This window comes from Varanus komodoensis, unplaced genomic scaffold (genome assembly GCF_004798865.1).
Source record: "Varanus komodoensis strain SLA01 unplaced genomic scaffold, ASM479886v1 scaffold92, whole genome shotgun sequence".
Taxonomy (NCBI): Eukaryota; Metazoa; Chordata; class Lepidosauria; order Squamata; family Varanidae; genus Varanus; species Varanus komodoensis.
This window is the reverse complement of record NW_025336624.1, coordinates 172,649-310,237: the sequence shown is the minus strand read 5'-3', so window position 1 is coordinate 310,237 and position 137,589 is coordinate 172,649. Positions and strand designations below refer to the sequence as shown.

Here is a 137,589-nt window from a genome sequence, read left to right as displayed (position 1 = left end):
ATACCTGGTTCACATGACTCATCAAGCCTCCATGGTGAACCAGGCATGGTGGGATGTTGCATCATCTGATCCTAGTATGGTTTCTAGGAGCGTAGTTTATTTTGCACAGACAAACCACCCTGAGAACCCATAGTTTATTTAAAGGTTATTCACGGCCATGATGGGTTGTATCATCCGAATCTGGCAGGGCATTTTTGTGGGTTGTTAATCCTGCCTTTTTTCCTGCAAAGACCCCAAGGTGGCTTGCATAACCCTCCTCCTCTTTTGGTTAGGTATGTTAGGCTGAGAGTCAATGATGGGCCAAAGACACCCAGTGAGCTTCATTGCTGAGGAGGGATTATAACCCAGAATTCCTAAGTCCCAGGACTGCATTCTAATCATTATGCTGTGATTAGAGTTGTCTGGAATGGCTACAGAGCTGCTCAGCAAGAGCATTGAAAAGCCCATGCTGCTCACTTTTTGCAATCTCACCAGTGACTACCCACTCACTAATGCAAAAATGCCTCAAAGTGTGTAATAAGGCGGTGTCAGTCTTTCACAGTGAGCAACTGTAGGTTTCTGATGTGAGTATTGAGAAGATGGGGTTGCCAGTCAACTAATTTGCACAGTCGCAAAACTCCTGGAGAGAAATAACTAAGAGAAAGGAGTGAGCCAGTAGCTCAGAAGTCTGAAAAGAGGGTGGCTGGATCTAAAAGAGTCAGTACATCTGGGGGATGGGGGACAAACGTGCTCCTTGATGACATGATCCTTGTGGGTTTGGGTGTTGAACAGACAGTTCTCCGAGTCCATCTTTTCAACAGTCCCATGACTCTCTAGCTGCTCTGGAAAGGGGAGATAGTCACTTCCCTCCCCACCACTCACAGCGCCTTTTCACTGGTATTTTTTGGAGCACTTATTGTTGAGGTTACTGAGGTTTCCTGTCAGTTAAATGTACACAAATATGACGGCTGAGAAGTAAATGGAGGGGAATTTTTGTTCCTGCAATAGCTGCTTAATTACAGCAAGTATGGAAATCTCCCATCCCTTTATTTCCCAGCTGTTAAATTTGGGCATATTTCTGCTTTTCATTTTTTTTAGTTGCAAGAATCACAGGAACATCAGTAAGCGGTTTGAAAAGGACCTAGAAAAAATGCATGTGGGTTAATAGCTCCCCTTTCTGAAGTAGTTGGAGACATAGAAAAACACTGAAAAGGCAGAAGGTACTGATAACTGTCAGTTCAACACTTAAAAGCGAGAGGATGACATTGCTAAGGGGGAGATACTGCTCCCACACAGACACACACATTTGGAACACGTTCTGTTGCCACTTCTCCTTTATCAATGCTTTTCAACAGGCAAGTTGCAAATTAATCCCTATCAGCTGTGCACAAATTAGCCTACATACAATTTCACCATATCAGTCTGTTACCCACTCCTTTTGACAGCTAAAACAGATAGGAAAATTGACCAGGAAGACTACAGATATCAGCCAGCCATAAGAGCAAACTAGTACAATTGCAAAAAACTGGCAATAATAATTATAAGTTTAAGAAATTGCAAATGCTGTGGCCCAATTTTAGCTCAAAATAAATATTTTCTTCTTCTACAGCAGCTGCACAATTCCTCTATGTGGGTTTTTTTTAATTTCAGTAGAAAAAAAGCTACCCATCACAGGCACAGTTATTTCATGCCTTGTTGTAGATCTTTTTCAGAAGGCAACAAAGAAGCTATGTTCTGCAAAATAATCAAGGTGCAGTCTGAATAATATGAAATGTGTAATCTATCAAGAACCATTATGTGATCCATTCATACTGGCGGGGAGGGGGGCACTTACAGCTCTAAAGATCAACCTTGACAAAAGGAGCACAACTTGGCTATCAATTTCCATGAAATGGAATGTTGAGAAGAACAATCGACTGTTTAAAATGTCTCCATTTTGTGACAGTTCCCCACTACGAGCTCTATCAATTGAATTAGTGTATTAAATAAATTAATAATATTGTATTAATAATAAATTAATAATATTATTATTATAGTGTATTAAATAAATTTAATCTATTTAAATTAAATAAATTTAATGGTTTATTTTCCCTTACCAACTTTTGCATGGTAAATATATTGGACAATGAAAATTATGCTACTTTCAGTCTTGGAAAATGATATAACTGGATGGGTAACAGAATCCATCAATCCAGAATCCAGGAAACTTTGGTGCCACAAAACTCGTCTGCATTCCCCTGTCACAGACAGACAACTTCGCTTTACAAGGAATCACTTTGCAAATATGCTGTTCTAATTAAAGTGCAATTATGATACAATACAGAGGAGCGGGATGGAAATTTAAAGGTTGCATTGATGTGTCAAGCAAAAAGGATGTGCAACAACATAATAGCTAGAGGAGGGGGAAGCCTGAGGGAGCCAGAACTGCTTAGGTGTTGCCTATCCAAAATTTAAGAAGGAAAATAACCAGGCTCTGTGGGCCAGCATTATAGGCAGAGAGCAGGAGACTGGCGTAGACGAGTGCAGGTGTGGTAGGCATCAGACACGACTGCCTGGCTGTACTACCCCTCATACAACTTCTGGAGCAGCCAGCTCTGGAAGGAAGGCAGTGCTTGGAGATGACCTGAGAAATAACTTCTCTGTAATCTCCTTCTGGACTGTTTTTGGGAACTTGGCCCAGGAAGTGGCAGTATTTTCCAGCATTCCTTGTTCCCCTCACTAATTAAATGTCATTTCTTTTCTACATGACTTCTTATGAAATAGATGTCAACTGCTGCTTAGCAGGCTAGGAAGAATTTTTTACCAATGTTCCTGATTAACCTTTGATGCTAGGCACGTTTAGCTTCCATATAACAACCAAAAATCTAGTTTCTGCTTCTTTAGGCATTTTCATCTCCCTTACCAATTTTTCAGTCACAGCTTCTTATTGATAGGTAATAGAATCATTGGTACATACCCGTCACAAGCTTGAGCAGAAACTAGATTTTTGGTACCCCTGCTGTCACATTTTGTGTACACTTTCTTTGGGAGTAAATCCAATGAAACTTGGCAGAAAATACTTAAATGTGTACAGGATTGGTAACATTTGCAATTGTGCTTTTTCCTTCTTTTTCCACGTCACTGGTGATTATCAAGTCTTTAAGCCTCACACATGGACATATAAAAACTCTGGAATCATCACCTCTGTCTGATATTCAGGCTGGGTGAGCAACTACAGATTAATTTCAGATTACATCTCCCATTCTCCCCAACCAGCATGGGCAACAGTTATGTTTGCTTGGGTGATGGGAGCTGTAGTCTAACACAATTGGAAAGCACCAGGTTAAGAAGACTGGGCTGACTTCAGTATAATGAAGTCTGTTTCCATCTACTGACATGGTTCAGTAACCAGCATGCCTGTCTGTTTTTTTTTTTTTTTCCTTTCATGAACAGGCAAAACCAACACTTCCTTTCAAGATGATATGCTCTGTGCATTAGCCTGATAACTAATTAATCTGTCTACAATCAGGATAGTTGGTCACAATATTATCCAAACCTGGCTCTGACTGCACAAATAGATGCACAGAAATAAATTCATCAGCTTTAAATATACTACTTGCATTTAGGTTCTTCCTATTTCCCACTGACTTTAGATCTTTTTGCCATGCCTTTAGGCCACTCCACAACTTCCGTGTATGTATTAACTCCTCACCATATGGATCCACCAACTTTTCTCTCCAGCTGTGGATGCTTTTGCCTTAATGCCTTAGAAAGCTGAAAAGAAGCGTGGTGTGTAACATGGACTAGGAATGAAAGAATGAATTAATGAAAAGCATGTGAGAATAATCATCTTGGACAGGAGTCCAGAGAAACAAACATTACAGGTTCTGGTGAGCCTTTGTGAAAATTAACACCTATATTCGGCAGATGCTAAGAAGATATTTTCTTCTCCTGAGCTGAGCTCCACCGTAAATTCACAAGGTCAGTTTCCAAGTCAAGCAACCAATAAGGAGGGGAAGCTCCATTAACTGAAATGAGCCATCATCGTTGGCAACAACGATGACACACACTGAAGCCGCATCCCCCCCCCGCCCCTTTCTCTTTTGCTCTCACACATACATGCATGCAGAGCAGCCTGTTCCTAAGAAGCCTATATTTAGCGCAGCTCCCCAGCCTGCGCCAAGTGCTCCGGGCAGCTATCAGATCTGCTAGTTTGTTTTGCTCCAGCAAGCCGGGCTGCCACAGCAGGGGTCAGTCACAACTGTATGCCAGCCAATGGCATGGCCCAGAGCACCAGTTGCTAACCAAAATTAAAACTTTAAAAAGGGTGGGTGGTATGGGGGTGTTGGATGAGAACAGCCTCAGAGTGCACAAAGTGGGCATAGTGGCGGGATTGTATTTTAAGGAAAGGGGAATCGGTCAGGCAATGACAGAGAAACAGCAAGAGCAGAAGGCACTCATGTGTTCCATAGCAGAAAAGAAAATATTCTCAGGGGCCTGAAAATAAGCTTTTATTATGCCCAAGAAGCATGTCCAGTTTAAGTTTTTCCAGGCACCTGAGAATATTTTCTCTTCTGTTTTGGGTTAGGCAATGTAAGACGATGCCCTGATGGTATTTCCACTGCATGATGTTACTTTGTACCCTTGTTGTCTCTACTTCTATACTGTAAGACCAGGGGAGAAATTTTACCTGGATCTATCACAGGGTTCTGTTGGTTAAGCTGCCAAGAGGATATGTTGGTACTTATGTATTTATGTAGACACCTTCTCCAACCCGATGACATCCAAACTTCTGGATACCTCTGTATGTGTGTGTCCCTCTCCTGAATGCACATCTTAACATGGTGAGAAGGTTTGAGAGTGTCAAAGAAACTGAAAGCAATACTGTCAGGAGGCCAGAAGAGCCTCACTTGGCTGGCCTCCTAGCAGGGTCACCCAAGGCAGTACAGTCAAGGCTGAGACACCAGACTAAGATGTATCCACCCTCTTTGGAAGTAATAGTCATATCTGCAAAAATGAGAATGGTGATGGGGTGGAGAAAGGCAGCAGTGCTAGTTGAAGGTGACATTGGTGAAGACAATGGAAGTGATGCTCAAACTAACTCTGATTAGTACTGTACAGAAGGAGGATGTGGTAATCCACTTCTGATTTTTTGAAGCTTGAAAACCTTATGATGAAATAAGCCAAAAGGAAAAAAAAGAGATAACACCAAAAGATGAGAACCCCAGGTTGGAAAGTATTGGGGAAGAGCGAAGGACAAATATAAGTGGCACTGTTGTTAATGAAACAACTAGCTTGAAACCAAAAGGAAGTCTAGTGGCCAATACGCACAGAGGTGAAAGGAAAATCCAGTGGTGTGTAACACATATAATTGGGACATGGAATGTGAGAAGCATGAATCAAGGCAAACTAGAAATCATAAAGTAAGAAATAGAAAGAATGGATATCACAGTACTCAGTGTGAGTGAACTAAAGTGGATTGTGATAGGACATTTCCAATCAGTTTTACTCTAGAAATGACAAACGCAGAAGAAATGGAGTGGTTCTAATATGGAGGCAAGACATATCACAGGCAGTAAGAGGACATAATGCAAAATCTGACCAAGCAACATCAGTCAGAATTAATGGAAAACCTATTAGCATAGCCATCATTCAAGTCTATGATCCAACAACAAATGCTGAAAAAGAAATCAGGAATCAGAAACCCTTATGTTCAAGAGGAAATTGATAACACACCAAAACAAGACATGCTGCTAATCTTAGGTGACTGGAATGCAAAAGTAGGAAACAATACAGAATCAAATGTTGTAAGAAAATGTGGCCTAGGGGTAAGAAATGAAACTGAATGAAACTCATAGAATTCTGTGAAGCCAACAACCTGTTCATTCAAGCACATACTTCGAGCAACCACTCAGCCAACTGTATACATGACTTCCCCAAATGGTCAATAAAGAAATCAAATTGATTATGTAATTGGAAGCAGAAGGTGGAAAAGCTATATTTTTGTTGCCAAAACAAGACCAGGAGCAGAATGCAGTAGTAACCATCAGCTCTTAATTTCAAAAATCAGTCAAACTAAATAAGGACTCCCATAGTAGCAAAATATAACTTAAGTAACATCCCTGAAGATGTTAAAGTCTACCTAAAGAACAGATTAGCATTGCTTAGCTTAATTGATTGTAAGCCAGGAGGATTGTGGGCTGAACCAGAGACATATTTAGGGAAGAATGCAAAAAGACCATTCTTGCAGCAGCAAGAAATGCCTACATGAATAGCAGAACAAATACAGTTGCAAAGGACAGGTGAGAAGCCAAGAATGGCAGAAATAGGATCAGTATTCTTAATGTAATTTTTCAGTGACTATCATGTAGAGACAAAAAGAACTATTACAATGATTGGTAATAGTTGTTACCAAGAGAACAACAAAAGAGGAAAAACAAGAAACCTCTTCCAGAAGATACAAAAAAATCAAAGGGAATTTCAAAGCTAGATTAGGAATGCTAAAAGGCAAACAAAGGAACATACTATCTAAACAGGAGAAAATAAAGACAAGATGGAAAGAATGTACAGGAGAACTATACAGAAGATACAAAAGGATCACAAATTTCTTTGAAATGGAGTTCTGTGAAGAAAAGCCTGAAATATTACAAAGTGAAGTAAAACTGCTATGAAAGCTCTCACAAAGAATAAAGCACCTGGTGTAGGTAGGATACCAATAGACTTATTCCAAGCTGCAGAAAATGAATCAGTTCCAACCCTAACAAAAATATGTCAACAAATACGGAATACAAAACAATGGCTCACGGACTAGAAATGTTAATACATATTCCAGTCCCCACGAAAGGGCACAGAAGAGTGACAGGAAGAAAACTGATGTGTTTAAAATGTGGTGCTGGAGGAGAACTTTGCAAATGCCCTGGATCAACAAAAAGACAAATGGGTCCTAGATCAAATCAAGCCAGAGCTTTCCCTAGAAGGAAAAATGACAAAACTGAAGTTGTCAAGCTTCGGAAATATCATAAGAAGGCAAGACTCACTGGAGAAGACAATCATGCTAGGGAAGGTCAAAGACAGATGATGAAAGGGAAGACCAAACATGAAATGGATTGAATCCACAAAGGAAGCCTTAACTTTGAACTTGGAAGAGCTGAATATGAGCTGTTATGAACATTTTAGATGGCTTTCTTTCATAGGGTTTCCATAGGCTGGAGATGACTTGACAGCACATAACAACAAATACACAAATACACATGTATGGAGAGATAACAAAGACTAACACAACTTCAGGGAAAAATCTCAATATACACTGAGCAGTTCTTCAAAAATATGACTGTATGTAGAAGCCTTCAATAAGAGGCACACCTGAGTACTGAAAAGGAGAGTTGAATCCTCAGTCTGTTGTGCCATAAATGGCAGTTTCTGTAGGAGGTAGAGAGTAGATCTTACTGATGTTTGAGCTTCAATCTTTTAATGACCAAAGAGTCCCAGAGAAGCCACTTCCTATGACCACATGAGAAACCATATCATATGCAGATATAATTTCATAGCACATGTACAACTCTTAATCTAAATGATATTTGTGAAGCAAGCTGAAGATGAACATAGACCTCAGACCAAAAAGACAATCCCACATCACTTGCAGTTGCAGAGGGTGGAGCTCCACCTTGTGTTCTCTCCCTAATTTTCCAGCTACTGATGCTATTAGAGCATGTTCCACATTATATTTAATTAATTAATTTATATACCACCCAATTGCTGAAGCTCTCTGGGTGATTACAGCAATAACTGTTACACAGTGCTGCTTAGTTGAGCATCTCAGAACAAGTGGAATATGCCAAGCAGGCAAGATGGGTGCATGCACAAGCTCAGAACTTTTCCCTAAACAGTAAGATTATTGAGACTGAAAGGCTGGGAAGCATTTGGTGAAAGGACTCTTCCATGACGCTCCTTTAATTTTTCAGCTGCTCCTATGGACCTCCACAGCTGTGAAAAAATAGCATCTGGTGATACAGTGGCCAAAGGGTGGTGCGTCTTCTGGAAACACCACAAAAACCTTGATCTCCTGGATATTTGTGTGGGGCGCAAGATCCAGAAGCAGTTCAGAGCTAGCCTAGAAACATGATTGTTTTGAACGAGTAGTTTGGGAAGTAATAAAAACAACCATCATTGAGTGCCATACAAGAAGCAGATGCATGTAGCTGAAGTTCTGCCGAGTTATTAATCACAATTCTTTGGTAAAAATAATGCTGCAAGATGCCCACAAGATGCGTATTGAAGCTCTATTCCAGCTGATGTGTGTTAACTAAAGCGAATCATAGTGTGAACACATGGGGATGCAAGAAATCGTCTCAGGTAAGCCATTGCTCTAATTTTCCACACACATACACACATTATTGTCTTCTTTTTAAAAAAGCCATCATTATTTCACAGGCGGCTTTCACTCAGATGTGGAGATTGTAGAGGACTATGACTGGACATGAATTGAAGGGGAACTGCATGGTGAGTTACCCTTTGTCTAAAGCAGGCTGTTAGGGGCCAGTGGGAGGTAAATTGCAAGTCACTTTTTTCCACACTGGCTGGGCTGGAAGCCAACCACATGTAGCCAAATTATTTTCCTTCTAACTACATTTATGTGTAGCTTTCCAGTGTTGTGGTCCTTGGCCATTGATATATTTCCAAAAGATACAATGTCAGGAAGGGAATGCATACTGAGTGGAGTAGGAGAGAGACAGGAAAGCAAAGTGGTGTCAGAAGCAGAGAGGGGGTTCTTCCCACCCCCTCGCACTGCCACCGTTAACTATGTGTGCTGTACAAATTCAAGGTATTGTGCCATCACCTACAACTGTCTACTGATATAGTTAAAAGAGACGACCCCTAACCACCCCCTGTCGCACATCAGGTTCAAATCTATGCCAATATTTTGTGCAAGTTTTGTTCTATTTTCTGCCATAACCTTTGCTTTTCTCTTTGAAAGTGGACCATTCAGGAACATGTTCCCAATCTCAAATTGTCTGCCTTCTTTGCAAACCACATCCTACTATTGCTTTGGAAGCTATAGTTCACAGCCAGCAAAATCCACAGTAAAACAGAGTTCCTTAATAGGGACAGTCCATAGTGGAAGATTTTTACTATGATTTTTCCCCACCCTCATAAGGAAAGTATTCCAGTAACCTCTATTTTTATTTGCTCACTTTTGTGCACTTTTCCCAGTTGTCCAATATCCTTTTTTTCCAAATGGGAGTAACCAGACAATGTTCTAAGTGTGGCCATTGTTCAGTCCAGCTCAGGCTAGATCCTGAGTTTCCATGGAAGTAAGAGGTAGTTGTGTGAGCTGATAACTTGGTGGAGCAGTGGCAGATGCAGCACAATCACATTCTCTCACACTGCACTTAAACTTACAATCTTACACTGTACTTACACTCAAGGTACAATGAGTAAAACCAGCCTAAGTTACATCCTAATATTGAGAGACTACTCCAATGAAGAAGCTGACCCAAGAAGTAGGAACAGCTAATCATAGCAGGCATGTATGTCTGCTGTGGACAATCTAGTAGAAAACACTAGAACCCAGAAATATGGAAAGTTATATTATTCTTTGGATATTCTTTAGATATACCTAATTATTCATTGTTGTTACATCATTAGTCTAAGGTAATGAACCAATTCGTCTCTGTCTCTCTCCCCCCCCTCTCTCTCTCTCTGTGTGTGTGTGTGTGTGTGTGTGTGTGTGCAGCAATGTAAAAACCAATTAAAAGAAACAGTTCTTAAAACAGTTTAGAACATTTTTCAGGTAACATTAAGCCCAATGGACCTGGTGCTAGAGAGTCAGGGTTTGATTGTGCTGCTGGAGAGTGGGGCAAGGGGGGTTACCACTGAAGTCACTTTCTTGAACTAGGCCTGTTTGTACAGCCATTTTCTTTTTCTCAGCATAAATGGCCTTGTAGATGCTGAGGGCCTGCTTACAAGAGCAAATGCTAAAGAAAAACCAAAGGGGAACTACATACCCTGCATATGCTGCTGAACACACCGGCTTAGGTACACTCGAGCTAACATCCAGAATGAAAAGCCATGAATCTTCCGAAATATACCTGTATTGGCAGCGAAAACGTGTGGGGGCCACTGTCCTGGATCTTTCTGAATCAGCCCACTGCAGTTTGGGATTCATCCCAATGTGAAACACACCACCGTGTCACCACTGGTTTCTAAGAAAGCAGCTGTCAACAAATCTAGTTGCATCCTGGTTTTCATGTTACAAATCTTAGAAGCAGAGGACCAATCAGAACAAGTCACAGGATTTCATGCAGATTTTGAGAGCTTGCTCAATGCGTGCTCATCCCAGATCGTATGGACATTGGTTGGTGCAAACATATTCAGTGTTGGCTAACACAGCACAGTTACTTCTAGTGTTTCCCAAATGTTCCAGGCCAAGATGGCAATTGGGACAGGACTTGAGAGACGTTAGAAGTTAGATTAAAATTCATGCCGGGGGGGGGGGGGAATCCAGCATTCCCTTTCTGTTGAATGAAATGTTCAAGTCTCCTTGTTAAGAGGCCTTATGGGACTGGTCTCATGCAGGCTGCCATGGCATTGTGTCACCTTGGATGGCTTATTAACAGAACATTCTTCATGGTACATGAGCATTCTTCCCTTGTTAGAGGCATGGCCCCAGTTTCACTTTCTTTGATTCCAGCAGTGATGACAGATGTCCTTGGGTTCTTGCTTCCTGTTTTCTCATTCACCCCACCAGAGATTGCACCATAACCAGATGTGGCAGATAAGAGTAAAGATTGCTGACATCTGCTTAATTCCTGCAGGCTTCAGATTCTTGATTCCTTGCATGCTCAGCACAACATAGTAGAGAACGAGACACCTCTTTCACAACAAAGATAAACATATTGAGCTGAGTGTCCTGCAACATTATTGGAGTAAGGGTTGAGATTGGCAAATTGTGGCTAGTCGGCAAAAGGCTGGGTACTCCGGGGGTGGTTAGAAAAGTGTCTAAAGTAAGGTCAGGCAAGGTCAAATGATGCTGAGGATAAGAAACTTGCCTGGACCAGTAGTTTCAGGTATGTAATAAAATAGTTTAATGTTGCATTCATCTCCCTGAAATATCTTGCATCCTCATATTTGGAATACATTTAGTACTTCAGTGAAGCCTGAAACAATCTAATGGGTGCTAAACAATTGTATAATCTTGCCACATTTATCCTTGCCTTTATTTCTTTCCCTTATGTCTTATGTGTCAAACTTTAAAGTGTAAGCTCTTGTACTCTGTACAGGACAATACATGTGTGCTCTGGGCAGCCTGGAGTGTCCCACTCAAGCAGACTATACTAACTCCATCTTATTCGGGTCTAAGGGAAGGAAAGCTCCCATTTTCAATCAGATACAAGTTTCAGCTAAAGCTACAGGCTGAGGTAATCTCAAGGACAAGAACCTCCATTTAGCACCTACTGACTAGTAAACTGTCCAGGTGCCTAAACACTGAAGGATCTTCTAGAGTCCATCTCAGACTTGGCGAACAACCATTACCAGATAGTCAGCGGTGGAGGGGGGGGGAAGCACTCCATGGCTGAGTGGGGACTAGAACTCAGATTTCCTGAATCCTGGCCCCTCACTCTGAACACTACACCACACTGGCTCTTATCAACTATCACTATAAACATGTGGGGACAATTTACTGACGTCAGCTGGCAGCACATGAATCAAGGGAGCAGAAAATGGAAGAGGCCGTTCATTCACTGCTGTATGGTGTTACATTTTCTTTCCAATGGGACTAAATGACAGCAAGATAGAACGATGCAACAGGGGCCATACAAAAGTTCCCAGCTGAGTTCAAGGTGGGGCTAGAGTCACATACAGGGGAGTGCAGATGGAACCACCTGCTTTTTCCTGCTGCCTTCCATTGTGTGGAATGGGATGGGAAACCGGGTGAGGAAGTATCACGTGAAGCACAAGCAGGATGCTCAGCAAGCTGTCATGGAATTTCCAACAGATTCTGGCACTGCAACAGCAGCTGTAATTCACAATACAAAGAATCCCTCTGGTGGGGTTGGCATTGAGGGTAGGTATGGCTGGGCACCTGCCAAGGCCCCATGTCCCAGATGGGACTGCTAACAAGAGGTGCCTGGAGCTGAGCCTCCTTTTCACCAGTGTAACCTGCTTGTTTACCTGCCCCTTGCTTTGGCCCAAGGAAAGAAGAGGGTTAGAAGCAAGGATGCTTGCTGACTCTCTGCCTGCCAAGCAAGCAAGTAGCAGCAGTGAGGAGAAAGAAAAGGAGAAGCTTGAGCAGCTAGTGAAAAGGTTCACAGCCCACTGAGGGCTACAGGGCCCTCAAAACCCCAAAGCCAGCAGTGAGCCCCGACCCCTCACAGCAGTGGTTAAATTACAAAATGAAAGGCGTTGTGGATCAAAGCATTCTTAGAGACAGGTATGTAGGCAATGCCTGTGGGGCCTTTTAATATATTTTACTAAATGTGCTCACACTGATTTAGGAATGACTCTATTAAAATTATAGTGCATTGTATTTTCTCTTCTGAGGCTGGGGCTGTAGCTTAGCAACAGAACATATACTCTGCATGCAGAAGGTCCTGCATTCAATTTCTGTCCCCTCATGTAGGATGGGAAAAACTCCTCCCTGGAGCACTGGAGAATCACTGCTAGGAGGTTTGATCAATATAAGGCAGTTCCCTAGGTTCTTATAATTCCATTGGTTCAGTACCCAGTGACAGACCTGCTCAGCTCTTGCAAGTTCGAGGCTGTAGCGTCCTTTATGGAGACAATCCACTCTGCCGATTGATTTTCACTGCATGTTCTGCATAGATACTGAACAGATAGGGCGATAAAATACAACCTTCTCTGACACATTTGCCCATAGCAAACCATTGTGTTTCTCCATATTCTGTCCTAACTTCTTGTCCACAAGAAGATTACATATCTGGACAACCAAATGCTGAGGAACACTTTTTTCTTTCAGGACCATCCATAACAGCTTCTTGTGATCCACACAGTCAAAGGCTTTGCTGTGCCAATCACCACTTCATAAACTTTGTCTTCTGGCATACTGTGGCTGTTTCAGTTTTTCCATATATGCAGTGTAATACTGGCTATTGTCCCCCCAAAGTGCTACTGGGGAGATCGCTTGTTCCAAACTGGAGGCAAGAGCCACTGAAGCTGCTTACAAGCATGTGAGTTGGGAAAGCAAGAGCTGTCACCCAGTTGAATTAAATTCAGTAAAAGTGTTCTTGGGGTGATCAAGAACACAGGCTTTTAACTTTGTGAATTTTGCTATGATTTTATGCCAGAAGAGCAATATGATGACAGTATTTCCCCAGCTGTTGACATTTGTGATTCCAATGAGATTCCAAGATTTTTGTTTGATTAAATTTACACTACAAGCAGAAATTTAAAAAGCAAATTTTACCTATTGCATTACTATGCTGCAAGAGTTATACCTGTTGAGGTTCATTCAGTGCTGGAGCTGCAAAAGGCAAAGAATTTCTCTCACACAAAATGTAGCAAACCAAGGAAGATTCCAGCTTTTCAGCAATTTCGCATGTATTGCAGTGAGTAGGCCTGAGAAGTTATGGTATGAAGAGAAACTATTCTATTTTAGGTAATATATGTTAGCTACAAAGTGACTTTTTCCTCCCAAACTTTAGTGCCCTTCCTTTCTAAGTTACACAACTTGAATTTAGTATGTATCTAGTTCATTTTTTGAACCAGCAATATAAAACTGCAGAATAGTACATAAAATGTGACAAGTCATGCTTTGGGGGAAAGTAGCACCAGTGTGGGACATAAATTAATACCAAAGCTATCAAACTGCTAACTATCTCAGAGGGTTATTGTGATGATAAAATGGAGAGGTGCAGAAGGATAATATAGTTCACCTTGGGTTCCCTGTTGGAAAAAAGTGAGTCATAAGTAAATAAATGAAATGCACCAACTGTTTTGGCTAGAAGGACCATCTATCATCAGTACTGCAGAGAACGCTACCATAGATATAGATACCTTTCCCCAGAATTTTTACTATACACTATTTGAGGCAACACCCACAGGAATTCCATCTGTGCCCCTCCATGCCCAGCCATTGGCCCACTTGATGGTTGCACATGTTGAGAATTTCCCAGTACATCAAAAAAGAGTCAAGTCTGTTTGATTAATTTTTATTCTAATTACACTGCTGGTGGCTTTTACGGATAGCGGGGTTTCTCTATTTGCTCAAAACTTCCAAGAAATATCTTTGTTGCTGTATCTTTCTAGTTATAACTGATGAATAATGTGTGTCAAGAGGGACACTATATTATACCTGTTTTAAAGCCAAACAACATGTTAGATGAGATTGGCTGCAATTGAATGTTCTTTTCCTTTTGGAAAGCAGCATTTGGAGGGGATCTGTTCAATAGAAAAGCTGTTTATAAGGAATATACTTAACTCTTATTCCCCCATTCCTCTCTCCAAAGTGCTCCCCCAAGCATTTCTCCCTCATATGGGTTTCCAACATACATTTACACTTACAGATATATATCTAGAAGACTTTGGGATGCAGGAGCAACTTCTGTGAATTACAAATGGAAAAGTAGTGGGAAAAAAGTGATCAAGCAATCCTTTCCTTGTTGCATAAATATGGAAAATCCCCCTTCCTGCCTTAGTTTATTAACAAAGAAGTGGGCTGTTCGAGTTTTCCTCCTTATAGCTCAGCAAAAAAAGTTACTTGGCCATTATATGCATCTTCTATGACTTCTTTCACATGCGGAAGCACATCGGTTGGAACTTGGTAGGTTAATACACTTCATGGCCAATTCTCTGATTAAAAAAAAAGTTGAGCATAGCATGTCAAAACCCATGAAAAGTTTCCCTTATTTTGGCATCCAGATTGCATCAATCAGACCTTGGAACTGAAGGCGGATCAGTATTTTCCACTGCATTCCATCTGTTGGGAAAATTTGGGTAAATCCTGTCTGAAAAGCATTACTCCTGTGTGCCTTTGCATTGTGGGATCAAATCCTGTCTTCCTTCTCAAAACCAAGCTGTCACTGTTTAACATGACATCCCCCCCCCCCGCTCCTTTCTCTCACCTTTAGCTGTAGGCTACAGTAGCCCATTTTAGCCCAAATATACATTGTAAATAGTCATTGTTGGAATTCAGTTTACAATAATCTTTTGATAGCCCAGAGGGCTTCATGTGCCCTGATCATGCAGAATGTTTAGAGTCGAGATAGGGGTCTGAGCTTATCATGAATAGTTTCTAGTGGCTTGAATTTGCATGTCTGAGCAGACCTGGAGATGGGTTCAAGTTACTCAACTAAAGTGTCAATACTAATCTCATTGTTACAGTGTGATTGACTGACATTTCTTTATCTGTTCTGTATGTGATGACCTCTTATGAATCTTATTGTAATCTCTGCATTCTGTCATCGATTGCCCTGTACCTGTGTACCTATAAATGCCCTGTAGTGGTATTGAAGCTTTGCAGTAGAGTTCATCTCTGCCTGCCTGGTAATGCAGCCTGTATTATCGTGAGTGTACCACGGGAACCTTGGGGTAAATACAATAAAGCCTCAGATGGTCTGGACGCTTGGTCTTTCCCATGAACCCGAGTTTTATTCCCTCTTCTCAAATTGAGATTTTGGGATTCTGACACATCACAACTGTGGTGACTGAACGTCAGCAGCTGGGGGCTCCTGCGGAAATTCCTGGGCCGGCCTTTGCAGTAAACATCCTGTGTGAGAAGGACACAGTCTGGTGGGAACAGAAAGACCATAAAGCAGAGAATGGAGGCAAGGAGGCAAGAGAAAGAGAGAGGGAGTGGGAGATAAAAGCGTTTGTCATGCTTTCCCATAGAAATTTCCCCCTATCCTGATTCAATGGGCTGCTTTTGCTGCCACTTATGATTTGCACATGGTGGCATATTATGCTGTGCAAGACGTGAATTAGGGCTCAGCCTAGGCCAAGCTATTATTTAAAATATTTCAATGCCCCATGCCTTGTACAAAGAAAAAAAGTACAAAGCACAAGCACTGCAAAGTAGTAGTTCCAGAGAGTTCAGGAAAGAAAATAACAGCAAATTCACAACAAAAACGTCTGCAGCAGATAAATACAATGCTTAGTAATCCAAAGGGCAATTCCAACAGAGGCCAAATAGTGATCAACTGCAAAAAACAGAAGATAACCATAAATTCCAGAAAGCAAAATAGCAGTTACACAAAAGAAATTAACACAGGAGCAAGCAATACCAAAGGCTTAGGTGAACAGACTAGCCTTCATCTGGCACCTAAGCCAGAAAGAAAGTTCCAGGTGCATCTCTTTTGCAGGCAGTTTCCCCAGCGCTGTACAAAAACACACAACAGGCCTACTCTCCATTAGCCACTTGCTTAACCTCAGAAGGCAGAAGGCATTCCATTCTCCATTCTCTCACCCAAATCCCCTTTTCAAAAGTTCTCCAGTTTCCATAGTAAATATTTTCCATAGCTTATTATATCATCCTTCAATTAAGAATGTTTTCCATTTTAGTGCAATTGGAAGTATGACAAACTCCCATTCATGAACCTATTCATCACTGGCTGGGGAACTCTGGGAGTTATTTTTGTCTCGATATTTACAGGGTTGTACCCTAAAAAAGAAAATGAGTAAGTAGCCTCCTGATCAGAAGGCTGTATTCCAGAACAAGACTGCCATTTTTTTCCATGTGCAAGACCATACTTCTTAAAAATATTTACATAAAAATGGAGGGGCGTCTTATACATGGGGGCAGAGAGGGGAACTGTGGGCGGGCTGGGGGTGGAGGCAGGCGCGGGCACGATTGGGAAGGGAGGTGGGCACGATCATGGGTACCATTGGGGGGAGGCAGGCGCACTCGGGGGCGGAGACTGGTGCGGGCGCACTCAGAGGGGTTGACTGGTGCGGGCGCGCGTGTACGGGGAGGCGGCTTGCTCGCTCGAAGGACGGTAAAAAAGTGGGGGACATCCTATACATGGGGGGGTCTTATAGTCGGAATAATATGGTACTTTTGGATCCAAATGTATTTTCCCCTCTCCAATTTATGATGCATCTTTCCTCTCCCATGTGGTGTGAGTTACGGGATCATCAATGCTGTAGCCCCTGGAGACAATTTCCTGAAACTCTCAGTGACCTTCATTTTTTTTGCAGAATCAAACAGGGAGCAAACTGCAAAGTACAATAAGAATTAAAGGAATGATACAGTATGTTCCAGTTGTCTGATATCTGAGTCCCTAAATATTTCTTAAAACTATGCTGATGCTTCTGCTCATACTTTACATCTGTTTTTCTTTCCACAGTTACCTTTTTCCCACCATTGCTATCTTCATTTTAGTGTATATTGATATACAACTATCTACCACACATAGGAACATGAAATACTTAATTTGCATAATTTATACATGTAGGACTCAGACACACCTATCTATATTTTTCATACTGAGCAATGTTTGTAGAAATGCATAATCTCTGAGATTTCACCAGACGTTTCCCACGCTGTTTCAAATCTACCAATAAGAGCTAGTATCTTGTTTTGTTTTCTTGATAAAAGTTGAGAATCTCAGGATATTTTGTGTTCAAGAAAAAAATCTGAATCTCAGAATACTTTCAGCATTGCTTGTCTTTCTCATCCTGCTTGCCAGTCTCTTAGATTTATTGCTCCAGGTTTGGGCATTCATACTTGATGTTGATAAAAATATTAGGTGGTATGTATACAAATATTGACTGCTCACATATACTCACTTGTGGTTGTTAAGTGCCATCGAGCCGTCTCCAACTTATTGTGACCCTATGAACGAATGCTTTCCAAAGTGTCCTATCCTTTATAATCCTGCTTAGCTCTTATACACTCAAGACTGTGGCTTCCTTTGTGAAATCGGGCCAACTCATATTTGGTCCTCCTCTTCCTATTTGAACTTCTACTTTTCATAACATGATTGTCTTCTCCAGTGACTTATCTTCTCATGAGGTGCCCGAAGTATGATGGCACACTGAGGACACACAGCTCTACATCTCATTTTCATCTAACCCAGGTGAGGCGATTCCATCCTGAAACACTGCCTGAGCTTGATAATGGACTGGATGAGGGTCAATAAATTGACACTCAGTCCAGATAAGATGGAGGTGCTGTTGGTGGATGTTCATCTGCCCAGAGGGTGAGTCTTCAACCTGTCCTAGATGGGGCTGCACTCCCTCTGGAGGACAAGGTTCACAACTTGGGAATGCTCCTAGACCCAAAATTATCATTTGAGTCACAAGTAGACTCAGTGGCCAGGAGCGCCTTCTTTCAGGTGTGTTTAATTTACCAACTGCTGCCCTACCTGGACAGGCAGAGCCTAACTACAGTCACACATGCTCTGGTAACTTCTCAGCTTGACTACTGTAATGCACTGTACATGGGCTGCCTTTGGAGATGGTTTGGAAGCTCCAACTGGTACAGAATAGGGCAGCATGACTGCTGGGGCAAGCAAGTCTGCACATCCATATCACCCCAATGTTATATCGATTACATTGGCTGCCAGTTCAGCTCCGGGCCCAATATAAGGTGTTTGTGTTAAAATATAAGGCCCTAAATAGCGCGGGACCAGGATACCTGAAGGACAGCCTGCTCCCATATGTCCACCTACCGGACCCTAAGATCAGGTGAGGAGGTCCTTCTGAAAGAGCCATCCTTCAAGGAGGTAAAAAGGATGCCAAACAGAAGGGGGGGCCTTCTCAGTGGTTGCACCCCATTTATGAAATGGCCTACTGAAAGTAGTTTGCCTGGCACCATCTTTACAATCTTTTCAGCGCCAGGCAAAAACAGTCCTCCAGACAATTTAACAATTGATTTTATATTGTTATAATGTTATTTATACTGCTTTTAGTTTTAAGGTATTTTAACTTGTTGATATTTGACTCCTCAGCTGCATATTCTCTGTTTTACTGTATTTATGTGTTTTAAGGTTGATGTTATCTTATGTGAAATGTTGTAATCCACTTAGAGAGTCTTTAGACATGTTATAGCAGAATATAAATTGAATAAATAAATAAATACAGTACAACTCCTCCAAGTTGAAGCAGTCCAAATCCTAACAAGAATATGCCAACAAATATGGAAAACAAAAATGGTCTACAGACTGGAAATGTTCAGTATACATTCCAGTTCCCAAGAAAGGAGATGCAAAAGTGCAGCAGCCACAGAACCATTGCATGGATTTTCCATGCTGAAGTGATGCAACAAAGCATATAACCCTAAGTACAATAAAGAAATTTTCCTAGCTGGATTACAAAAAGGAAGAGGCACTCCAGATCATACCACAGATATATGTGGGTCACCGAAGGGCACCAAAGAAATTCAGATCAGTCTATGCTTTATAGACTACAACAAAGCCTTTGACTGTGTGGACTGCAAGAAGCTATGGATTGTCTGGAAAGAAATGGGTGTGCCTCTCTTGAACGTGGACACATGCTGGACCTGGTTTTCTCGACGGGGCAGGAAGAAGGTGATCTGAGGGTGAGGAATTTGTGTCTGACTTCCCTGTCATGGTCAGACCACTTCCTCATGAGGTTTGAACTCGATGGCAGCCTTTCCCTCTGTAAGGGTGCGGACCCTATTGTGTGGGTCCGCCCTCGGAGCCGGATTGATCTGGATGGATTCCTGAAGGCTCTGGGGGAGTTTCTGGTTGATAAAGCTGGCGCTCCTGTTGATGCTCTGGTTGAACTGTGGAATGAGGAAATGGCCAGAGCTATTGACACGATCACTCCTAAGCGTCCTCTCCCACCGGGCAGAGCCCGCTCTTCCCCTTGGTATACACCTGAATTGTGGGCGATGAAGCGGGTTGGGAGCCGGCTAGAGCATAGGTGGAGGAAATCTCAGGATGAATCTGACCAAACACACTTAGAGCCCATTATCGGGCCTATGCTGTGGTGGTGAGGGCGGCGAAGAAGAAATTCTCCACTTCCATTGCCTGCTCACAGTGCCGTCCAGTGGAACTTTTTTGGGTGGTACAGGGGCTGGTACATCCAGACCCTAAGAAAGATCCTGTACCACCCTCGATAACCCGCTGTGACGACTTTGCCCAGCACTTCAAGGAGAAAGTCGCTCAGATTCGTCATGAGCTGGACTCCACTAGTGACTCAGATTCCTTAGGGGAGGTGCCAATGTTACCGTCTGGTCACATATTGTTGGATGAGTTTCAGTTATTGCGGCCTGATGATGTGGACAAGGTGCTTGGACAGGTACGTACCACCACCTGTTTACTGAACCCTTGACCATCATGGCTACTGCCCAAAACCAAAGATGGGATTGGTTCCTGGATCCTGGAGGTCATCAATGCCTCTCTGACGGCCGGCCGGGTGCCTGCCCCTTTAAAGGAGGCGGTGGTCAGGCCGGTGCTAAAGAAGGCGTCCCTGGATCCAGAGATGGCTGCCAATTATAGACCGGGTACTTTGCTTCCTGATGTCTCCAGTCCAATTTACTGGACATCCCATTCTTGGGCAAGGTGTTGGAACGGGTGGTGGCGGGACAACTCCAAGCTCTCTTGGATGAGACTGATTATCTGGACCGATTTCAGTCCGGCTTCAGACCCGGATATGGTACTGAATCTGCCTTGGTTGCCCTGTATGATGACCTGTGCAGGGAGAGAGACAGGGGGAGTGCGTCCCTGTTGGTTCTCCTGGACCTTAGTGGCTTTCGATACATTGACCATGGTATCCTTCTGGGTAGGCTAAAGGGGCTGGGAGTAGGAGGCACTGCTTGGCAGTGGTTTCGCTCCTACCTCGACGGCCGATTCCAGAAGGTGGTGCTGGGGGACTTTGCCTCTGCGCCATGGCAGCTATGCCATGGAGTACCACAGGGGTCCATTTTGTCCCCCTTGCTATTTAACATTTACATGAAACCGCTGGGAGAGGTCATCTGGAGGTGTGGGCTGCGGAATCATCAGTACGCTGATGATACGCAGTTCTACCTCTCTTTTTCAACCAATCCAGGTGAGGCATGAACTGGTGCCTGGCCGAGGTAATGGGCTGGATGAGGGCCAATAACCTGAAGCTCAATCCAGACAAGACGGAGGTCCTGCTGGTGGGTGGTTTGAACTCCTGGGTAGGTGACTTGGATCTTGTCCTGAATGGGGTTGCACTCCCTCTGAAGGACAGGGTCTGCAGCTTGGAAGTGCTCCTCAACTTGGAGCTGTCTTTGGAAGCTCAGGTGACAGCAGTGGCGAGGAGCACTTTCCATCAGCTTCGGCTAATCCATCAGCTGCATCCTTACCTGGAGGACGACTGCCTGGCGACAGTGACACATGCATTGGTTACTTCCCGGTTGGATTTCTGTAACGCTCTCTACGTGGGGCTGCCCTTGCAGACAGTCCGGATACTTCAGATGGTGCAAAATAGAGCAGCCAGCTTGCTGACGGGGACTGGGCGTTATTCTCATATAACTCCAGTTCTCTACCAGCTTCACTGGCTTCCCATCGAAGTCCGGGCTCAATTCAAGGTGTTGGTAATCACCTATAAAGCCCTTAATGGCTTGGGACCTGGATACCTGAAGGAACGCCTGTGTCCATATTTGCCCTCCCGCCCCTTGAGATCGGCAGCAGAGGCTCTCCTCCAGGAGCCCTCAGTAAGAGATATCAGGAAGCAAAGCACCCGGAGGAGGGCTTTCTCTGCGGTTGCACCCCATCTGTGGAATGCACTCCCCAGAGAGGTCCGCCTGGTGCCATCGTTATTTGTTTTTTGGCGCCACGCTAAGACCTATTTATTCAAACAATATTTTAACAATGTTTAATATTTATTGGATTTTAATTGTGCAGCCAGGGTGTTTCCAGGTTTTTAACTGTATTTGTATGATATTTATTTATTTATTTCTGTGAGCTGTCCCAAGGCTATATAGCAAGGGGACGGCATATAAAAACTTTAAATAATATAATAAAATAATAATGCTTCCAGCGCCTAGCCCATTTTCTCATTTGGATTTAACTTGGGATCTTCACAATACCCAAGTTTTCAACCTGTCTGAGATCTCGGGTAGTAGAGATCCCAAGGGGGGAAATCTTGCCGTTTAGGACCTCCACTTGCCTGCTGCTGTCTTGCAATATGTACTGAATCTGCCTGGAAACCTGGACTAGAGAGCCCCTGAAAAGGCATGTCCGTACTGCCTTGTACCCTCATCCACTCTAGCATGGGTTTACTGTGTCTTTTGATCTGCCTTGACACATGTCCTGTGGGAATTGCAATGTAGACTCTATTGCTGATCACTGATCTCTGCTCTTGTGTGTGTGTGTGTATGTGTGAGTGTGTGTGTGTACATCGTGAATTGTCTGGATTGTTATCTTACCTGTCTTTATTGCAACCTTGCAATTAGGAACAATCAAATTGTATTAGAATTGTATTAAATTATATTACAATCTTCCCTTATATCAGGAAGCACAGAGATACCAACTTAGCAAACTAATTTGGAACTGATCACTGACATAGTTGTAAATACAGTGAGGAACCAGGACTGAGGAGACCTGGTTCTAGTCCCCACTCAGCCATGGATCTCATTAGGTAATTTTGGGACAGTCACAGGCTCTCAGCCTGCCCTACCTCACAGGGCTGTTGTCATGAGGACAAGGCTGAAAGGAGAATTATGTAAGTCGCCTTGAGTTCCTTGAAAGGAAAAAAGGTGGGCTATAAATATAATGCATGCATGCATACATACAGGACATGGTTGCAAGCCAGGTGCTTCGTTACCATGTACGAGAAATTAGTTCATGACACAAGCAGGATAAGACCTTAGGGTGATTTGGTGAAAGCTACAGAACAATTCTTTTTCAATATTTACAAACTGAACAACTTTGGTAAACTGCTTTTGAGAGATTGATCATTGACAATTAAGTTAAACAACAGTGGTATAAATTTACCGCCTACCGGTGTTTACTCACAATGAAACAACTGTTTGAGGCAGGATGCTCCCAAAAAGTGTGGACCTGGTGAGGCCTCAGGTCATAGGAAACATGAATCTCAGAGAAAGCCTGTATAAAATCATTGTTGATAGTAATTGACATCTTACAGAATGAGAATGATCTATCCAGGAATGAATAGTCACTACTATGGATAGTCATAGTGACTCTGTAGCAGTCGTGACCGTGTTCGTATTGTTTGGTCCTGTCCAAAGATTGAGGAATTTGGTGTATGAGCTCCCCTGGGACCCTTTCATAGTTTTGTGAAGGAAGTAGTGAACCCAGGGGACAGTGAGATGTTGGTTCCCTTACTAAGTGCAACTGTCTGCTTTTAAGTAAAAGCTGGGGGAGAGGAATCAAAGCCCCCTCGTGATGAATGGTATTTGAATGCTTCAGAAATTGTTTGTATGGTCAAACTCCTCGTTTAGTGAAGATTGGTGAGGGGAAGCAACAGATTGGTTCATTGAAAGATGGAACTTGTTCATAATGTATTGGAATGATAAAATTCAAGATGCACTTCAGCTCTTTATGTTATTAGGATTCATATAACTATTTTTTCCTTCCCTTTTGGTGAATCTAATTAAGGATGGATATTATTAAACATGTTTTCATTTCTACTTGGGGAATTTGTGAATTCATTAACTTTTGAAACAATAAATGCTTTCCTTCTATATCCCTCCTTCCCTTTTGCTTTAGCCTGATTTATTTTTCCTCATCTCAATTCACTGTTTATTCCAAGCTATGTCCACCCCACAAAAATAATTAGGGCAAAAATAATTATCCTACAAAATCTGTAACTGGACCTTCTACATTGCAAAAGGTTGAAATGCAGTCCTGGGTATGAGACTGGACTGGTGTGTTGGTGTGTGAACTCTCAACTCCACATTGGTTTTCTGTCCTCCAAGGCAAGCTGCTATTTGTCTCCTTCAGGGTAACTGACAGGTGCTAGGTGGGTACTGTTTTTCCCCACAAAGCAAATAGAAAGTTTGGCATAGAAACTGTAGAATAGAAACTATACTAGCAGTATAGTTTGGGAAACTGAAGCAGAGGTATGAGTAAAAGCTCCCTTCCCAGGCACCAGGACCTGATCTAATCTCCCTTCTCCTTCTTCTTAATCTTTTTTGGGGGAAAATGCAATACAACTAATTATGGCTCTCCCAGTGTCACATAGTTTGGCCCACTGAAAGCAGTACTTTGTTCATGAAAACAAAGGTCACAATTTCCTTTGGGATTAACATTGGTTGTTGTTGCTTTCCATCTTTTGATTGCCAGCCCAACATCTGTTAAAAGCTACTTTTTTGTATCTTTAGCTTCTTTTCTAAAATGTTTGTATTCCCCCTCTGTTTAACACCCATCCACTTTGTTAGATCCACTCAATATTCTGCTGTTCTTGGCTGCTTAATCCTCTGCAGTGGAGAATAAGCAGAGCAAGGGTTAAGGAGCAAGCAAGCATATAGCAAGCTGCCAGCCATATCCCCCTCTCCTTGCTCAAACATCAAAGAAATAGCTAGTGTAGGGACTTTACTGTAACCTTAACGTGACAGAATGGGAAAGAGACCCAATCAACCCTTGTAAAAACAACCCTCCTAGGGAAGGCTTCAAGGAGATCTCTCTACAGCAACCAGCAGAAGAAGCCTGAGACTTTTGGGGGAAGTAAAGGAGCAGCATATGAAACTGAGCTTGTGACTCTTAGGCATCAGGTGAGTCTCCAGTCGCCTCTTTCACAGAAGGCCCAGTTTTATTGTATCTGGCAATACTATGCAGTGTATTGTTGCATATCAGACTTAGTTCTCTATGTGTATCTGAATAGTCCTAATAGTTGACTATTCAAGCATACATTTCTGAATGCCACTGGAAGCCTCCCAGCAAACTCAGATGCTGCAGGTGTGCAAACCTAATACTCCAATCCCACCTGATCTTTGGCTTCAGCTGTTATGAGGCTGATTTAGCATCCTGAGTCTAGGGATGAACAAAAATTGCATTTTTACTTATTTTTTGATAAGGATATACCACTGCTTGCACACGTTTTCATATCTGGGGTGGTAAGAATTTGGTATTTAAAAGTTTGAATATGGGAGAAACAAGCGGACCAAGAGCTTCTAACAACTTAACTCTTAAAAGTCTAGATTTGAATTCCTCTGTTTTTCACCTTTTCTTTACAACAGGCTCCTCATTTTTAAGGGGTATATGGCAGGCAGGTACAACATGGTCATCTTTGTGCTGGGAATAGCTATACTTATTGAATTTACCCAATGCAGATGGCTAGGAATTTTGTTTCAGTTTAGGCTAAATAAGAATTTACCAAAATGCACATATTGCTCTGTATTTATGATGGAGAGAACTTGAGATTTAAAAGTTTTGAATGCAAGAGAAACTGACAGATTTGTTCAGCCCTACTTAAGACCCAAAAAGCATACAGGCAAATATCCATTTCATCAAATGTTTATAACAATCAGGGTGTCCTACAGTACATGCTTTGTTCAAACATCAGCTTCCTGTGTGTTGTGGAAGTACCGCAATGACTATGATAGCCCTGATCAGTGAGGTAAAAGCATCATTGTAGAAAGAACGTAACTTGGAAATTCACCTTTGCAGCTTCCAATGACAACTGACAGAAACGACTGGATTCCAGACCATGAAACTACAGTTGGTGCGAAGTTTCTACAAAAGGTGCAGGAAAGCCCGCTGGTGCCAGCTGGTGAGTTTGAGGGGAGCCTGTAGTGGTTCTCCCAACAAATCTGCATCATCTTCCCCCGATCAGCAATTGAGAGAAGTCCTTTGAAAAGGATTTGATATGATGGGAAGAGCAATGTAAAACAATTGTAGGGGGAATGCAACCCTGGGTACTCCCAAAGGCTGGAGATAGGCAGGGAGGTAGAAGGAAGACTTCTAAGCATGTCTAGGGCAGGGATAGGTATGCCCTTAACAGGTAGAGAACATTAGGAGCTGGAGTAGAAAATATATGAAATTGCTTATACTGAGCTGGTCTTCCCCAACCTGGTGCCCTCCAGATGTTTTGGATAGCTCCCATGAGCCATAGCTAGCAAGGACAACCATCAAGGATATAATGGGAGGTGTCATTCCAAACATCTGTAGGATACCAGATTGGGAAAATCATAGAATAGTAGAGTTAGAAGGGGCCAGAAGGCCATTTGGTTCAACTCCCTGCTATCTCAGAACACTGAGATACACCATCCCATTCTGATGACTCTCCAGACGCTTTTTGAATGCCTCCAGTGAGGGAGAGCTCACAACTTCCCCAGTAATATCTTCCATTGCCACTGTGCTCCAACAATGAGGAAATTCTTCCTGGTGTCTAGGCTAAATCTAGTTTCTTTTAACTTAAATCCGTTATTCCATGTCTTCCATCTTCCAAATGAAGCTGCCTGAGTTTGAACCTCTGACCTTTTGTGTACAAAGTGTGCCCTGCTAGTGCCACAGAGCTGAAAGCTGGCCTTCTCTATCTTGGTATTTGATTTGAAAGCAGATACTATTACTCTTTGTGTCTCCAGTTGCCAGATCCTCTACCCCCTGCTGCTACCTCAAACCTTTATTTTGGAAACCAAAGGCAGGTTGGAGTGAAGCAGTTCAGGCCCACAAATCTATGTTCACCAAAAATCTAAATTCTCTACTGGTTTTTACAGAGCTCCCAAAACAGTAAGAAACAACCTCTGAAAGATGTGAATCATCACTATTCTAAAACTGAAGGGCATTCCGTTCACGCGTGTTTCTTGTTTTATCATTGTGCAATCTTTTAGCATATGGGCAAGTAAAGACATTTTAGAAATACTAAAAATCACAAAGATCTTCCTAAGTGGGAGAACAGGCTAGTAATACAAGAAGCTGTTCAAGATGATTAAATATCTCCTTTCCTCAAGTAAAAGAAGAAAGGTTTGACGAGTATTAGTCTTGCCTCTTGTGGGTATAGAAGGTGCTTTACTTCAGGGAGAAACTGTGAGGGGCTCAGGGAGAAACTGTGAGGGGCTGAGTGACTATGCAGAGAACCATTTAGAACTGGTTCTACAAGCTGCAGTCCAAGGGCCACAAAGGGCCTCTAGACTTATTTCAAAGGCCTTTGGCAACCCACTCAGAACTCTGGCAATCTGTCCCTTTTTTAACAGACGAGTGAACAGGAAGGGAGAGAGAAGTGGGGACCAAAAGTGGGGGCAAGGCAGCACATACACCAGCCCTGCCTATCTCTGGTATGTGGGCAACAGATTATCCCTAAGGGAATACTGCTTGAGAGAACAAAAAATGCTATCAGTGCATCACAAATATGATTCCCTTGCTTATCTGGCCCTACAGGCATGGTGGGATGTGTAGTTGTGACAGCCTATGGACTATACCGAATGAAGAAGAGGGGAAGTATGAAGATGTCTGTCCACCTGATTCACACTCGAGTCGCTGCCCAGGCCTGTGTGGTTGGAGCTGTAATTCTTGGTAAAGCGGTAGGGATGAAGGGAATCTGGGTGATCGGGAGAGATTTGTATGGGCACAGGTACTTTGGGATCACCTGAGCTTCCACCAACAATTATCAACATCAGCATTGTTATTCTAGGCTGCCTTTCAGGGTTCATCCACATACCTATTACGCTTCATCCTAAACCACTCTCCCAGTGATTTTAGGTAGATTATAAAAAACACAGCACCCCACAGGCTAATGGTCATATGGTGGGAAAAAGGCCCTCCAATATGGCTTTTCTGCATCTGCTTCTTTAGGAAGGACTGTTGTTGTTAGTCGCAAAGTCATGTCCGACCCATCGCGACCCCATGGACAACATTCCTCCAGGCCTTCCTGTCCTCCACCATCCCCTGGAGTCCACTTAAGCTCACACCGACTGCTTCAGTGACTCCATCTAGCCACCTCATCCTCTGCCGTCCCCTTCTTCCTTTGCCATCTATTGTTCCCAGCATTAGGCTCTTCTCCAGGGAGTCCTTCCTTCTCATTAGGTGGCCAAAGTATTTGAGTTTCATTTTCAGTATCTGGCCTTCTAAAGAGCAGTCAGGATGGATCTCCTCTAGGAAGGACTGGAACCACTTTAACACTTTGCTTCCTTCACCAGAAACCAGAATACCATGGTCTATCACATTGACAGTTGCTGAGAGATTGAGAAGAAACAATAGGATTGCACTCCCCCACCATCCATTCCCTAGTATAAGTCACTGATTAGAGTGACCTGTTTCTCTCCCAAAGAAATATTTGAAACTTGATAGGAATGGATCTAAATAATCAAAGTAATCCAGTTCTGCTTAAAGTACAAATTTACTGCACACTCCTTTACCTTGCACAAGAATGGACAGTAGTTATCTGGAAGCTCTAAATTTGGCTTTGTGGTCTAAATTTGGTTTCTTCAACAAGGAGTTCGCCATTATTTCATTCAAAGCTGTAGGGAACTAACCATCCCTCAAGAAAACACTGACCACTCCAAAGATACAAAGACAAAGCTCAACTGTGGCAGATTTCACTTGAATGAGGAGGAGCACTTAGTCCTCCAAGCAATTTGTTCAATTTGAAAGGTATCCATCCCTGGCTGTGTCAAAACCATAGCCACCACATTGGCACAGCTATGAACAACTCTGTTTGCAAAACATCCAGCAAATTGCTCATAGCTGGTCTTTGAAGGTTCAAGCTGTTATATTCTAAAGTGTAAACTCAAGATGACTATAACAACCTAAAAATGTTCTGCTTGACACTGAGCAGAGGCAATGGTAGTATACAATTGGGATTTACCACCACTGCCACAAAATAACCTGTCTTCAACCATCTTTGTTATACTGCTATATTTAGTATATTATTTTTGCATTCGAATGGTCAACACAGTAATTTCATGACCCTTGGCACCTTGGGCTATAAAGGAGCTGGCACAGTCAGGGGCATTTGGGAGAGATCATATTGAAATTCTAGGTCACCCTCTCATTCCAAGTAAAGACTAGGGCCTTGGCAGAATCACTGGTTACACATGGAGGAACAGAAATTCACCTTGATTCATCAGCTCCCAGAGGCAGATGATCAAACTTTTTAAAAATGATTTTTTTACTATGTGTTACAAAATCAAACCATACCCTGGAGAGATAAAAGAAGACAGACCAAAATATTACCATTTTTGGATAAAATTTAAAGGATCCGTACATACTAATGTATAGAAAAAAGTACTACAGTGGTACCTTGGCTCACGAACTTAATCCGTTCCATGACTCTGGTTGCGACCCAAATTGGTTGTGAGCCAAGTCAAATTTCCCCATAAGCTTCAATGTAAATAAGGTTAATCCTTTCTGGAACCATTTTTTTAATCACAAAAATTTGAAACAAAGTGACAAAGAATAACAAAGTAACAAAGAACAACAAAGATTGCGGCCATTCCCCCCCCCCCCACCACCACAAGCACAATCGCAGCCATAGACAGGTGCAATCATGATCGCACTCAGCCAGGGAAGATGGGTGTGATCGCAGCCATCGCCCCCAACAGCACGACCGCGATCGCATCCATCTCCTTCCCACAGCACAACTACGATTGTGCCCATGCAGGGAAGACGAGCACGATCTCAATCGTCACTCGATGTGGAGTTTGTGACCTGAGGCAATTTTTTTCTGAAATTTCTGTTCGCACCCAATTTGGTTGTGAACTGAGGCTTTTGTGAGCCAAGGTACCACTGTATTGTTAAAAATAATTATACCAAAACTTCAACAAAGGCACTCCAAATATCAATATATTTATTAATGTGCAAATGTTCAAATATATTTATCAATTCGTAAATTATGCCTAAAACCCCATTCAAAAATAGGAAGTTTCATTAAATTCTCCACCCATTATATTATTGCAGTTGACCATGTATTCTTCCAGTATTGTAGCAGTATTAATCTTTTAGCTGTCAAATGCATGTGGGAAATCCACTTACACTAACCTTGCATCATGACCCTGCATTAAATTTCAAGAGTTGGGTAGGCAATTCAAAGAACACGTGTATCCTTAAATATTAAAGATCTCCCTGTCACAAGATTCATCTGAATTATTACGTCCTCTCAAAAGGAAGCTGCCATGGGGCAATCCCAAAATGTATGAAGAATGCGACTCCAAAAACTGGCTAATTTAATTAAGCCAGTAGATGAGACTTTGTGGTGCCAGTATACTTGAAACATCCATTTTTGCTGAGTTAAGTTAGGATCTTAAGATCTTAAGATCTGTGACCCCTTAATAATGAAATGCTCCATTGATTGGGCAAAATGAATGCTCCAATTCTTTATTCCATTCTTGGCTGAGACCATGTGTGTGATATTATACACATGAATTATAGGCTGATGTAACTGTTTAGCCTCAAGCAATACTTCCAGTGGCACAGGCAGCTCTGGGCTGTAGTAAGAAGCAGCACCAAACCCAATTCTAACAAATGTTTCAATTGCATGTATTGCCATGTAGCTATAACTGGCAACTTATAGTTAGTACGCAAAGCAGCAAATGGAAAAAAATATGATCAGGACCAATAAGATGATCAGTCTGTCTAAGTCCACAAAGGTTTTCTTGTGGACTTTTAAAATATGGATTTCCCATAAAATTAATTTTGTGTGAGAAAATAGATAAAAGTGCAATTGGTATGAAAAGCTGTGTCACAACTCTCTAGCTGTGTCAACTTGGATGGGGCACATTTTCTATTTAGGTAGATAAGAGAGCCCAATGCAACCCACTTGGAAAGAGGATCCAGAAATGAGGGTTCCAAAACTTCCCAGGAAGAGGAACCTAACCAAGGTGAAAAAGACCAAAATGTAGTGCAAGTCAACAAATGGGCCTGATAGTATATGGAAAGGTTGTGGAGTCCTTATTTTTGATCACAATGTGCATCCTTTTCAAGAATATTCATGGTGGTGTGGAATGCCCCCAAAATGTACAAAATAAAACACTAAGCTTCTAGAAAGTTACCCAGATGTAAACGAAGGTATACTATACAAAGTATAAACAATGTGAGGCATCACATTCATTTTAAGTGTATTAACTCTGCCCCGTAGACTTTCTCTTGATATTTTATTAATTGGCTTTCATTTGTAATAAATCTCCAGGGACAAGTATTCCTAAATAAGTAATAAATTCAGCCTAACGTCTAAATTACCAGTTACTTAAGTCTCTATATTACTGCAGATTTATATCTGATTTTCCCCAGTTAACAGAATAAGCAAGAGAAATATCAAAAATCAGAAATCACCTGCATCAAAGCCTGAATAGATGACTGGAGTTCTGAGATAAATAACAGGTCATTGGTATAAAGAATAAATGTATATTCTACTTTATATTCTAATATATTGTGCACAAATCCAAGGATGTTAAGTTATGTCAGGCAGCGTATATTAAAGGTTTCAAACATAAGTCGTATATCAATGGAGAGACAGGACATCCCTGTCTAGCAACTCTCTCAAGTAAGAAAAACTCAGACAAAGCACTGCTGGTCCTAACTCTCTCTCTACAGCTTATATGTTTTTCTAAAATTTTACATAAAATTTTAACCTGTTTCTGAAATTCTGTTTGCAATCCACGCTGACTTCATTCCTTCTACTTCTATACCATGTGACACCCAAGGCTCCCTGGGCAGTTTACAGAATGATAAAATGTAAACCTGCAAAAATCTGAAACACTTAAAAGCAATAAACTATAAAGCCAAAGGGTCTGAGTGGCTGCAACATGCCATTTCCTTGTTGCAGTACCTGAACTATAGTCATAACACCTATGTTATACTAGGCACACTTTAAATTGCAAACCAGAACCTGCCTCTGCTTGGCTATGAGATGAAAGCATTGTAGTTTTACCAAGAAGCCAGGTAGTTTTGCATGAAGATAGCACTGGGCACAGTCCCAAAATTTTAGCAGGTTTGGAGCCCTTAAACAGTTTTAAAAGATGGCTGAAAAGCAGGGGAGAACATTTTAGGGAAATGAGAAAAACAGATGCCAGCAGTACAGGGCTTGTAAGGGGCAGGCAGAAAGGACAGCAGTGACATGGGTGGTTAACGGCACTTTATGACTAGCAAAAGCAGTATTGTGTGAAATTCTTTGCTAGAAGAACTCTACATTTTCTATAGGCCACTTTCTTATGCTCCCCCTTGCACTAATACTAGTCTCTTGCTCTCAGGTACTGTTTACAATATGTACAAAGACCACTTCCTGAAACAGAAATAGATGGGATGCCGATGGCCTTGGTTTGTCCCTTCTGAGTGGCTTTGAAGATCTGTAAGCCAACTTCAGCAAAGTGCAAGATCATTTGGTTTGCTCTTGCAGAAGAAACATCCCCTGCAGCCTCAACTGCTCATTGCTTACAGCTTATGTGTTTTCCTAAACTCTCTTGATGTGATGTGTATTTTTTAAAAAGTTTGGTTAAGAAGTAACAGAAACCTTATGGAAACAAAGGGCTGGAAAACACTCCCAAAGAACCAAAATGTTACCCTGCCTTTAGGCAGGGGAATAGTATTCTCTCTAAAACAGGGGTGCAGAACTTTTTTCAGCTGGAGGATCATACTCCATTTTTGGAAAAGCTCTCAGGTAATGCATTCCAGAGGTTGGCACGACTGAAGGCAAAGGAGGCAGAATCAACAGTCTGCATATTTTAGTTTAAGGCTGTAAACTAGTCCTTAGGAAAGGGGTTACAGGCTTTTAAAACAAGGAAAAAAAGTACAGTAAAACCAGTAAACCACCAAATAATCTGTGGTTGAGGGAAAAGGGGCTGAGGCCCCCGTAGGGCCAGATTTGGCCTCTGGGGCTGAGGTTCTGCACCCCTGTCCTAAAGTTTCCCTAATGATGTCTAGCCAACCGTTTAATTTCCTCTCACATCCTTCAGGAGAGCATGATATTATTGCTTGCTTCAAACTGTCCATCTAGTCCAAAATTCTTCGCCATCAATGGTCACTGCCATGGTGTTTTAAAAAAAGAAGCAACCAAGTAAACCCACTCCAAATGCTACAAATAAAGCATAATAATGCATGCCTACAGAAAAGCACCCCTTCTTACCAATTTGTTAATAATGCATTGCAAGCAGAGTTTCTTATGTTGAATGTTTTAATTGCCTTTGTATCCAGGTACTTTTTCTAAATGTACATTATACACAATGGAAGATTATTAATATCTAAGGTCACAATTCCAAACATGACCTCAAAGCTTTCCAACTTGAAAAGCATTAAAATGCACATTTTTGGTAAGATGACTTACCATAGAATTACTTATTTGGATCTGCAGGCCTCCTGGGAATGCGATATTCAAGAGTACAAACAAGGCAAACAAATACAGGAAGAGAATGTTGAGAAACGGCTGTGACACGGAGCAGCCAGACAGTCTGCAGGAATATAGAGCTGCACAGACTAGTGAAATGCCATAAAAATAGAGCTGGATTGTAGTTTAGTTTTGTAGTTGGCAGTCCCAACTTTTATCCCTGACATGTTTTCCTAAAACTAGGTTCACAAGAAGCAGGTCTCAGGAAGGCCCCTTGCCTGACTAAGAGAGACAGAGAAAAAAGGCCTCTGCCAAATCCTCCGCACATGAGAGAGATCATCAGCAAAACTCAAGAACAAAGACACACGGAACAAACGTGTGGTTTTTAATGTATCTTTGAAGAGGTAAGGAGAGGAAGCGCACTGCAGACCCAGCTATGAAGTTTTGACAAAAAGCAGACAACGCATATCCAGTTTTCTCCTCCTCCTCTTTCATACACACACGCACACACGACAGGAATCAAGAGCTAGACCAGAATGTCTTAATTTTATTACAAGATGTAAAGAATATTTATTCTTACATTCCTCTCACTAGGTCAAAAATCCTGTAAAACACACAAAAGTCAAACTTCAGACTACTGGCAACATCAAAGAAAGGCAGGGTGGGCCTCTAATAGGCCTTGCACAGGAGCACAATAATGTTGTTTTTTTTAAGAGAAATGAAAAAAGTCAGACTTCGACTGAGAGTTTGCTTTCTCAATCCATTGCCCATACATGGGCTGGGCTTCTCTGGTAATAAGGAAAATGCATGGGCTATGAATTCATAATTCAGCATGAATGAAAAATATTAAATTTCCCACAAATGTTGGGTCAGCTCTGCTGATACTGTTCAGGAGGAAGAAACCATTGCAGAAGTGTCATTTTCTAGAAACCAAGCAATAGCTATTTTTATTGGGAAAAGAGCTTCACAGTAAGAAGCCAAGAGGACCCAAGCCCCAAATCTCTCAAGAGTCCCCAGTCTGCCCAGAGAAGCACATTCTGGGATGGTATAATGCATTTCTGTCAATGTGACATATGTCCAGGAGGAAGGAGTCTGCCCTTTTAGCACAGCAATTAGGCCAAAAGTTTCCTTGGCTGTGGGACAACACTATCAGGAATAAGGAAGTCTTGCTTGTCCACTGGGGAATGGGGACTGATCCAGGGTCATCACATGGGATAGTTTAGCACAACATCCTGTTTGGCCAGCTCCAGCAACATAGGGTCATCGAAGAACTTGCTGATGCTCACATCCTCACTTAGTCCCTGGAGAAAAATAATGGCATGATAAGCACTAGATTAGAAGAGAAGATGGGGTGAAGAGAGTGTGTTTCACTGTAGGGCAAGAACTGCACAAGCCAGGGCAGAGTGAGACTGACTTTATTTGAAGACTTACCTTCCTGCGCCTGGTCTTGATCATAAACTCTCTGGCCAGATGAGGGGCTGGCTGAGGCTCAAGAGGTCGAATCACAATGCTCTTGTCCAAGGGGTCACCTGGCACAATCTGGAAAGTGGGGAAGTACATGGAGTATGGTAAAGGATCTTGCATTCTTGATCCTTTGGACATGGAGAGTGGATGCTGAGAGGTGCTACTTTGAAATCAGGGCTGGGACAGGATGTCCAGGCCACAGAAAGCATCCCACTTTTGCCAGCTTCTCCACAGCCATGAAGAAGTCCAGGAGAAAAGGAGTGGGGCAGGCTGAGCAGAATTTCCACAGCCAGGGAAGTAAGACCTTCAGTGCTATACACAGTTCTCTCCCGTGACTAACAAAAGAGGAATACATTTCTGCAAAAGGCTAATGCAAAATAAGAAAGCATGTTGTTTGGCTTGTATATTCAGGACAAATAATTGCACTTTCCTTGGGACATAATACGAGGCACTTGGAAGCAGAATGCAGATTATTTTAAGTATGATATGCATGCAGCTCTAGTTCCAAGTTCCATCAGCCATCTAATAATATATGGCAAGCTGTGAATCTGAACGCACGCTTGAGACATCTGAAGCACTGGCTTGTTCTTTCTACTACCTGCTGACAAGCCTCCCACCATACTTACTTGCCAGTGATGGAAGACAGAGAGTGAGAACGCTTGTCCCTGTGTGTGTGTCCTGAGGTCTGTCTCAAATCCGAATGAGTCAATGGCTGGGATGAAGGCTTTGATGGTGTACAGAGGGGAGCCTGGGATGGGTGCGTCTTGGGTGACATGGCCTCTACAAAAGAGCAAGACTTCATGTTCCTCCTTTACTTACCTGAGAGTACCCTGGTACAGCTGCCCTGGTAATCTCCTCCTCTCTCCCTGGCAATGTCCAGCTCTACCAGCTCCAAGATGAGGGAGGCGAAAGTGAGCAACTGGCATGGAGGGCAGTACATCCTGACCAATAGCTTAAACATCTTTAAAATAAAACCATTAAAGCAAGAATTCTCTTGCACCACCGTTGTATCATCTTCAGTGCTCTGTGTAATGTGGAAAAAAGGTACATTGCTGGGGCAGTGAGTCCTCTGCAGTGGGTAAATGCCTTTCTAAAAGGCAATTTAATTTCATGGACATCACTACATAAAAGTAGATGGAACTGACTGGCAAAACTAATGCAGTTGTTGACTTTGCTGAGAAATGCAAGTTTCTCTGTCAACCTTAGTGTTCCTTATTCCTGTTCTAGTAATTTAAGCAATAATGCTGACAAACAGTTAATGAGGCCAAACTAAAACATCTAGCCATCAATACTTCTTTATGCAGACATAAAGACCCCTTTCAAAAGAGGTTAAATTTTATTTGCTATTTTTCAGTTTGTATATTTATTCAATTTATCACCTTTTCAAAGGCTCCAGGTGCTTGGAAAAATGTGAGCTACCCTTTACAAAAACATGAATCTTTCACAGGTAGCTATCAGAAATCCAGATCCTCCTAAAAGGGGTTTCCTTGACAGGGCTACCTATGGGGTGTGTGTTTGTTTTGACAGAACATACACATTCATGCTTGCTACATTTTGGCAGCAAACCTCCCTCAGTATGTTGGCCAGGCGAGGCTTGCCATTTGGGATTCCCAAACTGTACATGTGTAAATTGAAAAGCATTTGGAAAAAGCTTGTGCTAGGTTCTTGCACAAAAACAGGGTGTGACAAACCATGTCAGTCCTCCAGTGGGAGTTTGACATTTCGAAGGTACTGTCAATAGCTGTCAAACTTGAAGTTGTCCTTTGTTGCCCAAAACAAGACTGAAAAGGGAGTGGGGAGAGAAAGAGAGAATAATAGCTGGAAGGAGCCAGAAGGCCATCAGGCCCAACCCTCCTGCTCATTGCAGGACTCCAAGTTCACAGATGGTTGTCTAGTTTTATCTTGAATGCCTCCAGTGTGGGAGAACCCACAAACTCGCTAGGTGATTGATTCCATTGTCGTACTGCTCTAACAGTCTGGAAGTTCTTCCTGATGTTTCAGCTGGAACTGGCTTCCTGTAACTTGAACCCTATTAATGTAGCCTGAAATAGCATTTGCCTTTTTTGCAGCCACATCACATTGTAGACTCATGTTCAGCTTGTGATCTACAACAATCCCAGGATCCTTCTCACATGCAGTATTGTTGAACCAAGTATTCCCCATCTTGTAACAATGCATTTGGTTTTTTCTTCCTAGGAGGGGAACTCGGCATTTGTCCCTACTGAATGTCATGGTGTTGTTTTCAGCCTAGCACTTCAATTATCACCTTGAATCTTGTTTCTGTCTTCCAGGATATTAGTTATCCCACCTAGTTTTGTGTCATCTGCAAATCTGATCAGCATTCCTTGCACCTCTTTGTCCAAGTCATTAATAAAAATGCTAAAGAGCACTGGGCCCAGGACTGAACCCTGTGATGCCCCACTTGTTACCTCTCCTCAGTCTGAGGTGTCCTTGATGAATACTTTGCATCCAATTCTGTAGCCAACTGTGAATCCACCTGATAGTTGTTCCATCTTTCAGCTAGTTTGCTGATCAGGATATCATGTGGCACTTTGTTCAAACCTTTGCTGAAGTCAAGATACATTATGTCCACAGCATTCTCACAGTCTATCACAGGAAGGTTACCCAATCAAAAACGAAATCAGATTAGTCTAGCAGGATTTGTTCTTGACAAATCCATACTGACATCTAGCAATCACAGCATTGTGTTAAAGGTGTTTGCAGACTGACTGCTTAATGACCTGTTCCAGAATTTTCCCAGGGATTGATGTCAGACTGACTGGGCAGTAGTGCCCAGGTTCTTTTTTCTTTCTTTCTTGAAGATGGAGATAACATTAGTTATCTGATACATCCCCTGTAATCCATGGTTTCTTAAAGATAATATAAGGTGGTTCTGAAGTTCTTCTGCCAGCTCCTTTATGACTCTAGCATAGAGTTCATCTGTTCCTGAAGATCTGAACTCATTCAACCCAATTAGATGATTCTTAACCATTTACCTATGAATCTTGAGCTGCCATGCTGCTCCTTCAGTTTCTACTCATCCTTCACCAGGAAGATCACAGAGCCTTTTTGGGAGAAGACTGAACTGAAGAAGGAATTCAGCATTTCTGCTATCGTTTTGCCATCTACATTGAGTAGTTGAACTCCTTTTTCTTTCCTCTGTATTATGGACATATCCAAAGGGTTTTTTGTTGCTTATAGCATCTCTTACTAACCTCAGATCATTCTTAGCTTTAGCCTTCCTGATTGATGGTATTAATTCCATGTTACCTGCCTATATTCTTCCTTAGTACTCTGTCTCCCTTTAACTTCATATACAAGCCCTTTTTGTTTTCAGTTCATTTTTAAGCTTTTTTGTGAAGACACATAGGCGTCTACTCTTGTCTTTATCCTTGTTGGAATTGTTTGGAATAATGTCTTTGGAATTTCCTCTTTAAAAAAAATCCCACCCATCTTGGACAGCTTTTTTTATTACAGTCACTTGAGGGAGGAAGGAAGGGAGGGAGGGAGGGAGAAAAAAAGGAGGGGAAAGCCTGTGGCGAGTGCACCAGCGTCTTGCCACAGGAGACCCGCTTGGGAATGAGCTGCGGAAGAATCCATAGTTATTCCAGTTATCTGCCAGGTACACTGCAGATTGTTGTAAACCCCCCAGAGAACTTTGGCTATTGGATGGTATAGAAATAAAATAACTACTGTATCAATAATAATGACTTGCCTAGTGTGGCTTATTCACATGGTGGATTGCCATGGCGTGCAAACCTTCCCACAGAGGTAAATAATAATAAATGCTGCTTTAACAGTTTTTGCCAAATGTGGGTGGGGTGGGTTGTGCGCCCTTCCTTGTCCACTTACAAACAGATTAAGGCAACATCTTTTAGCTCTGTCTCATCAAGTGTTTTCCAACTTAATTTGACTGCAAAAGGAATGGAAAAATACCAAGCTTGAAATAAACTCGCACGTCTCTGTGTGATTGCATGTGTGCATGTTTGAGTGTTTGTGTGGTGTGCATGTGTGCTCACATGCTGGACTATACAATTTAGCTGCTTACTTTCTGCCAAGATTTTAGAACCAAGGTCCCCCAAAACTTCCCAAATAAGGCTGCTTTCTAACCTCAGTGGAAATTAACACAGCAACAGCAGGATGAATAAGCGAGGCTGCTCCTTACCTACGCCTGGCCAGGACCGTGTATACTGCAGACACGCAGTCAGCAGGTGCCTGAACCTCCACAAAGTAATATGGCTCCATTAAGCGTGGAGTGGCCTGAGGAAATACAGAGAACCAGTACAGAGCAATGTTCAGCTTTCAGCTTGCATTCCTGTTGCATTCCACAGCACCTTCCCAGTTCTCCATCCTTGGCTCCAGATGCTCCCCACCTCTTTCATTTCTCCTTTCTCACTCCACCCATAACAGCTTCAGGCTTCTACATCCATCGGAGAGATTATAATCAATTCATAGTCCCCAGAGCAGTCAGGAAATGGGATGAAATGATTCCCATTGGAACTTTCTTCTTCACAACTATCTGCCCTATGAGGCAGAGCAGAAGGCCAAGCATTACAGTCCTCAATTATAATTCGAACAAATCAAATTTGAAAACAAAATTTTAAATCAGAAACCAAACATGAACTAGGCATGATGACAAGTTTCTGGGTAATTAGAGCTGTTTACACCTTACTGTATGGATGCACTTATCAGTGGCACCATATGAACCACCAATGGGGATCAATATATAATGGCTATATATTACCTTCACTATTGGAGGCAGTATTTGCTGAATACCATGAGGGCAGGGATGCTATCAAATGTTCTGCTTATGGGCATTTCATAACATGTGAGGTGATATAGCCAAGAGATCACTAGGAAATCACTGTGATTAACTGGTTGCCATACCTTCAAGGCTTCAGATGTTTTGCCTTGAAGGGACTGTTCTTTAGCACCACCCAGGGGACATGTGCGACTTAACCATCACTGATAATTCCCAGCTGCCAATACGGTCTGTCTAGTTTCTAGGCAGTTGGGAGCGGAATGGGTCCAGCTATTACTACTGCTAAGGCACTTGTAGAAGATGATTTTAATATTCACAATATGTAAAAACAAAGCTGGATGGAAAACTGCCCCCACGATGTTGCAGTATACCCCTCATCTTGGAAAACCATATGGATTTGGCCAGCCCTGTATGATATGGACAAGTCTAAATTGAATTCACACTGGCCACGACAGATGTGCAGATGCCCTTTATAGATGGGGCAAAATACCATCACCAAATTGTGATTGTGGCTTCGAAAGACAAACTAGGCAACATATAGTGACAGAGTGCCAAAACAGAGCTTACAAAGGAGAGTTTGCTGATTTCCTGGTTGTGAGAAATGAAGCAAAAATTATATCTGTAATCTACATACATGTTTATAATATTTTGGATCTTATATTTTGTATGTCATGTTTTTATGCCTGTGTTTTTTTTACTGAAGTGTGATGTGGATGTACCATATGATCGATCAATAGATAAATAAATAAATTCTTCCCAGAGGCAACTGGCTGCTCATGTTGCATTAGATAGGCATGTTCCAGCACCTCTTCTTTCATTCTTAACATTGGAGACTGTCTGATACTTTTGGACCATTGGTCAACCTAGCTTGGTACTACCAGTTTTCAGGGTCTTAGAAGGGTATTCTTCATCCTACCCAAAGGTGAATATAGAATCTTCTGCATTCAAAACATGTGCTCTGCTACTAAGCCAAGGCCTCTTCATCATAAATTCTTATTTAATACATTTGTTTGAATTGTTATATAGAACCTCATTTTCATCTTCTCAGGATGGTTTACAAGAAATTAAAACAACAGCATTTAAAATTTAGATTAAAAACAAGAATATTAAATTCAAAAAAATCTGGTAAGTTCTGCCAGAAGAGGGATGCCTTTCATTCCCTCTTGAGGGTAGCAATCTGGGATATCTAATGCATCTCTCTTGGCAGGGCATTCCCCAGTTTAGCGGCAGCCACTAAGCAAGTCCTCAAGGTCATGTTTATATTGCCCTTCATGTCTACACTGCCTTTCAAGTCGAATGTTCAGGGAGATTTACAACAAAAATACACACATAAGGACAAAAGTTCAATCAAAAGCATTATACACCGCAATTTTAAAAAGCAATAAAGGTGATCAAAAATCTACAGTGAAGTGGACATCTCGTGACCCTCCACATGTTGCCAGATCCAACTCCCATCAACTCCAAGCAGCCCAGCCAATCAGCATTTGGAGGGCAACGAAGGAGAACAAAATGGCCTTGGCCTGGCATCAAAACAATACTGTAGTATGCCTGCTCATGCCATGCTAGATGATGCAGAACTATTCTTACCATGAGGAAGGCAGAATACACTACACGCCTGGCTGTGGGAATGATTTGTCCGCCTCCCCGATGCAACGGTTCCTGGGCAATCACAGCATCCAGGATCTTGAACTTCACATTGCGGATCACTAGGGCAAAAAGAAGCATCCAACACCATTAGAGATACAGGGCTTGTTTAGTCAGCCAAGAACTCTGAGAAGATTGATTCGCAATGGCTTGCCAAGCCAGTGGGCCTTACCTACATTAGCTCTCCTTTCTATATGCAATTATTCTTAGCCTCTAACTGAATAAATAAGCTGTCATAAGGTCTTGCTCTAGAGCAGAGGTTCTCAACCTCTGGTCTGGGGACCGGTGCTGGTCCACGAGAAACTTCCTGCCAGTCCGGGGGGTGGGGAGCTGCATCCCACTTGCCACAGACCAGCCTGGGGGCTGGCTGTGCTCCACCACCTCTTCCTTGGCTGGCATTGCATTGGGGGGGCGGGGGGAAGGTTGCACCAGTGCTACTGGGGGGGGGGGGGCAGGGAGGGAAGAGAGGTGGAAGCCACCTGAGCTGATTTTGGCAATTTGCTCTTTTGTTGGCATTTTTTGTTGCTTGGATTCTGGTTGTTTTGGAGAATTTTCATTTTTTGGTATTGTGTTTGGAAGCTAATACACAGAATACTGTATTATGTGCATGGTGCTTTTTGTTTCTGCCTCAGTGGTCCCTGAGGTGGTTTCCCTGTTTTTGCTGGTCCCCAGCTGTGGAAAGGTTGAAAACCACTGCTCTAGAGGATAACTGATTATAGCCTGGTGACACAAGTAGTTATTGTGCAGTTATTGTGCCAACACCAGCATTTGCTTCCATGTCTGGGGTGTGTGTACGTACACACACAGGACTTGTGGAAAATAAGAGCAAGGGACCTCTGGAGTCATCTATCAGAAATCATGGACAAAATAGCAGATAATCCTTTCTGCTATGCACAATTCATAGTTACTTAGAAAAACTCAGCAATCCAGGAAAAAAGCTAAGGGGGTGCTGATGACACACTCCTGAACTGTTATCATTTCAGGTACACGAACCTATCATTGTCTCACCTTGTGTAGAAAATATATCTGAAATAGCAGGAATCTGAAAATACCTAAAATAGTGTTTAGCTTTTCTTCTACTTACACTCATCACAGAGGGGCCCTTCCCTGGTTCCCCACTGGAAGCCCTGCACAATGCTGTCCTTCACAGAGCCCAAGAGGGTTTTATCGACCTGTGAAGAAGAAACACATGCAGCAATATAAATAACAGAAAGAAGTAGGTAGCCCCTCTTTCTGCAAAATGAAGTACTTTCCCACTGGAATAGTTGGCACCAAAGTTACTCTGGATCAGGCAGAGGCAGAGGGGTGAAATGCAGCCACGAGACCAGTTCAGAGTCCCCAGAGCAGTCAGGAAGTTCCATGATTCCCACTGGAACTTTCTTCTTCACAACTATCTGCCCTATGAGTTAGAGTAGAACAGAAGATGCAGATCCATTCATTCTATAGGCACATGGAAAACTGTCCTCAGAGAGGAAGTGGGAGGTGTCTCCTAGTCTATGGCAAGCCAAGCCATTCTTCAAAAGAGGCTTCCTTATTGGATGGAGGGAAAGGGGTTCCAGTGCTACTGGGGTGGCAGCAAGAAAATGAAAAGAATCGGAAGACAAATGCATGTAGATGTCCTTTATTTGATCTCCACCAGCATTACTTGCATTATTTAAGGATCACAGGATCCCCAGTTCTTGGATGTGGCATGAGATAGGCCTTTAATGCATATTCAAAAAAAACCCACACTTCTGCAGGGTCCTTACCTCTGAAGGGAGAGTATCATCCACCAAGATGTTTGGTCCAGTAGCATCTGGCCCAAAAGCCCAGATAGATCGGGCAGCCAGCAAATCCCAGTCATACTTGGTCTGGAAAAACTCACCCAGCTTTTTCCTAATGATATACACAGACAGACATAATACAATAGGGAGCGAGCTCCAAGGTCAATCTGCTTAACCTTCCTGCCCAAACCTGAATTCCACCTTAAGCCATTTGAGACAGAGACTGCTCCAGTCCCCCCTTAAACATTTTTGCACTACTTCCCTTGGTAGCTTGTTTATATCTTTTTGCTTTCAAGGAACTCAAGGAGGCTTACATAAATTCTCCTCCTCTTCCTCTCAGTCTTGCCCTCATTACAACACCCTTTGAGGTAGGTAGGCCTGAAAGTCCTTGACTGGTCCAAAGTCACCTAGTGAGCTCTATGGCTGAATGGCCACTAGAACTGGATTGCCTAAGTCCCAACCTAGCACTCTTAACCACTACACTGCAATGGCCTTCACGTGACCAAAATTCACACAAGGTTTAAACATATGAAAGCATTTTTTATTAGCCATCTGGTTAATTAACTAAAACCCTTGCATCATTAAAGAGATGCATTTGATTAATCAAGCAGAAGAGTTTTAAATACTGTTTTCTGTACAAATACTTTGCTACTCCTGTGTGTGTGCTACTCCTGTGCTACTCCTCAAGCTTGGCTTCATTATGATTTTGTGCTTCATCAGGTTTCAAACACTGATGATATATGTAGACCTGCATATTACTGAACCCTGGACACAACCATATTTGTTTAAATACAATCAGCAAGTTTATAAAGAACTGCTACCCACAAGCTATTGTAAACATGGTAGAGGAGACTGCCATGCCAAGGGGCAACCAGAAGCTGCAGCGGCAGAGCAGTGGGGCAACCCTCAAGCCACAATGGGTGGAGACAGCCTCCCAAGGGTCTCCAGGTGGGAAGAATGGGGAAGGAGACCTATCTCCCATACTGCCAACTCTTCAGCAAGTTTTGTACCTGTTCCATGTTATCTGTACCACTTCATTCTCAATGTCTTCAGCCAGACCCTTTTCCAGAGGCTCAGCAATCATTGTGATCTTGTTTCTGAACACAAATACAAATGACACTTAGCTGGGAAAGATGGAAAAGAGCTGAAGCGATGATTTCTAGGACAAAAGGCAAATTCTGAAAGTCCATTCTGAAGTTTGTTCCATTAGGCAACTGCAAGTAACACCTGGCATTGAACTCCACCCCCACCCCAGAAGCTTGAAATCTTCTTGTTTTGCTCTTGGTGATGTTGCTCCTCTTCTATTTGAGATCAATAGGAGCAGGGCTATAAAGACTGCAGACCTCAGCATAATTTCAAAAGCCCTCTGTAAGCAATCAGTGCCAAGCTCTGTCAAGTCTCATCTTTCCCTCCTCTAACAGTTTGCTGGTGGGAGGAAGGGAAACACAGCACAGAGTCCCTGACAGATTTCCCTTGCAGGAATGCAGCCACCCACAGAGAAGAGGTTCCCACTGCTGCTTTACAGAACTGCCTGGATATCCTCTGTTAATCGTTTTCTCTCTGGGGGTTTAGTTCTTGGAAAGGTTCTCTCCAACAGCTCCCACCTTGCTATACTGTAACTCCTGGCTCTGGAGCATAGCACAGGAAGAGTCAAGTAACTCAAAATAGCAACCAAGAGCAAAAGGGCCTGTGCTCATTAAGCAGCACATACATGGTGAGTCTGTGTCCCTTTCAGGCATTATACTGGGAGTAGGCAACACTTTCCTTGGCACCTGCCGTGAGCTAGGAGTCCTCCCTTCATACACTCAACAGCCACAGATGCTTCTTGCAAAACATTCTTTACGGACCAAATTGTTTTCCAGAAGCACAAACACTCAGAAGAAACCTCTGAGCATGCAGAGTGGTTCACTGATCCCAATCTAGTATCTAAGAACTGTCCTTATGAGTATGCTTGGGCCTCATCCTTTCGGGAGTGGCCTTTTGGGAAGGAGCACACCTCCTCTCTGCATGCCAGTCCTCTAATTGGGTCACCCTTCTCTGCTAACGTTGCAACATGGGATCAAGAGCCATGCCCACCTTCTCTGTTTCTGAGAAACTCCCCTGTTCCAAGTCCCCTCTTGCTAAATGTACATCTTGGTTATTTCCAGAGGCTGCCTGCCCACCTGGGCAGCATGGCCTTGAGATAAGCATCTCTGCTTCTCTCATCTCAACATCTGGAACTGTCCCACATTACAAGGCCCCCTCCTGCTCTTCCTCCAAAGTCCAGATAGGCAGCCTTGAAAATACCGAGAGCAACTGTCTTTCTCACTCCTAACAGCCCCTGCCCTAAATCTCTCAATGTAACTTTAAAAATGTTTTTACTAGAGCCTAGGATTGCTGGAGTGAGGATCTTCAGCCACTGTCATCTTAGCATCCCATGGACTCTGGGCAACAGCTGCAATTCAGCAATCTTAGGAAATGGAAATGGGGAGCTACAGGCTCACACTTTCCTCAAGCACCAAGAAAAAGAGACCTCTGCCAATGCTGCCTGGTTAGCTGTGGGGGCTACTGAATCAGCGGGGGAATAGGAAAGGCAGCAGTAAGGCTGTGACAGGGAAGATGGGGGAGGGGAGGGCTAGAGAGATTAGTGGCAAGCCAGTAGGGAGCTGGGGCATTGAGTGAGGAGCAACTGGAAAGTGGAGTTTGGCAGAGGTTGACTGTCTGAATGGATGGGAGTTCTATGAGTGTGGGAAAGAGAAAAAGAGTTTAGAGGTGATGCAGATAGGTGATGCAGATAGGTGAGCTTCAAAGAACCCTAGGTAAATACATCTCGTCATGTGTCATGAGAAAAAAAGGGCATACATAGCAGAGAGAGCATGAACATGTGTATGGGTGATGAACCAGGGTAATAAAGAAAGCACATGTGTATATGGAAGGTGATTCTGGGTGAAAAAGAAAAAAGTATGAGCTGGCTGCTGGCAGAGCAGATAGGAAAATGCAAAGTTTGCATTCTGTGAAATAGGTTTGCAGTGGCACAGAAAACTGTAGGCGCCAAAATTTTGTGTGTTGGCGCTCAGAAACTCCCTCTGCCTTCCACTCAGCTTTCTGGGCAGGCTACTTGTCCTCTGTGACTACCCACATTTTTCATGGCAGCCATTTTGTAGTGGTGACCTGGAAATTTTCTCAAATTTGGGCAAAAAAAAAAAAAAAAAAAAAAAAAAGGTTGAAGACCCCTGTTATATATTCACCCCTTTTTTGGCCTCTGGAAAAACCCTGAGTCATATGAGAACACGAGCAGTCTGCTCAATAAAGACACAACTACCACATGGAGAAATTTAAAATGGTGTCATTCTTCTTCCCAGTTCATTAGAAGACTTACCCCCATCATCAGTTGCACTGGATAAGCTGTTGCAGACTGCTGAATACTCCTCCCCCACCCATCCCCCAAAGAAAATTTATGCTAATCCAACAAAAGACTGCAGCACATTCCAAGATCACATTTTAAGATTCTTGAAGATCTTACTTCTTATTGGGTGTCTCAGCAAAACACTTCAAGGAAGATGTTTCCACCACTGTTTCACAGAATGTGACAACAGGATCAGCCACCTTTAAAAAAGCAGGCAGGACAATGATTAGGTCATGGACCAACGACTCAACTTCTCTTGTGGAATTCAAATTGGAAAAAGTCATATACTTTGGATTGGAGAAGCACGCAAAGTCAACGTTAGATAAAGTGTTGGAAAGGCATTATCATTTGTACCTTAATGTCAATCTCGGAGTACATTTTCCGCAGGTCATGCATTACACAGTCAAGATACAGTTCGCCTGTACCCAAGATCACATGCTCCCCAGATTCTTCCACCTGGAGGTACATGCAGAGGAGAAAACTTAATGGGAAAAAAGCAGAATTCTGAACTTTACATGGACAGCTGTAGTAGCAGAGATGTAACAACATACATTTGAATACTGATTATTGGGGACAAACAAGAATCTTAGCTACCATTTTCGAGTGTGGGAGAAGCCAAACCCTGGCACAAAAATGACAATTGGCAGCTGATGATATGCATTTAAGACTGCATCGTATCACAGGAACACATAGTACACTGAAGGTTAGTCCCACACACCTTGGTAGTGAGAGATGGGTAGCTTTTATTGACTTTCCGCAGACCATCCAGCATCTTGGGTAGCTCAGAGGGATTTACAGGTTCCACAGCTATTTTGATTACAGATGTGGTGTTGAATTTCAAGGGACGGAATATCTGGGCCTGAAATCAATCAGGAATATATTATTAACCATATTTGCTGTTCATGCTTACCCCAAGGTATTCTTGGCAGTAGTCATGGTAGATGAGCAGATTCCTATAGCAGAATCTAAGGCGTAAATTTCTGGCTATGAGGTAGGCTCTACTTAGGGCAGAAGTTGGGCTACAACTCTCATCATATTTGTACACTGGCCATCCTGACTGAGACTGGAATTACTTTTAAGGGGGATCTAGAGTTCTGGAGAAAGCTCAGCGATTATGTGATACCTGGAGCACGAAGTCCCATAGTGGGAGCAGATCCTAAAACTGGTATGTGTGTGCGCGCATTCTTCTCTCCAGAGGAGATCTGAGTGGATTGAATACCATCTGTCAGAGGACCTTCTGAGATCCACAAGTGGGGGGCACCAACACGTGGGGGGCACCAACACATGGAAGGCCAACTGACGACCTGTAACTGAAGTCCTTCAAGTGATAGTCTCTGTAGCCATGCTAATGTGAAAATATAAGGTCAAGCAGAGCACCTTAAAACAGATTAGACCTAGAGAATTGTTCTGGCAGCAGGCTCTATCACCCCAGATCCAGAGTGCATCTGCAATTACAAGGCTCCTTTTCAAAAAGTAAATGTTTGTTTACTACAAAGGCTAAGGCTATCGCCACAAAGCCAGCAAATTGGAAGCTGAGTCTAATGTCTTAACCATCACACCCTATGTTCACTTATGTTAGGAAATGTCACAAATTCTGTTTGTTTATACCCTACTTTCCATACACCCATGCATTTCCTTGGTCAGCAAAGATATTCCATGTTGCCGTAGTCCTACACAACCTCCTGACACATCTAGCCTTACTGCTGGAGGAAGGTTCCTTCTCTCTATTTAGTCCACCCTGCCAATTACTGATGTAAGCAACAAACAATGTATCCATTCACAGGAAGCTTAGAGAGCTTTAACTGGTCTTAAATGGCAAAGCCTTTTAGCATTGCATTTATAATAAGCCACTGATAATGAACCATGACTTATTGTTTGGTTATGTTTGAACCAGCACATACCCTATGTCAGCACAAGATCCAACTTGAATGGCAAATTACCTAAAGATTCAAACTATCACTACATACAATGCACTAATGTACGCCAAGATGGTCTGATGGAAGAAAACTTTTACAAAATTAAGCTAAAACTGGTCAACACAATGAAAATGTGTCAGTGCACAAAATGCCAATATGGTCTACTACCAATGTCAGAGTTGCTGCTGCTCTGGCATCTATTTCTGCAAGCTTCAAAACAAAGAACTTTGTGATATTAGCTGCTCTACCTCTTCATTGCCCCGGGGCTCAGTGATTGTGGCCGTCTTCACGATAGGCTGGTCCACTCCCTCAATAAGCACCCAGTTGCCAGCAGGGACCCTGTTGACTTCTATGTGGTACCTGAAATGGAACATACCTTCATGCATCTCCTGTATTCTTATCATTCTATGCAAGGAAACTGCCTCAGCTTTTCACGTATTTGCAGTTATAATTACATTTAAGATGGATCCAGAATCTTGCAATCAAATTTAATCAACATGTTAACAATGCATATACACAGACATCATTACACTGTCGCTCTTCTACCCTGCAGATAATACTATGAAGCCCATTCAAAAAGGGGAATATCTAGGTTAGAGCAGTTTTATCAGGCTATCATCAACTGAATGAATCCATTGACACAGTTCTATGACTCTTGGCTTCTAACACCAGCTGCCAAAATACCCAAATACTTAGGCGGAAGCTGATAGACTTATACTGTTAATTGTGGAAATGACTGAATAAAAGTTGAGTTATAGCATGCAGGGGTGAACTGGTATAAATGTTCTTGCAAGAAGTTTAGTCATAAAATATAACTTGTAATGTGTGCCAAATTCAACATCCTGAAAATCTCAGCTTTCATTCACAATAAGCAAATTTCTAGTCTTTTAGGTAAGCAAAATGACAGTGCAAAGTATATAGGAGGATAGTCAGCATCCTATATTCCAGTTCACTTCATAATATGATCAGATGCAGAATCTGCACAGCAGCAGTATATGTAAGCAAGCATAAACATTAAGACTGTCTTAATTTTTGGCAAATCTTGTTTTGCCATTTGATTACTCCCACAACCTGCCCCCAAGTATTCAAGAAATTAAGAGACTTTGGACTCTAGAAGAAGGCTTCATGTCTTCTTCTGTCTTAGAAAAAGTGAAACTCCTCAGCTGAAGGACATGTGGCTTTTACATGTATTTGTTGTTTGTGTAAACTAGCTTTCTCTAGGCAAAAGTCAAGGCGAAGCATCCAAGGGGCCAGAAACTAATGGTCACTAATGTTTCATACCCCCTTGCTCAGTGCGTACATGCAGACACACACATACAACACCTGTGGAAACTCTGCAGATACTCTCAGCAACAGCAGTAATCCTATATCGTGTGTTGGGTTTCACATTATACCTTCAACCCCTTACATGAAAGATACAATGCAGTGATTTCCTAGAAGCACCTACCGTGCTACAGAGATCCAGAGGCGCCCCACAGTACAAATCTGTGAGTCCTCTTCATCTTCCAGGGTGTAGTTTTCTCCAAGGACCTTGACAGGCTGCCCTGCATGGATGGTCCCACTCAGCACCCGGCCAAATGCATGGAACTGGACTCCATCATCTGTACTGTACATCTTGGTGGTATGGCACATTAGCGGACCCTTTGCAAAGGGAAGGGTTGGCAGAATCACTATTTGTGAAAAGTACAACCATGGGGTATGACTAGTTTAGACACAGGCAAATGGCTGTGAAAACAGCAATCATGGTTCAGAGGAAGAGCAGCTGCTTTGCAGATTTAGTTTCAGGAATTTTGAATCACTGAACCTCAGAACTTTCATCAGAGAAGTTTTGAACATTCACCGCTAACAATCAAGGCTGGCTGTACTGGGTTAAAATGGGCAGCCAGTCTGATTTCATGAAAGGAACTTCATTATATTGGGGCTGGTGGAGCTGTCACTGCATTTCCTGAAGAACCTAGCAATGGTAACTTTGAAAAGCTGCCAAGAATGCCCTTGTGACACACACAGCGCAAACTAGACAAGATGGTGGCAGCCAATTTTGCAGTTTAAAGGTCTGCTCTCATCACAAGCAGAATGGGAGTATGTCTGAATTTATCCAAAGGGACACATGCGGGAGAGAGCAAACCCCTCCCCACCGGGCAATAATCTTCACACAGTTGACTGCCCAATCCAGTTTTTTTCTCAGTCCACCTCCAGTATTAGACATGAACATGATTCAGAGAAAATGCCTAGAAAGAGATCTTGCAGAAGTTAATCTGCAAATATTCTGTGATGCTAAAATTAGAATCCCTTCTTCCCATCCTATAAGGGTGGGGCAAAAATATACCCCCACCAACTCAAGTGTGGTTGCTGCTGCCATGCTATGTTTGATCCACAGACTCCTTGAACAAACAAAACTTTCCATTATTAGGGGCAGCCACAATCATAAATAAATGGTTTAATTTTGGAATGTAGACTCCTGTCAGCCCATCAAGTTTCTATTTCTTAATGTTCTTGTACACAAGCAATAGGCTTGAAAAACTGACTAATAATATTCCGTACTAGTTGTGGACAACAGAAGCATTCTTGTTCAGTCTTGGCACAGATCTTTCTTAGGACTGCTTTACTTATAGCTGCATCATCACCACAGCTTTTAAAAGATCCCATATTGCAAAGGAGTTGTTCCTATAAAAGGCCTTGTGCTGTGGGTCAGATGGGCTCCCTAGGCAACTCCAGATCTGGTTTTGATCATCTAAGTGTCAGAGAGAACTGCCGAATCAAAAGTTGCTTGCATATGGCTGCTTTCAGGCAGAGCAAGTAGTCAATACCTGCCTCGGTTTCCTTACTGCCCAGGGAAGCTCCTCCTCCTCCAGGCCCTGCTGTGTAAGCCATACTTTTGCTACTTATAAACAAAGAGTAGTTTGAATCAACTCTTACATCAGGGTCACAGTCACTCATGGCCTCCCCCAGGTCAGAGTCCACTCCACCTGTGTATGTGTGCTCAATCTTGGTCTTTGCTCCTGCTTTTGGAGAAGGAATATGCTGCACGCACATGTCCACAAAGCCTAGAACAAGAAAGCTGAGTGAGACAGTGACTCAACAAGTGAATTGACCGCTTTTCAGGGAGGAGGAAACGTATGCCAATTTCCAACATTTCATCAGACAGCAGCTTCCTCCATGCAAGAGACACTCACATTCCATTATCCAAATTGCCACACATTGGAATTCTTTCTAGTGCAATCTCCCCAACTTGTTCTCTACCCATCTTTTTCAACTATTTATTGAATGGAGCTGGCAGCTTCTGGGATGGGCACACAGATATATCCTGTGATCTCCCCACATCCTCCAAGATGGGCAGAAGACAAGAGAAAGCATTTTTAAGAGTTCTGTACAGGTTGTCGCCAAGTTCAAACACCTGAATTATGAAAAATCCATACTTACAAATGAGCTGCCATAAGGCCTATTATTATTTTTTTAAATACTGCAGAAAATTGACATCACCATAGAGAGAGGAAGTGAAAGGGAAGAGAGGGAGGTCTCCAAAGCATGCCTTCCTGCCCTGCTGAACTGGGAGGGAAATCTCTCTGGCATTTCCTTGCTGTGAAGAGGTGGCACTGGTGAGTTTGGGCAGAGGAGAGGCTAGAGATATTTATGGTTTTTCCACTTTGATGGGCTCCTGTGCCCCTAACTCCCAAACATGTGGAGGCTGAGTATGAGAGATCCAACTGACATACGAATTTTACTTAAGAAATTGCCATTTTCTCAGGAAAAGAATTTGTTCATAACCTAGAGACTGCCTGTAGAGCTAATTATTCACCCTAAATAAAAAATGTAGGATCATCCACAGAAACTGAAGTGCAACAGGTTTAAAGGCAGACAAAAGAAAAAGTTCTATTCCCAGAGATTTATTACCACCCTGGGGAATTATGCATAATTTCATCACTGCTTGGTTTTTAAGAAACCTCTGAAGATATTTTTAGTCTCCTCTGTGTGTACTGCGCTTGAAGAAAATTGGCTGCGACTGATTGAAAATTAATGTTTCAATTCACAGCTTAAATTACTATGAGTAATGTTATGTTCATGTAAGCTGTCTTGTGAGAAAAGTTGGCCTGAAAGGGGGGTGGGGACAGCCTGCTGGGAATCACCAGATCAAATCACCCTGCTCCTCATGCTTTGGGCCAGGCACTCACTCTTGTTGTTGTGAAGATAAAATGGAGCTATGTAACTGCCTTGGGTTCCTTGCAAGAAGAAAAAAGGTGGGCCATAATGTTGTATGCTGTACAATATAACATTGTAATGATGAAGAAACAGACACAGGAATTTGCTGCCATTCGTGTATGGTTCTCTTTAATATTCCTTTCTGCGCCTTCTAAAAAGAAGGTATGAGTGTAAGAGCTGAGAAATAATTGCGAACTGCCCAGACAGCCCTGGCCATTGAGAGAAAGAGAAATGAAATGGAAGTTACAGCTAGAGCATTCTCTAGATAATACACTGTTGTTCCAGTATTTCAATCCTGTCCTAAAGTATACATAGTTCCCAGTTCCATTTTATTTTCACAATACCCCCATGAGAAATAAGGACTGGGCCAGGGTCACTAAGACACTGTGGCAGGAGACTTTCTTAAATTCCAATGGGGCCACTCACTCGTTTCTGTTCGTGCAAATTCTCTCCTTCTGGAGAAATAGAACACCACACTTGGGTATGCCTTCATGAGGAGAGCAAAGCTTGTCTGACCTCTCTATACTGACCCAAAATAGATTTGGATCTAGGCCTCTGTGGGTTTAAGACTGACATGCTAATTTAAGTAGAGTTAAGAGTATTTTCTAATTCTGATCTACAATGTGGGTACCATTCATACTTGGTGATTTGATAAAATCCTTCTGTCATAGCTTATCTTCACAGCCACTCTTAGAAATTATTCAAATTCTAGCAGTCCAGCCAGGTGTGAATGAACAGAAGGGTAATGGAAGTTTACCTGTGAACTCCCCAAAAAATTTCTTGCAGACAAGCCTCAGGAGGGGACGGATGTTGAGTTTCAGCTCTTCTTTGGTTAGATGGATTCCCAGTTCATCCAGAGTTCGGGGCAGAGTGGTGTCTACATCTCCAACCACCTATAGAAAAGGCAGGGATGCAAATGGGTTGGAGCTCTGAGCACTACAGAACATGATGGTGGGAGTTCACAGTGGGAAACCTGAATTTGCACAGTACAATCCCTTCTCCCATTGCCTTCCATTTAGAAGGCCTGCACACACTTTCATATTTATTTTGGATATATTCTGCTTCCAGTATGAGCACTGCCTTTTCTGCAGTCACAGAATTCTCCTCCCCAGGAAACCTGAGGTGCCTGGGTCATTAAAAGCATAATTTTCTGTGTTACATTTTTTGCCCAAATTTCCTATACTGTAAAAGAAGTCCACATTCCTCGCATTCAGAAGCAGGACAGCCCCCAGGGTGAATGTAGGTTTATACTAGTATTATCCATTTTTATAGTGTTATTGAACATTTATTTGCTTATCTATGATTTTTACATAGTTTCATATCATTTTTATCTTGCATGCCAACTTGAGAGGTTCATTCTTATGAAAGGAAGAAGGAAGAAAATACCTGAGCCAGGATCTTGTAGAGAGGCTCAAGGATGAATTCCACAAAGCTCCTCTGGGAGCTGCTGGTTGGGGCCTTTTTTGTGAACTTTCTCCTGGAAAATAAGAAGTGATGTGAAACTGGTTCCAAAAGACTGAGTTCAGCAAGCCAAACTAATAAACCTTTCCTGAAAGCCATTTCTAGATGCTTAAAAAAATTCTAACCAAGTACCAAGCATATGGGGACAAAATCCTTTTTCATTCTCTCAGCATTCAGGTCTAGAAAACTTGGGATATACTATAAATTCCATTTTTTCTCCTTTTGTCCTATATTATTCTAGAACACCAGATAAATCAACCTCTGGGACTGGATAATGGCCAGGATTAAACCATACCAATTTCAATGTTTCCCTTGGGATGACCCAGTGGATGGACATTACTGCCATGTGGGGCAGGATTCAGAAGTCCTTTTCTTGGAATGTGCAACTTTGCTTGCTGGAATAATCAGGGGATATAGGTATCAGCCAATTTTTGGTTCATGTCAGTTTCCCCTATGTTCATTCAACTATTCCATCTGACTACACTGTTCTACATACTTTTCAGAAAGAGGTAAACTGTGCAAAAGTTTCATTCATTCATTCATTCATTCATTCATTCATTCATTCAGGTAACTTATATGCCGCCCCATTGCATGAGCTTCGGGGCGGCTTACAATCATTCATTTTGATTCATTCATCATTCATGCATGCATTTTATATGAATTTTAATGCAAAATATGCTTTTAATATAAAATTTGGAACATTCTTTTCAAAGCCAAAAACTATCACTTCAGCTCCTGTGAGCTGATTTCCAGTGGGTAATTCCAAACAATGTCACTGCCCTGTCTCTTCCCATTTTGCCTTTTTTCTATGCTGCATGCAGAGACTTGGCTGATGCTGCAGAAGCCAGTTGCTCCGTGCAGTGCCAGCTGGGTCACCAGGTTTGGGTGGTATGTGAACAGACTGGGCCGGCACTGGGAAGTCCCCCACTGCCTGCATTCTTCTGCTACATGGGAATAGGGAAAAGTGTGCAGAACCCAGCTGTTATCAAGGATCACAGACTGGGGATAACTGCAAGGATGCCTCCAGGGCACAAGCCTAAGACCAAGCCATATCTCCTAAGAGCTTAGGAAGCTCTGTGGACTGGGTGAGGAACCTCCACTAGCTTTGTGGGCTAGAGTTCTCCCATTCCCTACCTAAACATCCATGAACAGTTCTATGATATACCAGGGCAGTCATCCCCAACCTCATGCCCTCCAGATATGCTGAACTACAACTTCCATGACTCTCGGACAACATAACCATTGATGGTGCTGAGTAGAGCTGATAGAAACTGTAGTCCAACACATCCAGAAGGGCACTTGCCAGGAATTGAGGCCCACGCACTGTGCAAGCAGCAAATGTCTTCTGTGCCTGCCACTGGCAGTTGGTGGGGAAGAAAGTTGGTCACTGAGAATGGCTCCTGCCAGGACTACTTGCAGCACCTCCCTTTCAGATCCTGCAGCTGCTCTTTGGTGGCTGCAGCTGATGGGGGAGGTTGCCGGTTGAACAACCAGGGGCCTGTGCGTGTTCATGGGCTTCTTCATGGTTTGGCTTGCTCTGCAGCACTGGACCATGCACAAGGAAGGAAGGATTCAGAAAGGGTTTGTCCCAACACCAGTCCTGACCAGTATGATTTAGGGAAACTGCTCATATTAATAGCACTGCTGCACCAGACAGAGCCTGAGCAGAGAAGATGCTTAACCTCTTCTCCATCGCTTATCTCAGCATGCATATTTGACAGCCTAAATATAATGCCTGCAATTCTGGGCCTAGGTAAAACGGTAAAAAGACTACCAATAAGGACACAATGAAGAATAACCACTCCTTACGTCTTGGGATTGAAGTAGATGTCTCCCCAAAGCCGCTTGGCAAACTCCTGATAATTGATGTCTCCTGTAATAAAGAGAAGGAAAAGCTAGTTTCACCTATGCAGCTGGCCCCTTCATGGGGTTGCTATCACTTGATTTAAATCTCACAGTCAATTCAAAGAAACAGATGAACAGCTTTAGCTTCACTTATGGCATGCACTGAATTTACAAATAAATATATATACCCAATCCATAGATAAATCTCAGCACAGAAAAGTCAACACACATATGCTTATACAACCTGGAACTGGATTTCACAGGATAGGTGAACCTTTCAGACAGAGTCAAGAAAAATCTAAGATTTCCTTATGCATGCACATGTTTTGGCTGACCCTTACCATACATGTCAGTGTAGATCTTCGCAAAGGAACCCAGCGTGAAACAGATGCTATACTGGGAGCTTGCAAAACAGACATTGCCCAGGAGTGGGGAGAGGATCAGGTTCTCATCTGTGGAATACATGCTGGAAAAAAGGGGCAATTTTAAAATCAGACAGCTGTATATCAGACATAAGAAGGGATGATGAGAATTCATAAAAAAAGACATGGACTTTAAGGCTGCCAGTTCTCATCAGTTTATTCACTGTTGTGGATTAACAGTAATTCATGGAAGCAAATTTTATTCTGTGACACAACTGTTTAGCTTTTAAGGCTGCAATCCTATGCACAATTATCAGGAAGTAAGACCCACTGAACGAAGAGGGACCTACTGCTGAATAAATATACACAGGATTGTATTGTTAAACTATTCTGGTTGCTATAACAGGTAATAATATTAAAAATAGCAGTAGAATTTTGTATACAGGAGCTCTATCATACTTCATTCATTATCTCACAACACAGTTGCTATGTTTTTTTTAAATTCCTTTTTAAACATTTTACTAATTAAGGGCACAATCCTATGGATGGCTGCCTGGGGAATTCTATGAGTTACAGAACTTCTTTCTGCCTAAATGTAGGTAGAATTGTGCTTTGCATTATCTTTTAACTAACTAATTCAATGAAAATAATTCTGTTTGTTATCAAAACTTGGCCCTTCCTTCCCACAGCTGCCACCAGAAAAAGCTTCTGAGGAACATTTTGCTCTGAAATGCAGGAAGAAACAATGGATTAGGTCTGAAATCAAATGAAGAAAAACCCCAAATGAAAAGAAAGGAAAGGGAAAAAGAGGAGCAGGCCAGCCTTCAACAACAGATGCCCTGCAAACCTGAATTCAACTGCCATACTCCCATCCAATCTGATCAGAAGATTCAAGGACCACAATTATGCTTTCCCCTCTTCCTCCCTCCCAATTCCTTTTCTTGAGTCTCATGTTTTTTTAGGATTGTAAGCCTGTGGGCAGGGACTGTCTGGTGGCTGATTCTTACAAGCTGCTCTGAAATCCTTTTGCTTGAAGAGTGGGATAGAATTGTTTTGACTTGATAAATAGCATCCCACTCCTTTTAATTTATAAAAAGAATTAGCTGTGTCAAGCAGAAATAACAAAACCGCAGCACAATTAAAATTCATTTGTGAAGAGTGATGGGATGAGAGAAACCAAGCTGCAGAATTTCTAAATTTAGAAGGGCTCAAGTGACATCTCTTCAACTCTCCTTTAACTATACTAAACATGCGAGGCTCCAGCATCAGTCAATGTAACTACAGGTGAACATCTAGGATTTTGTTATTAAAAAATCAGGTGAGATCTCCCCAAACTAGGTACATTATTAAGCATCAATGTAGTGAGCCGACTGCTGCTTTGAATCCCCAGCTACAGCTGGTGCTCTGTCCATGCCCATGGCACTCAAAAACAAAAGATGACCTTTCTGTACCTGATTAAGCCGTTGACTTCATCCACGATGTGTCGCAGCTTGTAATAGGCATCCGTAGGAGGTAGCTTCAGTTCCAGTATCAGGCGGTCAATCTTGTTAATGCACACAGTCACTGCCAACTTCTCCTGCACTGCATGCTTGATCAACCGCTCAGTGTTGAGCATGACCTGCGGGGACACACAACAGAAATGGGTGCCAGGTGGGGCGGAAAGAATCAAGCACTGACCCTTCACTGCTGGGAGTACAGCCTGCAGGTGCATTTATGCTCAACAACCAGCAAGAAGTTCACTTTTAGAATATGCGCTTAATGAAGCATTGCCTCCTTCAAGCCTGCCCTGTTATTTTTGACAGAAATAAAGATTATCACATGAGGACACAAGGGTGCAAAAGAGTAGGTAGGTTACATTCTCTGGAGCAGTGGCCTGCAGGTTTGTGCAAAGACATGGACTGGACCAAATTCGATGGAGGAAGCTCTTGGCTCTGCAGCTTTGACTGAGGATCTTTCTAGAGGGGTGCAGAATTTGCCGCTGCTGGAGTCACCCCCATTCCCACTATTCTCTCCAATTTGGGACCAATCCGGGTTGCTCCATCCCACCCCCACACAAACCCAGGAAACCCAGGGGTTCCCTATCACCAGGAACCCAGGGAGTTCCCTATCACTCTTCTAGAATAATACAGTTAAAATTTATTTGTGAATATTTAAACTGTTTTAATTTTTCTTTGGCTAATTTTTAGGATTTTTAGTGAAGTTAGTCTCACTCTGTATGCCCTTTTGTCATTACTATTTTTGATAATTCCAAGAATTCATTTTAAAAAATTATTCAGTAGGATTTTATCAGCCTTTTTACTTTATTTTTCATAATGACCCTGGCAAAGTCTCCACCCAAAACTCACTGGGCCTAATGATAACAGGAAGCCATTCAGAGATCTACATAACTTGATGTAGTTTGGACCTATAAGCAGTAGCCAAGGAAGTGGCATAATGTCATTGCACTTTTGAGTTTTCTAATCATGTTTTTCTTGATGCCACAGAAGCAAGTTACAGGGCTCTACTGGCAGTGGCAGCACATCTACTGCAATTTCTTTTTCAGCCTTGATTTTTTTTTTCAACAAATGCCCCATTGAATCGCCTTTTTAGAAGTGACAACAGTGGCACATGGTGCCTTTCATCAGCTGAAGCTTGTGAGTCCACTCTGAATTTGAACCTGACTCCATTTTCCTGTTATTTAACTCTCCCGCTTGTCGTTTTCAATAGATACTGTAAATATTTCTTCCTTCTCCCATTTTAAGCAAGCTAATTTTGAATTCCTCTCATTTATGATCCACAGAGTCTATATTCAAAGTTTGGCAGAAACTGGGAATTCCTGATGCAGATTACCAAGGGTCCTGGTCATGTTGTAACTAAAGATAATCCCTTTTCCAAGACTACCCACTTGTGTGTTAACATTCTGTGCAATACTCCACCTTGTTCCAAGAGAAAGAAGTCCCACCCACACACTCACCCCCTCAGCAGCATCAATGAAGAGTACAACGCCATCAGAAATGCGAAGACCTGCTGTGACCTCGTCAGAGAAATTCACATGACCTTTAACAAGTTAAAAACAAAGTGGAAAGTCACTACCTGTACCTCATACAGAAAGGGGTTAACTGGAGCATGATGTCCACTGGCCTGTTGTGCTTCACAAGGTTCTAATATTGTAAGCCACAGGCATTTCTCACACCCACGGTGGAAAGAAACCGCTGCTGGCGCTGAAATAACCCTGTGCAGTGTTCAGCAAATTCATTAGAGCAATAGCTCAAGATGTAGATGGTATACATTTACTGCAGTAGTTAACTATAAATCCTTATTTTCCTAAACAAAGTGCTTAGTGTTCAAGCTGCAATGGCTGTCAGAGCCTCAGAAAACTTGAAAGACCAATTTTTCTAGGACATCACATGCTGGACCTCAAACCTAGCTGAAATCCCTTGGCATTTGTAAATAGTACATCGTTACTTAGTGCTTGGTTTGCTCTGCATATTTTAAAAACTGTGTTTGTGCATAACTCCTAGTATTTATTAAAGCAAAAGTTCCAGGTGTTAATCTGGGGCAGGAAAAAAGAAAAGGAAAGGGGGTAAGTCCTCCTTTGGTAGAAGATGAATTGGCACAGAATGGGGCTAAACAGGGCACTGAAGACTTGGCTTGAAGGAATGCTCCTTCCACACAGGAGGCCTGCTGCGACCAGCCAATGTGTCTAAGCCAATGTCACTTGAGCACTGACAGAAATGGCTCAAAGGATGTTCTCTCTATGGTTATTAACAATATTGTAAGAGATCTGCAAAATTCGATCCAGTGAATGAATGAGTCAACATGTTCACCACTGCAGGTTGTCAATTGCCCTTGAAGAAGGAAATGTTTTCAAAATGCACTGGGCCTGAACAACTTTATTTGCACTTCTGGGCAAAGAATCAGTTCAAATTGTTGCATATTATTCACAATATAAGTGGCTTTTATATCATGACTGTAGAAGAGTCTCTTTTTAAAAAATCACTTGGCCTGAGTTTATCCCTTGGTACAAGTCTCTTGACCAGTTCAACTCACCGGGTGTGTCCATGATATTGAAGAGAAAAGATTTGCCCTTTGTGTCTGGGAGAACAATGGTCACTGGTGTGCTCTTGATCCCAACTCCCCTCTGAAGAAGAAATAAAGACCAAAACTCGTCATTGGCATGAAGGGGGGGAGGAGGCATATGGGAGGAGGCCAAGAATGTTAAGTGAGGTTAACAATTACATTGCCACTTTGCCGTAGAAATCTGCTACCTGGCATGGAATTTGACTTTATTTATTTATTTATTTGGGAAACTTCTATGCCGCCCCATTCGCATAAGCCTTGGGGCAGCTTCCAACAAATAAACAACAATACAAAAATATAAAAATTGGATACATCCAGGCAATAAATAAATTAACAATTAATTAAAATAACATTTAAATAAAAAGGTCTTAGCCTGGCGCCAAAAAACAAATAACGACAGAGTTATGAGAAACTCTGATTCAGAGATGGACAAAGATTTGAGGTCTCAAGATTCTTCTTGTGATTTCTTGAAAAGAAACATTCAACTGCATTCCCTCGCAGAATTCTTAATTTTCTTCTCTGCCTTCCTCACAGCTAAGCCATTGTAAAAATACCAGGAGCAACAGTAGTAATATCAGATTTAAAATTAGCAGTTTTTTAAAAAGAGGGAGGAAGAAGCCAAGCAATTTAGGACCCCCTGCTTCTTATGCTGATTCAGCAGGGTGCAGATAGGCATGTATTTCCAGGTTCCCTGAGCAGTCTCTCAGCCTGAACTTACTCACAAAAGGATGAAATGTGGCTCTGGGCATTCAGGAGAAAAAGTGGTCAAAAGCAAGTACAATTAATAAACAACTGCCCAGAGCTGGAAAGCAGAGGACAGAATATTTTATTTCTGATTCCACTGTTCCATCAGCAATACCCTGGATGCAGCTTACATCCAAGCAATGATCAAGTCCATACCGTACATCGATAATGTTACAGCTTCAAATGGTCCTTGACCAAGCAGAGTATGTCATCACTACTCCTTGTTGTTAAAACTTCCAACAGCACAAAGAAGAATGATGGTACTCTGGAAAAAGTTCTTGATGTTCTGGTGGACAGCTGAGTGAAAACATTAACCCAGTGTCGACATCTGGATCATTACAACAGGGAATTAAAATAGATCAGCCAGCAACGTAATGCCCTTATGCTGAGGCCACATTTAGACCAACTTGCAATTCCAGTTGCAACTTCCAGTTGTTACAGATCTGGAAAGCTGCATTAAGGGGGCAAGGAGGGGGGGTGGAATTGGAACATCATGCTGAAAACCATAACATTTGGGGATTATTATTTTTTGTTTGGAGAAAAAGGACAACTAATGGGAGCCATAACAGAGTTTTGTACAATGATACATGATGCAGAAAAAGTGAAAAGATATATTGTACTTCTCATATAATACTAGAAACCCCATAACACCCAATGAAACTGATTGACAGGGAGTTCTATTCATAACACGCAACTAATGTACAGAATTTTCTGTCGTAAAAGGGAATTAGCCAAATTTATTGATGGAATAGCTATACCTGCCCTCTGACTATGCTTGTGGAACATCGAAAAAGATGACCATTTTACTGGATTCAGCAGGGTTCTTCTTCCTATGCTCTTGATTGGCTTAATTGAGACATTGTTATATGATTTGTATCATTTTTGCTCAGAACAGCACCCAGGAGGAATGTGGGAACAGATCCTGGGACTTTCAGAGTGGCTTAAGCTAATAGGCAGATTCAGCCAGATAAATATACTTACCTCTTGTTCAGTGAATAGTATATCTGTATAGCAAAGCTGAAAGAAACAACAAATCACTGGTTCACTAAAGGTACAATGTTTTTATCTACCTAGTCTTAAGGTTCCTCACCTTCAGCTTGACAGAGAAAGAACAGAGTAAGGAGAAGAAGGAAGATAGTCTGTTTACCTTGCTAATTGCAGAATGAGAGCATTCAACTTTGTGAAGATGTCTATAAAAGATAGGAAAACTGGTGCCTATACATAAATAGTTCACATGAAGGGTCATTGTACATGAAAATATAAATGAAGAAACAAGCTTATAAACAGCTTGTTTATAAGCTTATAAACATCTTTTGGAGATGGAAGGAGATGGCTGGCTACCAATTAAGTGTATAAGTAACATCTGTAGTGAGTGAAACATGGGCCTAGTTCCTCCTGGTGTGATAAACCTGTAACTGAGCTGTATTATTTCAGACAACAGAGGAAGCTGGCCTGATCAAATGCTCCTCCAAAGGACAAGAAAAAAACTTCCATACAGAAAGCAAGCATGTCAGAGCAAAGAGTTCTAGCCTACTTTCCCCCTAATTAACTAGATAATATGCAGAAGGTTTTTCTTAAGTCACATGACTTCCCACCTGCAGTATGAAATTCAACAGGTCTCCCACCTTGGTGGGAGACAGGAGACAGTTCATCAGAAGAATGGCCTTCTTTTTCCTCTTTCTAATTGTCATATCCTATGTATACATACTTTTTGTGTATAATTCATGTATAAACACACAATTTTATGCATATAAGCTAACACGCATCAATTTAAAGTATTTGAGCTTTATCAATTCCATGTTAAATATTGAAATATTGTTTAAATAATTTAAATATTGTTAAATTATGTAAGCCGTCCCGAGGCGTTAAGCAATGGGACGGCATATAAAAACTCCAAATAAATAATAAATATAAATAAATATTTACTGTGTGTTAAATGTTAAAATTTGATATTTAATTTAACATTAATATTTAACAAGGTGCCCCCAGTTAATAGGGTCACAGATTCATGTGTATTATTTAAATACAAGTTCTTAACAAAAAGCAACAAAAAAGAAAAACTGGCAGATGACCAGCAATGTCTTACAAAAGGCATTCTGCCTTTTCTTTCAAAGGGATGGAATCCTGTTACAATACAGGTGCATAACATCTTTCTAACAAGAAAGGAAAGGAAAGGAAAGGAAAGGAAAGGAAAGGAAAGGAAAGGAAAGGAAGGAAGATGCTTCTTGCTTCAGAACTCTCGTTATGCAAATATAATCAATGTACAGCACAATGCTACATATACCTATTCAGAAGCAAGTCCCACTGAATTCAATAAGACTCAGCCCCAGTAAATGCCATCTAGGATTGCAGGACTCTGTTAAACCCCAGGCATAATCAATGGACTGTGAAATCCTATGACCACTAGCAAGAGTCTAGATTGTGATAGGATTTTTCAGAGTCTCAATTCCAGACTTGGAAACTTCTGAACTCAAAGTGCCATGCTGCCCCCTTGGAAGTCACAGCAGGAAAAAGCACACTGGCTGTGGCTCTGAGGTTGCAAAGGGAGAGCAGGAAATGGGTAGCAACAGGCTCCAACAACATATGCAGTACCCCAGTGGTGCCCGAGAGTCCTTCTCACCTGTTCTGAGGTCATACACTTAGCTATTTTGTATAGTGGGAGAAGCAAGTTGCCTCTGCAATCTTCCGTCCATGCACAGAATGCCTCTGATCCTCCAGATTTGTAGGATTACAGGCAGCCACACTGGATTGTACTTAAGAGAGCTTTAACTGGATAGCTATGGGCCACAATGATAGTAACCCTCCTTCTTAAGGTAACTTACATCCTGGTCGTACCGCTTTCTGATCTCAGGATGGGTCTGCTCAATCAGGCAATCCACAAAGCAAGTCTGAAAGGCACCAGAAAAGCAAAAGGGAATAATTGGCATCAGCTAGCTCAGGGGTGCAGAATCTGGCTGTGTAGGGTTTCCTAGGAGGCTGTGCTCCCTTTCCCCCAGTCATCAATTATTTGGTGGTTTCCTGGTTTCTGTGAAGTTTTTTCTTTATTCCAACTGATTAAAATGCCTCTTAAGGCTCAGTTACTGGCAGTAAGAACTTAAAGGTAAAATATGCTATCCTTTATGCTATTCTTTTTCTTTTTCTTTAACCCTGCTTGCCACAGGAGTGTAGCCCCAGGGCTTCACTGAAATGGAATTTGGCCCTCAAAACTTCAGCCATTAATTAGCTAAATGTACCCAACTGAAGAGGCACTAGGATACTGTATTCTGGCTTTTCTCTCCCAGAACCAGTTTGGACCAGGATGACTAATTCAGTGGCTGCAATGTAGAACTTTGTGCTATTCAGAACATCCAGACTGGTAAAAATGAACAATATGAAGTACAGTAGCTCCCTGAAATTTGTGGGGGTTATGTTCCTAAGGCACCTGCGAATTGTGAAAAATCACAAATTTGGTGCTGGCGATGGGCGCTGGCCCCCAAGGCGGTGCAGGCGGGAGGCCTGGGCCAGGCTGGGGGGCGGGCGCGTGCACATGGTGAGGCAGGGGCAGGCGCACACAGAGATCATTTTCTCTGAGTGAGTCCAAACTCGGAGGAAACAATCTCCTTGCGAGTACGCTGTCACATGGCAAGGCGCCGGCTTACTCACAAGATCAGCTTGGACTCACTCAGAGAAAAATCCGGCGAAAGACTGAAGCTGCGAACGCTTGAACCATGACTTCACGGGGGTATACTGTAATACATTTTATAGTTTCTATAAAACTATAGAATGTTATTGTGAACCACCCAGAAAGTTATAGGGCAGCATAGAAATGTAATTCAAGAAGGAAGGAAGGGTGTGTGTGCATGCGCACGCGCACCTTCCCTGCATGACTGTGCTGCCCTATTTGTTTGTTAATGGTGTATTGGTTTATCAGTTGCATTAAATACACTGTGATACTCAGTAATACATAATTACAGTACATGATAATTGCTAAAGTGATTACATAAAGCATTAACAGCAATATTCACAACACCATCAGTAACAAACGGGGCGGCATGGTCATGCAGGGAAGGTATTCCATAAGCTGGGCACCACTATGATGAAGCTCATTTTTAGGTTGCTGCAAGATGGCGATCTGCAGATCAGGGTACAACCAGCAAGATATCCTCCAAATCACAGATCTACTTTATGGAGGGCAATCTCCCAGGCAATCAAGTCTCAAGCTGTTCAGGGGGTTATATGTCAATAGCAAGACTTGTACTTGGCTCTATAGCTAACAGGTAACTAGTGCAGTTACTTCAACACTGATGTAATACATGTATTACCAGTTGCCCAGCTGAGCTTCCTGGCTGTCAAAGTCCACCCCAGCTGAAACTTCCAAAGCAAGCACAAGGGTAGCTCCAATTAAGGTACATTATAGTAGTCTAAATGTGAAGTTTCCAGTATATGGACTACTGCAGCCAGGCTATCCTTGTCCACAAAAGAGCATAACTGATTTATCAACTGGGGTGCTAATAAGGTGCTTCAGAAGTCACTTGTGCTTCTAATGACAAGGATGAATCCAGCAATAACCCAAAACTATGTACCTGCTCTTTCTGATGGAGCATGACCTCAACAGAACATACAAATCACCAACCCACAGACCCTCCATCTTGCCAAAATTCAGTCTCAGTTTGTTGGCTCTTATCCAGCCTATTACAGTATCCAAGCACCTGCTTCAGAACATGCATGGCCTCTCTCAATTCATGGGTCACAGAGAAACAGTGCTGTACATCATCAGCATACTGATGACACCTTTCTTCCCTTGTAAGGACTAGATGTTTGGAAGGACCCCAAGGAGGAAAAACCTGTACAGGCTCCAATTTTTAACAACAAAATGAACTGTGACTGTGAAACAGGTAACCCACCACATCTATTCAACACTGGCCACATCTCAGCTACTTTAATATGTTAACAGATACTAACCTTGCCATGGTGTAGGTGACCACAAAGTGTAACATTCCGGATCAGTTCCGAGTTGTCCATCAAGTCTGCTAGGAAGCTAAGATAAGAGCAAAGGGAGAAAGGGCTTTAGTGATGCCACTGCCAAGGAATCCAGAGAAGTTCTTATTTCCTGACTTGCAAAAGCCTTGTGACCTTTTGAGAACTGTTGCTCCACGGCTGTGAATTTAATCAGATTAATAAATAAAATAAACACAACAGGACTCACAAAACCAGACTGACAAAGGATTATTTACCTAAATCAGATCTCTATCAGTTAGTGGGCCGTAGGGCTGCATGCAATAGGATCTCTCCCCACTACAGCCAAGGAAATGACTGGGAAACTTTCAAAAGCTTTTACTTTCATCTTACCTCTAGTGAGATGAGCAGCTGGGTAGAAGCTGCATTGTTGCATCAGTGTCACCTCTAAATAGGCATAAGGCCATAATGGTGCTACAATTAGAAAATGAGAAGCTATTTCATTTACTTACTTGCCTAAAGTTGCTCTTTCAACTAAGCAGCACAAATTCAGAGAGAAAGAGAGATAGTTTGCTAATACTAATCAATGGTTTATTTAACCCAGTGCTCATCAGAATGTGGGCTGATACCCACCACAGGGTTTCAGATAGTTTTCCGGTGGGAATAAAAAGAGGAGTTAATATAACAAAAACAAGCAACCCCATGCCAATCTATAGTGCCATAAAGTAATTTGGGATGCAAGCAAAGAGTGGGCCAAAGAAGAGGAAACAAGCCAGGGATTAAGAAAACAAGCCGTAATAATTTGTTTGATCATCTGCCAGAGAAACCCTGAGTAAGGCAACAAACCATGGCTAATACTATTATAGTGTATGTGAAAGAGTACTTATTTGGGAAAGAGAACTCAATGAGAATGTAGTTCAGCAAGTAACAGAGGAAGAGGTGGAAGCAAAGTTATATATATTCAACTGCACCAGAAAAGCAACATAGGTGTGTGCAGGTTCTCATCCATGTTTAGCATATCAATCTCCAATCTGGTGCCTTCCACATGCATTGGGGTACAACCCCTCCACTGCCAATCTACTTGGTCAAAACTCTAAGATAATGGCAGTTTTACTCCATCTGGAATATGCCAGGTTTGGAAAGGCTTCTCTAGTGCAATTTGGCGCTGCATTTCCCAACTTCCCTTCCCAATCATTAGTCATTAATAGCAAGCAGAAGGCGGGCCATGGAAACACGGATAATCAAGATAGTGCCATTTGTTTTGCAAGCACTGAGATAGATGGCAGGGTGGGGTGGCTTTTTGTTTTTTGTTCTTTTTTTGGGATTGGCAAGGAGTCTAACAGGTGGGGGAAAAATATGAGTAAAGACATTCATGCCTTTACAACTGTCATTGCTGGACAATTATACAGAGAGACAAATGCCTCCTTATGAGAAGGAGTGATACTGGGCTGCTTGAAAGAACAGCAGGAAGATCACTCCTTAAGAGGTTCACCCAGGATCTGGAAAATCTGAGCAATTTCGGACCAGTCATGCATGTTCTTTCCCAAGGCAGGATCTATTTCAACTGAGTTTCAGGCCTAGTTTTAGTACTGGGTTTGCCCTGGTTATCCTGTATGATGACCTGTGTTAGGAGAAAGAGTGTGCATATTTTTGATGATATAGCTTAATATCTCAGTGGTGTTCAGTATCGTGAATCCTGGTATCCTTCTGAAGCAGCTGGCCAAGTTAGAAGCTAAGGTCAATAATATGCAGTGGTTCTACCTTTGCATGGTTACTTCTAGAGGTTCGTGTTTGGTGGGTACTGTTCAGGTTCATCAAGTCTCCAGTGCAGGGTTATGCATGGATTAACTCTATCCCCCATGCTGTTTAATGTCTACATGGAACTGTTGAATTGGGTCATTGGGGTGTGCTGTCACCAGCATGATGGGGATACGTAGATTTCTTTTCCTTTACATCTGAAATTGGTGTGCTGAACTGAAGCCTGGCATTGGCAATAGACTGGGTAAGAGCCAGTAAAATGAGGCTCAAACCAGAAGAAACTGAGGCTCTGCTTATAGATAGTTCTGCTGCCTGAATGGGAGCAGTGCAACCAGCAGCAGATGGGGTTACACCTCCCATTGAGGAACAGGTGCTCAGCTTTCTGGATCCATCACTGACCTGGTTCAAATGACGCAACAGTCCACTGAAAGTTAACTGACCCTCAGAAATCCACGATGCATGCAGTCCTCTATTATACATATGCAAGACCCAGTCAGGACTGGGCTGCTTTTGCAAGCTGTTTACATATTGCTGCTAGCACAGAATTTGGTAGCCAGACTGCTGACTGGGACTAGGTGATGAGAACCAATCCATTAGGTCCAGGCTCCCCTTTTCTGGTTGTAAGTTTGTTTTCAGGCCAAATGCAAGTGCTAGCTTCAGTGAGTAAAGCCCTACATGGTTAGGAACCACAATACTTTCCCATATGAACATACCCAGACTCCAAGGTCAGCTTTGACAGCCATTTTTCATATGAAGATAGCAGTAGAAATTTGGATGGCTTTTCTAGGTTATCCCTGTCATTTTTCCAATGTCTGCTATTTACAGTAAATATTATTATACCCAGTTGTTGTGGGATGCTTTTATGGTGTTTATTTTAGGTGGCTAAAGGAAATTACTGTAATGTGGAAGAACACTTTGCATAACGCATTGCTTCTTAGATTATGTTTTACAGGTTTATTATTTGTATCATTGTGTCAGTGATTTATATTAATTTTGTGTTTTCTGATACACTAATTATGGGAAGGGAGGGAAAGAGAGAGAGAGAGAGAGAGAGAGAGAGAGAGAGAGAGAGAGAGAGAACATCACTTTAAGACTGCTTTTTGCAGTGAGAAGTAATGTATAATATAATTAACAAAAGCATCAAGGGAAGGCAATAGATGGCCTAAGGCTAAATAATAGGACAAGATAATATTCCCTAAATGCTGTCTGTAAATGTAATAATTTCAGTCATGAGCACTGAAAGAAACACAAGGAACTTCAGAATGGCAGGAGATGAGAAGACAGAGGGCAAATGCTGCATGCTGTACTCACTCCATCTCATACACGGTGACTGGCAGTGTTTGCTCCATAAGAGAGAATTTCTTTGTCTTTACTGGCTTAATAATAGGTTCTGAAATGAAACACAAGAATGACAAGATTAAAGCAGGGAGCCACACTCTACACTGTGGTCAAAGAAGTGGAAGCAAGGAGAACGCTTTCCATGCTGCAGGTCCTAGGTTCCATTTCTGGGATTGTGCCTTGAAGCAAATAATCCTTCCACTTGAGAAAGAGTCTGGAAAGCTGCTCTCAGTCACCAGATGCTGGCAACATAGTCAGATGGCCTAGTTCTCACTGAGGCAGCCAAAGTATGTTTAGGCATTACCATGACAGACTGGAAGCAGATATAATTGCTGCTCCATGCAAAACCCCCAACAAACCAAATAAGATACACATTTCTTATTTGCCCATTATTTTAATAATTAACAATTGATCTTCGTTTTTGTTTTTGTACTTCTGCTATACCTCTGTACTGATCTGAATGCAACTGCTATTGTTTTATTGATTTAGTGTCTTATTGTTTTATTGTGTTTGGCATTCTTTCTTTATATCTTTTTAACTTTTTAACTGCCCAGAGTGTCTTGGGCTATTGGATGGTATAAAAATTAATTAATGCAAAACCTTGTACACACACCTAGCATGTCCTGGAAAAGGCTATGCTAAAACCTCTCTCCCCAGCATGCTAGTTTTATATGCATAGGCAGTTTTATTATTATTACTATTACTATTATTATTATTATTATAAAGAAGCTTCCATATAAATGAATATTCTATGCTCCTTGTCTAATTGTTTTATATTATAACTCCCATCATATCCAATCAGCATGGCCAATGATTTAGGATGACAGGCTGCCACATGCAGGACTCTAAATGTTGAGAAATATGTAGAGAAATTCAATTAATAAAACAGTCTGAAAGTTATCCAGGTGCCCAGCAAAAAAAATTTTTTTTATTCTAATGTATATATTTTAATTTTTATTTATCTAATGGATCTAATTTATTGTTGTAAGCCACCCCGAGGCTTCGGCGAATGGGGTGGCATAAAAATGTTTTAATAAATAAATAATAAATAAATAATAATTTTTTATTGCTATCCCTGGAAGGAGCTGAGGTCATGGACACTGTCTCCTAGAATTTTGAAATTTTCCTGGTTAAGTATTTTGGCAATCTTGTAGGTCAGAAAAAATCTAATTTACCACTTAGATGGGAACTTATCCTTTCCACAGGTCCTTTGGCTGCTCTGTCACCATGCCTATAAATTATTTTAAAACTGATGTTCTGCCCCACACATTTCTCACCTGTCAGTGGCTGCGTGTCTTCCTCCTGTACTATAGTCTCTACCTCTGGACCATAGACTTCCTCAGCAGTGGGATAATATTTTTTATCCTCATGCAGTACCACATCCATCCCAGGATGGTCTTCATCATGGTCTCCCATCTCATCATCATCATCGTCATCAAGCTGAAAACAGAATGAAAAGTTTCCACGAGCTCTTCTAGTAACTTCAGCCCAGAACAATCTCAATTACAGAATTTGGAATTGGTTCACACAGGCATGTTCGTCAACTGACAACTACAATACCAAGCTCAAAAAACTTCATACAAGGTATTAACCAGTGCTTAGCGTTCTCAAGACATTGGGCAGGTGTGCACAATGCAAGAAACCATGGTAAAATCTTATTGTTGTGGGTATGTTGCACTGTGCAGACTTGGCTCCAGAATCCCTGTGTGGTATGATTAGTTTTCTGAAACAATGGAATGAATCAACTATCCTTTAAGATTTTCACACTTCACCATTAATTCTCTCATTGCCTGGACCCAGGATTGCCATTTTACCATTGTTGGTATGGAAATACCACAGAATCCCCTGCCAAGAATAGCAGCAGGGGTGGGCACTTCTAACCATCAGTTTATTGCCATCAGCTCCCTTGCAACAGATGTTCCACTACTCGCTTCATCTGCATTGACCCAGCAATGTGTTGCCCTCTCACCCTGCATTTACTTTTGCAAGCAGGGAGAAGGCACAAAAATACACAGAGGGTGGAATCACAGTGAAACTGCTTGTTTTCATTTAATAAAAAAGTGTGGGTGTTAGAGAGGTTAGGAAGCACTGCAGACACACAGATACACTTGGGAAGGGGAAGAGGGAACCTGCAGGACTGCACTGCACTAATAAGGAGGTGGCTGCGATGGTCCATAGGCAAGAATAGGGAAAAGATGGGAATTTCAACTGCAGGGGCTGCCAGGATGTGTGATAAGAAAGGAGTGGGAAGCATGAAAATTGCACTGCCTGGGTAACTGCATGATTGCCTGTTCAGACAACAATCTGCGCACAATGGAAACAGTGCAGAATTGTTGCTGTATTGCGTAAACATAGCCAGCTTTGGTTTTGCAGCAGCAATGTAACATGGCTGCTCTTGAGTTAATAATAACTCAATAACTTCTCAGAACCTCAAATAAGAACTTTTGAGGTGGAACAATGCAATCATTTATATATCAATCGATCAATCAACAAAAGCATAATCTCGATACCTCATCAAGATCCTTTGTATCCCGACCTATTTCATCATCATCATCATCAGAATCAAGCTCTGGGCCAATGTAATTCCCAAACTCATCATACAGGTCTGCATCCATTTTGCTGGGCCTTGAGGAGAAAGAAAATAGCACCACAGTGCCAATATGTAATCCTGACAAAATAAATTCTATATTTCGCAAATCCTGTAGCCTACAACTTATCTAGTCTTACTTGTATTCGATTGTGAGAATTCTATGATTGCATTTTAGATGATGGTTTTGTCTATTTTTATTGTGAACTCAGATGTTAAGACATCAGTGATAGCAACCTCCATAGTAGTACTTGTTCTCCATTTCTAATTCCTCAACTGGTATACTTCTCTTGTTTCCATCTCAGAACCACAAATCTATCCACTTTCCTGTCTTCTGGTTTACCTAATAACCGCTCTACAACTTTCCATTTGCAAAACAAACAGATAAATAAAAAACAGGTGAAAAGTATGCTGTGTACTTCACAATACTCAATGCAGCTGCACTCTTATAGCCCCCCAACATGGGTTGGAGCTTCCTCATAGCCAACAGTTCTTTCCATGCTGGCTGGCCTGCAAAAATAAAAGTGCATCTTTTGAGCCTGTGGAAGGCTGTACAGGCAAGGCTAGCTGTTCCAGTGGCAGAGAGAGGAGTGAAGCACTACCATCATCCAAAGGATTCTGGTGGTACCTCAGCCTCTTCTCCCCAGATGGCTGAAATCAGTTGCTTAAATGTTTTGAGGCTGAAGGAGGCACAGAGACAATCTTAGCCTCTGCACTCCCATCTTCTATTTGATCCCTATAATACTCTTGAGTTCAGAGGGCTGCAGAAAGATATATGAGATAGTATACTTCATAACTTTGTTTTGCTGTATTTTATAGGATTACTGCACAACACAACCACCATCTCTAAACAGAAAACCCTTACTCCCATTTTTTTTTCTCATTTCTTTCTCATGCTTTATCTGATGCAATTCCCATAAAGAGAGAGCTCACTAGCCACAAATAATTATTTTGATTTTTGGAAGCAATACATCAGTATGCATTTGCTAGGCATGTTCTAATTAGTTTTCCTTCCATAGTCATAAACTTGCTTTTTTAGTTATGCCACAACTCCTATTTTTAAAAACACAATTTCTTAACTACTTACAAATGTATGTTCTTTTAAGATGCAGGCCTATTAAACTTTTACCTGCAACAAAGTCCCATTAAATTTAGTAAGGTCCTTCTAAGCAGACATATATAAGATTAAACTGTTATGCATATTAACATAATGGGGCTTAGAAGCACTTCAGTATCTCCGCCTGTAACTATACAAAAGGGGGGGCATGTAGTTTAGTTCTCTCATCTCCTTTCACCCCTTAGCCAGGCTAATGACCCATGGGACAAATCCCATTTCAGAGACGTTCTTAGGGAATGCTTAACCAGGGGGTGGGGGATGTAGGTAAAGAAATGGGGGCAAAAATAGTGGAGTATGAAAACTGAAAAGTTCTTACTGCCAGCAACTAAGCATTTCAACTTTAAGAATGGGAGTGGGGAGGCCTAGAAGCTACAGAATGATCGGTGATCAGGAAAGACGATGTGAGGCCATCTGGGAACCCCAGGAGGGCCAAATTTGTTCCCTGGGGCTAGTTGTATAGATAGCTCCCCTCTACAACTATAGCAGTATCTGTTAAGACGGTGCTCGAAGTTTGCTTTAGTTCCCTTTCCATTCAATACGGCTTAATCCTAGTAAGTGTGCTCAGAATTGCTTGCAGATTAATTTGTCATTTGGTTGTTGTTGGTTTCTAACTAATCAAGTCCTTACAATTGCAGAAAAAATACACGTGCAGACACACAAAAAGACACACATATATAATGCTTGCCCTACCTACAACGTTCGCCTCTGAACAAAGACGAAGCCTCGTTAAGTTAACGTGCGCTACTGGCGCCGTAGCCCTTCCCGTCGCGCGACACTCGCGTAAAGGGCCCTCCCGCTTCCTCCGGAGGAGGCTGCCCTCTCTATTGCCTGATTGATCTACCGCCTTTTCTCGTCTTCTGTTTCGGGTGCTTGGGAAATATATAAAAATGTGATCCCGATTCTCACTGATGTGAGTGGGCAAGCAATAAAACTAGCATGAAGTTGGCGCTGTGATCAGGCGATCAGTGTGGCCAGCTCTGATGGCATAGGGTCCATCGCATTTTGGCGTATTCTGGTTGTAATGGAAATCAAGCCGGAGCCTTGTTGCTATGGAGATCTGCGGGCTTTGCTCGAGGTTTCCATAGCGTCCGAGATAGGCGCGAGAGTTTCTTATTTTGTGTGTTCTGCTTGGTGTCTTTGGGGTGAGACGAGAGGGAATTTTGCGGTTTATGTTGTATGCGGAGTTACAAAATATATAGAGCCTTGAACTTTCTGACCCTGGCGTCGTTAGTTTGCTCCAGTTATATGACAATTTAATTGACATGGTGCAAATAGGAAAGGGGATAGGAAGGAAGAAGAAGACAAATTCAAATAGCAATAGAGAGAACGATCCTATTAACCGTAGACATTTTCAGCGGGAAGCATAGGATACTTCAGCTTCCCCGGGTTGTAACATAGCTGGGAATTCTGTGCTCCAATCCCCCCATCCTCCTCAGCCCCCATGGAAACACCGTGTCCAGCTTGAAAAATGGGGTAGAGGGAGGAGCAGAGGAGACTGGAGAGGGCAGGCTAGGACTTCTATATAATTGTATTGTCTGTAACCCGCCCAGGGAGCCGTATGGCTGACGGGGCGGCTAAAAATCTAATAAATATCCAGTCCCCAATGCAATCCGTTCCCTCCCTCCCCTCAACCCGAATTTAAAATAGTGTAAATGTCTCTTGATAACTGGAAATGTGTTTTTAGCCTGTGGAATACAGTCATTCCCTCGATTTTCAACGTTTGGGGTGTGACTAAAAGCACATCATCCATGCACAACAGGATGATTTGAGAGAACCCCGACAGAGGTTTGCAGAGGTTCCTAAGGGAAAAAAGGACCTAAGGACAGGACCCTAAAAGTAGTTTTGTACTGACTATTGAGGGTGTAAATTGAAACTTAAAGAAGTGGGAATAGAATGGAGTATTGTGGAGTGAGGGTAGGCATTTGCTGTCATTGTTGAGCAAGTTGCACTTGTGCTCATCTGAACTTGGGAATATGATATCCCTTAGAGCTAGCCAGTGGGGGCAATGACCGAGAAACAGAGCCAGTTGCAGTTTGAATGAAAAAGAACTTAGAGTTGTAAATTAGCACAAGATGCTGTACCTCAGAAGGAATTCCTGTGAGAATCTGGTGCTAGTTGAACTGATTTGCAGCACTGATTGGCTTTTACTGTTCTCTATCTATAGCTGTAATTAAGCAAATTTATAAATGTATTTACTCATCAGCGATCTCTCCCCAAAAGAGTACATTTTCATTCCTAGAATTTCTGACCTTTTGTGAAAGCATATACAATAGCGTGGTTGAATAAACACTAGTATAATTTGACTGATTTACACATGGGTTTTCTTTTCCACTGCTCAGATTAATGCTTTTGACCCTGTGAGTTTCAGAGTTTATCCCTTTCTTTGGAATAAGAGTCATTATTTGAATAATTTATTGGTAATCTATTTTGCTTTTAGGTTCCCTAAATGGACAGCATAATAGATTTCCATGCATTGGAGAAAGAGTTGGAAGAAGCTATTGCCACTGATGAGAAGTATCAGAGAGAAAATGAGGCCAAGTTTCGAGCAGTGCACCAGAAAGTAGCATCCTATGAAGAGTTCAGGTTTCTTGATTTCATAGGAACATAGGAAGTTGTCTTATACTTAACTAGAACATCTGTTTGTCTAACTCAGTAGGGTAGTGGTTTACCACTGTTTCATATAGGGGTCTTTCCCAGCCTCGTCTGGGGGTGTCAAGGATTGAAACTTGGTTCTTCTGCATGCAAAGCATGTGCTCTACTCCTGAGTTATGGCCCTTCCCATTGGATCTTTTGTTAATATGATACAGATACAGCCTGATCTATGTGACAAACCATCAAACACTTCCAGATGCAAACAGCATGATCTTGTAATACCCCTGTTCTCATACCAAGGATCACTGCCTGGGCCACCTTTCCCCCATTAAAATGAATAGTTGAAGGCTGTTTATGTAATAGCCTGTTTTACAATTATTTAGAAGCGGAAATGGGTAGCTATGCTATAATGTCAGTATATCTGTTGCTCAAAATTAACTTTGTGTGTGGGGGGGGCACAAATGAATGGCTCCTGCCATCACTAATCAAACTATATTGTACACTTATTCCCTCTTTTCCTCAACTTTGTGTGTATTTGGGGGAGGGTGCATAGAGAATGAAGAAGTGGTGGAATCTTTGGAATATTACAAATGGAAGACGTCACCAGAATATACCACAAAAATCTGGGAATAAGACACATTTATTTCACAATAAAAACCCTTGTCTGGAGCACCCCTAGTATAGCATGTTAAATGATAAGTTATGCACTGTAGAACATTAAATGTTCGTGTGTAACCACTAGTTATATGTGCACCAGCAATAAAATGCAGCTTCCCCCACATCAAGATTTAACTTCTAGGTGTCTAAACGGAAGGAGGTACTAGCAGTGTTTAAAAAATACGTGCCCTAAAAATGATACAGTAGGGACCATAATTTACCAAGGCCTTTTACCAATAGGAATATCAGCAAACAGTTCCTATATTGCCTATTCAAAGGTGTTCTTAATGTATATCCTGCTTTCCACTTGTTGCAAAGGATGCACAATAAGCTAGAGGTGGAAGGATGCTGGTTTCTGGCCACTTACAATTTATCAACACTTTCCTGTTCCTTAGTCAAAGGGCCTTTACAGGGGGGCAGCAGTCACACCAGGTAAATATGATAGCAGGCAAGCGTTCTGTACTGGTAACAATTATATAAAAGAAGGCATTTTAGCAGACACAGACTTTTATACTATATCAAGCTGCTGCTGAAATTTCAATAATGCTCCCTTCTCGGTTGCTCACAGAGATATTGTTTTAGCATCACACTTGAGGCCTCTAGAGAAAAGGGACAAGGTGAGGGAGAAGAGAAATGTGTCGTGGAACACCTGCACCACGAAAGCAGACTGCAAACTAGAGACTGAGGTGCAGCTGTCTCCAGTGAGTATGCTTCTTTCTAGGAGCTTTGAAATCCTTGGTCTTGAGTAGAACTTTGGTTTGTCCAAATGTTTCATTAAAAAATCAGTGATTATTTTATTATGGCAAATTTTGTCCCAGGATAAAGGATTGGGATGGAAAGCCTTGCTACATTCAGAATTTAGAAAAATTCTGACAGAATGTGTAGTATCATGGGAATATTTTTTTCCTTTTAAAGTATATTTCTGGGGCTTATTGTTTGCTTGGGGACCTATATTTGAAAGCATGCAGTAACTGCAAAAGTTTTTAGCATTCAGAGAGGCTGAGCAACTATCCTATATATAACAGTATCTCTCATTCACTTCCTTTCTATCCTGGATCTTTATATCTATCTCTTAATAATATGCCTATTACCCATAGTTTATTCATATTTTCTTAATATTTTAATTTATATTTAATTGAATGTAAACATGGACACTAGAGAACTGGAGGAAGAATTTGGGTGGTAGGATTTGGAGAATTCAGCATTAAATGCTGCAAACACTGCTTACAAAACTGATAGTTTTCATGGTGGGGTGGCATAACTGCCACATAACAAATATTTACCCTAAACAAACTTTTCCAGGATGAAGCCTGACTCCTCATCCATGGGGTTGGAGTGTGGTTGAAGATCCACATAAGTTGGGAGCCATGATATTGTTCTTTTCCCTCAGGATTTGGACCTGTTGCCTAAGACCTCTTCGGAATTCTACAGAGATTGGCGGAGATGCATGAAAAACAGCCAAGAGCGCTATCAGTTCCTTATGCACCTTGGATCTCAGACTCTGTGCCAGCTCTTCCAAACAGATCTTGCCTTTGGTCTCCTGGGTGAATTCTTAGCTGTGCTCGCTGAAAATGCCTGCAACAAAGACCAGGACTTGATCTTGGAGATCCTGGAGAGCTTTTCCAGGACTAAACGCTTTGGGCTGAATGTGGAACTCCTGGGTAAACAGGAGAAGGAAGTGTGTAGGCAGTTGTTTGATAAATTACGAAGAATGGGGACTAGCCCCAATAATCCTTCTGATCTTTCATATGCCTCAGATGCAGCAGGTACAGCTATTACTCAGATGGATGACCAAGCAAATGGACCTGTTGAAAGAAGGCTGAAGAAATTAATGCATCTTTACCAAGTCTCCTGAATGAGTCTTGAATTCGTATCACCAGCCACACCATTTAGGGAAATCTTACAGAAAGGGCTATTGGACTTTCCCCTTTCAGATGAATGAAAGATGTGCAAGAGTTTGTGTGTGCCCTTGTAGATCTATTAATATCCGTAGAACTAACACAGAATGGATATTCAGTGGATCAGATATCCTTACTATTTGCCTTTTGTCTGCTCTGCACCAGTTACTTGGTTTTTACACAGACTTTCTTTAACCAGACAGTCCATTGTCAATAAATGACAGTTTCTGTTGTGGCTTATCTCATATTTGTTTAGTATTATTATTATTTTTTATATACTGTTCCTCAACACAGTGCTCTCGGAATGGTTCACAAATAACCAAACATTAAAACAATATAATAGGTAACCAAAAACCTATATAAGAATACCAACAAAATCAAGATGAACAACTATAACATAGAATAAAAAATAACATATTGAACCACTGCAAGCAATCATTATAATAACAATAGAAAATTGCTTTGCATGTGTGGTATTGGATTCAGCAAGGCTTAGCCTCAGAACATGTATGCCATGGCAAGCTTCAGCCAAAATAGTATTGTGATTGTGCTTTTGAGCATATACATACCATTTTCCCTGAATAATGGATAATGCCTACCAGCCCTTCTGACCTGGGATTAAAGGGGAAAGTTTCTAGGTCAGAGGGAAGAAAGTGAAGGCGTTTTCAGATAAAGTCTGGAGAAAATGTATAAAAATCAGAAATAGTGTTGTGCATCTAGGCTAATGTTAGCTTGGCAATATTGTAAACATTTTAAGTTTTAAATCAAAGGAATAGAAAGCAAATTATTAATGCAGATTACAAAGAACCTGGTTTCAATGGAAAGGATCAAGGAATATAGCCACTCCCAACAAAGCAATGAAACATTCTGGCAAGAATATTTTTTAAAAACATCCATCATCAAATTAGACATGCATCCATATATTTCCAGTACTGTTTGGACTTCACAAGGTCCACAATGTAGGAAGAACAAGGAGCAGGCCTCATACAGTAGATGAGCAAAGTAGAATAGACAACTTTTTAAAAAATTAGATTTATATCCCACTTTTTAAAGGAAAGACTCAACTTTTTTAAAAGTTAGATTTTAATCCCATTTTTTCTTGTTTAAAGAACTCAGAGTGGCTACATCATTCTCTTCCTCCTGCTCTCAATCTTATTCCCACAACAACAGCTCAGTGAGGTTGGGTTGAAAGTCTGTGCCTAGCCTAATGTCACCCAGTTGGCTCCATGGCTGAGTGGAGACTAAAAGCCACATTGCCTGATTCCCATTCGCATGCTCTTAACCACTACACAACACTGGCTCTCACCTTCTCCTGGAAGTGTGAATCACAAAAACCAGTTCCCAATCAATTTATTTTTGGGTGCCCTTTCTTAGCATATCTATCTTCGTTGACCTTTCTTCTCTTAATCCCAGCTTCCTGTAGACAGCTCTGGTTCCCAACTGATTTCATTTCCCCATTTTCAAAAACTACCTTCTTCCAAGCATTTGTTTAGTCACAGTGTTCTCATCAGCCTTGCTGTTTTGAAGTTACCACATTTTTATGTGGTGACTTGTAAAAGGCAAAGTTGTCCTGTTCAAAAAAATATATCTCCAGACAAAGTGACAGAAGTTTTCTCTGTTTCATTTTGGCAGTTACAGGCAATAAAATGTAACATAATAAGCATATATTACATAAACACAGGGCTTTTTTTTGTCATAGAACACACTGGAAGGCGTTCCGGCACCTTTTTTTCAATGGATTTTACGAAGTGATTTTGGAATAGCAGATCAGCAGCAAACAACATAGTGCCCGCAGGCTGCTGTTGCATCTGCTGTCTGCTATCTGATAGTGAGAGATAGCTGCTTGGGATGCTGCTGCTCGGCAGAAGGACTTGAGTTCCGGCACCTTTTTTTTTTTTTTTTTACAAAAAAAGCACTGCATAAACATATTACAGATACAGATTAGGAACCCAGTAGATAACTATATTTACTGCCACAGGAAATTAGTAAGGACAAGCGCAGTGGGGGACATATCTGTACTTTCAGTGCATCAACCCTGGTATCCCTATTCACTTCTGAAGGTGAAGGACTAATACATGTCAGCATTAAATATTGTGGCTATTTTTTTAAATTATCATTGTTTTCTTAACATAAATAGAATATGAAAAAGAAGGGTGTGTGTGTAAATGTAAAAGAAATTGCCAAGGGATTTTGAACAAATGTAAACAATACATTCAAGGCTGCAAATTTTAAAGACACCAAAATTGACCTTTTTGTCATTCAATACTCTATGGAAGTTCAGAAAAAAGGGAATTAATGTTCTATATGCCAACACATGTTCCAATCACTTCAAATCAATTATAAACCATCAACTTTACATCATATTAAATATACTGGGTATAATAGAATTTCCATTTGTCATTAAATTCTTCAATTGGTCTTCTGTTTACATAATCAGTTAATTTTGCCATTGGTGTTTTCCATTTAGAAACAATTATAATTCTTGCTGCAGTTGTCATGTATTTAAATATTCTTTGAAAAAGTCTCTGGCATTATGTTCAAGAGCATATTCTTAGCACTCATAGGAAACCTAGTTGTAAAGGTTTTGTGTATTTCCACATGTATCAACTTCCAGAATCTTTTAATTGTTTCAGAAGTCCACCACATATGGTAGAAAGTCCTATCCACCCTGTTACATTTCCAACATTTTCCATTATACTTTTAAACAATTTTTTTCTATGTCTTTTGGAGTAATATACCACTGAAAAAACATATCAATTTCCTCTTAGTGCTTGCCTAGATGTGAATTTAATGTCTGATATTATGACAATTTTTACATAAGTCAGGAGGGCCAGTACTTTTGTGATGTGGCACATGCTTTGCCCTATAAAGTCCCTCATTTAATCTCTGTTATATCCAGTTAAAAGGATTTTAGATAGCAGGGCTGGGAAAGACTATTCTGAGACTCTGGAGAAATGCTACCTGTCTACTGATCTAGATAGACCAATGGGCAACTTTCTAAAGGGCAACTTTCTGTATACAAACATCCAAAATGGCCTAGGAGCCATTTGTTTATACTATCCATTTGAGAGCTGAGTTTACATTCTAGAACTTATGGAAGAGAAAATGGAAATAGTTCTAAATTCTTTGTCCTTTTGACACAGATACTGTGTGCACAGGTACACATTGTTTAATATGATGCTAGAAAGAACTATGAAAAGTGTGATAAGAATTTCTCTCCAGCAGTTGTGAAAAGAAGCATTTCTGATTGGCTTGAATAATTAAAGCATCCTTCAGTAACCAAGCATCAGAGTTGAACTCCAGAACTTGTAATCAACCAGTCATATAGAACAAGGAAGCTATAACACAAAATATATTACCTAGCCATCAATGGCTTCAACCGGATTGACTGGAATTCTACTTGTCCTTGGTACTGCCAATGTTCTCCATGGTTTTGCTATAGTGGAGAAGGAAGATGTGTTCAAGAGGACCCCTTGCCCAGCCTTCTTAATGTTTGAGAATGTTGCTTACCTGGCTGATATGAGCTTTGAGTTGCCTTGCAATTGCAAACCAGAGGAGATCACCTCTGTAGTTTGGTACTTTCAGAAAAATATGGGCAGTCAGCAAACTAAGGTCCTGACGGACTTTGATGGGACTTTGGTAGTGGACTCTAGTCACATCAAGGTGGGCAGTGACATAATCTGGCGCTTCAGCATTAGGATGTTCAGCCTCATTGTCTTCCGGGTGCAGGTGGAAGATTCGGGGCACTATATCTGTGGCACAAAAAGAGGTGATTTCTTCTATGGCTATGATGTAGATGTACAGGCTTCTAAGGGCATAGTAGTTGCCTTTGTAGATAAGGATCAACATTCATGGGAAGATGATGAGGAAAAGCATTTCAAGATCTTCACCGTCTTCTGGGAATGGACCAAGTGCAACCGCTGTGGTGTCAGGGGTGAGCAACGGAGAATTGGTCTTTGCTATGTGAAAAGCCCCTACCTGTTCAGGCGGTACCATACTACCACAGCTGATGTGGCATCCTGTGGCTCAGGCTCAGTCCCAAAATGGTTTTGGAGTGGTGTAAAGCTGAGGAAGCCTGAGGTTGTCATCCGCAGTTGCATGATACCCTGTAGAGGGAAGGCCTCTTCAAAGGAAGGGGAAGCGTCCATCTCAAATATCATCTCAAAGCTTGGAGAAAAACCCTGGGTTCCTAATATTCCCATACAATTCCACAAGCAGACTCTTGGTAGCAGTTTAATTATTACCTGCCCTGGGGCCAGGGTAGAGCATGCTGTAGCTTGGGACAAAGATTCAACTCGGCTATACCTCACAAGGTTCCTTGTTGGGGTCAACAAGAGCATGAGGGTCTTCATTGACCATGGAAATCAATTACATATCCGCTTTGCCCAGATGAATGACAAAGGTATCTACTACTGCTGGCGAGAGGGACAAATGGTTGCTGGTTTTCGACTATCTGTGGTATATGAAAGCCGACGCAAACGAAGCCTTGATGATCCCGAAACACAGTATGCTGTGAAGATGATCTTCACAAGCTATGTTGTAATCACCATCCTCTTTGTCATCATCCATATGATCCGCTGTTGCATTTATGCCTTCAAATGCACAGCTATGGAATAGCATTTTCCAGGAAAATGCCCATTGACTTAATAAATAATTATTACTAAAAATGTTATTAGTGCATCAGGGTGCAATTCTATTGTTCCCATCCTAGATGCATGTAAGCCTCTGAACTTCAAGGTTTATGGTATCCAATGGCTGAAGCAAGTTCCAGTGGTCACAATCTCTTCCACTGTTGCATCTCACCTAATAAATTTTATCTAGATGGCTCATTTCAGTCATCTGGATAAAGTGCCAGGAACAGAGAGAGAAGGAGGCTGGGACATTGACAGAACTGGCATAGGTAAGCAGCCCTAGTCACCTCCCTTCTCTAGCCTCTCCCCTAGGTTTCAGTGCACACCCTTTCTACCTCTTCAAGGTATATTTCTGCTTTTGGAAAGGCAATTGGCACAGTTCTTCTTGCAGTGGCTGTGGGGGGGATCAGGCTGGGAACGAGGATATTGGGGTTCGGGCACTTGGTGCTAGGTCTCCCGGGAAAAAAAAAAAAATCCTATGGCCTCCTAGATGATGTATGGAGGCATAGGATTGCAACTTGGGTAATTGAACAATTAATTGAACAACAGTCTTGACCAGATAAGCAATTGATCTTAAAAATATTTTGCAAATCCTCAGTAAAGGTACTTTTTGGATGATCATCCTTTTAAAATGTGAGACAGTGTATAATTTAATAAACATATTACACACTCTTTGACAGAAGGAGATGTCATTCTTAAATATTTTTATCTAATGTGGGCATATTCTTTCTGTTGTATTACTTTCTAGTGTAATAATATACCAGCTTGCAAAAAACGTACAAACAATTGTATTTAAAAGGTCCAAACTGAGAACTATTACACTGGAGTATTACCTGGTATTGTTGGTCAGCTTCAGCTATCTGCAGTTCTTCAGCTAGGGGTAGGTAGTTTAATGGCAGAGCATTTGCTTTTTGAAGGTCCTGGTATGTCCAGATAGGGCTAGAAGAGTTCCTCTTGAAAATCCAAGCAGCCATTCTTGCCAGTCAGTATTGATCAATCATCTAACACAGGGCAAGGCAGATTCCTATGCCACTGCTGCTATTATTTCATTTCTATCTCACCAAAGCTCATTCTCATTTTCAGTCAAAGCTTTCTGGGTGATTCCTTTTCTTAACTATAGATAGAGCCACACCCTGGTAACTTCCCAATTGAACTACTGTAACATGCTCTACATGGAGCTGCCCTTGAAGATGGTCCGGATAATTCAACTGGTCCAGAATAGAGCTGCCAGGTTGTTAACAGGGACCAGCAGGTATGAACATATGTCGGTCCTTTTCCACCTACTCTGGCTTCCAGTTGAAGCCCGGAGGCAATTTAAGGTGCTAGTAATTATCTATAAAGCTCTAAACAGCTTAGGACCTGGTTACCTGAAGGAGCATCTCCTTCCATATGTGCCCACCCACCCTTTAAAATCTGGGGCAGATGCCCTTCTCTGGATACTCTCCCTGAAGGAGATTAGGAGGGTGACTACCCATAGAAGGGCCTTCTCTGCAGTGGCACCCCAATTGTGAAATTCGCTCCCCAGGGAGGTTCGCCTGGCACCATCACTTTATTCTTTTCAGTGCCAGGCCAACCCCTTTTTATTTTCCCAATGTTTTAAGACCTGGCTGTTTTAATTGGGTTTTTTAATTGCTAAATTTTAGGATGTTGTGTTTTAATTTTTCATTTCTTACATTTTGTATTGTTAAACCATCCTGAAACTTCAGTAATGGGATGGTCTACAAAAGTTTTAAATAAATAAATAGAGCAAATGCTTGGCTTCAGAAGATCCCAAGTCCAACTCCAGACCCCCATATCTCTGGATTTAAAAGGATTTCAAGCAGGACTGGGAAAGATTCTTTCTGCCTGAAATGTTACATCTGCCAGTCTAAGTAAAATGTACTGGGGCTAAATAGACAAATTGTCTGATTCAGTATCAAAGGCAAAATATGTAGGGGTTTTACACCAAAAGGCAATCCCGTGTGAACAGTTGCATGCAAACAGGTAGTTTCCTTTTTAGCCTGGTTGGGGCAGATAACAGTTGCCCCTGCGTAATTGGCACAGTAAAAGATTTCCATTCTTTTGCTTGTTACTTTGTCAGTGTATTAATTATCCCCTATTGTCTGGTGTTGGAAAAAGCTGAGAGCCAGCTTTACACGTAGTTGCACTTTTGGCAGCCTTGAAGATTGCTGAATTCAGACGGTGATGATTCAGAGAATAGAAAGGAATTATACACTCCAGGAACTGTAATGCAGAGAGCTCACAAAATGCCTGGTGAACAGAGGCATGAATTCCCACCCACCTTTTTGGTAGATTTTTTTTTTTTTTGGCACATCAGTGTCAACCATATTTTTCAGCTTCTTGGGAGCTGTGCAAGACATTTCTATAAAGGTTCACTTTTATGTTGTTTCACATTGTTCTTTCAGTAACTCAGGGCATCCTTCACAGGATAAGGGAGATTTATGCTACCTTTAGTCATGTGTATTTACAAGTGTAGGTTGAGCTGGTATTACACAACAGCATCAGTCCTCTTCATCCATTCCCCAAATCTGTGTCATCTCTCTGGAAACCAAAATCAAAGGCTACTGCCTTTCATTCATTTTACACAGCAAATGAGGAATGGTACTGGAGAAAAAGCCTTTTCAGTGGTGGAGCTCTGACTTTGAAATGCTTTCTTCAGAAGGCTCACCTGGCAACTATATTCGTGTCATTCTGGTACTAGAAGTACACTAATTTACACAGGCTTCCTAACATGCTCTAGTTTCTCTGTCATGTTATTTAATCTACTCATACATGCCATTTTTTGTTTTGCTTTGTGCGTGTTAACTGTTTTTGTATTTTTTTATGTAAACCAACCTGGAAATACATTGAAAGGCAGAATATAGCCCTGGCTCACCCCCCCCCCCCCCGTCCCAAGTGAACAAATAGAAAACTCAAGCAAGAAAAATGAGGTGGGGAACTACTTTATGAAATCATTTCAAAAGAAAAAATAATCAAGAGTGCAATTTTAGAGGACATCAATGCTGCCCTTCATAATATTTTAATATTTGCAAAGTGTTTTAATGCAGAACTCCTTTAAAAAGTGATAGTATTAAAAATTGACCGGACATAAGGAGATATGCAAGCATTTTTGAGAAACTAGCATATGAAAAATAGCGTAAAAGTTGTAGAATATTTAGACACAACCAAGAATTACCCCAAGAAAAAAAATCAGAGTTAACATTGTTAGAACAGCAACAGTCACCAGGGTACTGATTAGTTTGGGCTAGACTTGTCTGCAGTGATGGTGCGTATGGATCAACTGTAATTTTCGTGTGCTAGAAGAGCATTAGTATCACACTGAACAGTTTCATGCCCACATTTTCCTCCCCTTGCACATGTGTGGGGAGTGGAACACATGGATCCCAGGCTGGCTGGCTGTACCCACACTCATGCTTCCTAGCACTGCTGAGGCATTGTTTTTCCACCATCAGCTGGAATTGGATTGTGTTAAAATAGTAAAGTGAATAATGTTGGGTAAATTACAAGCACGTAAGTATTCTGTGTAAGTGAATTCTTTCTCTATCTGGATGGTAATATCCTAGTATTCTGCAATCGAAAGAGTACAGTCAAGTTTTGTATCAGTTGTCAAGCTCATGCTAAAATACTCATATTTCCTAAATTTCCAATTAAAATGATTGTTCCACACAGTGTTTAATGTAGCACTATATTATCCAAAGCTGTGCCCAACCTTGTGGCTAAGATCCCTCTTTAATGTTTACTCAGAAGTAAGTCCTGTTCGGCAAAGGTCTCCTTGCAACTTTTAGCAATTATTTTCTCCTAGCAGCTCCTACCTCTAATTACTTTCAGTTGAACTCATTGTAGTGCTACTGATTAATTACCTCTTGGTTGCTGTTCTCTGTAGTGAGGAGGAAGTTAACTGCTTGGGCATTGCCAAAAAGAAGATAATAGAAGACACCAATCTGCATAACATTTCCATTTGCTAGTTTATATATATGCATACAAATTTAGAAATAGCTTAAATAGAAATGCAGTCTATCCTACCATAGCAGCTAAGACTGTGAGCCAGTGATCTGTGTGCCTGCTAGTCTGCTGGCTGGATGCTAATTATTAATGGATGATGTCAAGGCCTCGTTCTTACTGCTTAAGGTTTCTACCTTTAAATTGGCCTTGGACAGGGGAGATCTTCAAAATACAGGATTGTCTACTGCTAGCTCTTCAAAATAAGGATTGTCCTCTGTAAAGTAGGACACCAGTCCGCAGGTGGTGGTGGTGGTGGGGTTAGTTGGCTTTAATTATGTTATTTTGCAATAGATGGAAGGAAATAAGTAACTAACTTCTTTTCCTGTCGCCTTGCAAGAAATAGGAATTGATTCCTCAAAGGGCAGTTCATCTGTTCCATGCAAAACACAAAACAGTTAAAGACAGCAGGATCTTTTAATTAAAGGTCCAGTCCCACTGATCAATCTCAGTACTTTGCCAGTCCATACTGGACACAGTGGTCCTGCATTACTCTGAAAAAAGTGCCACAGATCAGGCCTGAAAGGACAAGTTGGCAACACTGAAAATGCTGGGAACATTAGCAAAAATATCAAATGACTTTTCCATGAAAAGCAAGCACACAAAGGATGGCAATTGTAGACTAAACTACTATTCTTGAAACCGTAATCCTGTCTTTTTTTTTAATTTGAAGCTATCCACTATTAGTTGTAGCTGACTACATCTCACAAACTATGTACTTTAACTGCTTGATTAGCAAAGCTGGTTTGAATCAACATTTTAGTATCAACTAGTATCAACTAAAGTATTCAATGGAGGCAATGTTAACTTCAGACTCCCTTCTGAATCTCTGTCACTTCTCCTGCCGTTATCTGATTTTAATTTTTTCAAAGTAGATATTTCTTTTCCATAGTAACTCAGTTAAAAGAGTGCATTGGCATGGGGGAGTTTTGTGGCCAGTGCAAATATAATGTAATTTCCCCTCCAAAATTTTTAAGCATTAAGCACAACAAAAAGTACATTCAGACCATGCACATTTGCACATAATGCATAGGGACAGCAGTGAAATACTTCAATAAGAAACATTTTTGGAATGACAAGAAATAACACAGCTCTCTTACGAGAGCTTGTTTATGAGAAATGGACATTACTGAATTTTATGTCCCAGATTGAATGCCTTAAGCAACTGAAGTTACAGTATGTCATGAGGTTAATGTACAAATCCAGTCTACACTGGCACCGGAATAAAACCTGGTCTTTTCACTATAGCCACTGAAAAGTGTAGAACATATGTTTGTCCTCTGCCTTCCCTATATGCTGCTGCAGGGAAGGACCTCTTTCCTGTCACTTCCTTTTACCTTCTTAATTCTAATGAGAAATGGCTCCCAAGAAAAAGATTATGATTTCCAGCTCTGGAAACTCTCTATTAAGTACTGCCTGGAAGGGAGCCGGGAAGACTAGAACACAAGAATAGTATTTCTTCTCTTACTGTCTATCTGAATGTATCGCCTTCTGAGCTAACTCCTGAATTTTGCAAAAGTTGTTGTATCCTGGAATATCTTAACTAGCCCTCTTTGCAAGGACTAACCCAAAGTCTAATCTATACATATGCTGCATGAAGTTTGTTGGTTTGTACCCATTTACATTGCATCATGTACATTAGTTATATTGAAACAAAGGATGATGAAAAGGCAAAGAAAAAAAATGGTTGGTTGAAGAATTGCTGTCCCCTAACACTTTAACAAAGCCCAGTCCAGAATACATCTCTTATCTAAGACTTGGGTCTATATAGTCTGATTGTTATCTCTTGCTGGGTTTTGAAAAATGAAACTTTCCACGTTCTAAATCCTGCAACGGGTTACAAATTCTGCAGTGAACAAGCAACTTTACCCAGTGCTTGGCCTGACCATGGAACCATAGGCCCAGTTTCCACGATCACAGGGTGGTTGATAAGGCATAGACTTGTTATAACCACACTGTGTGTGCTGGTCATATTCGGGGGGGGTGGGGTGCATTAGCATGATTATTCTCAGCAAGGCTGCGCCCTCTGTTGCAAGCTTGTATGGTCACATGACATGGGAGTCATGCTGCTGCTGCTGTCAATTCCCCCTCTGTATGAAGTAGGAATAAACTGCAGCAACTTAATTGCCCTGCCATGATTGTGCAAACAGGTCACCTGAGTTACAGAGACTGATGTTCTTCTGCTGAGGGATAAATAAGTCTTGTTATAACGGAAGAGTGAGAAAAAGCAAGTGAACTAGATGACCTTTCTTTTTCTTTTTCCTCTGAGCGACTGTTTCATAGACTATCTAGCCATGTAGTGACTAGAATTCCAGTAGAATTGACGCTAGGTGGTGGCACAATGTCTTTCTGGAAAGTTCCACATAGGGAGACTTCCTAACTTCTGTTGTCCACTTACTTGTGCCTTTCTGATATGCAGCACAATTCTGCTCTGTTTCAAGCTGAGGTTTCTGATTTCCCTAATTCTGTCCCCCTCACACACCCACAAACCGAGAGACTAGCTATACAATAAACCTGCCTGAACCCTCAAGAATGGTGTTGGTTGGCTTTTAAGGCAACTTTTGGATGTTTGAGGACTATCATTTCCAATCCTCCTATTCTTTTTACTAGCCTAAATATTCTTTTCACTAAGCCGAGTTCCACCAAGCTTTTCTCTGTAACTCTTGTGTCCTGGATCTCTAATGGTACAGATAACAGCCCAATGAATCATTTGCAACATGATACTGTCCCCATCTTCCTTGAATGCCCCAGCCCTCACTCCTCGTTTTTCTCTCTTTTGCCACTCTGCCCTTCAGTCTCATTCCCACCAGCTTTCTTCATTCTCCATTGCATTCCAATAATCTGTCCTTCTTGGAAAACGTACAGTTTTGCATACAGCTCAAATATAGTAGTACCTCAAGTAGTTCAAGTAGTACTCATAAGAATAGAACTGCCTTGCCCATTTGCTTGGGCCGCAATACATTAGACTTTCTTGTTAGGACACACACACAGTTATCAGTTTGGAAAGATGTTCAGTGGCAATCAAACCCATCAGTGTGTTGTTATGCCTTATGGCTAGTTCTGCGGAGATTGCAGTTTAAATTCCCAATTAGTCATGAAGCTCAGTAGGTATGTCTCAGCCCAACCTACCTCATAAACCAGTGCTGAGGATGAAATGGGGGGAAGAACCACATCCACCACCATTAGTTCCTTGGAGGAAAGGTAGATTAGAATACATAGCAATGTATCAAATCTGAAACACGGACCCAAGAGACAACCAGCCAGCCAGCAGATCTGCCAGGGGATTACACAAGCTACAGAAGAAGCAATTGAGAGCTGCTAGTCAAATCTGGCTGGAGTTAGAATTCTTCAGATAAGGCAATCAGTCAAGCTACATCCATGAACAAAATGCATTCATTGTGAGGACCAAGCTAAACATGACATAAATCATGTGTAAGCAATTAACAAGCACAGTTTTAAATGTTTAAATAGCTGTGCTGGGTGGGAGAAAAGAAATCCCTCTAGGCCACTGGTTTGCAACCACACTCTTTCTCTTTCTTTCTAACATACCCATCTTTCCATTATTAGCAATAAAAATGGATCCTATTCATTAGTGGGCTTATTGAGAAGTATCATAGTTTGGTACTTCTATGATGAGAGCAAGACCAGCTACAAACCAGTATAAAGATGACCTGTTTGGACACTTTAAAAGTAACTGAAGCATACAAAATGATAGAAGGAAACTGACTTTAAACAGAGACCTGATGTGCAGCTCATTTTTCCTCTCATTAATAGTTAAATTTGCAAATGTTTCACACCCCTTGCTGCTTCTCCAGTGGCTCCAGTGACATTCATTGTGACTGCTGCCATATCTGGAGCTGTTTTGGGACCATGGGAGTGAAGCATCAGAAAGACGCGAAGCTCTCCTAGCATCCTACAGCTATAAGCTTCCCTGCTCCACTCATGCGGCTTTTACTTCATGGCTGCCTGCTTCACACCGCTTCCTTGTGCTCCTGGGTGGACTCCTTGATCACCTGCCAGAGTGAAGAAAACAATGGGAAAGTTACTTGCCTTGTTCAGTTATTATCCCCCGTTTTAGCTGCCACAGAATGAGGTGTTTTTGTTTTTTTTAATAGGCCAGCTTTAAGGGCAGGATCTTCTCATTCACTTTTATTTAACAACCTGTACTCTCCTTTCTGAATATTTTTGGTTACTGTTGCTTTACTGAAAAACCCAAGTGATGGAAACCATGCTGTGTCCACAGGCATCAATATGCCCCCTGATACCTTCTCTGGTGCCCACCAAGAGTTCCTAGTCCTTCCAATTTTTATCTTAAAATATTTTTATGTATTCTTACTGGCAGCTGGGATTACTTCAAAGAGAACTGGGAACCTCTAGCTCTTACCTTCCTCACCTCTCATGAATGTCTCCAGGCAAGTGGCTTGTCCTTTGTGATTAGCCATGTCCACTCAGGGAAGCTATTTTATGGCTGTACTTGCAACAGTTCCCCAAATTTCCAGGTATGCCCATGGATATAAAAAGTTGCCCACCCCTGAGCAATATAGATAGCAACATGAGAGCTAGAAATGGAAACTCAGTTTTCACCAGAGTTTTGGGCAAATGAGTATGAAATTTGATTGAAAAGTAAGCAATGAAGATGGTTCTATTTTATTGTGTCTATTTAGCTTGACGTGGTTTGTTTTTCTGGATGTAAATAAACCTTGAGGACAGAACTTGAAATGTATTAGCAAGGCACAGAAAGATTTAAATCCCATGCAAAAGAGAAATTTTAGCTATGACAGTGAAATCCTATCCTGTCCGCTCAAAGTTAAGCCCCAGTCAGTGGAGTTTACTCACAGGTAAATGCATATTGGATTTGCATAAGCCACAAAACAGGACCCTTCCACCACCCTTGCACTTCATATCAGTGAATCACCTATGAACTTGCTTGCCTAAATCCTCTAACTGAACCTCCACTGGCTTGCCTGAGGCCACCTCTCAGATTCCAGGTCCCACATACAATATGGGGGTGATAACACTAGCTTATTTTATGGAGTTGCTGTAAGGATTACAAGATTATGTGAAGCATTTTGAATACTCTAAAGCCCTGTGTAAATACCAATTACTGTTAGATCATCCCATTTGACTATCACTCATATGTGTATTCTGTGTGCAGTGAAAGGTTATGGCTTGACACTTTGGAGTTTGTTGTTCTTTTCTGCTGATCAACTCAGTCAAATATTTCCTTCCAGGATTAGCTCGCAAGACTTTTGATCTGAGTCATGCAGCTACTCTAATTCAGCAGAAACTCAGAAGTGAGACTTGCCAACAACACTGCTCCAACTGTTTTCCTTCATCTATTTTCCAGTCTTACATACCAGTTCTGAAAGAAAAGTTACTTTATATTGCTCAAAAGCCTGTGCCAAAGCTATAAATCTCAGTAGCATTTCTATCATCTACAGCCATGCGAGGAGAGCAGCAAAATGAAAGCCTGTGTGTGCTACACACAAGAAAAAGGACAAGTCCAATGCCGAAGGGCAAGAAATAGACTATTGGCTAAAGAGCAGCACATCTGAGCAAAATGGAGAGAGACTAGCAGATAACCAACTGGAACATCCATGCTGGACTCAAAGGCCAAAGCATTCCTGGGTGGTAGCATATAAAATGCACCCTCCAATCCAAAGTATAGATAGTTGTAATATATTTTACTCAGTGGCAGTGATAACTCGTTTGGGGTTCTGAGTATTACAGTTAAAGGCAAATGCTGGAAGATTGAAAAATGATACAGAAGAAGGCCATTGGGATGATCAAGTTTCTAGAAGACATTATGAAGAAAGCGGGTACACGCCCTAAACAAAATGTATGTTATGCCGCCATTTTACAAAGGAACTTGGTAAACAAAGGGATCTAATCTAATCTGTCACCTACTGATGTCAAGATAAGATGCAAAAAGAATAGAACCACAAAGAGGAAGAAAAACAGTTCAGTAATGGACAAAATAACTAAGGAAACCAAGGAATTTCTTTCCTTAGGGCTTCTCGAAAAGTCACTGGGACAGGACTTCAAGTGGATTCTTCACCCAGATAACCTGGAATGTAAGATCCATGAATCAAGGCAAGCTGGATGTGGTCAAACAAGAGATGATAAGACTGAACATCGACATCTTAGGAATCAGAGAACTAAAATGGACAGGAATGGGGGAATTTAAATCAGATGACCATCAGGGATACTACTGCGGGCAAGAATCCCTTAGAAGAAATAGAGTAGCCTTCATAGTCAATAAAAGAGTAGGAAAAGCAGTACTGGGATACAATCTCCAAAATGTCAGAATGATCTCAGATCGAACCCAAGGAAAACCATTCAACATCACAATAGTCCAAGTCTATGCCCCAACCACTGGTGCGGAAGGGGCTGAAGTTGACCAGTTCTATGAAGGCTACAACACCTTCTAGAATTAACACCAAAAAATGATGTCCTTATCATCCTGGGGGATTGGAATGCTAAAGTAGGAAGCCAAAAGATAACCGGAATAACAGGCAAGTTTGGCCTTGGTGTACAAAATGAAGCAGGGCACAGGCTGGTAGAATTTTGTCAAGAGAATACGATGGTCATAGCAAACACTCTTTTCCAACAACCCAAGAGACGACTCTACACATGGACATCACCAGACGGTCAACACAGAAATCAGATTGACTATGTGCTCTGCAGCCAAAGATGGAGAAGCTCTATACAGTCAGTAAAAACTAGACCAGGAGCTGACTGTGGCTCAGATCATGAGCTTCTCGTTGCAAAATTTACGCTTAAATTGAAGAAAGTAGGGAAAAGCACTAGGCCACTCAGGTATGACCTAAATCATATCCCTGATGAATATACAGTAGAGGTGACAAATAGATTTAAGGAATTAAATCTGATAGACAGAGTGCCTGAGGAACTATGGGTGGAGGTTCGCAACATTGTACAAGAGGTAGCAACTAAAACCATCCCAAAGAAAAAGAAATGAAGAAAGCAAAATGGCTGTCTGAGGAAGCTTTACAAATAGCAGAGGAAAGAAGGGAAGTGAAAGGCAAGGGAGAAAGAGAAAGATACACCCAATTGAATGCAGAATTCCAGAGAATAGCTGGAAGAGATAAGAATGCCTTCTTAAATGAACAGTGCAAATAAATAGAAGAAAACAATAGAATAGGGAGGACCAGAGATCTCTTCAAGAAAATTGGAGATATGAAGGGAACATTTCATGCAAAGATGGGCATGATAAAGGACCAAAATGGCAGGGACCTGACAGAGGCAGAAAAGATTAAGAAGAGATGGCAAGATTACACAGAAGAACTATACAAGAAAGAGCTTAACGTCCCTGATAACCACGGTGGGGTGGTGACCGACCTGGAGCCAGACATCCTGGAATGTGAAGTCAAATGGGCCTTAGGAAGTCTGAGCAACAACAAAGCTAGTGAAGGTGACAGTATTCCAGCTGAGCTATTCAAAATCTTAAAAGACGATGCAGTAAAAGTGCTACACTCAATATGCCAGCAAATTTGGAAAACTCAACAGTGGCCACAGGTTTGGAAAAGATCAGTTTACATTCCAATCCCAAAGAAGAACAATGCCAAACAATGTACAAACTACCGCATCATTGCACTCATTTCACAAGCTAGCAAAGTTATGCTCAAAATCCTACAAGCTAGGCTCCAGCAGTATGTGGACCAAGAACTACCAGGAATACAGGCAGAATTTTGAAGAGGAAGAGGAACTAGAGTTCAAATTGCCAACATACGCTGGATCATGGAGAAGGCTAGGGAGTTCCAGAAAAACATCTACTTCTGCTTCATTGACTATGCTAAAGCCCTTGATTGTGTGGATCACAACAAATTGTGGCAAGTTCTTAAAGAGATGGGAGTACAAGACCATCTTATTTGTCTCTTGAGAAACCTATATGCGGGTCAAGAAGCAACAGTGAGAACTAGGCACGGAACCACTGATTGGTTCAAAATTGAGAAAGGATTTCGGCAAGGCTGTATACTATCGCCCTGCCTATTTAACTTATATGCAGAGCTCATCATGAGAAAGGTGGGGCTGGATGAATCATCAGTTGGAATTAAGATTGCTGGGAGAAATATCATCAACCTCAGATATGCAGATGATACCACTCTCATGGCAGAAAGTGAAGAGGAGCTAAAGAGCCTCTTGATGCGGGTGAAGGAGGAAAGTGCAAAAGTTGGCTTGAAACTCAACATCAAGAAAACTAAGATCATGGCATCCGGTTCTCTTACTTCCTGGCAAATAGATGGGAAAGTAATGGAGGTAATGACAGATTTTATTTTCCTGGGGTCCAATTTCACCACAGACGGGGATTGCAGTCAAGAAATTAAAAGACGCTTGCTCCTGGGGAGGAAAGCTATGGCAAATCTAGACAGCATACTAAAAAGCATAGACATCACCCTGCCAACAAAAGTGCGTATAGTCAAGGCTATGGTTTTCCCAGTTGCAATGTATGGCTGTGAAAACTGCACCATAAGGAAGGCTGAGCGCCAAAGGATTGAGGCCTTTGAATTGTGGTGCTGGAGGAGATTCCTGCGAGTCCCTTGGACTGCAAGGCGATCAAAACGGTCAGTCCTAGAGGAGATCAACCCTGACTGCTCTTCAGAAGGCCAGATCCTGAAGATGAAACTCAAATACTTTGGCCACCTAATGAGAAGGAAGAACTTCCTGGAGAAAAGCCTAATGTTGGGAACAATAGATGGCAAAAGAAGAAGGGGATGGCAGAGGATGAGGTGGCTAGATGGAGTCACTGAAGCAGTCGGCATGAGCTTAATTGGACTCTGGGGGATGGCAGAGGACAGGAAGGCCTGGAGGAATGTTGTCCATGGGGTCGCAATGGGTCGGACATGACTTTGCGACTAACAACAACATACAAAGGAAGCCTCCTGTGCCTGATGGCAATGGCTGCTTAAACAGCCTGGGCAGGGCAAAATGGAGGTATGATGCTTCATCTAGTAGGAGGGGATGAAAAATGCTGAAATGGGTGCAATGCCTTCTGTCTGGCAAAGAGCTCCACCAGAAACTTGTTGGAAAACAAGGTCTCATTGTGCCAAGGCTGCCATCATGGTGAGTACCTGCCTTCTCCACTCCAGCTTCAGGTTAGCTTGTACTCAGCCACAGAGAAAAAGCACTTGGAATAATGTGGATTTTAAGAGGAATTTTAGTGTAACTGAATGCATTTCTGGATGTATTGTCATCTACTAATGTAGTTAGGAAGTGTTAATAAAACACTTAATTGACTTCTTTCTCTTGAAAGGAAAGGGGCTTTTAAAGTTTTCAACTACATCTTGGCAAAACCATTCCGTAAAATTCAGAGCCCTTTAAGCCCACCTCTGCTAGTGAGGATTAAGTGGAAAGGACCCTGAGACTCCCCTACCTAGTCTAACATAGATGTTGCATCTCCCTTTCAATGAGAAATCAGAAGGCTTCAGATGCATGGGTAGCATTAGCATACCTCTCCATCTCTTGTTTCCACTGTTTTGACCACAATGCTCCTCTTCAGAAGGGCCTCAGAAACAGACTTTGTGTCCAGGCTGGTTTCTGGCGGAAAGGGAAGAACAGCCTGGTCATTGTCATAGCGTAGCAATGATTCAACTGTGATCTAGGAACCACTAGGGGTCTGCGATGGGTGTTCAGGAAAGCCATGAGACCATGAGAAAAAGCAACAGAGGAAGATGCCGAAGGCCTTTGGATGGGAGGACTAGAGATGGCTGAACTAAACTCCCTTCTGTACCCTGATGGAGCTGTACCCCCAGGGTGAAGGGAAGGGGAAAACTCAGCTAGTTAACAGGGAGGCATCACTAGACACAACTGTTTTTGAATAGTAGCATCTTGACTGACAAATGTCTCTGTAACACAGAGCATGTGCAAATGCCACACAGATGAATCTTATTTAAGGAGTCAAAAGGTGAGGTTTCATGTAGGAATATTTTAAGTAGCTTCTCATGTGGCAACATGTCACTTCCAAAAAAGCAGTAAAGTGGAATAAAGTGCAACGAGTTTAAAAACAGCAGGTGGAAAAGAGTGAGTGACCAGCAGGGCAATTCTACTTGGAATCAAGTTCCACTGTACTGGGTGGTCCTTTTGGCCAAGCGGTGGTGTATAGAATTGCACCTGAAGAATATGATCTAGAAGGGATGGTTTAACCTGCAGTCCTGCACTGAGCAGGGGGTTGGAGCCAATGGCCTTCTTGACCTCCTCCAACTCTACTATTCTGTGATCAGCCCCGGTGTAAGCAAGTCACCCTGCTGTCAGTCCACTGTGTGCAATACGAGGATATCCTGATATCCTGACTTGTCTTCCATGATCATTGTAAGGATTCCTGAGAATGAATCTGGTATCAGTATGAAGCACTTTGAGCAACTCCCCAAGTGCTACAGGCATGTCGGATGCGACTAACATCTGGTTGCTCTGGAAGGCTTGAGGTTGATTTCCTATGAGACTTACTAAGCCCCAGAGAATTAAGAGCAGGTTGACATATGAAACAGCTGCAGAAAGAGGGAAGCCTATGAATCTTTTCACCCATCCTAAAGAACCAGAGCCATCTTAAGATGGAACTCCCTCCTCCCCCCCCCGAACACCTGCCGCGCCATGCTGCCGCCGCCGCCGGACCTAAGGGCACCACCGGGCCGGGGGCCAGCTGACGCCGCTCCCACGGCCACCGCTGGGTCACCCCGGGCACGGAGGATGCCGGGGCCATGCCAGGCTTGCCGCTGCCGCCGGCGCAGAGGAGGGCGCCGCCATCTTGGTGCCGGGAGGGTTCCCGCGCCCCCCCTGCTCCCCCCCCGCCGGCAACGGTGAGAGCGACGCCAATCGGGGCGGGGCGCGCGGGCCGGCAGCCGAAGGGCGGTGCCACCGTTTGTGGCCGTTTGTGGCTGTGCGGGGCTGGGCTGGGGGGGGAATGGGTTGGTGGGGGGGGGGTTTTTTAATTTTGTTTGGGGGGGGTAATAAGGGGGAGTTTTTGATTGTTTTAAAGTTTTTATTGTATTTTAATTTGTTTTATGGAGTCATCCCTGGCCATGCCGATGCTTGAGTTTCCTGGGGAGCGCGGGGGCGCCCCCATTGGCATGGTCATGGGCAATGGGTGTTACAGAGGTGGGGGCTTTACGTGTCTGAGTAGAAGAAGGAGGGACAGATGGCTGACACCTGTCTCTCGTTCTGGTTCTGCCCCCAGCCAGAGGGTGCCAGGTAGTCTTGTCAACCGCCCCTTGGGCCTGACAGTGCTGCTGCTTAATGCCAGGTCGGTCCACAATAAATCTTCTCTCATCCATGACTTGATTATGGATGAGGGGGCCGACCTGGCTTGCATAACGGAGACCTGGGCAGGAGGGGGGGGATGTCGCCCTCTCTCAAATGTGCCTGCCCAGGTATTTGGTTCAGCACGGTCCACGCCTGGAGGGGAGGGGGGGGTCGCTTTGGTTTACCGAGCCTCCATCTCCCTCACGGGACTTTCGGTCCCTTCGAGGCCAGGGCTGGAGTGTCTCTACTTGGTGATGAGCGACCGAGACAGATTGGGGATTCTGTTGGTGTACTGTGCACCCTTCTGCCCAACTGTCTCCCTGCCTGAGCCGACAGAGATCGTCTCGGACCTGGTGTTGAGGACCCCCAGGATGTTGGTCCTGGGGGACTTCAATCTCCATGCCGAGACTGGTCTGACCGGGGCGACTCAGGACTTCATGGCCTCCATGACGGCCATGGGGCTGTCTCAACATGTCACCAGCCCGACCCATGAACGTGGACACACCCTGGACCTGGTTTTCTCGACGAGGCAGGAAGAGGGTGGTCTGAGGGTGAAGAATTTATGACTGACACCCCTGTCATGGTCAGATCACTTCCTGGTGAGGTTTGAGCTCGAGAGTGACCTCTCCCTCTGTAACTGTGCGGACCCGATTGTGTGGGTCTGCCCTCGGAGCTGAATGGATCCGGATGGATTCCTGAAGGCCCTGGGGGAGTTTCCGGCTGACAAGACTGGTGCTCCTGTCAAGGCCCTGGTCGAACTGTGGAATGGGGAGATGACCAGGGCTGTTGACACGATCGCTCCTAAGCGTCCTCTCCCGCCAGGCAGAGCCCACTCTTCCCCTTGGTATACACCTGAATTGCGGGCGATGAAGCAGGCTGGGAGATGGCTAGAGCGTAGGTGGAGGAAATCACGGGATGAATCTGACCGAACACACTTGAGAGCCCATTATCGGGCCTATGCTGTGGCAGTGAGGGTGGCAAAAAAGGAATTCTTCTCCATCTCCATTGCCTCCTCAAAATGCCGTCTGGCGGAGCTTTTTCGAGTGGTGCATGGCCTGGTTTATCCTGGCCCCAAGAAAGATCTGGTTTCACCCTTGAAGGCCCGCTGTGACGACTTTGCCAAGCATTTCAGGGAGAAAATTGCTCAGATTCGTCACGAGCTAGACTCTACTAGTGACTCAGAGGTTTCTGGGGAGATACCAATGCCGCCGCCTGGTCCAAAATTAATGGATGAATTTCAGTTATTGCGGCCTGATGATGTGGACAAGGTGCTTGGACGAGTACATCCCACCACTTGCCTATTGGACCCTTGCCCGTCTCGGTTAATAAATAACGCCAAGCACGGGATTGGGATCTGGATCGTGGAAGTGGTTAACGCTTCTCTGAGGGAGGGTTGGGTACCTGCCTCTTTAAAGGAGGCAGTAGTCTGACCGGTCTTGAAGAAAGCATCACTGGATCCAGAAATGGCCAGTAATTATAGACCAGTGGCCAACATCCTGTTTTTGGGCAAGGTGTTGGAGCGGGTGGTGGTGGGACAACTCCAAGCACTCTTGGATGAAACTGATTATCTGGACCCATTTCAGTCCGGCTTCAGGCCTGGGTACGGTACTGAATCTGCCTTGGTCGCCCTGTATGATGACCTGTGCAGGGAGAAGGACAGGGGGAGTGCGTCCCTGTTGGTTCTCCTGGACCTCTCAGTAGATCGACCATGGTATCCTTCTGGATAGGCTAGCGGGAGTGGGGGGTCGGAGGCACTGCTCTGCAGTGGTTCCGCTCTTATCTCAATGACTGTTTCCAGAAGGTGGTGCTGGGGGACTATGGCTCTGCGCCATGGCAGCTATGCCATGGAGTACCGCAGGGGTCCATTTTGTCCCTTTTGCTGTTTAACATCTACATGAAACCGCTGGGAGAGGTCATCAGGAGGTGTGGGCTGTGGAATCATCAGTATGCTGATAATACCCAGCTCTACCTCTCGTTTTCCACCAATCCAGGTGAGGCAGTGGCTGTGCTGAACCGGTGCTTGGCCAAGGTAATGGGCTGGATGAGGGCCAATAAACTGAAGCTCAATCCAGACAAGCCGGAGGCCCTGTTGGTTGGCGGAACGAGCTTTGGTGAGGGTGAATTGAACCTAGTCCTGAATGGGGTTGCACTCCCTCTTAGGGACAAGGTCCACAGCTTGGGAGTGCTCCTCGACCCAGAGCTTTCACTGGAAGCTCAGGTGACAGCGGTGGTGAGGAGCGCCTTCCTTCAGCTTCGGCTGATCCATCAGCTGCGCCCCTACCTGGAGTACGACTGCCTGGCGACAGTGACACACGCATTGGTGACTTCCCGACTTGACTTCTGCAACGCGCTCTACGTGGGGCTACCCTTGAAGACAGTTCGGATACTTCAATTGGTTCAGAATAGAGCTGCCAGGCTGTTGACGGGGACTGGGCATTATGCTCACATGATTCCAGTCCTCTGTCAGCTTCACTGGCTTCCCATTGAAGTCTGGGCCCAATTCAAGGTGTTGGTGATCACTTATAAAGCCTAAACGGCTTGGGTCCTGGCTACCTGAAGGAGCGCTTACGTCCATATATGCCCGCCCGCCCCCTGAGATCAGCGGGAGAGGCCCTTCTCCGTGAAGGAAATTAGGAGGATAGGTACTCAGAGGAGGGCTTTCTCTGCAGGGGCACCCAATCTATGGAATGCGCTCCCCAGAGAGGTCCGCCTGGCACCATCGTTATTTGTTTTCTGGCGCCAGGTGAAGACCTTTTTATTTAAGCAGCATTTTAAATGTTAATACTATTGAATTTTATCTGGCCAGGGCGGCTTGTTTTATATTGTATATTTGTATTTTGTTTTAATGTATATATTTTAAAATGTTATTTTAATTTATTGTTGTAAGCTGCCCCGAGGCTTCGGCGAATAGGGCGGCATAAAAATGTTTTAATAAATAAATAAATAAATAAAATTGTCTGCCTTTTCATGGCACCCAACATCAGTTGTTGGAGGTGTCCACTGCCCTAATCCTAACCTAATGCAATGACTAGTCTTGCTAATTCTTGTCTGTTCTATTGGTATTTTACCTATGGTGAGGTATAAACACATTAAATAAAGGCACAACAAACACATGCTAATTATTACTTTGGTTATAGACAAAAGGCAGAACATTATCAAATTTCAGCAGGGGTCTCACAAGGTAAACCACCCTGAGTGGGAATGCCATTGGAAACATCCATGCATCATGACAGCTCTCCTGAGAATAAGCTGTGCAGTGTAGGTTGTTCATGAAACAACTCACAGGGTGCCCAGCAGATGATTGGGCTCACTGGGGGTTACCCCTTCCCCCTTCCCCCTTAGTCCTCTCTTAGCTATCCCCAGCAACTCCACAGCAGGACCCATCTTCTTCGGCTCATCACAATCGCAAGCCTTTTTGTGCTCACTGTAGCTTCCTCCCACTGTCCTCCCCTCCCCAGATTGCTTCTGGCAGTCTCCAAGAATGGACTTTCACTGGTTAGTTATCCCTTTTAAACAAACTGAGGGGCGTCCTGAGGGGCGTTTGCTGTCAAAGGGCAGCATGCATGCGTGGGCATTGACCCAGACAGGCTGCGAAGGGGTTTATTTTTCACTTTCTCTTGGCAGCTGCCAAAAGATGAACTCTGAAGAGAAAGCAAAACTGTGAGTGATCTTTGCTGGTGAAAGGGGAGAGTGATCCCCTCTTTTGCAGCAAATTCCTTTGGGGTTTTTTTGTGGGGAGTCCTCATACTTTACCCCCCGCCCCATGTTTTTCCCACAGGGTCATATGTAGTCAAGAACCTCTTTCTTTTTTTTTAAGAAAAGGGGTTGATTCACACTTTTCCATGTTCTGGAGCACCTAGAGTCTCAGGAACAACTGGAAATGTCAGATCACCTTCAGGACACTCCAGTGCAAATGAGATGAGATGAGACAAGATAAGACGAGATGAGATGAGACAAGAGGAGAGAAAAAGATCTTGCACTAAAGGGTCTGTAAACCCACTGTCACTTTTCACAAGCAAAGATTACATGCACCTGATCTTTCCCTAGGCTAGGATGTTCACCACTGGGAAAAAAAAATCCTATTTGAGTTCAAGAGACTTTTTTACACATGTCTGATCCAACTGCCAAAATATTCACATGAATTTTAATTCAAAAGCTGTGTGTCTAGTGCTATTTGTATGAATTGGTGCTGATTCATTAAATTCAAATGGCAGTAGTTGTTGTTTTGGCATATAGCAGGCAAAGTATAGCAGCATCCTTTTCTCGCAGCATGTATACACAATCTACCTTGGCCACCCTGAGTTTTGTGATGGTTAATTTTAGATCTGCGAAAAATTCATGCTTCTTTTCTGCAATCTATAAAAATTTGTACAATTTATGCAAATTGCAGAGTGGAGGCTTGGATTTTGCACACAGTTCCCTGCCCTTAAAGAATGCTGATTGCTGCTCATTTTAAAAATGGAAGCTGGTTCAGGTCAGTGCCAGCATGGGGTTGAAGAATGGAATCTACCAGGCTGAATTGAGAAGATCCATTGGATTCACCCAGGCTGTTTCCACTATTTTATTTTATGTATTTTATTTATTTGATGATTTTTTTGCATTTTATACAGGATTTTAATGATTGTAAGCCTCCCTGAGGCTCATGCGATGGGGCGGCATATAAGTTGTCTAAATAAATATATAAAATATATCCTTGCTCTTTACAGCTCAACTTTTAACAGCTGTCAAGTGTGAAACTAAAGGGGGAAAAGGCTCTTTGGGTCATTTTCCAGGTTTGGTACCTGCTGTGCTAGGATAGCAGTTATGCCCGGGACACGTAAATTGTCTGAGGCTTTCCCACTGCTGGACTCTTAGAACTGCACACCTGTGCAGTTCTGCAAAGGGAAAAAATAAAAAATAACCTCCCCCAATCTAAAACAAAATTATTTTCCAACCACTGACATCCCACAAGTGCTGACAGTAGCTGTCAAAATAATTTTGATTTTTTAGAAAAAAAGAAAAGAAAGGAATAGAAAAGATGTTAAAGGGACAAAAAAGCTTGCAGTCAGAGCAAAAAGGGGGAGAGAAGTTGACTCTGCCACAAGGCCCTCTGGGATATCTGTAGGAGGACCAAGAGCTAAATGGGGAGGGAGGGGACAAGGAACACACCGTGAGGCCAATTAACCATTGGACACACCATGGATCTTCTGCAGAAGTACCATGGTAGACTGTTGTGATGTGCAAACAAGTCCTCTGTGCCATCCAGTAGTTATAGAGTGTAACTGAATAGTATTTTGCCTGTTATGTTATTGGAAATTTTTGATGACTCCCAGTCTATAATTTTCAGGCTGGTTATGGTATGGTAAGTTTGTATTTAACGTAATTTTAAAACTGAGTGCTTTTACCTTTCTGCTGAGTGAAACTTTTATTTTACAAAAGATTTGAAGCTGACTGTAAGAGAGGGTGGCATCAAATGTTTTGAGAGGTATTGAAGGAACAGGGCAAATGAATGAATGGTTAGAGGACAGGAAAAGATGATGGTCTTAGTCTGACCATTGTGGGGGAAGGCACTTTGCTGCAACTTGGCCACCCTGCCTTCCAAATAATCTCTCAACCAATGGATCTCTGGTTGCTAGGAAGACATCTCTCATCCAGATTTAATCCTGGATGTATGTATCAACTTTGAATGGAAGTACACAGAGCTCCTTGGGAATTCTGTATCCATAACATTGTTTTTCTGATGTAGGACTCCTGGGACAGAATAGGGGGTTTGCTGTCTTGCTATCTTCCTTGCTGCCCAACAATCTTCCTGCATGAAATCTTAAGGGATGATGTTGGAATTCCCAAGGCTTGTAGTTCTAGGGGACAAACTTCTGCGAAGAGTTCCTGTTACTGGAGATTTCTCAAAATTTCATGGCTTTCACTGCCACGATGAGCCTGTTGCTAGTAACAAGACCCCAAGGGCCCAATTCAAAGACCTGATTGTGATCCTTAAAGCCTTAAAGGGTTTGGGTCCAGGTTCTCTGAAAGATTCTCCCATATGAGCATTCCTGCTCATTCAGTTGATCAAGAAAGGCTCTGCTGTGTGTGTCCCACCAATGCCTGGTGTGTGTCTGGATGGGCTCAGGGAGAAGCCCTTATGTGTGGCCACATCCTGATTCCTTTCTATGTCTTTCTGGTGCATTGTTAAGATCTTGTTTTAAACTTGATTTTTTTTAATGCTAATGGTACTCCATATAGCATGAAAAATTTAAATCTCTGATTCCGGTTACACTTATGCTTCTTAGTGCTCAATATTATCATAGTTATTTTAACTGCTAGCCACTTCAGACATTCTCAATTGAAAGGCAGGGCATAAACATTTCCAAGTAAATGGGTTCATTGGGTCAAATAAGGCTCAGAATAGGGTCTTCAGTGCCACGTGCCTATTCTCTGGAGTGCCCCATCACCACAAAGCAAAGCACTTACTGTTTACAATACCATGCTGTCCCGTGTGTGTATGTCCACATGGTGACAGCAAGCTTAAGAGAATGGGTTCCTCACCTCGGATCTGAAGGTTGGAGAAGGTTTGCACTGGGATGGTGATCCTGCAGAGAGACAAGCAAAGGAGATAAAGAGGGCTTGTCTTGGAAGCAGGCCCTGCATTCTTTCTCCCTCCCCAGCTCCTTTCAGTCATTCATTCTAGGTTTTGTTTTGGACAGGCCAGTAAAGTCAGAGAAGGTCAAGTAAAAGAAGCAAAAACCCCAGACTAACAGAGATGGGATGTGGAAGGAGTCTGTGGGTCTCACCTGCTTTCTTCCCCTTCCAGCAGTTTGCGGTAGGTGGCAATCTCAATGTCCAATGCCAATTTGACATTGAGGAGGTCCTGGTATTCCTGGAGGTGATGAGCCATCTCCTGCTTGAGGCTTTGGGTGTCTTCCTCCAGCCGAATCACTGTGTCCTGGTAGCTGGCAGTCTCAAGGGCATAGCGGTCTTCCAGCTCCCTCAGCTGCCTCTCCAGGGATTCATTCTGTAGCGAGGAAAATAGAAGAGTTGCCGATGAATATATCAAGGCAGTGACCTGTCACTAACATGCATAGGGGAAGAAATGCCATCTGCCTGCATATGGAGCCCAGGGTTGCTGATGCCACCAGCAATGTCAGCAACAAGAAGCCTTGGAGGGTGCAAGTGACATGCAATCTGGAAACATAGATCTTGTTGACTTTACTTAGATACTCGCTACTCATATACTATCTTTCTGCCAAATTACTCAGAGCATTTTACAATTTAAATAGAGGTAGGGTAGGGGAACTTTCACAAGTGCCCAGAATAAATGTTCTTCCACAGTGGGCCCAAAAGAAATAATCCCCATCCCTGAAAACTGCCAATCACAGAGCACTATAGAAGTTAACTTTAGCTCATTTTGAAGCTAAAGTTAAACCATTTGATAGTCCAGAGTGGCTATAGTAAACAAACTAAATGTGGGTATTTTATGGACACTTTTTCTTTCTTTCCTGATGTTTTTGGAGGGGCAATGAGAGGCAGGACAAGGAATGCATGTTGTCCATCCATGGTTTAACTTTCACCCTGTGTCAAACAAAAAACTAGCATTAATCACATTTAGGGTCATTTTGTTACCCCAGACAAAAGCACCTCAAGCAAGAAAAATACTGCATACAAAAGCCCTTTATTCTGGCTGAATCTCCCCTGCATCTTGCCATAGGTTTAAATTTCATAAGAAAGGCTTTCAGCAAGTACAGGTAATGGAAGCCCTCCTGAGGCTATGCATAACAGTAAAATCTGTATAACAATGCTTGACCCATTTACCTTTTCTCTGTATAACAATAGTTTGGCCTACTAATTTTCAAAAAACATAGAAAAGCTTTCCTTTAATGAATTTTAATTCTTTTGCTGAAGATTTTAGATAACAATCTTAGCTTTCGAAAGAGAATGACCTGTATTAAAGCTTCTTTTTGTTCCTTTATTTGGGCTACTGTTTGGAGTGCATAAATATCCCATAGGAATATGTTTAAGGAGATTTGAAGGGCATTTTAGGCCCTGGGAATGTTTTGGAATGTAGAAAAAAAACATTTATTTTTATTTATTTTTATTAAAACATTTTTATGCCGCCCCATTCGCCAAAGCCTCATAAGGGTGCATTTGGGGGATTTTTTTAGATTAGAAGGTTTCTGACAATTCTGTAGGATTACTTATGTGTAAGCTAGAATACAGAACACAATATGGCATGAATGGTTTGCAACTTAAGAAAAGCCATACAAAAGGGAAAGGGAAACCTCCAAATTTCGGTACCAGAACACGCTTTTCTACTATTGCATTTAATGACCAGGTAGAATGGTGACTTTAGGTGATAGTTTTGGAAGAGGAAGAGCTGATGGCAGATGGTCCTGGCCCAGCCATTGGAAGAGCCCTCGCTGTCTTGCCACTCCCCCTGCTGTAGCCAGGTGGAATGGCCATTGCTGGGAGCAGCTGTAGGAAGGGAAGGGCCAGGCCAAATGGCAGTTGGTTTCGCCAGTAGTGGGGGGTCCATATGTTCCATTGGAATGGCCAGTTTCCCTCCACCGTACTGCAGTTACATCCTGACCACAGAAGCGACATGCAATGAAGCCCCAAGCACTCCACCTACCGATCCTTTCAGGGACTCCAAGTCACAGGTGATGGTCTGCAGTTGCCGGCGGTACTCATTGGCTTCTTGCTTGGCTAGGCGCAAAGCTTCAACATTTCGTGCTGCTGCATCAGTTAGGTCTGCAAACTATGAAACAGAACTTCTTGGCTTTACAAGTTGAGCCTAACTTATATATAAAAAAGAGGCAGATGGGTTTAAGCATGTCTGGAAATTATCCATTTTGATCTTCAAATCCTTCCCCTACTACACAATGGCCAACTGTGTCTGAACCGTCACATGTTACGGGCAGGATCCTATGGTCCTTGCAAAAGGTCTCAGGGAGCAAAGGATATTTCACATTCCCCCTGCTATGATCTTGGGAGAGGAATATCAGGCATCTGTTCCCACCCCCTTGCAGACGTCACAGGAAAGAAGTGCCCTGGATGCTTTGCAAGATTACAGTATTGATTTTGGATGGCCTCAGAGAGGTCCAACAGGCCAGAGAAGAGAGGGGGAAAGATCTGCAGAATCTAGTAGCCTCTCTATTGCCTGCCCCTGCCCAATGGCTGGTAAGTGAGCTAGAGGGGCTCAGAGGCCCAGAAAGGAACTGAAAGGGGGAAAGGGAGGCGAGATCACCTCTTTCCTCCTCCCACCCTGCCAGAAAAGCTTGGCAAGGGACAGGATTTTGCAGAAGTCTCCAAGTTTGTGTGTATAAAGGATATCAACCCTACAATTATGCCTGAAGAGAGTCTTTGGCTTCTCCACCAAAGTCAACATCCAAATGGGAAGTAGCACATGGAAAAGGTGTTTGTTATCATAAGTGTTCTGCTGCTCTCTGGCCAGATGCTGATCATGCTATAAACAATACGGGTATAGAATGCAAATTGTGTGTGTGTCTGTGTATTTGTGGGGGGGGTGGGGGTTGCTGTCCTGTCAGATGTAACTGGCCAGGAGCACCTGAGCCTCAGAAATGTACAGTCCTGTCCTGATCCTCAGGATCATGATCAAACAGCCGTACACCCTCCCCAAGTTCCTGCTGGCTGAGTGGGGAGTGGGGCACTCCCTCACCTCCTCCTAAAGGAATCCTGCACACAGCAAAGGAGAAGACCAGAGTGATGCACAGCTGGAGCTTCCATTATTGAAATGAGGGCTGCCAGTGGCCACTGTACTCTGCAGCTGCAGTGCAGGGTGTCCTTCGCTGCCCTGTATCTCTCCAGAGCTGGCCCTGTTTAACTGGCAGTCTCATTCAGTCTAATATCAGCCAGGCTGCACTGGATGGGGATTCTGCAGTCTTCTTGCATTCCCTTATCTATCCGGCACCCCTCGTGCTGGCAATGTACCTTAGACTTGTACCATTCCTCAGTCTCCTGCATGTTGTTTGAGGCCATAGACTCGTACTGGATGCGAATCTCGCGCAGGGCAGATGTCAAGTCTGGCTTGGCCAGGTCCATTTCGATGTGGACTTGCTGCTGCTGCAGCTGCTGCTGCAGCTCCCGCAACTCCTGAGGGGACAGAAGAGGCATAAGAGCAGGGCTCCCAAAATCGGGCTGAAGACCTCTCTCTGTCCAAGAACAGAAACTCAGCAGACCTAGTTCACATAAATATCAGGACAGACAGCAGGGAGGATGCCAGTGGCGGCAGCATGACTGAATGTTTTCCTGTCAAACTCACAGCTCCCTGGACAACAATGAATGCAAAGCTAAAGTCATCTCCCTTCTGTGTGCAACACAAGCGTTTTGCTCCACACCCTTCTAGTGTCAAAGGTTCTTTTTAGAGACATCTTGTCCCCTCATTGGCTGCTGAAATGTCAGGAGTGGATCTCAGAGGATGCTCAAGTAACAGGCAGTTGAACATTCAGAAGAAGGAAGAACTGTACTTTCCCGGATGCATCCTTACTTTACGTCTTTATTTAAGGTACTCTGTAAGATGTGTTTCAAGAGAGAGCCCACCCAAGCCAACTAAGAAAAGATCATTAGTTTCATATACATTGCAGGGATATTATAAGGCTACAAGAGCGGCCCTAAGTTGAGGGTGAGTCCAATGAATCACATCGCACAATTATAACCAGACATTTAGGGGAGGAGTTGGTTCCTTAGTAGGACCGGGTAACCATCATTGCTCTGGGGACTGGATCGCCACCCCAGACAGCCCCATGGACTGCCTGCTAGTCTTCTAGTCAGCTTCTTGACAGGTGAGCTTTCTCTCATCCTTTGCCTCCCCCGCAAGAGGAGGGAACAGCAGAGTCAACGTGCATTCATCCAGCACTTGCAGAAAGTCCTCTCTTTTGCAATGGATTCTGTACCTCATCATGGACCTTTTTTAGGAAGTTGATCTCCTCCTGCAGTGATTCGACTTTGCGTTCCAGGTCTATTCGGGCTAATGCAGCATCATCGACATCCTGTAGAAACAGAGCAACTGCAATATGAGAGGGAAAATGAGTGCCTTTCAGCCTGCTTTGGCCTCATCATGACATGTGATCTGTGTCTTCTAACCCCCCTCCCCTCCCATATGGATAGTGATGATGTCTTGACAGAGGGATAGACACTTTGGCTATGTTTCCTTTCCTGCTTTTCCAGGACATCACTTCCAGGTGGAGGTGTAATACAGTGGGATACACAAGAGAACATCACGCTTTCTTTCACTTTTAGAATTAAATACTGCCTTTGCCCTGTTCTAAAGAACTCACCAAAAGTGCTTAGACATAGAAGGGAAACTGGAAGGTCACATCAGCTAAAGAACCAGTAAACAGCCATGCGTAAGGAATCTTTGCACTGTGCCCTGGTTTTATTTGGTTATTATTTTCATACTGAATTTATGAATGTTTACATTTTTATACTGTATTCTATGGATTTAACTGCTGTAAACTGCCTAGAGAGTTTTAACTATTGGGTAGTACAAAATGTAAAAAAAAATATTTATTGTAAATGAGTGCACAATAAATGCTTTGTATAGAAAAGCCCCCATACTCAGTCTACTACATTTTTTAAAATATGAAAATCAAGAGACTCAAGCGTTTCTGGAAGTGACTGACTACATTTTTGTTTTTGTTTTGTTTGTTTTGCTGTAGAACCTCAGTTATATGAAGAGCAGAAATTCAGCATGTAGTTTATTTCCTAATGTGGAGGGTCCATGAAACATAAAAGCTGTACTTGCAGAACTTTTGCTTGCCAGTAAATTTTTTAAGGACCAGAGTCTCTGTAAAAAAACGAATCCCAGTATTAATTACATATTCTAAATCAAACTATCCTTCATGCCTGTATGCCTCTGGAAAAAGATGTTACCTATGTCTTACTTTATTTATAATATTTATGTCCCACCTTTCCATCAAACATTTCCAAGTAGCTTACAAACAACAATGCAAAGCAATATAGCTTTATCAAGAATATTTGTGTTCACTCCCTGGCTAACTGCATGAATAGTTATATTTTATCTGTATAATTCTATGAATGGGGATCTATATTTATTACCATCCCTTATGGAATCATCTGGCTCTTGAGGACACATATGATCAAACTGCAGGAGTGCAGGCAGCATCAGATGTGTACTGGGGGCAGAGGAGACGGGCCCTAGGCAATGAGATTGCATTTCCCCCAGTTACATAACATAGATGCATTCCTGTGGTTATTTGAAGTATGCCTTTTCACATTTTGCTCAGCCATAAGACTAAGTCATAAGCTTGAAATTAAAATAAAGCAGCAAAGCCTGCTTAAAAGTTAACTATGAAAAGCAGCAAGATTTTATGAGAGACAATATGTTTATTATTATTATTATTTATTATTATTATTATTATTATTATAACATTTCTATGCCGCCACTGGTTTCTCACAACATGGCAATCCATTGTGAGTGACAAGCCATGGTGTGTTGTCCTATAATGCAAGCCTAGAACATTTCCCACACGGAGCCACGTTCATGGGCAACAAGCCACCCTGACAACTCTTGGCTTGTTATAGGGCTTGTTGTACCCACAATGGACTATCATTTTTTCCAAACCTGGGCAATTGGGCCCATCATGCACACTAGTGAGCCAACTGGCAGGAGCTGCAAATACCCCCTTGCCCCTATTATCAGTCTTGCCCTGGCCACTTGCAAATGGCAGCCTTTCTTAGCAAATTTCTTGGTGGTGGCATTGCCCTTTCCTTTCCTTTCCTTTCCTTTCCTTTCCTTTCCTTTCCTTTCCTTTCTTCTTGGACTTGACTCTCCTAAGGATACTCTTACTTTTCCATCTGTTTCCAGAACTCTAAATGCTTGGGGACATGATAAAATATAGCCACCCACTTTTAAAAGGAACTGATACTTTGGTAGCCTAGCTTAAAATGTTTTTTTTTAAACAGGACTCCCAATGTTTTTTTTCTCTCAAAAGAACACATGCATTAATGCAATTAAAGGCCAGTTTTCAGACCTGTCTGTGAGTGTAAATGTGCCCCTGCAAAACAAGGAAAGTATATTTTTAAATGTGTGCAAATACGGGCAGTCCCTGAGTAACAAACATCTGAATTATGATCCACTCATACTTATGAACAAGCCTATTAATTTTAAAAATATATACTGCAGTAAATTATCATCACCACAGAGGGGGATGAAGCAAAGGGGAGGGCCTCCAAAGCATCACCATGGATAGAGATGAAGTGACAGGGTAGATAGGGATGACTCCAAAGCATGCCTTCTTGCCCGACCCATTCGGAAGGGAAAATCTCTCTGACATCTCCTTGCTGCAAGCAGTTTGGGTGGGGTGGGAGGGCAGAGATACACTTGTTTTTTCTACTTTCACTGGGTCCTGTACTCCTAACCCCTGTGAATATGGAGGGCCAACTATACATGATCCAACTTACATACAAATAGATGATTTTCCATTTTCTCAGGAACAGAACTCACTTGTAACCCGGGGACTGCCTGAATTGTACACTATGGGGTCTCCACCTCAAAAAATAATAAAAAATGTTTTCCAACCATGGACAGCTCTGTGGAAGATGCCACTCGAGTATTTGTAGGCACTGTCAGTTGTCAAAACAGAGATCACAAAAGTGGGCTTTCATGGCAGAGATCACAACCTCTGATGGAAAAAAGTGAAGGAGAAAAAGGTGAGGGTGAGCCAAAAACAGCTCATAATTACAGTGGGGATGAATTTATCCTGCCATAATGTCACCTGAGATAGTCAGAGGAGGATCAAGGGGGAAGGAAGAGAAGAGTCTAACAACCTCCCATGGGCACAGAACAATCAACCCACTTATTGCCAGAGTAGATTGATGCAATGTGCAAACACGGCCAATGTTAATGTAAAAGAAACCATTATTTCTCCTTGGGAAATCTATCATGTAGTACAAACCTGGACCCTCGAGAAACACACTTCTCCCCTTCTATATTTCCTGTCCGCCCCAGGAACAGGAGGCAGAAGGGAGAGGAACTGTCTCTCTTGTCTCCAAATGCAGATCAGAGATAACAGTTGGGGATTCTGCTTTCCCTGTCCCATAGTTGCAAAGGCGACTTGTCCAGCTTGACTTTCCTCCTTTGACTGTCCTGCCTAGCAGAAGGTAGTGGGGTGGGCAGAAGCCACTGAGCTCCCTTCAAAATCAGCTTCATTGACCTGAAGGAAGGATAAAGGGATGCAGCTGGTTCAACTTTCCCCACAGGAGAAGGAGGCTGGGTGGGCAAGAAGCGAAGGGGACTCACTCATCTAGCTTGGCTTTACTGGGTGTAGGGTTTTCTGAAAATGGAAAATCCCAGGTACAGCAAAGCTTTCTCTCCAGCCCAGGAGCCAGGATGATGACCCACCGAGTCCTGTGGCTGGGAAGCAGATGAGGGGGTGCAGCCTCACCCACTGATATTAGTTCCATGGCCACACCTTACTATACTATACATTTACACAGGAATTTGGTCTATTCAGCAAAGGTCTCACTTCTCTCTGTGTGTCCAATTAATTAGAAGCTTCCTCCTTGTTCCTTTCTTTTAAGGTTATTTATTGCTTTCTGTATTTGTGGAAGCTGCAGTATTTCCAAACAACTGTTAAATAGTTCCTCTTTAGGGACTGATTTACTGGGCTCTCCTTTGCAAGTAGAAGTGTCGTTATTTTTGTTTTAATTCTATTAATGACTGCAGTTACAAAATGGTCCTCATTTATTTAAAGGGTAAAAAAAATTCTGACTGCAAAGAGGAAACTAGTAATTAGTATTCCTTTCCTATTCCTACCCTATAGGACTGATTGGCTGAAGGAACATCAGGAATCCTAGAGAAAGGCAAGAGAAAGAAACTCATTAACTGCTTTAAAAGAAAGGAGCAAGAAGGAGGCCACTAATTAAGGGACAATAGAATTGGAAAGTTTCAGTCTGCTGCAGGGGTTTTTTGAAGCTAACAAAACACCCATCACAATTCAAGTCTGAAAGTTCATGGATAATATCAGAACAGCAATGACATCATTTGGATGCAGAATGATCTGTGAAAATGCTCTAGACTTAAACAATGAGTGTGGAAGCAACCCAGCAGCCAGAGATCCAGAGTTCCTGATGTGCACCCTGGCTTGCTGGACAGTGCCTTGCTTTATTCAGGTGAAAGCAATCACCGTTCAGCTCCTTTAACAGAGAGGAAGAAAAACATAGATGTTTGCTGTGTAAAAGAAAATTCTGGCATGTGTTATGAATTGTCCAGCCTATACTTGCTCAGGGTCCTCACGTAGGGACCACAAGCGCTATAGCCAGATCACCACCCCAGCCAGTTATAAAGATTTCTTGCATCCCTCTTCCATAACTCAAACATAGAATTTGTCATCTTGCCACCTCACCTGTCGGTAGGAAGACAAATTGTTTTCAGCTTCAAGGCGCAGGTTAATCTCATCCTGTAACCTTAAATGAGAAAGAGCAAGAGATGGAAGAGTCAGGCAGCCTTATTGAATTATCAGTTCTTCACTTCCACAAGGGACCAGGACCAAAGAAAAATATGCCAAGGTCAAAGCCCCTCCACAGGGCAACCATGGTGGGGGGAAGCTTGCAGGGAAGGGGTGGTGGGGAAAAGCTGAGCAATACAGTGTGGAGGGGAGATATGGGGGGCATGTGGAAGGATATCTCCGTCTAGAATGCATCAAACTGTTTTTGACCTTCAGTTCCTGTGGGAAGGCTTTAGGAATGCACTAGACTTTTCAGCAACATATAAAAAATGGAGGGGATGTTTCCTCCTCTTTTCTTTTCTTTTCTTTTCTTTTCTTTTCTTTTCTTTTCTTTTCTTTTTGCAAAAGTTTTGTTGTTGCTGCATATATGCATAGACCTTCAAATCTAGGGTAATCCCCAGGCTGTTGTAGGTGACTAGCTCCATTTCATGGCAAAGGCCATCAAGTTTGCAATCAGAAGGAATTCATAAGGAGCTATACAAAATATTGCAGGGTTTCACAAACTTGAGTGTGGCAGAGCAGTGGTGGGCAATTTGTGGCACTGGGGCCTCATGCAATCCTCAGCTCACCAGAAGCAAGCACTTCCAGTTGCCTTGGATTCCTCACAAGAGAAAAATGGTGAGATATGATGTAATGTAATAATGATAACAATAATAATGCATAATTATGAAAGCACAGTGTTAAGTCAAGCTGGTGACTTTGAGAAGGCCAGGTAAACAAGTAGGTTCTAAACAGTTGTCAAGACAACCTGATTGTTTGTGGGTGTCATGCAGGGAGGAACTGCTGGTACCTTCCCCTTCTCAAGCTGCAAAAGAGTCCTTTCCTCAACCCAAGGGATCTGTTAAGCTATTAGGGATCCCACTGTCATTGCCCCTTTAGCCCTAGTCTGAAGAAATGTTGGTGGGGGCCACTCGCTTTCCTTCATCCTATTGGCCAATGAAGCTACCAAGCACATGTGCCAGCTCTCTGCCCTCACGTTACTAGGGTCCCAAGGGCTTCTCTACATGAGGGGTTTAATGTGTTGTTGTACAGAGGCTGCATTTCCCGTTTTAGTTGTGGAGGAAAAATGCAACTGTTGACCAAAAGGCCCATGCCCTGGTGTGCATATGCCCAAAATACATAACAGGGGAAGGTTTTCTTTTAAAAGATTTATTACCAAAGATTTGGCTACCAACTAATCATTCCAGATGGCACACCTGAGCAGTCCTCCATTGGCCCTTTTATACATTGATCATTAGAGGGTTACACATAATACAGTTAACACTTTCTAACAGGCTACAGAGATAAAACGTTGCAATGCCATGATCTTTCCCACTTGCATACCAAAGAAGATGCTCCAAAGGACAGGGGAGGATGGGGTGCTATTACACAGAGGAGGAGGAGGATGGGGTGGGCTAGTGTGAATTGCCCTTTGCGCTGGTGTTATCTGTTACCTGTGAAGTGCCAACTAGCTTTCTCTGGACTGGTGCCTGGTTAGTGTCAGCTACATTTCAAGAATGCACACATGCTGATTTCTAGAAAAGAGGGTTTTTCTCAGGCCTGGTTATATGTCAATGATTTCATGATTTAACCAATGAAAGTTTTACCTATTGCTTTGTACATCACAGCCTTCATAAGGCGCCTTTTCCAGGAGATAGTATTTCTCTGCCTTTTCATCACAGCTTGATCTCAATAAGTGCAGATAAAGAACCCCATGAAGTAGTTGCATTATTCAAAGTTATATGGTAATTAGCTCCAGCTCAAAGGTTCCAGCTCTGTTTCTATCACCCTTGAAAATATTTGCAAACTGCAAAAAGCTGAGCCAACCTTACCTTTTTCTTTTATTTCCCCTACATGATTTATAATATCCCATACCATAGATTCAGGCATTCCAACACCTCATTTTCTTTTAGAGTTGCTATGACTGTATCCATGTTGTTCAATCGCATCAAATTTTGCCCTAAAATAATAATGAGCCTCTTCTTTTTACACTTGCAGTGTTTTTATTTGAAGGAATATTCCTTTTATCCATTTTGTTAAGAGCACTTCTTAAAACACTTGAAACAAATAATGAAAACTGATGTATATTACAGCAAGCAGCAGCAAATGCACATGTGAAGATAAATAAGTGCCGACTGAAGTAGCAGTGCCTGAAACCCTAACAGTAACCTGGTAACCTAAACCACACGTGTGCTAGCCTGGCATTAAGTGAATTTTGGTTTGCATTAAACGTGATGTGGTACTGTTGCACAATTCACAATAAATCAAACATTGCATTATTTGAACTTACATTAATTGCAACCCAGGTGTATATATTCTATCAACCAACCACAAGGTGGCAATACGGTATAACTGTAGTGTGGCAGATTGTCATGGCAGTTTTCCTAATGTTGCTTTTGTTCCACTTTGTCGTGATTTAAAATTTAACATCAGATTTTCCTTGTTCTAAATAAAACCTATGAAAAAGACTGGAAAACTCAGGAGAGCCCTGGAGGAGAATGATGTTGTGAAAAGGCCCTGACAGCTTGTGCGTGCGAGGGATCACAAGTGTGCAGAGAAGCGCCAAGGCAGCCTGATGGCAGTGTACATACACAGCTGACACAGGTTTTGTTTGCTTGCCTGACTGTCTTTTATGTGTTTTATTTTTATTTTAGTTTTTTAGCATAGAGGGGTTTCTTCCAAGTATGCTTCACAGGGTACTCCCTAGATCAGGTCTGCAAAACTTTTTCAGTCTAGACTAGATTGGGTATTTGCTGGGGTTGCAGGGGCCACATAGATGCATACACAGACCCATCCACACACTCACATACAAGAATCCCCCTCCCCCTCCCCCTCCCCCTCCCCCTCCCCCTCTCCCTCTCTCACACACAGAGATTTACTTGCCTAAATACACATACAATAAATGATCTGATAAATTATCTGGGCAGAGCAATTAGTTATACTTCCTGCAGGGAGAAACCCAGGCTAAAATGCAATAGCATTAGTTAACTGTGCTACCTCTTACGCAGGTGTCCCTGTAATCCAATTCCCTGTAATCCAATTGGCAACAGGTGAAGGTGAGATCTGGGGCTGAAGTTCCTGACCACACTAACTTAGGAGACCACCTAGAAGGAACAAATGCTCTAGGAATAGGCTTTACAGTTCCTGCATTAAACCTTCCAGGGCATCCTAAGAAGCAAATAAGGGCCTTTGAGCATTGCTGTCTATGATGCTCTGGGATAAGGTGCCCATAGCAATCCACCTATACAGCTCTTCATTGCTGTTGGCAGATACTGGTGGTCTTGGAGATCTTCACACTGGATTTTGGGGGTGGACACACCGGTAATCCATGGGTCTCAGATTTTGCATCTAGATGACTCAAACAACAAAGCCAAGCTGCATACTCCAAGGGAAGACATATACACTCCCCCTCTCCAATATGACTTGCTGGGGAACTCTTAGTAATCAGTAAGATCTTCAGTGTGCACAATATATAAAGACAAGGCCCTAAATAAGACCTCTTCCAAATCTGTCTCTCAATTCTGTCAATTTCCATACATTGTTTCCCTGCTACATCTCTGCCTTGTCAAAACTTGAAGGTAAGTAATGGAGTTCTCTTACTTTTGCCGGAGACTGTTGAGGTCCTCCAGCAGGTCATATTGGAGAGGGGGAGTTGCATCTAGATGACTCAAACAACAAAGCCAAGCTGCATACTCCAAGGGAAGACATATACACTCCCCCTCTCCAATATGACTTGCTGGGGAACTCTTAGTAATCAGTAAGATCTTCAGTGTGCACAATATATAAAGACAAGGCCCTAAATAAGACCTCTTCCAAATCTGTCTCTCAATTCTGTCAATTTCCATACATTGTTTCCCTGCTACATCTCTGCCTTGTCAAAACTTGAAGGTAAGTAATGGAGTTCTCTTACTTTTGCCGGAGACTGTTGAGGTCCTCCAGCAGGTTGTCTCTCTCAATCTCCAGCCGGGCCTTGGAGTTGGTCAGCTGGTCTACTTGATGGCGTAGCTCCCTCATCTCCTCCTGGTAGATATCAGCCAATTTGGTGGGTTCCTTGTCTCGTATTTGGTTGAGCTCAGCCACCAGAACTTTGTTCTGCTGCTCTAGGAAGCGGACCTTCTCAATGTAACTGGCAAAGCGGTCATTGAGCTCCATCATCTCTACTTTCTCATTGGTGCGGGTCTCCTTGAATTCAGTGTTGAGGGCATCAGCCAAGGAAAAATCCACCTTGTCTGAGGACAACTTGGGGCCAGCACGAAAACTGAGACTGGAAGTTTTCAGCTTGGTGACAGAGAATCGGGTGGAGGGACTTGAAGGCAGGTACCTGCGGCCAGGCGAGAACCTCAGGGCATGATGGACTGAGGTGGTTTGCAAGCCGAAGCGTTTTCCATAGGATGACAATCTCTGGCCTTCCATAGTCAGATCTCTTCTCCAGGCTCCACAAACTCTGGCAGATTTTTGTGTATGCTGCAATGGGCTTTATGCAGGAGGATTAAGCCATCCCTGGGTATATGTGCATGAAGGCTTGGAGGAGGGCCCAGGGAATGGGTTGCATGCCAGGCCCAATATCTCCCATGCCAAGTGCCCTGACAAAGCAACAAAAGAAAGGCAGAAACTGTGAGTGTTCTTGATGGAGAAGAGAGAGAGAGAGAGCACTTGGATGAGCCCTGCAGTCAGCAGTTTGCTCATCTGTAATGGCCACCAACTCCCTGCAATTGCATGTCCCAGTAGTGAGATTGCCACCAAATAGGGACCTCCCCTTTGCCCCAGAACCAAGGTGCAATAATGACAAAAAGAGCAGAATTGACAGTCCGTCGAGTCTTAGGGTAGTTCTTGCTTCTGGCAGTGGGGGTGGAGGGGGAGCACAGGGTTTGATGACTAAAATTGCCGATGTAAAACCTATGCTGGCCCAAGTCTCATTCTGACTACAGTGTTACTTCTTTGCTTTCTCTTCCGCGTGACCAGTGATCAGAAATGTATATAAAACACTTCTTTCTATAGAGGCTTAAAAGCATCCCAGACTTCAAATTGGCCCAAAGATGAAAACTCCATAGAATAGCTACACATCAAGAGTGGGCTTGTTTGTTCTGGTTGATTTCTAAAATCAAAAGTGTTTGGACTGAACCCTGTCTCGGAACAGCGTCCTTTGATCAGATGGCTTACCCAGCTTTTGGGACCCTTGGGCACATTTGAGGATCTGAGAAACCACTGTAGATACCAGCACAAAATGCCAAAACAGTGAAGCACTGCTTTGGCATTTACTTGTTATGTCTATGGGTCTTAGACTGCATCTATTCAGCAAGAACTCTACTGGAACACCACATCTCTTTCATAAGGAATTGGTTATTTAGCTAATTGCAGGCAGTGCACTACAGCCAATGCATCTTTAAAGCTTTTCTTTTAGCAATGTCCAGGAGTTACTTCTTTTCAGAAGGGATTTCTTATGCAGATCCTTTTCTGCTATGGAGCAGGTTTTAATATTCACTGATGTACTACTCAATTTAACAGAGTAAATAATTTATTTACTTATTTTATTGAAATGGACAAAAATAGGGGGAAATGGATTCTCTGTGCTCCTTTCATAGTCAATAAACTAATATTACAAACTTGGAAGGATAAACATTCACCTCCCATGAAACACTGGATTGAAGACTTTATAGTGATTTCCATATATGAATGGATGGCCTATAGGCACCAACTTCAAACTAAGATATATTTTAATGTTTGGACTGCTTTTGCTGAAGCCTGTATATAACAGTTGGAAAATTTCATACAAATGCATGTATGTGTATTAAAGAAGGGGAACAGTAATACATTCTGTATATACCCATGAACATCCTGTTGAGAACCCTTTTTGCAGGTATCACTGGAGATGCCTGCAGGCGCATCTTTGTGGACCTGTGCCTTACATGGATCATCTTAGCTTTCATGATCTCACTTCTGAGGGTTTGCCATGCAGCACCCACCCACCCGTCAGTATTACACAACAGCTTTGATAGTCTCGAAACTCATCTCTTTACAGAGCCTTCCCCTGAAGTGTGATCCAGTCAGCTATGGTTGGTAGCAGAGTGTGGGCAATGTTATTCCCGATTAAGTAGCACTTTGATTTTATTGTTACAGTTTCCTTTGTTTTTATGCTACTGTATTTATGTTCACCACTTTGATACCTTGTGGAAGGCAGCATATAAATCTGAATGACAAATAAAAGATCCCAGTTATATGGGCATGGGCAGTGGTTACTCAGTAGTGAAGACACTCTGCATATGCTCATGGAAGATTAAAAACAACAGATAAGCCTCTGTGTCTATGCAGAATGTCCTTCTTACTGAATTACAGCAGACAGCCTTCAGCTATGTAGAGGGAGGTGGGGAAAGGGCATCCAGGTCAGAAATTTTGCTTCCATGCAGGGTTGAACATCTTTTAAAGAATTAAGCACTGCCTAAAGGTATCTTTCCCCTAATCATCAGCTGCTTTTACTTACTAAAAGTGTCCAAATGACAGATCTTTGATTTATCACACAAGCAAGCTGAACCAGGCAGCTCAGAAGCTAATTAAGAAAGATATAAATGAAATGTCTCTTTGAATCCCCTGATTGGCTTTCCACTCCAGCAGTTCTTTAAAGATAGGGGGAAAAATCCTATCCTGGAAAGTTGAGGGTTTGCTTTCAACTGAAGCTTCAGTAGCACAGCTGGGCCACAGAGAGAACGTTGGGGGTTGGCTGGATCAGCTGATGTGTTAAAATACTTTTCTGAAAGGAGACCCAGGCTGAAGCCTGTTTGGCAGTCACATTCTTTAACTCAGAGTTCTCCAGTCTGGTGCCCAGTCCAAAAGCAAAGAGGAAGTGGCCCACTGGAACGTGCATCTAGAACAGACTTCCCCAACCTAGTGCCTCTCTGTGTGTGCCGAGAATGATGGGAGTCACACTTTAACACATCTGGAGGGAAGCGAAGCAGAAAAGTCTGCTATACAGCAGATAATGGATGTTCAAGCTCCCTCTGTTAAGGGAAATGATTTGTCCATTTGGGAACCCTCAGGAATCGGGACATCCTGTGCATTGCAGATGATGCTGGGGTGTGTTCCATGGCATGAGTTTATATAAGGTCTCATTAGTCTTACCACCATGCCATTTTAACTGAGAATGGGCAACTGAGCAGCCCCACCCACGCCCCACACTACGCATGGCAGGGGGAGATGGGTAGTTGGTGGGCAAGCTGCCTTCCAATATTTTGCAGGCTTCTCTCTGGCCCACAGCCCTGTTCCCAGGCCTGCCACCCCAAGCGCTCACTTGGCCTCCTCTTTGTGAAGCAGCCCCTGCTGACCAGGCCTTGTGTCCCTCTGGAGCCAGAAGCAGACAGCTCCACAAAGGCCTTATTAATGGACCTGAGGCCATGGCATGAGATGCTGCCTTAGAACAGAAGAGGCTTTGTACTCCCAGGCCTGTCTCAAGGTGTCCCGTTTCATGCTCGTCATGGTCAGATTCATGCCCTCCACTGACTTTGCTGCAGGAACTGGGGGCTATGGCAGCCCCCGAAAGCCTCTGCCCAGAAAGGAATTGGCAACATGAAGGAAGCAAGCAAGAAACCCCCAGCGTAAAAAAGCTCTCTTGAGGGGTTCTAGGAAGCAGAAACAGGCCGAGGACGTCTGCCACCCTATGGAGTGCATCATCCAACAGTTTTGCTCTGCCACAGGATTCCAGGGTTTATTTTTGGGAGTGCCGCACACTGCTTCAAGGCTGGTGGCTGCACTTTGTCTTGGATCGACACATCCTCTCCTCTCCCACTGATCTCCTGCAGCTTTGCAGAGTAACTAGTCAGGGACCCACGTCACAACAATTCCTGTGTTGGTTTTCCTGTGTGAGGCCTTGGTAGGCAGACCATGTGTCCTCCTGTATGGAGGAGAGCACTCCCTTTGAGGGTCATGCTTTGTTTGAAGGCAGTGGTGGCTAGTGGCCACTGTGGCTGGCTGGGCAGTGGGCTGGCTTCCAGAGACAGGGGACCATACTGAGTCAAGGGGCATAGGAGTTTCAGCCAGCAAATACTTTATAGATTCATTTCTATACTGCCCCAAAGCTCTACGAAATATTTTCCTGTTCCCTAAGCTAACACATACACCTGACAGCACACCGAACTACCCCTGCCTAGCTAGGGGGAAATCATACTTCTTTATTAAAACCAACCTGAAAACAAAAGAAAACTGCATGCAGAAGCAGCAGCAAGAAAAAAAAAACATTTAAAGAAACTTTGGCCCTCTGGTTTCCTCCAGTAAGGAGAGCCAACACCTCCATCAAGCATACCTGCCCACAACAGACACAAACTTTGCTGAGCTGAGTTGGCTTACTTGGTTTGCTCAGACTCACTTCTCCCTTCTCCTCCTAATGGAATAATAAAAATTTAAAAGGAGGTTATTGGAAGATGCAAACAATTCTTTCAGTTTGCAGAGACTGGTCAGAGCAGCACCTGCAGTTGCACAGCTACACTACTGCTGCCCTGGGCCTGGGCCTGGCCTGGACCAGGACAAGTACCAGGACCAGCTCTATGAGTGACTCTCCTGTAATTCTCTCAGACCTGCCACATGATGTAATTGCAGCTCTCATAGGGCTGTGCCTGCTCAAGGATGCCCATAATAACCTTCAAGGGGATGGAGTTGCTCCATCTTCCTCATTGCTCCAGCTAATGAGTCTTTGTGGCTGCTACATCACTAAATGTCCCGCTGTGATTCGTCAGGCTCAGCCCTGGGGCTGACTATGGGAAAAATCCAATTAACAAGTCGGCAGACCGGCAAAAGACTGTACCAGTACTGCAAGAGGGCAGTTCAAAATGGGAATAGCCAGGAAACAAGCAAGGATCAAGAGCATGGCACTACCAGGCATGAAGGAGAGCTGCAGGAGTGTGGCCCTGGTCAGCGCAACTGGCAAGCAGTCCAAAATGTAGGCATTCAAAGAGCAGATTCTAGATGGCTGGATCAGTCAGGAGAATCAAGATCAGGGGAACATGGCCTGAAGGCCCTAAAGGCTTAAGTAAGCCATTGTTGGCTGGCAAATCTGAAATGAGCCCTTAAGGTGCTCTCTTAGAAAGAAGTTCTATAACCCCTGGCATTCCCCAGCCAGCCCTGAAATGAGTCAGTGTGGGGTAGCAGCTATTGCTGAAGTGGGATTCAAGAGGACTGGGATGTAGTCCCAACTCAGCCATGAAGCTTTGGGCAACTCACTGATTCGCAGCTTAACCTACCTCATGGGGCTGCTGTTGGGAGGATAAAATGGAAAGGAGAAGAAATATGCAGGCCACTTTGAATTCCTGGCAGGAAAAAAGGCAGGATATAAACAGAGTAAATATAATAAATGCAAATGATAAATGCTGTTGTGTTTCAAGAACCCCATTCAGAAGTCAGAGGGATCCTATCAGAGGCTTGTGCAAAGTGAGAAGGACACACTTATGCAAAAGGTTTGCTGATGAGGAACTTTGCCTCTGGGTGGCAGCCTGGGTCTCCCCTTCTGTTGCTGGTGTGCTTTAGGGCTGGGCAGACTCTCAGCCTCTTCTCCGGCCATGGATAATGTAAGGCTCTCGGGATGCTGCTCGGGGCTTCCTTAGAGTCTACCAGTGCTGAAAGACCTTGTGTAGCTTTTCTGGAGGTGCTAGGAGTGTGATGAGGATCCACAGAGTCGTCAAACTCCACAGTCTCCCCATTGACAGTGCAATAGCTGGAACCTGGCAGAAAAACACATTTCGGGGTTTGTTTCCGCAATCACCGCCACAATCAGAGTCTGACAAGAGTCTCTGCCCTTGCCAATGCCCCTTTTGGTGAGGTCCCATACATATGTGGTTATCACGCATGGGTGCTTGGCCAGGCAGGTTGCTCTGCATGTGTTGGAAGCCCCAGTGGCAGCTGGTGTATTGCCAAGGGGGCAGAGACTCAGGCATTATCTGCTCTTTGATTAGAGCACCACATGACTGTAAGGTGTTGTGGGAGCCTGAGCAAACAAAAGCGCTGCTGGAAGGAATGTCCAGTTTAGGGTCCCTTTGATAAAAGAACCTTCCTCCCCCTCCTCCTCCCCCTCCTCCATTTTATCCTCATATCAGTCCTGTGAGGAAGGTTTGGCTGAGAGTCTGTGATTGACCCAGTCACCCAGGAGTTTCGTGGTCAATTAGGACCCCGATCTCTGAAGTCCCAGTCCAACACTCCATCCACCAGACCATGCTGCTTCTGCATCATTAAAAAATGCTGTGTGCAATTAGAACCACTTTCAAAGGAGAACAAGCAACAAAACTGAAAGTTTTTACTGTATTAGGGAAGGCCATTAGAAAGAGGGTAAGACAAGCATCCCTTAGGAGGAAATTATAGAACTAAGTGGTTTGAATCCTCCACAGGGCCTGTAAGAAGGAACATAATTTGAAAAAGCACTGAACTAAGTCATGGCAATCCAGGCTGAGAGTAGAGAATTTGCAAATCCGGTGTGACAAGTTATAGGGATACCACTCAGTCACTTCTGGCACTAGTTGCCCTCTCAGTTATGGTGCAAATTGAACTAGAAAAGGAATGCCACACTAATTGAACTTCACAGCTTTGCAGTGACAATCTCTCTGCCCTGTACACATTTGTGTTCTTACAAACCCCATACATCAAGGATCCCCAACATGGTGCCTGCAGGTATCCACAAAACTTTTTAAAAATCTTTTTTTAGTTTTTAATCCCCTCATTTTCATATGTGTACATGGAGTTGTATATAGCCATAGCAAAGAATACATATGAAATCATACAACTTTCCAGTACGTGTTCATAGGACCGAATACCCAGATGAATATCAATTTGAAGGTAGTGTCCGTATATCACCCTTTCAAATACTGAATGTGTTGTAAGGTCCTCAGTCCATTGCATTATAGAAAATAAATGTTTATCCTTCTGATAGTGTAATATCAATCTGTTAACTGTCAAAAAGGTGCAAAAATCCATTTATGTTGACCATTTGTCAATTTCCATAAAGCAGATCAACAATATAAAAGAATAAATAGTCTCCTTCCAAAAAGGAGCACTCCCTGGACTTTGCCAGAAGACATGTTTAAAAAGAAGCATTGCCTGCAATTAGCCAATTAGCCAGTTCCTTATTAGAAAGACACTGCAGTGCCCAACCGGCATGAAACAAAAGATACTGCTGAATAAGATGCAGCAAAGAACTGCAGATGTGACAGGTAGGCTCCAGCGCAGTGATCCAATCCCACAAAGTGGCCACAGGTTCAAAAAGTTTGAGGGGGCCTGCCATACACTATCCATCATATGACACAGCTTTCCCACAAAGGGAGGTGTCCCAAGTGCCACGATGACTAATTTGCTATTCATGGGAATTTTACAACCCTACAACTCTGGAGACGGATGGGATCCCCTTTGTTCCTGGCTCGCTGCCAGCCTCAAATCCCATCTCAGCCCCTGCCAAAGCAAGGCTTGTCAAAGCAGTTGCTTGCCAACTCTTGAGTCTTTTAAGACATGCTGCCCATTGGAACAGAATAAAAAGGTGGTTGTTTGGCTGCTGGGCAAGGGCTTAGTGCTGTGAATGGCAGGAGGAGAACAAGCTGCCTGCGCATAGCAATGAAGCAGCTTTATCCCACATGTCTAGGGCTCTGGCACGCCACGGGGAAAGTGCATATAACTCAGTCTGGAGCTTTGGTTTGGGGAAACCATGGGTTTCAACAACAAAGAGGACAGTTTTGGGGTTCTGGCAGCCCCTACCCCTGCGCTAGTTGCTCTTTTTGTCAGCTCCAATGGGGCAATCAAGATAGGTCCGTCAAGTGAGGGGTAGCAAAGGGATAATTTAAGCTCCCCAGCAGTGGTGTAGTGGCAAATGTAAAAGTGGGAGGTCACTTCATGATTGTGAGAGCCACACCTCAAAGCCACACCCTCATCAAAGCCACACACCCCAAGCCACACCTATTTCCCAGATCATGCAACCTATGATTATACAATAAAAATGAGCTCTGTCATTTTGTTTGGATTTTTGCTGAGTGATGAATGAGGGTATCTTGAAGTGAAACAAGGTCAGCTTCTAGAAGTTATTTCTTATTATCTTATTTATTACGAATGAATGATTTTTTAAATCCCATTCATACCCTGCTCTCCAGCCAAAAACTTCCTTATGGCTTATGTGAAATTAATAAGGCAATTTCTGCCCCATACTTACTATCTAAAAGCATGACATACAAAGGGAAAGGGAAGAGGAAAAAAGGAAACTCAGGTATTACTTACCCATACTTATAGAAACGTAGGTAGTTATATTCTCCCAAGAGCAGCAATCTGGATTGACCATCACTGTTTGGTTTCTTTTGATTCTCTGTGGCTTCTGTAACCAATGACTGTGTGTGTATATGTGTAGGGAATCCAGTTTCTCAGAATATCCAACTATCCTTTATTGTGTTCTTATTGGATCTTTGCATAAAGTAGCCTAATGGAAGTAAGAAGGATTTAAGCCATCAGAAGTCATGGCTAATTTGCCCATTGATTCTAGTGAATATACCCCAGTTATGCTACTTTTATTCCATGTTAGCCTTTTTAATCCCAAATATTTCTGGTGCTAAGAGTTGATAGAAAACATGCTTCACAGAGCTACAATTTTCAGAATGGTTTATCAGTCAATCCCTCTTCCTCAGGAATTTTGGAAATTGTACTTCTCTGTGTGAGGAATAGGTGTCCACTAATGACACTCAGTCACCTAATGAGAAGGAGCAACTCACTGGAGAAGACCCTGATGCTGGGAACAATTGACGGCAAAAGAAGTGGACAGCAGAAGATGAGGTGGCTAGATGGAGTCACTGGGGCAGTGGCTGTGGGCTTGGGTGGACTCTGAGGGATGGTAGAGGACAGGAAGGCCTGGAGGAATGTTGTCCATGGGGTCGTGCTGGGTCAGGCACGACTTTGCAACTAAACAACAAACAAATGACACTTCATACCCTTGACAAACTACACTGCCCAAGAGTCTTTGTAGAAGTAATGACTGTTTACAGTGGAATAAAAAATGTTCTACATGTATAGTGTGACTGCAGAGGGAATGGGAGGTAATTTTTGGAGTAGCAAAGGCAAGCTGACCACATGTTGCTGAGGAGAAGGGTGGCCATGAAGGCAAATGTCACAGAAAAAACACCATGTCTGACAGGCCTCACCAGATAGGAGTTCCCAGGAATTAAATCCAGCAATTCCCCTGAGGGCCCGCTCCAAAATAGGTGGGGGCACTCCAACCCCTGAGGGCCCCTTCCCCTTCTCCTTTGCTCCCCAGCTACAAAATATCACCATTTAGGAATAGCTGGAATTGTAAGACTTAGGACAATGCTGCATCAATGTAACCCCAAATTCTGCTACAAAAACAGAAATATTTTTTTGTCCTGAATCAATTATGCACATTTGTGCAAATCTGTTTAATCTGCTTGATTTATCCTCTTTCCACAAGGCTTGAAGGGAGACAAGGAAATACACAAGCAACTGGAACAACCACTCCCAACACTACAAGTCCTACATACAAGATTTCCCCAGGCATCCTCCATTCCTATGTCCAGCTAATCGTTCCAAACTCATCAGGGTTAGAAACTTGATGAAATTCTTTGCTGCTGTAGAATTCTGGGCCAGACACTGAAGTATGGACTTAGCAGATGCATAAGACACACACCCTCAGTGTACAAATTAACAGTGTCTGCATCCACACAGTGGCCATGATAATATATTTTCCTCCCCATCACCTTCATGGATGCAATAATGATACTGTCAGTTTCACAGAAATGGTTAAAAGTTGCTATTCAAATTTCTTACATCAAATATTATACCAGCCCACACTATGCATATTCAGAGTTTAGCTTTTTACACCTCTACTATTCTCCATTCTTGGAATGCTTCCTATTTCTCTATGGCACAGGCTGATTCCACACTAATGCCTTGTAGCAATTCTGAGGACCTGCTTTTCTGTACTTAGAACAAAAATTAAGACAGACTACAGAGCATTTAATATAGTACCACATGATCTAGCAGTATCTTTTTCCCTGGCCAAGATCCATAATGTATATGCACAATTCTGCAAATGCCTTTCCAATGTTAGTTAAACGTTTCGTTGCAGGCTCAGTCTCTTTTAGTATGTTGAGATGTGTGCTTAGTTGAGTGTGGCTGGGGAATTATGATGAATAGACTTCTAGTTTCCCCTTAAGTATCCTCTCTTAATTGTCCCTTAACATCACTGATTGTTCCATTAGGAGGTGAGCTCTTTAACTATTGATTTTCACCCTTTATAGTTTTAATTTCTATATAGTGAAACGATACTATTTAAATATTTTAAAAGGTGTGTGTGAAGGAACTTTAAAGCAATTAAGGGAAGATAGTCATGGAGCAATTAGGAGACTGTTCATCAGTAACTCCCCCCATACACACACACACACATGGTGAACAGGAAGTGATAGAACAGAGTGAACCCACAAACAAGTAGTAACAAATTCAAAGAAACAGAAATTTGAAAAGTATCAGTGTGCTTTCCTTGTGCACACTGGATAGGCTAGTACTACAATTTTTTTAAAGTGTGTGAGTGTGTGAAGAGTCAATGGACAACCCATTACTGAAAAAACAATAGACAGAGAAAGATTTTGTGTAGACCTTTTTGCAGTTTGGATCCTGTTTAAACATGCAAATGTGTCTGACTGAGGAACCATTCAGGAAATCTGGTTTGACAGCTATACTCTGCAGGGGTTTGCCTCTGTGGGACTAGATCAGGGGTCTCAAACTCACGGCCCGTGGGCCAATTGTGGCCCGCGGGATGATATTTTGTGGCCCCCACTTGATATCAAAGTTTAGTGATAGTGTGGCCCATGCGTTTTTCTCACACGCACCTGCGTGAGTTGTTACCCTGGGCACAATGTTCCCTCTAAGCTGTGCGCCGGGATGTGCGGGGCATGGGGGAGGGGCACAGGGGAGGGGTCCTGCGGCCTTCAAAGCACCAGCAGCACCCGGGCCGGCCTCCGGGAGCGACGCGGGATGAGCGGCCCACCACCACCGCGGTGGTGGAATACTTGATGTGGCCCAGCCTCACCCAGACTCTACTTCCAGTGGCCCCCAGGTAAATTGAGTTTGAGACCCCTGGACTAGATGCTTAGGTGGATCAGTGATGATGTTTGCAGTGTCACAAGCTGTGCTTGCCTACACCATACTCTCCTGCCCCACCCTTTTCTTGAGTCTGTCAGCCCCAAACCCGGGGAGGATGGAGTACTTGTGATCAGAGAAAAGTCCCACTTTATCCTGGTCATACTGTATTATTGAAGGAATCCTTCTTTGACTTGAACCTGACCAGTTTCTTGCATGCGTTAGCAAGATGGGTTAAAGTGTGAGAAAGAGACCTTTTCTACCAGTACTCTTCAAAAAGCAATATGGGATCAGGACTACACAGGGCATCTTTGCTGACCAAGGAAAAGCCTGGCTGCATGGAGAGTAAGGTGTAATCAAGCAGATTAACAACAACTCTCTCCTTGATTTTTTACAAGGAAATTTATTATTATCACAATGTTGAATCTGTCTTGTTGTAAGTTTGGTTATATGATAAATGGGACTATAAATACTAGTGGTAATCATGATTTCATCAATGTCAGGTTGTATATCTTTGGCTCAATCTTCAACTTGGATGGAAACTGAAGCCAAGAAATTAGAAAAGTGTGACTTGGAAGGGCAGCAGTGAAGAAGCTAGAAAAGATAAATAAATATAAGGATAGTTCAGTGGACACCAGACCAAGATCATCCACACTATTGTATTCCCAGTCATTATGTATGGGTAGCATACATGGAAAGCTGGACAGCAAAGATAGCTGGCAGGGGAAAAATGATGCATTTGAAACATGGTGCCAGGGGAGGGTTTTGTACCAAGAGAAAGTCAAACAAGCAGGGTCCTTGCTCAGATCAAGTTAGAACTATTGTTGGAAGAAAAAATGATGAACTAAGGCCGTTGTAGTTCAGGCACATCATGAAAGGCAAGACTCCCTGGGAAAGACAATGATGCTAGGTAAAGTTGAAGGCAGAAGAAGAAGGGGAGACCAAATATGAGATGCCTTGATTCCATAAAGGAAGTGCAGCCTTGAGTCTACAAGAGCTAAGCAGGGCTATCAAGGACAGGACATTTTGGAGGGCTTTCAAATGACTTATGGTCATTTTGACCATAAGTCAAAATGACTTTACAGCAGTAGAAACAACTTTCCCTTGGACAAGAGGAAGCTGTGATTACCCTTCACAGGTAGGAAGTATTGACAATAGCAAGGAAGCACATCCTTGCTTCCCTTCCTCAGATGTAGGACTTAACACTTGTTGAGAATGATTTAATAGGGCTAGAATCTCCCAACCATCCTAATGAGCATTGTTGGGAAAATTTGGATAAATCCTGTCTGAAAAGCATTACTTCTGTGTGCTTTTACATTGTGGGATCAAATCCTGTACTCCTTCTCAAAACCAAGCTAAGTCATTGTTTAAAATGGCATTGGAATTCAGTTTACCAGGAAGTATCTTCCTAGCCCAGAGGGTTTCATGTGCCCTGGTCATTCAGAATGTCTAGAGTCTAGATAAGCTTATGAGTTCATGCATAGTTTCTCAGTAGCTTGAATTTACATATCTAAGCAGACCTGGAGATGGGTTCAAGTTACTGAACTAAAGTGTCAATACAGGGCAATTAGAAATATTGTAATCTCATTGTCACTGTATGATTGACTGACATTCCCTTATCTGTTCTGTATGTGATGACCTCAGAACCTTATTGTAATGTCTGCATTCTGTCATCAATTGCCCTGTACCTGTGTATGTGACCAGCAGGGTATAAAAATACCCTGTAGTTGTATTGAAGTTTTGCAGCGAGTTCACCTCTGCCTGCCCAGTAATGCATTATCGTGAGTATGGATCCGCGGAGAACCTGGGTAATGCAATAAAGCCAAGATGGTCTGGACGCTTGATCTTTCCCATGAACCCGAGTTTTATTTCCTCTTCTCAAATTGAGATTCCGGGATTCTGACAGCATGCAAAGAGTGCGGAGTCGGTGTAAGTACAGAGTGAGACATGGTTCTTGTATGTCCTTTTCCCATTGCACAGAAAGTAAGAGCAAGGATTGGCACCCTTAAGTTGCATTTCTGGTTTCAGAAAATTGGCCTTGATTCTTCTGCCACCCTCAGCTCTGCATTCTATCCACACTGCTCCCAAATTACCTGAGGATCAAATGTCATTTTATTTTAAAGGTATAGCTAGGTCCCCCTCTTTTTAATGCAAAATTAAGCTCAAATGGACCAGGACCCTGCAGTGGCAGGTAGCTGGTTTGCACCCTTTGTCTGAAATTTACATTGTAAATGGATGCCTTTTTGCAGTGTAAATTGGAAGCATAAGAAGGAATGCACTGATTTTGTTAAACCTGTTTGTGTTTTGCAGATTGTTTGTTAAACCTGTCTGTGTTTGTTAAACCTGTCTGTGTTTTGCAGATTGTCAAGCATCTTTTGCTCTGTTGTCTGCTCATTGACAGATTCACATTTTTGTATGAGAATTTAATTCATTTGCAGATGTGCATGTGCACCCTAGTGGTGATGCACATGAGTGTCACTAATGGCGGGATCTTCGTTTTGCCCCAGATAGTGGGGTGTGGGGAGTAGAGGGCCTAAAGAGTGAGCACAAGCATCCATGGGCAGAGGGGGAATCTCTGTGGGGCAGCAGTATCCCACCCCTGCCATAAAAGGAAGTTTGCTCACTCATGACAAGCTTTCCTAATAACATCTAATCAGACGCCAAGATGCTTTCTCAGACCATACGCTCGCCAATGAGCTCTGCCCTGGAACCCAAGACTCTACTCAGGTAGGAAGTGCTGAATTAACTAAGGGTGCTGCCTTATCAGTTGTGCCCTCACTGTGTGTAAATCCCATAAGTCCAAGACTTAACTGCATTGAGTGGGGAAGTGTTGGATGTGATCTCTGTCTCCCCATTTCTCCCACTCAGAAGCTTAGCTTGATGGCTGATGTTGGTGCTTAGAGGGGAAGGAAGGAGGCTGGAGCACCATCAGGATATCTTGCATCCCAGTGGGCCATTGCTCCCGCCACACTTCCCAGACTGCCCCCTTTCCTCTCCCTCTGAGGCCAGCCTTGGAGAAGGAGCCAGCTCTGGTCTTTCTGCACTGGCTGCTTGGTGGGAAGGGTGGAATAGGAGCCGATTCCCACCTTCAAAGCCAGAGTTCTGTTTCTCATCTTGGATCTGGGAATCCAGAAGCTGTCCATATGAATACTCTCGAAGTTAAATTGACATTTTGATTGTATTTGGAATTCCCCCCCTCTCTGTATGAATTTTTCGTTCATCCTCCCCTCCCCTCCATATACTCTTTTGTATATATCAGGGCATTTGGCTGTGTTTACTTCAAAGGCAATTTCATGAAGTGCTTCTATGTGCAAAGACCCTTCTAGTTACAAAGCTACTGCTTGTGCTTTCAGAACTGTTACAAGTGTTTGTTGAGCTTTGTGTTTTGGAGCTTTAGATAAGGCAATCCAAAGCAGCTTTCTTGTCTTTTTCCCAGGGCTGGGCTGAAGTGGGAGGGGGGCTCAGACAGACTAAGATGTGTCAGGAGGCTCATCTCAGCAGGTGACAGTCTATTGGGAATCCTTTATTAAAGGAGCCCTTATCATCCGTGGACCCACCAGTAAGAAAAGTCATTTCCCTGCCCCAAGTCTGTAACAGCATTTGGTGCAGTTTTCAGAGGAAGAACAACTATTTTGATTATTCCATGATTTAACTTGCCCCTCCCCCGCACCAGGTAGAGAGCAGAGCAAAGGCCATCTTACTTTAGTGCAAGCAGCACAAAGCCAGGGAGTCAGGAGCTCAGGCTGGTGCCTTTGCAGGGATCAGTGGTGAGCTTCTGTAATGCCACACTCCATGCTTGCTCACTGCTTACCCTCCCTGCTGTCCTCAGCAAGGACAGGATGCGTCTGCACCAGGGCAACACTTCACACTACTTTGAGGCATCTGACTGCACATTACAAGGTTTTAGCCATCCTGGAATTTTGATTGTTGGTTGTTTTAAATTGTTTTTTTTCCCAAGTAAATGATTTTTAGTAAAATTATGTTTCCCCTTGTATTCTTAAGGGTTTAATCTTTGTAAACCACCCATATCACTTTGGCTGTCGGGTGATATAGAAAGGTAACACATTATTTTGTTTCACGTTCTGCTTGTTATATATCCCAGCCACACAGGCCCCTACTTTACAAGGATAAAGTGGTGTGCAGCTTGTCAGGGCTGGCCTGCCTGTGATCTGCTTGTAACCCAGGGAGATTGTTTACCAGGGTATATGTGTGTACAAGAGAGTGTGTGTGTGTGTGTGTGTGTGTGTGTGTGTGTGTGTGTGTGTGTGCATATGTGTGTGGATTGATTTATAATTCGGCTATGCTACAGGACTGGTTCAAACTTTGACCATCACATTCATCCCAGCAGGGGTTCTCCTGGACAAGGCAGTGCCTTTATGAACCCCTCAGTTCTTGCTACACAAAGACTATTCATAGTTCCTGGAACATTACACAGCCTGGCTTAAGGTGAAAAAGAGTTATTGTGCAGGAAAGATTTGCATGCAGGACCACTCTCTGAAAGCAAGGGTTGTGAGGGACAGAGGATGCTTGAGGGAGTTCCAGAGACAGCAAGATGTGTCGCTAACCTTCTGTCGGTGCTGGGGTTGTTGCGAGGGCTGGGTGAAGCAGTGGGAAGGTCCAGCAACATTGCTGGTCCTCTTTTCTAAAGGGAAAGACACAAAGCTGGTGGGCAAGAAGCCATAATGTGGGAAACTAAAAGCGGGCCTATAGAAGAGCTGGGCTGAGGATGTGGCACACTGAAGGAAGGAGTGACCCTTGTTAATGTGCTTGTAGATTTAATAGTTACTGGAACCGTGGAGGTTTTCCAGTCTAATTGCGATGAGGAGGTGACAGTTCCAGCAGCATCTGTGAGCTCATCCATGCCCACCTTCCCAAACTGGATGACCCTTGGAGGCACCAGCCTAAAAATCCCATTATCTTCACCCGGCATAACCATGCTTGCTGGGGATGCTGGGAATTGTAGTCCAGCACAGCTGGATGGGGCCAGATTGGGGAAGGTTGATACACTGTCTTACTGTAGTTTCTAATGCAAGTTCAAACCGCCACCATGTCCCTCCCTCTGGACCACCCACTCTGTCTGGCATGCAGAGCAACTGCTGCAAGGGGACACAGAGGTCATCCTGGTTTAGAGACTGGAAGTTGCTGATGGAAGAGGACAGAGGCAGGGAAGTGCGAGGGGGAAAGTGCTGCAAGGCTGCAGTGAAGATGGTGTCAGATCAGAGAAGCAGGGTGCTGGGGAGAACCACCTATTTTCCTAAGGAGAGGAGGGGATGGATTATTGATGGGAAATGTGGATGCCCAGAGAAACCCAGGAGGCAGGGTAGGCTGAGTGTCATTACAGAGTCCTGAGATGGCTCTCAATCTAGTTGCATTTATAGGTGCAGGAATTTCCTGCTATTCTTCCGTTCTTCATGGCGAGAAAAAAAGTTGCTGATTAATGTCTCCTCTTTGCCTCACACACTGATTTAAAATAGCCATTCTCATCTGGCAGGTCTCTCATTATCTATCTATCTATCTATCTATCTATCTATCTATCTATCTGGTAACATACTTGCTATACACCTAATGGCCCTTTCCCCCAGTGCTTTATTCTGATAGTCTCGCTAAGGCCACTCTGGGACCAATTAGCAAGAGAATCACAAGAACAAGAGCTCAGCCACTGAGGACAGCTCTCACTCGCAATGACCTGGGGCTGGATTTGAACCATTAAGCTAAAAGCCCTCTTAACCCTGGATTGGGTGAAACTGCTAGTGGAAAACTGAGCCTGAAGGCCAAGTCTACCTCAGAGAGGACTTCAGATGGAATTTAAAAGAAAAACCACCAGGGGACTCTCACCTGGCCTGCTGACGAGACTCCCAGAGACCTTGTCCTCCCTGTCCTGTGGCGTGTGGTGCCAGCCCAAGCAGGCAACCTGGGGGGTCACCATGACATCAGAATCAGGGAGGGAACCTGAGGCTCTAATGAGGCCACGGGGTGCACACAAGGCTTTCTTTATTCTCAGCCAAAATGGCATAGGGAATGGCCCCTTTTGTCTTCCCTTTTTGGCTGCAGAAGGTGAAGTGGGGCTTTGGAAACTGGTACTGCAAATTCAGTCCACTGGATTCATAAAGCTAGGACAAGAAAAGGACATCAAGTGTCCCAGGACAAACTATAACCAGTTATTGCATTCTGTTAACTAATGAGGAATTGCTGTGGTGCTCTTAATATGTTCAATTTGATTAAATACATTTACCTTTATCAATATCTTTAATAGATGTTTTCCTGAACTATTAAAGGAACCAAAAAAGGAGTTATAATTAAATAAGTAAAAACTACAATTCATTTTTGTATAAAGAGGAGCCACTATTTTTCATATTTCCCCTTTTCATTCCCTATGAAAGAAATACCTAGTACCAAAGTGCCCTCAAAACCAAATAGAAATCAAATGAGCACAGTTGCCCTTAAGTGATCCAGTTTTTCTCCTACTCATTAATGAATGAAGGGCAGAGCCTTACATACCTCCTGTGCATGGAAAGAGGTGTGGTACTGGCCATCCCTGCTGCTTCCCACCTCATGTTGTGCTTTTTATCTAGAGACCTCCAACATAAAATACAAGGCACAGGAGGGAAGGATGCATCAACCCCCAGCCCCAGCATCCTCTCCTCCCCGGCATGCCCCTTTTGCCCTCTCCAAGGCCCAGTTGCAATGGGGAGGGGGTGAGCACAGTTCTTTCTGCACTAGTTGCGGCGGGGGGGGGGGGGTAGCCTTTGCAGTCCCAGCTCTAAGACCACAAGTTTTCACTGAGACTCCAATTAATCCTATGACCTCAGTCTTTAGTTGATTGATTGATTACTTGTGGCTCACAAGTCTAGTTCTATATTGCATGAAACCTTGAGGTTCTCACACAACTGGACTTGCAAGCTTCAAGGCGTAATGGGGGTGGGGGGCTCAGAGCAGCTTCAGTACCCAGCAGTGGCTTTTTTGTGATAAGAAAGAATGATGGAGGCAGGAGTGGGAAATAGTGGGTGGATTCCAAGTGGAAGATGCCATCTGGACACTCCTGTAGAATTCCAAAACTGTGGCAGGGGGACTGTTGGAAGCACTTGCAGACTATGGAAAGGTGCTGCTCCTGGGTCTGCACAGCACAATAAACCATGGCAGGCCAGGCACCTCATACTATGAGGCAGTCCCTACAAGTACTTTAAGGTAAGGGGTTGTGTTATGCAAACCAGGTCAATCACTAACCAACTTGAGCTGCTGGTCTGCAATTTCCCTGGCAAAAATATGTGGCTGGCAAGGATTGACCAACATTCATAACGGTATAATCACATTAGGTAAAATTAAGAGGGGAGGGAGTACATTTTGATCCTCTTTTGGGCTATGTCCTGAGTGGGCACCTGCTGACTCTTGGGAGCAGACAATTCCCCCTCAACATTGCTTCAACCCAGGCTTAAAATCAGCTCAGTCACACTTCTCTGAATGCACCTAATGGTGAATAAACAATTAAAAATGCACATGCTTCTGCATACAAAAATAGAAATAGAAATATTTTTAATATTTAAAAAAAATTTTTAAAAATGCTGGTGGCTCCTCTAAGTGTGATGCTGGGGAATTTGAAGGGCTGACCAGGCTCCATGTCCAGGGATCAAGGAAGGCAGCTTCACAGTCAATTTACCTAATCTCTGGGGAAGTGGGGAGGGAGAAATGCTGCAGCAAGCCTGAGTGGGTCGAATCTGCTTCTATTAGATGATCAGGTGCTCCTTGGTTTATCCTCACATTCCTCACATGGTGACCCACAGGATACCTGTGGGAGAACAAGGGTGGAGGGGAGCCTGCTCTTCTGGTAGAGGTCACCATGAATTATTTGCACAACAACCACATTGCCAGGGTACATTAGCATTAAAGGCAAATGTGCTCCGTATGGGCAACATGCATTTGTACACAACTGGGTAGGAATAGGTATGTTAGCTGGCTGAAACTCCTAACCAATCCGGCCTTTCACAACTTGGTAGATTAATCCTTCTCCCCCTGATTTTCAAGTCCACACCACCTCTGACACACCCAAGCTAGAGCAATTGGATGGAGCTGAGGACAGAAATGGCTACTGCACCTTAAATAGCTACACTGAAGGGAGAATTTCCTATATATATGTGGCTGCAAGCGGTGCAGCTGGTGAGCAGGGCAATAAACAGAAGGGTGACTCCAAGGCTAGGAGTTAGGAGGGTCTCCAGGCACAAGCCTGCACCACTCCCAGTCTGGGAGGACTGAATCTGAGGGACAAAGTCACCTTGCCCTAGGGTGAAGTCAGGATTTTAATCCATGACCAAATGCTGGGCGAAGTGTGCCCTCCAGTGCTGTAAAAGGGAGATCCACAGAGCCTGCAAAGCGAAGATTAGGGAGAACAGCCAAGCAGCAGTGCAGCAGAATGATGCTGCCAGGGGTGGGTGTCCTGCATGTGTGAGCGGCGTCCGATGTGGGGTGGCAGATGTGCTAGCCGCTGGCTTTCTGTGTAAACGGCATCTACACTTGGTGCTTTGCTGGCAGCCGATGTGCAAGCAGAACAGAACACAACTTACTGCAGCTTGCTTTAGCACTGGCAAAATGCAGCTTCTCGGTAACAACTGTGGGTGTCGCTGTTGCTGTTGGTAGTCGGGGTGGTAAACAAGCACTGTGCATTCCATACTCAGGAAGATCATCTAGAAATAAAAATCTGGTTTCGGGGCATAATGTGGGTCATTTTTTCTGATTGACTGACAATCATATAAGTCAAGGGTGGCTCCCCAAATGTTTGGGCCTTCAGTTTTCACCTGCCCTAGTCAGCAGAACCGATGGTGAGGATCATGGCAGTTGGAGGCCAAAGCAAGTTGGATGAGAAAACCATAAAATTATGAGCAAATTTACCAGGCAGTGCCTCTGAGTAACCACTAGATGGAAGCCAAGAGTTGTTATTATTGAACATTTCACCTGCTTGACCCTAATTTCAACAAGAAAGTTACCTAAGGATTGCTAACTATCTTCCTATATACTGAGGCAAAAATGCAACCCCCCCCCCCCCCGCTCCAACACATGTGCAAAGCCAGTGTGGTGTAGTGGTTAAGAGTGTGGAACTGGGACTCAGAGGATCTGGATCTGAGTTCTAGCCCTGCTCAGCCATGGAACCAACTGGGTGACTTTGGGTCACAAGAAGGAAGGTGTGATGAAGAAAGTATTGTTTGTTTGTTTGTTTGTTTCTTACATTTGTATACCATCCCATAGCCCCTGGATGCTTTACAATAAAAGAAAATAAAATCAACAATATATTGCTAGAACAAAACAATATTACAGTAAAAACAAGTTAAAACAGCAGGAAAATTTGGCAGTTAATGGCAGAGAAAAATAAAAATGAGGCATGAGGCAATCAAAGGTAAAAGCAGTGTTAAACACCAATTTAGCCACCATAGCACCTGGACAATAAAAAAGTCTTCACCTGGCGCCAAAAAGAAAGCAGCAACGACACCAGGTGGGGGCAACCAAAGAGAAAGCCCTCCTCCTAATGGTCACCCCCTCACTTCTTTGTGCAGAGGATCTTGGAGAAGGACCTCAGTCGAAGGTCTTAACAACTGGGTGAGGGGGTATGGAGACAGGCATTTAGAAGGGGAAAAGACCACATCAATCAT

General features: G+C 42.9%; 5 protein-coding genes across 5 annotated transcripts; 3 read left to right on the top strand and 2 right to left on the bottom strand.

The window, feature by feature from the left end:
- The first annotated feature begins 24,532 nt into the window (after window positions 1-24,532).
- Window positions 24,533-32,037, top strand: HIGD1B (HIG1 hypoxia inducible domain family member 1B). Its single transcript, XM_044418696.1, has 4 exons — window positions 24,533-24,580; window positions 25,476-25,578; window positions 27,186-27,320; window positions 31,991-32,037. The coding sequence occupies exons 2-4, from the start codon at window positions 25,482-25,484 to the stop codon at window positions 32,035-32,037; spliced, it is 279 nt and encodes a 92-aa protein (XP_044274631.1). The 5' UTR covers window positions 24,533-24,580; window positions 25,476-25,481.
- A 1,542-nt stretch (window positions 32,038-33,579) lies between these two features.
- Window positions 33,580-73,159, bottom strand: EFTUD2 (elongation factor Tu GTP binding domain containing 2). Its single transcript, XM_044418695.1, has 28 exons — window positions 73,088-73,159; window positions 71,204-71,318; window positions 69,971-70,133; window positions 68,667-68,745; window positions 65,604-65,679; window positions 63,485-63,550; window positions 61,644-61,679; window positions 59,889-59,979; window positions 58,813-58,895; window positions 57,311-57,477; window positions 55,839-55,963; window positions 55,462-55,525; window positions 53,578-53,668; window positions 52,949-53,084; window positions 50,911-51,038; window positions 49,442-49,635; window positions 48,243-48,354; window positions 46,797-46,937; window positions 46,433-46,534; window positions 46,196-46,278; window positions 43,704-43,790; window positions 42,679-42,805; window positions 42,015-42,102; window positions 40,874-40,992; window positions 38,690-38,784; window positions 35,151-35,304; window positions 34,492-34,599; window positions 33,580-34,361 (listed from the first exon to the last, which is right to left on the bottom strand). The coding sequence occupies exons 2-28, from the start codon at window positions 71,306-71,308 to the stop codon at window positions 34,266-34,268; spliced, it is 2,916 nt and encodes a 971-aa protein (XP_044274630.1). The 5' UTR covers window positions 71,309-71,318; window positions 73,088-73,159; the 3' UTR covers window positions 33,580-34,265.
- Window positions 73,160-73,459: 300 nt separating this feature from the next.
- On the top strand, window positions 73,460-77,786 carry CCDC103 (coiled-coil domain containing 103). The gene is made up of 4 exons (XM_044418734.1): window positions 73,460-73,539; window positions 74,835-74,980; window positions 76,215-76,347; window positions 77,037-77,786. Exons 2-4 carry the CDS (start codon window positions 74,844-74,846, stop codon window positions 77,499-77,501), a joined length of 735 nt encoding a protein of 244 aa, XP_044274669.1. The 5' UTR covers window positions 73,460-73,539; window positions 74,835-74,843; the 3' UTR covers window positions 77,502-77,786.
- Window positions 77,787-80,913: 3,127 nt separating this feature from the next.
- On the top strand, window positions 80,914-82,161 carry FAM187A (family with sequence similarity 187 member A). Its single transcript, XM_044418655.1, has one exon. The coding sequence runs from the start codon at window positions 80,914-80,916 to the stop codon at window positions 82,159-82,161; it is 1,248 nt and encodes a 415-aa protein (XP_044274590.1).
- A 7,984-nt stretch (window positions 82,162-90,145) lies between these two features.
- On the bottom strand, window positions 90,146-117,277 carry LOC123017382 (glial fibrillary acidic protein). The gene is made up of 9 exons (XM_044418700.1): window positions 116,775-117,277; window positions 112,784-112,844; window positions 108,311-108,406; window positions 107,349-107,510; window positions 106,030-106,155; window positions 104,195-104,415; window positions 103,950-103,993; window positions 95,644-95,729; window positions 90,146-90,187 (listed from the first exon to the last, which is right to left on the bottom strand). The coding sequence occupies exons 1-9, from the start codon at window positions 117,275-117,277 to the stop codon at window positions 90,146-90,148; spliced, it is 1,341 nt and encodes a 446-aa protein (XP_044274635.1).
- Between the last annotated feature and the right edge of the window lie 20,312 nt (window positions 117,278-137,589).

Bases quoted from the DNA above. Each gene is read 5' to 3' on its own strand.
- HIGD1B (XM_044418696.1), top strand. From the start codon at position 25,482: ATGACAACTGACAGAAACGACTGGATTCCAGACCATGAAACTACAGTT. The intron at 25,579-27,185 runs GTGAGTTTGAGG...CTGGCCCTACAG, and splicing joins AAGCCCGCTGGTGCCAGCTG to GCATGGTGGGATGTGTAGTT. The intron at 27,321-31,990 runs GTAAAGCGGTAG...TCTTGCTCTCAG, and splicing joins GGTTGGAGCTGTAATTCTTG to GTACTGTTTACAATATGTAC.
- EFTUD2 (XM_044418695.1), bottom strand. From the start codon at position 71,308: ATGGATGCAGACCTGTATGATGAGTTTGGGAATTACATTGGCCCAGAG. The intron at 55,964-57,310 runs GTACAGAAAGGT...CCTTTTTTCCAG, and splicing joins GAAGTCAACGGCTTAATCAG to CATGTATTCCACAGATGAGA. The intron at 48,355-49,441 runs GTAGGTGCTTCT...GTTCCATTTCAG, and splicing joins CTCTGGATCTCTGTAGCACG to GTACCACATAGAAGTCAACA.
- CCDC103 (XM_044418734.1), top strand. From the start codon at position 74,844: ATGGACAGCATAATAGATTTCCATGCATTGGAGAAAGAGTTGGAAGAA. The intron at 74,981-76,214 runs GTTTCTTGATTT...GGTTGCTCACAG, and splicing joins GCATCCTATGAAGAGTTCAG to AGATATTGTTTTAGCATCAC. The intron at 76,348-77,036 runs GTGAGTATGCTT...CTTTTCCCTCAG, and splicing joins CTGAGGTGCAGCTGTCTCCA to GATTTGGACCTGTTGCCTAA.
- FAM187A (XM_044418655.1), top strand. From the start codon at position 80,914: ATGGCTTCAACCGGATTGACTGGAATTCTACTTGTCCTTGGTACTGCC.
- LOC123017382 (XM_044418700.1), bottom strand. From the start codon at position 117,277: ATGGAAGGCCAGAGATTGTCATCCTATGGAAAACGCTTCGGCTTGCAA. The intron at 112,845-116,774 runs GTAAGAGAACTC...TTCTCATTTAAG, and splicing joins CTCAACAGTCTCCGGCAAAA to GTTACAGGATGAGATTAACC. The intron at 95,730-103,949 runs GTGAGGAACCCA...CCTTTCCGCCAG, and splicing joins CTCCAACCTTCAGATCCGAG to AAACCAGCCTGGACACAAAG.